The 144,179-nt window shown below is 46.0% G+C and overlaps 3 protein-coding genes, 1 long non-coding RNA gene and 1 pseudogene across 8 annotated transcripts in view; 1 reads left to right on the top strand and 4 right to left on the bottom strand.

Annotated features, from left to right (window-relative positions):
- Positions 1 to 10,460: 10,460 nt before the first annotated feature.
- On the bottom strand, positions 10,461 to 26,206 carry LOC149362780 (uncharacterized). The gene is made up of 4 exons (XM_089568380.1): positions 26,007 to 26,206; positions 22,290 to 22,379; positions 16,676 to 16,798; positions 10,461 to 10,615 (listed from the first exon to the last, which is right to left on the bottom strand). Exons 2-4 carry the CDS (start codon positions 22,342 to 22,344, stop codon positions 10,461 to 10,463), a joined length of 333 nt encoding a protein of 110 aa, XP_089424506.1. The 5' UTR covers positions 22,345 to 22,379; positions 26,007 to 26,206.
- Positions 26,207 to 35,123: 8,917 nt separating this feature from the next.
- LOC149362779 (carboxypeptidase Q-like) lies at positions 35,124 to 52,316 on the bottom strand (annotated as a pseudogene).
- A 22,710-nt stretch (positions 52,317 to 75,026) lies between these two features.
- Positions 75,027 to 117,767, bottom strand: LOC149362778 (uncharacterized). 3 transcript variants are annotated; one of them, XR_016289044.1, is made up of 6 exons: positions 117,605 to 117,767; positions 116,524 to 116,674; positions 107,130 to 107,219; positions 84,499 to 84,621; positions 78,252 to 78,424; positions 75,027 to 76,392 (listed from the first exon to the last, which is right to left on the bottom strand). It is a non-coding gene; the product is annotated as an uncharacterized LOC149362778 (long non-coding RNA). The 3 variants fall into 3 exon arrangements; XR_016289043.1 differs by lacking the exon at positions 75,027 to 76,392 and having other exon boundaries at positions 76,905 to 78,424; XR_016289045.1 differs by lacking the exons at positions 75,027 to 76,392; positions 116,524 to 116,674 and having other exon boundaries at positions 76,905 to 78,424.
- A 3,843-nt stretch (positions 117,768 to 121,610) lies between these two features.
- Positions 121,611 to 132,238, bottom strand: LOC149362777 (carboxypeptidase Q-like). Of its 3 annotated transcripts, none has more exons than XM_089573211.1 (7): positions 132,221 to 132,238; positions 130,651 to 130,769; positions 129,806 to 129,946; positions 125,814 to 126,207; positions 123,900 to 124,149; positions 123,292 to 123,395; positions 121,611 to 122,261 (listed from the first exon to the last, which is right to left on the bottom strand). In XM_089573211.1, the coding sequence occupies exons 3-7, from the start codon at positions 129,907 to 129,909 to the stop codon at positions 121,686 to 121,688; spliced, it is 1,428 nt and encodes a 475-aa protein (XP_089429337.1). In that variant the 5' UTR covers positions 129,910 to 129,946; positions 130,651 to 130,769; positions 132,221 to 132,238; the 3' UTR covers positions 121,611 to 121,685. The 3 variants fall into 3 exon arrangements, with proteins under 3 accessions (XP_089429337.1, XP_089429336.1, XP_089429335.1); XM_089573210.1 differs by lacking the exon at positions 132,221 to 132,238 and adding an exon at positions 131,674 to 132,210; XM_089573209.1 differs by lacking the exon at positions 132,221 to 132,238 and having other exon boundaries at positions 130,651 to 132,210.
- An 8,576-nt stretch (positions 132,239 to 140,814) lies between these two features.
- The window catches only part of LOC149362776 (uncharacterized), a 4,109-nt gene continuing 744 nt past the window's right edge, over positions 140,815 to 144,179 (top strand). The window contains exons 1-2 of the mRNA XM_089573207.1: positions 140,815 to 140,939; positions 142,216 to 144,179. The exon at positions 142,216 to 144,179 is cut by the window's right edge and continues 744 nt beyond it. Of these exons, the coding sequence (XP_089429333.1) occupies positions 140,874 to 140,939; positions 142,216 to 143,742 (1,593 nt within the window). The 5' untranslated portion in view covers positions 140,815 to 140,873 and the 3' untranslated portion in view covers positions 143,743 to 144,179. The remainder of the gene's footprint in view (positions 140,940 to 142,215) is intronic.

Below are 144,179 nucleotides of genomic sequence, written 5' to 3'. Positions count from 1 at the left end.
GCCTTCCTGAGCGACAGAACAGCGACCGTGGGACTAGGCGAGCTGAGAAGCGACGTCTTCACCACGCCTTGCAAAGGAACACCCCAAGGCTCCGTGATATCGCCCGTCCTGTTCAATATGGCGATGATCGGGCTAGCAAGACGACTCAAGGAAATCCCGGGCATCCAACACGCGATATATGCCGACGACATCACGGTGTGGGTCACCCAAGGATCGTTAGGGGAGAAGCAAGACAGACTACAAGAAGCTGCGACCTGCGTAGAGACGTACGTCTGGGAGAGAGGCCTCAGATGTTCGACGGAGAAGTCGGAAATCATCAGGATCGGAAGAAATCCTCCCAAAGCCTCGCTGGAAGTAGTTCTAGAGGGGCAACTGATCCAAGAACAGAACATGGTGCGAATCCTAGGCATGTGGCTGCAGAGCAGCCGAAAATGCAGCCATACCATCAGCCTGTTGAGAAGAGCCGCGGAGCAGGTTGGCAGAATGATCAGTAGAGTCTCTCAGAGAAGGTACGGGATGAAAGAAGAAGATACCCTCAAACTCGTCAACAGCCTAATCGTTAGCAGAGTTATGTACTCCTTGCCCTACCACGCAACAACAAAGGCGGAGCGAGCGCAAGTCGACTGTATTCTCAGGAAGGCATACAAGATTGCTCTACACCTGCCCAGAAACGCATCAAACGAGAAGCTACTCCAACTCGGAATCAGCAATACCTTCGATGAGCTTGCCGAGGCTCAATTGGGGCACAACTCATCAGACTCAGAGGCTCCTCTACGGGAAGGGCGCTCCTGAGAAGGTTGGGTCGGAACACGTGCGGACTCATAGACAGATACGCGGACGTACCGGACGACCTTAGAAAGACCTTTAATGTAGGACCCCTGCCTAAAAACATGGATCCTAACCTACGCGAGGACAGACGAAAAGCAAGGGCCGAGCAGATAGAAAGGAGGCTAGGCCGATCAGAGAACACAGTCTATACGGACGCCTCCATGTACGTACATGCAGGGAAGCGCTTAGCCGCTACGGTGGTAGTTAATAGCACAGGAGACATGGCCACATGCGCCTCAGTGGAGGTCGTGGGCATAACGGAGGCCGAGGAAATTGCCGTCGCGCTGGCGGTAGCAGAAGGCTATAGGAAAGGCCGATCCCTAAACATCTTAACAGACTCGAAAGACACGTGTAAAAACTATACGAAGGGCAGAATTAGCGGCATGGCCCTCAGGATAATCAGTGGGGCAGCAGCCTCTGCTGAGAAGACACCCATACAACACATAATCTGGGTCCCAGGCCACGCAGGCGTAGCGGGGAACGAAACAGCAGACAGCCTAGCTCGAGGGCTTACATACCGAGCAGGCATGTCAGATGTTCTGGAGCTTCAGCTACTAGCATGCGAGGGGGGATACACAGAGACATTACAACTATACAGAGGGACTAGATTCAAGTACCCACCACCACACAAAGCCCTCACGAGGGAGGAAGCAGTCGGCTGGCGTAGGCTACAAACAAACTCCTTCCCCAACTTGTACATCTATAACAAGATGTCACCAACACAATACAGAGCAAACTGCCCCTGGTGCGGCGACACACCCACACTATACCACATCACATGGGAGTGCGAACGAAATAAAGCATTCCACCAACACGAATTCCCGAGTGCGGAGCAATGGGAGAGCCGGCTCACCAGCAGCGAGCTCGCGGCCCAAAGGGCCTTAGTGCGGCACGCTACTGATGCAGCGCGACTCAGTTGAGCCCTGGACTAGGGGCCCAACCTTGCTGAAGAGAAGCCTCAAGTCGCCGGCGCCACGAAAGACGACGGAGGCTTCGAAACCGCGAATCTCTTAAAAGATCTAAATAAAAGTTTTCTACTACTACTACTACCAGAGCTCGGCCAACTTCCAACTCGGTTTTATTTATTTATCTGGTGTGACTAGAAAGGTTAATTAGTGTAATTGTTTAAGTAAGTCCCACTAACTTGAGCATCACTATACGATCCCTTTAATTGGTTGCATGGTTAGTAGCCAAAGTACAATTGGCCCCGTTTGAAATTCGCGCACTGTGACGTCACGACCGTTTCGACCAATTGAAAAGCGTGACATTTCTGTCGACAACTTCTGCTTACAACGATGAGGCATTAGGGGCTTCCGCCTTAAAATCCACCGATTTTATTGTTAATGACACTTCCATGCATTAACCTGCATCTATCAATGCAGAGATGTACTCCGGGATTCCAACTAACCGCCATCAAATTGTTTATGTCAATTCACTTCCAACCCCCAAGTTTTCTGTCCATTCTGATGTGCTTCAACTAGTCTTCTGGGTCTCATCGCTTCCCTAGCTATATTAATGACCTACGCGATATTGGTTCTCTCTAATTTGCCGCTTCACTGACGATTGCGCCACATAGTACCCAATAGCTAACTACTTAGATGCTTCTATCCTGCAAGGCGGAACTAACGGATTGGTCGCATGATCTCATAAGTGTCACGGTCCTTTATATATAAAATCTTTGTTACCATTTGGCTGCCTGCATAATTCAGGGCTTCCTATCGTCCTTGCTGACTAATGGCAATAATTGCATTTTCATATTTCTAATTATTTATCTTGGACACAACATGTTGCTCCCATCATTAATTCTCCTAAAAAATGTGGTATTTAGTAGTGTGTGTAGGCGAGGATAAAAGAAAAACATTGACGGCTAAGCGTTACAAAAAAAACAGGTAGGCTTATGTGATGATCCTGTTACCGGGTGGCAATGTATGATAAAACCTAAGTCGAAGACAGAATCTGGTTACATAATGGCAGGTGAGCGTGGGTAAACCAGTCTGGCGGACTTTAGCACTGCAATGATAATAAATACTGCTGGCCTACAAGGCCGTCATTGGCACTAAACCAGATAACTTATGTCCGATCTTTAAGCCTCACAGAGCTAAATCAACCCCCGCCCTCGAATTTATTCATGACCACGCCGATAGACTAATAGTGCATGATTATTCTCGGTATAACAGTATTAATGCACCAAAAGACAGATTGGTCTACCCACCCTCGCTCACGTCCCGTCATTACATATCCAGATTCTGTCTTTATTGTAGGTTTTATCATTCACTTCCGCCCGGTAACACGGTCATTACATAAGTCTACCGGATGTTTCGTAACTGTTAGCCATCAATGATTTTTTTTTATCTTCGTCAGCACGCACTACTAAATACCACATTGATTTTTTATCTGCACTGCCTAAACAGGAATAACGTGCCAGCATGCACTGCCACTTTAGGGTGCTCACCCCGCTTCAAATCTGCACCCGAAAGGGTCCAACATTCTTCTTCCTATCTAATAATCTTCTCAGTTATGTTTGTGTAGAGCCCAAAGATAACATAGGAGCCAGGGACCACTGAGCTCTCCTCAAAAGAACACAAGCAAACAAATGAATGGTCTATTGCCACCCTGTGAAAACGAACTATTGTTATCAACGTTGATTTGACGTCATTATGGAGTCATTTCTTCTAAGGTATACAATCTCCATGAGGAAATCTCTTGAACAGCTAAGGAGTGAAAGGAATTGTTGTTATAAACGTTGAGTACAAGGAAAAACCGCCATGACCTGTGCTAATTCGAAACGAATTCCGGCTTCGTCTTTCTTTTGTTCCTTGATGAGCTTCACCAACAGGGGTAATGAGAGTACGCACATTTCTATTGAAGGCTTCCTGGGCGTCGCCACATAGGTCGCTGGACTTCTGCGTGCACCCCGGTCTAGAGTAGTGGAAGCAGCAGCGGAAACGGTTTGAAACAGCTCAGGGAGGGGGCGCGTCGACATCCTCCTCGCCCGATGTAAAGACCACTAGGAAACGGCCTTTGCGGTTATGCCTGCGGCGACCTTAAAGTTCGAAGGTAAAATTTTTATGCCTACCTGTTTTTCGAGGTGTGCTAGCAGAAAAGCAGCCGTGAGACTCAGCCGCATGAAGAAAAGACTAAAAATACATCACACGAATGTGATGACAGGCCAGCTCTGCAACGTAGTCTTTCTCAAAAGTAACCAGGCTGCATGGTTTGCTTCTAGCTCGTATAGTGGAGCCCTTAGAGCTTCCCTGAAGCTGAAATGGTCGTTAAAGGTAAGGACTGGGGGTCTTCTTACCTTGCAATACCTTTCTATCTCTAGAAAAGCCACAAGGGCTCCACTACACAAGCTAGAAGTAAACCATGCAGCTTGATTAATTTTGACAAAGCCTGTACATGATACCCGAACATCTTAAACGTGATCATACTATTAAATTGACTCATGGCGCAACTTTTGATTATTTCGAAGAATTAGTTCTGTCTGCTACTGCCGTGCAACAGCAAAGCAGAAAAGCGGTTATTTCACAGTTTGCTCGCACTTTAATAAACAGGGCAGGACAATACGCGTTGTGCTACACTCGATCGATGAGTGGGGTTTGATATAAAGAGCGATTGGCCCCACATGCCAACGCACGTGGTCTGCAACCCATAAAAATGTATCTTCCGAGCTATTCGCTTGGTGGCATAGGAGCAAGGGCTGCATTCATGAAAATGTTAAGAAATGATTCGAGTACTTCAAAGATGGCGGGGACGTTTTGTAAGAAAAACTTGCCTCCTTGTATAGCCATTTCCTCATGATATTTATCTTATAGCAGTTCCCCAGAACGCGACTAATAGCCTAGTTGACAGGAAAGGAGATTTCGCAGCTTCGAAAAATCAGAGACGGATCTGCGCATTGTCGTTTGCTTCCAAATTTTTTCTAGTACTCACAGTGTGGCGCAGGATACGACCGTCGATGTAGTAGAGAAGGCTGTCGAGTCTGTTTTCAGGCAGGCACCTCAGAAAACATCGGCTATTAATTAATGCTGGCCGTCGGCGGCAGTGAGAGATTTTCCCTCATATGGTCTTAAGCCGAACTTCATGTAATTGTCTCCTTCTTAAAACGTTTATTGCTCTACACGTCCGCAGCACGTAGTGAGCACATACCTCTGCACCCGGTGTATACTGTTCTCGACAAATACAAGCATTTATTGCTTCGTTTTTGGCGTGATCATGGAGATGACGCTGAGTTTTTTTTTGTGACAGCGGTGCAAGTGGAGGTTGTTGGGCCGTCTTCTTTCTCTCTTATTGTTTTTCTTTCTACATGTCTCCGCGTTAGCCGGTTCACGTTTTGGTGCTCGCCATTCTGCTCTTCTTTCAGTCTCTTCTCACTCTTTCCCTCACTGTGCGGGTGAGATGTCCACTGAAAAGTGAGACAGTCACACCGCCAAACAGCAGACAGCTACTGCAGTCATTGCTTTGCTGAAAAATAAGAAGCATAAAGCCGAGAAATTGTGCAGAAAGTAATTATGTAAACAAAAATTGCCTCTCCTCTACAGTAGCACTGCAAATTTGGCTACAAGTTTAAAAGAGTTCAAAGATAAGTGCTGAATTCAGCGTCGTTAACTGTTCAAGACGCAGTGTTCATTGAGTTGTACGAGTATATACGTGTATTATGTGAACAGCTTCCGTTCAGAGCGCAAGCGGATTTCAGCGCAAAATTTCTTTCTTTCTTATGGGTTTTTACGATAACTTTCCCGGATTCTGGCAATGCCTGCAAATTGGAATGCACAGAATTGCAGGATCGTATATGAAGAACTGTTTTTTTTTCATGTTTTTTGAATTCCAAGCCGCTCTTAAGGCATACAAACAAGGCTTGCAGAAGTAGGAGACTGACTGAACTTTTCTTGAGTTTATGAATGTACGCTATGCGTCATTACAGTCACATTTTTCAGCAAAACAAATTTTGGTCGTCATTTTATGCAGTGTTGTTGCCGTTGACATGTGTAGAGTGCGAACATAGCATTCTTCCAAGAATTAGGAAGTCTTGAAGTAAAAATTGTTCTGGCATTTAAAGTTGCTCAAGAAGTCCAACCAAGGAAACGGGATCGAAATGGAGCAAACGGCAGCTCCACAATATGAACAACAACCGAAAAAAAGCAATTCAGAAAAAAGTCGTTCGCAGTTGAGTACCGCTTCTCCACTTTCATTACTAGTTAACTTATCCAGAGGGCACCATGCTTGAATCTCTTGTATCGTTTTGAATACTGCATTGGTAGTCCATGTAGCCTTTCTCCAAGGTCGCTTTTGATGAATCCTTTCTCTGCATGCCTTACGTTTCAACTCCTTCTAGTCAATTGATGCGCGGTCGCAACAGAGCCCAAAGAGCTCGACTGAGGTGCTACATCAGCCGCGCGGTTCGCAAAGTCGTTCAAGGCGCTTTTCGCAGAGATGCGACAAGCTGAGCCTAAATTTCTTGGACATGCGTCTATGGCACCTCCAGAATTATTTACTCGCAGCAGCCCGCAGAGAGCTCTTATTTTTCTCCGTCGTTGGTTGCTTTCGCTTACAACTAACGCAACAATGAACCATTTATTCTTTCTTCAAGAAGGAGAGTCAGTCACCAAAGCCTTAACTCTCACTGAAATCCGAACTCTGAACAAATAACGCGTGACGCGTAACCATACCTAGCCGAACGACGGAGCAAATCTCACGTCCACAGGTTTTGAGCAGTCTCTGCCGGTTGCTGTGAACCGCTGAGACCAATGCCGGCGTGGGCGCTCTCGTAGTGACATGTAGAAAGTTTTTTTGTTGTGTGCTTGCTTCTGTGCGTAAAACTGAGTGGACCCTTTCTTTTTTATGACGATGAAAAAAGCTTTCTGCGGAGAAAAAGATAGCGCCACTTATTGAGGTGCCCAAACCGTGCTGAAAAAAAAGCCTATTTTTTTAATCGTTACATGCACCACAACAGTTTGTAAAGCAATCTTTTTGCATTGCTTTCCACATTATTTCAAGATGATACTTCTCGACAGCACTGACACAGGGTCATGCGAATGAATAGTGGTTCTTTTAGAAGCAAAATTTTAGCATTCTTCAGAACTTCAAAATCGCTTTCCCCCACAACTACCAATGCCTCCTGAACTGAAACTGATAGCTCGTGATTACCCATTGTTAATGGACTAGCTCCAACATGATTGCAATGGATTTTGTTTTCGCTTCAACATGCTGCCATTTGAGTTTACAGAGAGAGAGAGAGAGAGAAGCCCTACCGCGCACTCGTCACTGACGTCTAATATGCGCCGTTACGGTCGGCCATCTCGCGAAAAACGGCAGAGCGCCTGCATTTGGCTTTGGGGGCAAGAGACCGCGCTTGCGTTTGGGAGGCTGCCGTTTATTGAAGCCTGGGATGAGCTAGACGGCCTCTGCTGTTGTTGGATTTATCCAACAACAGCAGAGGCCGTCTAGCGCCAGTGCGACCCCAGACACAAATTTGTGTCTTGTGTCACGCGTCCAGACGTTGCCTATGGGTATTAACGATGCCGGTGTGGATTGCCTAGCGTTTCTAGCGTCTGGGGCTACTAAAAATGTAATTTCACACCGTACACCGGCACATTCACATTTCGCCTCATCTGAAATGTGATCACGACTGGATCTCTCCGCAGTGCGCTCAGCAGCCATTGCAAGTGTCGTACCGTGGCTTGTGGCTGTTTTAGCGGATCGGTGGTGTTAGCGCAAAAGTAACGATAGCTCAATGAAGTCGCGGGCTCATATTGGTGGAATCTGTCGCAGCCTTCTCCTATACGAGCACCATTAGCCGCACTAATGCCTTCTTTACTGCCATCTGCGAGAGAAGTAGCGCTTACAATCTCAGGATTGCAAGGGGTAACTTGAATTCCCCTCGAACAACAGAACGCTTCTCGAATGACTTCTCTAATGGTGAGATACCACAGGGATTTCTTAATATGTGGGCATGTTGACTTCCAGTCATTAAATCGGCCTGATTGAGGCCCGCCGCAACACCGTCTGTTTTCGCCGTCAAAATGGTCTTCTTATTATCACTGAGACGTGCTTTTGCGCCGCAAACTACACGACGACGACATGTGCAAAAAATGTCACATAAAAGTGCGTTTTAGAGCGTCAGCTTTTAAGAGAGATTTAGCTGAAGATTTTTTCTGTCCGCTCAGATGAACCGCTTAGCGAGAGCTCAAGTGCTCAGGCGTGGTGCGCTGGGCAATCACTCGTTACGTAATCGACAGCTACTTTGCGCTCCCGCACCGCGCTAGCGGTGCACAATATGAGCGGGCATTTATGCCACTTATACAGGACACTTATGCCACGAGGGGACTGCGTATATTAGGCTGTGATTCGGTAGCATTTCTTCTGTTTTTTTTTGTTGTTCTCCACCCCAGAGTTCAATGGTAACCCACGCTGCAGTGTTAGCTTTCATTTATATACTTACAGAAATGAGCCGGAAGGCCCACATCAACACGTCCTTGTAGTTGTACATCTCTTCTTCTCTCTCGCTGCGTCTTGAGCTAGATGATCACAAGGACAAGGTGATATATGTTAGCGATTAGGAAGGTCAATAAAAACGTTTTAGGATGTCTGTAACAGCCTTTCTTTTAATTTTTTGTCAGAGACCAGAAAGAGTACGGACTGAAGAGGTTGAGCCTTGAACGCAATTTAGAAGGTGGAATATGAACGGCAGCGTTTAGGAAGCGGCGGCGAGGCTTTGCTAGTAGCGAGGTTTGTACACACGACAGAGGGCAGGTTTGTACTGCATAAAATATCGTGTGAATGAGCATAAAAATATTTATGAAAGGATGGTCGTAATGACAGACACAGTTAATAACGACGATCCCTTAAAAGCGATAAACAACTCATACTGCAACTAGTTCGGTAAAATAATGTAGTGGACAGATTAGTTTTTTCTGCGTCTTTTTTCTGCGTCTCTGCAATGCAGAGATTTGGTAATGGTCCTTCATTCGAAGCTCTAAAATTTTATAACTACTCTTCATTTCCCGAAAAGCTTACAGTTCTTGTGGATGGAATTTTGTAAATGACACACACACGGAACGCAGGGGTTGTTAAGCCGCAACAATGAGAACGCCCGACAAACATACCATGTGTAGTGAGGTGTTGCAGGTGCCTGCTGTGATTGTGCTCCGATGAGCACCCTGTGGCATATTGAGGGTTTTATCCCCTCGTTGTTACCTGCTCTTGAATATGACTTGCGTGACTCCAGGTGTCTTTATCTCCATAGGCTTTTTCTTTGTCTTTTTCGTTTTGGCAAGTTTTACGCTTTCGTCCTTTTGTACTTGATTGTCTTAAGCCTTTTCTCAACAATTTTTATAGTCAACTGCTGTCCAAGTGGACCGCACTTATTTCATAAGCCACCTTACAAAAATCGTCAATCTTTTTTGTACCAAAGACGTCAGAGACCATTGCGGCAACCGCATTGGAGCAATGCAAGGCACTGAGGCCTCCACGGCACTCGTCACCTCTACTTGCTCCCATTTGCCTCTATTTGCTCATATTTGCCTCTATTCACCTAAATTCTCAATTCATTCTCAATTTATTCGCACTTTTCTCTTAATTCGTCCTTGACTCACCTTAGTGCAACATTAATCACATTTTAATTGCACAAATCACATTTATTCACTATTATTTCGCAATTAATTCACTCTTAATTCACATATATTGAGAAGTAATCGACTTTAGTTCACCCTAAATTCACTCCAATGTGCCATTCATACACATTATAGACGCATTAATATACCTTAATTCATAATTAATTCACTAAAATTCATATATATTTCGCCTTAATTCACAATTAATTGATTGCGACATTTCAATAATCATTGAAGATGGATTGGATTTCGGTTAGCCCCACATTTGCACTCGTTTATTCTCAGTATTCATTCCGGGCATTCAAATTTGGCGCCGTGCTTTCGCTCCGCCCACACTTACGGTCACATGGTACTTCCCGTGGTGCTACACTTCCGGCGTTTCAAATTTGGCGCCATTTTTGCCCTCGCCACGCCCACTTTTTGCACATTTTTCGCTCTAATTAATTAAGCAATCATTCGATCGTCACCAAAGTTTTTGCGCCGCATCATCATCCTCTTTCGATTATATCCACTGTTTTGACGATATCTCTTATTGGTTCCCCACAATCGCTGCGGACATGTTTTGGTGACAGGTTGCCTGTCGACATAGCTTAGTAATGCTTTCGCATTAATATGCAGTATGCATTATATATTATAGACGATAGGCTGGTCATGATTTGTGCAATCAGTGTATTAACAACATCTCGACGACAGTTTAAGAGATATGGCATCGGCCGCGAATGATAGCGGGTAGCAAGGCGAGCTGCGACCGAATAAAAACGTTGCTTCTTCAATTTCTTGCCGTATTGCTTTTATTTCAAATCGCTGACGTGCCGAACACTTAGTCCAGTCCAGAAGACCCTATTTGAACAGTAAAAGGCGTGTTTTCTTTCCCGATTTTACCTAAGATATTACAACAAACTAGCTGAACGCTAATTTCTTGAGTTAGCCGCACCCAACATCCGAAATGATCACATCTTGTTGGCGTAGGAAGTCGAAAAAAAGGGAAATATGTATTTGCCTTAAAAAGCAATAGTGGTTTCACGAGCTTCTTTTGTCATTCGTTTCGTTCTTATGTTGCGCTGGTGCATCCCGCAATATACTGTCCTTTCCGCTTCTATCCACGATAACAATCGTGGGCTGCACTACGGCAGTTGGCACTTTGACGACGACAGGGGACGTTTCGACGATGACCACTGCAACAGAAAGGATGCTGAGAATCAGTAACAAAAGAACAAAATACGAAAGCAAAGGAATATTCTCGCAAAGACATAAACCAGTGATTGCTGTCACAAGTTAGGTCAAAATAGCTTTTGCTAATTCCAGTTGCGGGCCTTTTATCTGTCCTAAAATCCTTCGAAAGCACCACCGGTTACTGCTCTTTCTTTTCTACAGTTCGCACAATCGTTGCAACATCGGCCTTGTTCCTCCTTCATTCTGTTGAATATTTGTTTCTTGTTTATGTTTCTGAAAATGTAAACGTTACTGCATCATAACGCACGAAGTGTGTTTTTGTGAACTCCTATTTTTTGCTCGCGAACGTTCACCAATATTCTTATCGTATTTGGTATTGCCACTTACTTGTTTACTTATGCTCTTGCACACCTTAACGACGGGAAAATCAATAATCGCACTCAGTTAAATTGTGTTCAACGGATCATCAGATTGCTAGGCTTCTTAGTGCATTCATTTTCTGCACAGGGATTAGTGAAAAGAACAAAATTGCTCTTTTTTTTGCATCGTTGCTTTTCATCTTCGTTCAATTCCGTGCTCTAATAAAGGGGACTTCAATTTTAAAATTTAGAGTCACATTCTCGGGACATCTGCCGGAAAATAGACCATCATTTCACTTTGTATTTTCACTCATTCTCTGTGTCGAGACAAATTTTCATTCTAAGAGCACATTTGCCGGATCCCGAGCTCTGTATCCCTCCCTACACTAAAAATATTCTCTTAATGTTTGTTGGTAAACAGATCCTAATGTTTTCATAATATTCTGAAACCGCCGAGCTCTGTATCCCTCCCTACACTGAAAACATTCTCGTAATATTTCTTGGTAAACAGATCCTAACGTTTTCATAAAATTCTGAAACCTGAACCTTGGATTGGTACGTCCTGTGGTGCAGCTTTTAGATTACATGAAATATACTGAATAATGTATCTTAATACACGCATTGTTTCTATGAAACAAGGCGTTCGGATTCTTTCTTGAAGCGGCAGTCATTCAACAAGATATTTTTGTTCCGCTTCTTTAGCATATATTGAGCGCCAAAGCTCTTTCAAAATGTTACATCAATTTTCCTGTTATAAAATGCTACGACGGTGGCTCAACACAAACTGCGCAAGCCTCACAACGAAAAGTTGCAGATTATAGCATCATAGAGTGTACAACGGAGCCACTAATTGATATGGCCTAATTATGAAACATATACGTGTGTACTGTACATGACACACGAGAGAATACGAGACGAACGCAGACTAACACATGGTTTGGTGAAGCGACGCCACATTTCATCACCAACAACAAAGCACATGTACGCTAAGCACTCAATACCCAAGAAACGCACAATCATAGTCATTTTATCAAGCCAAGAAAGTTTAGTTCAATATTTTAGAAGCCAAACAAAGGCCCGCCCACAAACATGTCCGGGCCATATCTCAGCATTCGCAAGGCGACAGAAGTTTCATGCACATTTTAATGCGTTGGCATGTCTTGCGTCACTAGTGAGACAGCCGTTATCTTCTGGTGAAGCTCGGAGTAATCCGGCTAAGCTCCGAGGAGGGGTCGCGTTAACTGGAGCCTTTGGCTCGAAGCTTGGTTAGCATGGAGGGGCGTCGCGCCGGCTGTAGCCGAGTGCAGAGACAAAGTGAAGATGAAGTGCAAGAAATGTTGGTTTGGTTTGGTTTATGGGGTTTAACGTCCCAAAGCGAGGAAATGTGGTTGCGTGCATATGCAGGCGCTAGAAAGAAGAGGAGGAGGGTGAAGTCATGGGAGGAAACTGTAGTTCTGCAAACGGTAAATCATTGATGAAGCCGGTCATTCCACAGATTCGTACACTGAAAGACGTGCTCAGCCAGCTGAACAGCAACGCGAGAAGAAAAGAAGAGAGCGTCAACGTGCGTCAAACGATCTAGAGGATATAGCGAGGTGGAAAGGCAAAGCAGAGAGGTGAAGGCAGAGTGACTTTCCTAAACATGATGCCGACACATACGACGAGCGAGAAACGCGAAGACAGAAAACGGAGAAGGAAATGCTGAAGTCGCTGGAGGAACATGCAATAGAGAACCGAGGACAGGTGGCTTCAGAGACCACTCAACAGACAGAATGGCGGCTCGAATCACTGCGAGAATCTTAGGCGGCTTATTGAAAGAGGGAAGTTCAGGATACTGCAAGAGTAGTTGGACAGAACACGAATTTTCAAGCTTATGAGGCGATATACAAATATAAATAAGTAGGAGGGCGAGGCTGGTCAAAAGGTTCTCGATAATTACAAAGGGGACAAAGAAGGGGAAAACCTCAGGGTGCTTGCCAGTGTTTCGATAAGAGGACTTGCCTCCATCGAAGACAAGTTGTCTTCGTCGAAATGTTGATAGGCACCCTTAGGGTTTCGCTCCCTTGTTCACTTAAAGATAATTAAGCTAGACGAGGACAGTCGTGCATGACCACATAAGTCGCCTTTAGGTTAACGAGGAAAATCGGGAGAAATTTATTTGCCAAGAGACCACCGATAATTTTTCTCACACAATTTACAGGTTTTTGATGAATACTTCCCAAAATTCCCACCTAAACATTTGCTATACTTCCATAGACACTCGTTGATGCAGCATGCTTTTTTTCCTAAATAAACCGAACTGCAGCTGAGCAGCATCAGGTAAACCACTCCAGTTCTGCAGGCCACCTACTTGATTCTGCTGGTGAGGCCATATGCGTCAACAGGACAGCTTGAAAAGGCGCGGTAAAACACACGTCCACAGAAAATAGTTGCCCCACGCTTCTTAGACCATGCCAGATCTTAAGTAGATAGGTTGGAATTTCATCTTCCCGCCACTGGTGTTTGCGGATTCCGTGTGCAGTTATATGGGTACAAATGTCCTTCAACACAGACCCAGCAACAGCCAAAAAAAGAGCCAAGTTTATTAAACGCGATCCACATCAGCGGACAACTTATCGGCACCAGGTCAGAACAAGATTCAAGAACAGAGAACCTCATGCAGGAAGACGCAATTATCCTATTAACTAGCTTCGAGTGAAAAAAAAAATGGATCTAAAAAGAGACTTTCCCCTTGCCACGTACCTTGCCAGATATGCTCTCGTTCTTTAAAAACAATTTCGAAGGTGAAATTCAAAATAGTACAAGTTGACCTAAAGGGTGGTAAATTTTATTGGCAACCAACTCTGCTGCGAACTGCATTCTACTAATCAAACCTAAATGAATCAAATGTTCGGGGGTGGCGGCGTTCCAAAATGAACGCGGAATTTCTGCAGAAAGGTTTCAGGAACTGCACAAAATGTATCTGCCCTCAAACATTAGGAGCTTACAGGACTAATTCTTTGTGCAGTAACGAGGCATTATTATAGGTTCTAGTGTGGCCCCAATCCTCACTGGGATCTCTTTAGCTAAATATATTTTCTCGCTGTCATGGGTGCTCAGTGAAACCTATTGCCTTATAGTTTATAGCTAAACTGTCAATTTTGTCATTCTTTGAAGCGGTAATCATGAAAATAGCCTAGAAGTGGTTGGCAGTGAAGTTAGGCATCTTTTAATTCTGCTGCTACAAGTTTGTATTACACTGTATAACTCCCTAGAAATTCATGTTTGTTATTTATTGTAAGGCTTTCCTAGAGAAAGAGACCAACTGTATTAAGCGTACATGCCAAGGTCAGAAAAGGCTCTTTTTGTGCACTATTTTTGTGACTAGAGGCTCATTAAAAGGTAAATAGCGTCTTCCTTCCCTGAGTTCATCACTTGTTAAGCCCAGCTCAGGTCAGTTTTACCGCTGAGGTGGAGCGCCTTCGGCTTATGGCGTCTGGGGGTTTAACGTCCCAAAGCGACTCAGGCTATGAGAGACGCAGTAGTGAAGAGTTTCGGGAATTTAGACCACCTGGGGTTCTTTAGCATGCACTGATATCGCACAGTACACGGGCCTCTAGAATTTGTCCTCGATCGAAATTTGACCGCCATGGCAGGGATCAAACCCGCGTCTTTCGGGTCAGCTGCTGAGTATCATAACCCCTGAGCCACCGCGGCGGCTTGGATTGAGTTCGTTCTGCTGGGTTTCCCCATTTCTTATTCTGGCTGTTGCTGTCTCTCACGAAGACCCTTTGCACCAACAGAACTGCACGCGGATATGATAAACGCGTGTGACAGAAATCTCAATTTCTACCCTATGCTGAGACGATCGTGCATGGCCTGAAGAACGTGGGTGGACCGCAGCGGTTGGCTAGACGCACGAGCAGCCGCCTTGTATGGGGGAGAGGCGGGATGCGATCCGAGTGCCACCGGGTACCCATCGATCATACAAAGGTACAAGCTTTCCTTTGGCCTGGTGACCGGCTTCTTTTGATCGAAGTGGTTGGAAAATGGGTCCTTCGCCTTACTTTCAGTGGACTAACATACCTTGTACCATTGCGCTCATCGGCTTTGGGTGCCCTTAAATTCAAAATTATCATGAGGGTGGCAGGAAGCGTTTGTGTCAATGTATTCTTTACCGCGGCCGCCAAGCTGTCTCGTTGGTGCTTATTAACCAAGCAAGTTATACAAATAGAAGCAGGCTGTGGCATCATACACTGAAAATGTTCTGCGCACGACGTAAGTGGAATACAAGATCCCGCTCAGCTGCCGCTCGGTTACACAGGACAAAAGTAGAGCATTAGAACTCTTGAGGTTAGCTTATTGCGCAACATCTACTGAAACACGGTAATTATGTGATAGAGAAGCAAATGCACACCGAATTTCATGCATTCAAAAATAATAAGCGGTACTAAGGAAAAAAGGCGAGTGAAACTTCCAAAGCTTTGCGAATATGAGGGATGTCCTGGACAAATGCGTCAGTAAGGCTTTGGTTCGAGTGTAGAAGAAGATTTGGGAGTGGTTTAGCTCTGGTTAAACCTGGAGCATTGCGAAAGGAACGAGGAGAAAGAGAGGGGCGATGGAGAGCGCGCAGCAGCGGCGGTGGTCCTGGCACGCTACCTATGCGCCGCTACTGCGCATGCGTAACGGACGAGCGCGGAGGCGGCACCTCTGAGTCACCTCCGCAACAACGGCGGCGGCGTGCCAGCTGTGCGCCTTGTGACATTACTGCTTCTCGCGCATGCGCAGTATGGCCTTTCGTCAGCTCTGCAAAATAGCTCGGCGACTCGCGTAGCGTTGCTTTCGCAACAATAATATAATTTTTCAATCTGGTAAGGTGACCATAAGTTTGCGTATTAGGCGCTCATGCCTATTGTTCTTGAAGAAGAAAAGACACGTCCCTTCAATAAACCAACTGCGTGTCTGAGTTAGCCATCCCTTCCACTTCCCTCCTGTGTCATGCCCCTCGCGTAGTTTACTGCGCTATTCTTGTATGCCCATGGTCCTGACTTCACTTCTGTGAAATAAATATCGATTTGCTGTATGGTGGTTTAACGTTCCAAAGTGACTGAGGCTATGAGGAACGCCGTTTTGGTGATTGGATTCAAGAGCACTTTCCAAATTTCAGGGCCGCCGCGGTGGCTCAGTGGTTATGATGCTCGGCTGCTGACCCGAAAGACGTGGGTTCGATCGAGGCCGTGGCGGTTGAATTTCTATGGAGGAGAAATTCTAGAGGCCCGTGTACTGTGCGATGTCAGTGCACGTTAAAGAACCCCAGGTGGTTGAAATTTCCGGAGCCCTCCACTATGGCGCCTCTCATAGCCTGAGCCGCTATGGGTCGTTAAACCCCATAAACCAAACCAAACCAAATTTCAGGCAGTGATCTTACAGACTTGGAGCACGCTTATAAACAGCCTCCCTAGAATAATGTACAGCGCTTTAAAAAGGATAGCCGTCCGGCCTCAGCCGCTTAGGGCACCATATTAAAGGGCATATGGAAGAGAAAATTAATATAGTGGTGCGAAAGCACAGAATTTATCTTCGAATGCCCACTTCATGGACGTGTCGATATAGATAAACCCTTTATTATATTATAATGGTCACATAACGTAGACCTGCGGCATATGCAGGTAACAAGACTGAGCAGTAGCGTAGGTGCTCAAGCGAGAATGAGTCTTTTACTACCTGTGGGCGGTGGTTGCTTAATCACGATGGTAGCGGTCTGTACTGCCGGCAGTAGCACGTTTGAAGTTGATTCCGGTTGAAGCACAGCTAATGATGGACCGACTTCAACGAGCCTGTTCTCACCTATAACAGTAACAAGGCACTCATGTTTCGGGCGTCATCCAACATTTGCTCGAGAAACCAGAAATACTCAGTTTGAATGTGCAAACCTCTAAATATAATCTATACATCGTCCAATGGAGCGTAAGAATACTAAGCCCGGTTAAATTTTGCATGCAGATTCTATAATGGTCTCTTAATTCTATTAGTCGCATCCGCATTTAAACACTTAAATACAACCAAATTGGCATTTGAAGCATCTACGAAGTGTTCAGTGTCATAATGCGTTTCAATGAAATTCCGTTTCAGCAGTCTAGCAGAGGCTGTTACCGGAGGAAAAGAAGATTATACGGCAAGTTACAGAGCCATGTAAAGCTATTGTGTAGAGAAAAAGCAAGGACCGCGACCTGCCTCTGTTGCACACACTAGAACACGATCTAAAACACTTATTAAAAATATATGCATGAGTTCGCTGCTTCTCACTTATTTCGCGCTTAATGGTTCACGTGGAATAAAGCCTGTGAATGCAAGTAGCCGCAGTTAAGGAAAGGAAATAAACCGCATGAAACCTTGCAGGAAAGTTGACTAATAGCGATAGGAGTTGCAGCATCAGCTCATAATCGGAAATAGGAATGCAGTACAGGCAAAGCTGGAAATTAGACGACTTGGTTCATATTCATTGTGCGTGAACAATGTACAAAAGAAGGAACAGAACGGAGGCGCCGACATGCGCTATCCTCTCCATTCCTTCGAGTCTTTGATGCGCTGTTCAGGCACATTAGGTGCTGTACGAATTTGCACGGTAACCTGTTGAAGCTCGTATAATTTTGAAGGAACCTTTTTGTGCACAGTACATTACTAAAACTTCCGATGTAGACTGCGCTACGCCTAAGTTATCCATTTTTGAAACAGCGCAACCCAAGGGGAGATTGGGTATCTGGCGTCCCATGTGGCATGAGTTGACTATAGTGGCGATTAATCTTTCCTAACTGTCTATATATTTGTGTGTTTTTTTTCAATAAACCCAGTTGTTAGTCAGCACCTGTTTGTCTTTACCCCTCAGTTCCAAGTCCCGTCTTTGTTGCGCTGTTTCAAAAACGAATACGTACCAACTTGCCCAAATTTCTGCTTTATGCAATGCCTAAGTTATCCTCTGCAGGAATGTTTCTGCGCTGACCCATGTTTCGCTCCCGTACATGCTCTCGGGCATCTGACGTGCTTAAATACCTCGCCTCTAACTTTCGGAGGCGATCTTGCTAACGACAATCGCCAGCAGTATTTTCAGAACATTCCGTCGATGTCGACGGCATTGTGTAAGGTGATAGCAACACAGCTAGTGAAATTTTCAGATATATGCCAAAATTCTCGTTGCATCTGGAGTATAGGTTGGTGAGAATTTCGCGTCGGCATTGCGCACGCGCTTCTGGCCACGACCTCGAACACGTGTCACCGCCTTGCCTGTACAACGCGTCACACTGCGCCGTCACAGAGGTTCGTGATTGCACGGCGACGCACCGAATGCTGTCGTTACGGACACGCTAAGAACTGCTCCGGATTTCAGCAGACTATTCTATCAAGGTTCTTTTTTCTTATGCTGTAACTCCACGCGCAACGTCTGTATTAATGCGAATGCATTATATTGATTAAGGGGCGGAAACGTCGGCGTTCTGTTTGTCCACACCAAACGTTTTGGAAATCCGCGTGATTTCATCAGGAAAGAAAAATAATTTTTTTTAAATTTCTCTCAAGTAAGTTCCGAACCAAGACCGGAGCGAAAAGGACAGCTTTGTCGGCCGCTCCATGTGAGCGCTGCACAATCCCTGCGTCTTTTCAACACGGTGTTCATTAGAATGACGGAATGCTTTATGTACAGCCTTTGTCAAATGTTTAGAGCCCAGGGGGTTTGTTTCTAAGCGCTATTGTGGCGCTCCTGCAGCACTTGTGGAAGTGCTACGCATCGGAGGGAGCAGGACCAAAAATCTTCTTACCTTCAGGAGATTTGGGACGCTGAGGTCGCATTACGAGCAACGCAATGCAGCCCAGAAGCAAACCCCCTGGGCTCTAAACTTTTGACAAAGGCTGTACATACATGAGCTATGTAAACAGATTACGAAACCAGTAGCAAATCAACATCGCTAATCAACCAAGCACGAGAAAAAATTAATTACAGAGCACGTATGTAAGACATCATAATACAACACATCTAAGTTACAAAGAACTAGATAAAAAGGTAATGAAGAGCACAGCAGTAAGAGTGAATGTTAGTCCGGTTCTAACTCAGTCTGGGCATACGATTCTTTCCGCACATCACACCGCGCACTCAACAGCTAGTCTCTCGCCTTGGGTTTGGGTATCGTCGTTTGCATCAACTTCCATTCGGGTGGCGTGATCAGATTAGCATCGACATTAGAGGAGCCGAACACCTTACGTGCGTGCGTTCGCGTTCACAGCACGTAAGTATAGTCTTAAGTTCCCACCGGAATATTTTAGCTGACAATTTAGAACCCTTCTTTGTTGGAAGAGCTCAAACCAACGATATCCTCAAGTGGCACTTACAGAAAATAGGGAGCACAAATTATAAAACCTCGTTTAAGCAGCGCGTAGTGAAATTACGCAGCTACATGAGGGCAGCCTGGACAAACACAAGACAAACAAAAAAACGCGGCGAAGGTGAACCTAGCTTCAAGAGTACAATGTCAAAGCATTCGAGGTCTCTGCCGTGAAAGTATTCCTAGTCTCCTATATAATCATTTATCGCAGAAAATATCTACACCACTGGCGTGGTACTGCAGTGGTTAAGCGATACGCTATCGCCTCGGCAAATGGCAGTTTCAAACAAGCCACCGGTATGGCTACTCAGGCCTGGGCTTCTCTTACCTAGCTGCCCTAACGTTTATTTTTGCACACATAGTTATCCGGGAGGAGGCTGTCTATATCTCGATCAATGAGATGATGCGCAGTGCCCCGGTGTGCATGTGATAACTGCTTTATATTTATTGCAAATAACAGTTGTGGGCAACCTCCCATGGTGGGAGGTTGCCCACAACCCGATCCGTGGCGACTGCTTTCTCCTGTGGAAAGACGCTCTGACAGTGACATTTCTATTCTATTGCTGTCGGACTAAAATTTAAGGAGAAATAAAGGTGAAAATACAGCCGTTAAATGTAATCCCACCAGCATTAGCTTGACAGAGAGAGTTCGCGTGTGTCGCCTGTCTTTGTGTCTCCTCTCTGTGAATTGTTTTTGCCATAGTTACTCATCCCCAGATAGCCAGGCCCAATACCGTTGTCAAGTATTTTCGTACATTTTAAGAAATAGGCATGTAGTAATTTACGGTCAAAAACATTCAGTCACTGTCATCAGATCGTGGCCTGTTTAATGGCTTGACATGAACAGCTTTCTTGCAGAGCCAAATGCAATTTAAACTCGCAGCTTTAAATACTTCAGAGAAAATAGAAGTATATACTTGGTCTATCAACGAGATAGTTGAACGATGGAAAAGTGTTTATCAAATCATGTTGGCGTTTACCTTTGAATTACCAATGCAAGACAAATCTGGCTGTTGGGGATCGCGAAGAGGCTTTAATAATGCCGGCTCGCGCCGCATCTATAGCATTTGAGATGGCAGGAGACACGCACATAAGTATGACCTCAGGAAGGTGGGAAATAGAGATGTATTGCGGGCGTCCCTTCACGGTGGAGACGCTTCTTCCTGAGTATTAAAACAGTTATCCCTTTTTTTTAAGAACATTTAGGAACACCAAAAAGTGCTACTCAGTAGAAGCAGTTTTCCACTTGTGTTTTATGGCGTCTCATACGCCTGCTTCTTTGGTTTCTTAGACCATGGCCATTTTTTCTAATTCTTGATTCTTGCAAATCCTCCTTTTGGCGTATACAAACTGCGTATCCTATAGAAGTCTCAGCAGTAAAGAGTTGACGCTGGTATTGATTTGAGCCCGCGTCCAACGTCCAAGCATTCGCTGTGTCTTCGCGCTACGGTTCCCTTGCTGCTTACAGGAATCTCCCATCGCTGCTGCCGATGCCTTCTGCGGAGGCTACTTATTTCCTACAAGTGCCCTGTGCTTTCCCAATTCTTTGTAGAAAGGGGCCATCTCTCTGCTGTGTTGACTCCTCAGGGAGTTTCGCTATTTCATACCACGAACTGTTCTGCATGGTTCTGCAACAGTTGTTCAGGCGTTCTGCCACCACGCATTCCAGTCAGTTTCGCTGGACTCTTACGGGAATGCGAGAAGTCGTGTGACAAGTACTGTTTCACCGTTACCTTGGGCGCCACACAGATAAAATCGGGGGAGTTGCCAGACTAGCAGCTCTTGTGCGGCGCAACCACTTTCAGCCTTTAGACGCAGCCGACAGCTGCGACGACAGAGTACGTTGCTAGCTTAGCAGCTGTGCTGTGGGTGCGCCGCAAATGCTGCGTGGGCGATGGTTCGCGACTTTGGATGGAAGCTGGTAATAAAGATAACTGCCTTATAAAATAAACGTCCCGCGGGTTTTTTGTGGTAGTAGCGATACGTTACAGCAGTTTTATATCTCAACAACCAGAGTACCTTATGCCCATTTAGGAATACTGGTATTTCGTTCAGTCATGCCATGGAAACCATTATGGATAAGACAAAAGCGCATGCATTAAAGGACCACTGGAGGAGAGCTTTGAGATAGTACATGCCAAATAATTCTGAGATGAACACCTGCAAAGCAAATTTTTTCAACACCGATTTTTGCTGACTGTGGCCATGCCTCAGCACGTCATTTACAGTGATTGTGTTATGTAGATCGCACACCGGATTTAAAATCTTGTGATAGTAGAAAGCCTTCACATATGGACCGGAAGAATATCAGATAAGTCTAAAAAAACAGGCTCCACCAAGCTTCCCGTAGCGGGATTATCTACAGCCAGGAGCCGGTGTCTTCACTAATGGCTGGTGCGCATCGTGTTTATTATGCTCGCGCAGCTGCCCTGCGACAATTTCTAGTCTAGATATCGTTCTATTCTTCCAGGTTAGAACGTCTATATGTCTGCACAATATGTTTCTGTGCAACAAAAATTTTACTTACCTACACCTGCAAGAAAAGTAGTTTGTACTGACCTAAAAATTTTATTGTTGCTTGTGCAAAACCAAGGTGGTAGTTTTAATTTTCATTACGATCAGGAGCCAACGTCAAAGACGAGCATTCTCAACCTATTTTAGCCGAAACATGGTGCAGTTCACGTAAGGTCGGTCTTCGTAAAGGACATAAGGATGAGATACAGCACCAGAGGAACACAACACAGAACGCAGTGAGAGCAACGGATGAACTCGCGTCCATGTATTTCACTGCGTCGTATTTACCTGGCATTATTTGATCGCTATGTCGCATCCCCAGCCTCTGAACAAAAAGTGCGCAAATAAAGATTCGGAAGGAAGGGCAGAAATGTCATGTTGAAGGCTGTAGTTTCTAGCGAGAGAAACTATGATATTCGCGCGCATCCATGCCGAACTAGAAAGGGGCTCACCAAACACCACTCCGAGAGCAAAGGCGAGGACAAGTACCGAGGTGCATCGGCTCATCCCCTGACTTCCTCCCTCCACATGGCTCGCAGGATCTGAAACGTTTGCGAAGAAGTCAACAGGCTTGAATTCTTGAGATAAACTACTCAGCTCACCATTCTGAAGCGTGATACGCAAACTGCTCCGTATGACACACGTTCCTAGCTCAAAGCGCGCAGAAAGATATAGGAAAACCCCCAGATCGCCTGGGCATCGACACTTGTTCTCACAGCAAGCGCTCAGCTTGTGAGCCACTTCCGTATCGATTTTGAGTTATTCATCATGTTACACAAGATGAGGCCTCACAATATACCGTCAAGCACTGAAGAGGAGCTGCTTGAAAGAAAACGTAGACGTGCAGCTTACTCAGCGCCGCAGATGCAATGCGGAAAAGGTCGATGCGAACCATCGATGCTTACAGGAGGTGCCAGGAAGCGGCTGGCAATGGCGCGTGCGAAACCAACGAGGAACACGATGCGAGGCTTAAATAGATGCGTGCAGTTGTGTATCAAGTGAGAACTACCTTTTACTGCGGAGGCGGATACCCCTTTTACGAAATACTTGATTGATGACACGCTCACAGTGTAGCGAAGAATAGAGTGTGGTACACGTAGGACCTCACACGCGTAGGGTATATACACAACGAGGTACTATTATCGAGTCGTTGCGTTCAAATTGATTCAAGTGGTAAGTGTCTTGAAGAACGTTGGTACAATTTACAGACGACTAGAGTACTGTATCTGTGGAACATTTTTTTCACTTTGTTTTCCATTACCGTGACAAATCTTCATTCATGACAGCGCATTACGTTTTCTAAATCCATTACACTGGTCGTAGTGTAAAGAAGGGCGTCTTGCTTTACATCGTCACGCCATTTTGACGCGGTGTATGCAGTTTCGGCTTTGAAAACTTTTCGAGATAAAATGACTCCATAGCAACACGGTTAACACGGAGGCAATTTTTCGAATCTCTTCAATACTTGGTCTTTACTTCATATACTATGGACATCATCACAAGATGAGGATATACAGGTCTCAGGATGGCATGAAAAAGTTCTGAAATTAAATTCTTATGCGTAGGTTAGAAGTGTTAGTCGTGTTAAAAATGATGCCTTTTTTCTACCATGCCAAAACAATGTCAACCGATTTGCATACTTAAGCCAAATGCGAATATGTGTGCTAGCAGCATGTGCTTCGCCATTTTAACATCATTAAACATTTCTACGCTACAATCTTTGTCGTGGTGTGTCTGCTTTGTAAAAACTAAGCGATCGGCTTTGAAAAGCTGGCTGCTCACCTCCCCCCAATGTCATGTGACATTGTGGCGTCATCACAACCTCCCAGGTGTATAATGATGCACCTGGAGAGGTTGGCCACAGCATGGCCAGGTTGCCACCGGCCAGATGCTGGCTTAAGACAAAGGCACAACGGCTAAATGTGGGGGATGGCCAGTATAAGTTATAACACACAAACAATATTCTCAAGTTTCATGATTGTTCCTGAGGGCGGCGAAAGTTCTTTGATATCCGGGTGGGTGATATTACTAATACACGGGCAGATAAAACCAGCTTCTTTCTGATCAATTGTTGATCAGCTTTTCATTTTAAACATTTCGCTGCTGCGTCTTGTTTGATCTTTTGTGTGTTTTTGCACTTTCTATATGGAACTCCCAGTTTCGGAGGCTATAGATAGACGCCGGTATATTCACAGTGTAACACTGGTACTGCCTGGGTAGTAAAACCATTTCAGGAAGTAACGGGTGTTCTGCACAATAATAAAAAAGTAGGCCTTCAAAGTCTAGAGCGACAGGTCTTAAGCTCCCGTTCTAGGGTATCAGGTCGTACAAGTAGCAGTAGTAATATTCGTCGTACAAGACTAGCAGTCGGAAACATCCACTAAATTTCACTATACTATGTTAGGAGAAGGTAAGTGACGCCAACCAAGTAAAATACAGGAAAAACACGACGTTTCGGGACCGGCTCGGCCCCTTCTTCACGGTGTGACTACGGGCGAGCGCAGCTTGGCTTTTTAAGCCCCTGTGTGGAGGACCTGCGGGTCAATGGCCGCAGCCCATGGACGTAGGATGAGGGGAGAGTCCCCAGGGAACGATTAACATTCTCTCGTGTTTGCTGTATGTGCCACGACTCGAGTAGAAGCCTCCTGCGTGGGTTAGCTTCCGTTTCCAATACAATGGTGCTGTCGAAGTCAATTGGGTGGTCACACCCTTCACAGTGTTCGGCCACGGCGCTGCGTTGACGATTCATGTGACGGACGTCCGCTTTGTGTTGGTTCATCCTTTCCGCGAAGTTCTTCGTTTCCCCTATGTACGACGCCGGGCAGACGGAACACGGAATTTTGTACACGACGCCCTGGGCCTTTTCTCTGGGCTGCCGGTTTTTTGGGCGGGGGAGAAGGCGACCGATAGTGCTGGTCGGTTTGTGCGTTGTCAGCACCCCTTCTTTTCCGAGAATGCGACCGAGCGTCTCGCTCACGCCTCTCACGTAGGGGATGCAAACACGTTTCCGCTTCTGGCATGCGTCTGAGGAAATAATAGACCGGATTTTGTTTTGCCTTTCTTGTTTCCTGATAATGCGCCGGATGAATGAGCTTGGGTAGCCGTTCTTTTGGAGGTCAGAAATGACTCGGTTCTTCTCCTTCCTTTTATCTTCACTTGAGGAACATATGGAGTCGGCTCTCTTCAGTAATGACGTCACGACCATCCCATCCCGCACAAAGCATCTGTCGTGACGTCATTACTGAAGAGAGCCGACTCCATATGTTCCTCAAGTGAAGATAAAAGGAAGGAGAAGAACCGAGTCATTTCTGACCTCCAAAAGAACGGCTACCCAAGCTCATTCATCCGGCGCATTATCAGGAAACAAGAAAGGCAAAACAAAATCCGGTCTATTATTTCCTCAGACGCATGCCAGAAGCGGAAACGTGTTTGCATCCCCTACGTGAGAGGCGTGAGCGAGACGCTCGGTCGCATTCTCGGAAAAGAAGGGGTGCTGACAACGCACAAACCGACCAGCACTATCGGTCGCCTTCTCCCCCGCCCAAAAAACCGGCAGCCCAGAGAAAAGGCCCAGGGCGTCGTGTACAAAATTCCGTGTTCCGTCTGCCCGGCGTCGTACATAGGGGAAACGAAGAACTTCGCGGAAAGGATGAACCAACACAAAGCGGACGTCCGTCACATGAATCGTCAACGCAGCGCCGTGGCCGAACACTGTGAAGGGTGTGACCACCCAATTGACTTCGACAGCACCATTGTATTGGAAACGGAAGCTAACCCACGCAGGAGGCTTCTACTCGAGTCGTGGCACATACAGCAAACACGAGAGAATGTTAATCGTTCCCTGGGGACTCTCCCCTCATCCTACGTCCATGGGCTGCGGCCATTGACCCGCAGGTCCTCCACACAGGGGCTTAAAAAGCCAAGCTGCGCTCGCCCGTAGTCACACCGTGAAGAAGGGGCCGAGCCGGTCCCGAAACGTCGTGTTTTTCCTGTATTTTACTTGGTTGGCGCCACTTACCTTCTCCTAACATTAAATTTCCCAACCAGACAGACTTCTGTCGAATGTTTTCTTTTGAGTCTATTTTCACTATACTATTTTTCTTTCGTCTCATTGCAGTTATGTCAACTTTAGGCCAAGAGAAAGGAATTGAAAACCGCCACTAGCTTACCTTGTTTTTTAGGCAGAAAAGCTTCAAAAACACGTCCCTGAAATCAGCACGTAGCAACGACGTGGTATCAGCTCATGACCTCTGTTTTTTTTTTTGCAAACTCTTCTGCACTTTTCCAGTAAAAAGGCTGCCCGCTCGTAGGTACAGGACGGGGTTCCTAAAGACAAAAGAGCGAAGCAACTATTGAAATGCTAGAAAATACTTCGGCTATATACGCGTCAAGCTAGGCACCTGTGCAATACGACGCACAGTATGTACGGAGAAGTAGAGGTAATAAAACTGAACCTAGGCAAAGGTATACATGCCATCCGCCGCCACAGAAAACTCGTCTGTCACCGGCGAGTGCACATGTGGTACTCTATCACGGGCCGGAAACAGGAATGGAAAGGTATGGCGTCAGGAAAAACGCAGGCTCGATGCCGGGTGAGTGATACTCTGCTCGGGACACCGGAGAAGATAACTGGGGACCCCGCCATTCTCAGAATTATTTGGCATCTCATTGTACGCCGCCATATGGCATTTGGAGAAATATGAGAATAATCCTGAAACAGCTAACGGTTGACTTCCAGATTACAGTTCGAACGAGAAAACCATCCACCGCTCGCGCCTCTTCACCATGGTAAACTTTTCCGAGCATAATTTCTGCTCGCAGCTTTGTTAACCAGCAACTTCCTAATTCCTTCTTTCCTTTAAGTTTGTCGCCTCTTCTATTTACAACAGAAAATTCAAGAAAAATAGGTAAATTAGTTTTCATTCAACACCAGTGTACACATTATCCCAGATAACTTAAGACAGGGTTTAAAAATGCGACGAGGCGCTCCAAAACGGCGCGACCAAATACAATTGTTGTCTATTCTATTCAGGAGCCATAACCATTTTTAATCCTGTTAATTTCATAATTAGTAAAGATTAATTAACCCACTTCCAGTGCGACAAAGTTAGGTAAACAAAATTCTGAATAGATAGTTCAGCATTCCGCAGAACAATCGTTTAAAGAGTATCTTACTATCCAACTATAACGCTTTAGCTTTTTTCTGTTAACTACAAATGCCTGCGAAGTGCAAAAAAATACCATGTGACATGCAGTCCTGCACGCCGAGATTGCAGTGCTCTGAAACGTTTCTTCTACACAGCATTTAGTCGGGTGTGCTGCCGCTTTACAGACTACAGTACAGAGACGCAGGCAATGACTGCAATTTAAGCCAGCGAAATGTATTGCTCCAGGGATGCATGATAGCGACAAGGCGTGAATTGCATAGCCAAGGCCTGCGTCGCTGCCATGTCGTCATTTACCCAACAGCTCACCCAGTAAAAATAGTCTTCGTTTGGCAAGCAAAATAAGAGGTGCTAGAAGCGAAGAAACGAGGGCAGAGGAACAACCACTCCCATGATAGATCCAGCAGGAGAATGCGGGACCGGTCAGATTCCTTCCGCTAGCTACAAGCCGGACATCAACAGCAACGCAAGGAGCCAGCGCCAAAGGTGAGCTGGCCAGCTAAAGTTTCCCAGGACTCTGTGACAGTTAAAAAATGCAAAGATCTCATTAAGCAACAGGCGGAGCCGATTAATACACTACCTCAATATATTAAGAAGCAACAAGAGCGAATCAAAATGCTGGAATCGACCGCTAATAAACCCGAGGAAAACAAAAAGGAACAGGCACAGACAACAGCACGTATGGAGGTGGAGCACGATGAAGACGTAGAGATAATGAAGGTGGAAAAAAAAAACCACCAAAACAAGAGACGAACCGAGGAGTCGGAGGCGGAGGACAAATTGGAACAACTAAACGACAAAAAGGTGTGTGCATGAAACTACTGAACGAAACACTACGGCAATTCCAAAAGCAAGTCACAGGTACGATCAGAGTAGAATCAGAAAAGCGAGCCGCTGCTCTCAAGGCGGAATTTGAGAAAGGGGACCAACGGATATGGGCGGAATTCCAAGCAACCAAAAATGCCTTGGGCAAGCTGCAGTAATACTATATGGCAATGGAACAGTAGGGGATTTCAGCTCAAACGAGCTATTTTACAACCCTTCCTTGCTAACGGAGACGAACCCGAAATCATAGCCTTACAGGAGTGCAGTAAAACGCGAAGGTGCCCGCTGAAAAATCGTACCTGGGCCGTGGCGACAGTACGTAGGTTGCCACCATAACTAGGGACCTCCACCTAGTGCTTTTAACGATCGGTCCCTTACGGCCTGATACAAGCATACCTGCTGTCCCTTCATAATAAATGTTTCCACTACCACCACAACTCTCGTCAAACGGAACGTTACCGCACTGCAGCACGAGACGGGACACGGTCAATTAGATCACACTCTAATCGGAACGACTCGCGAGATCGGAAAGAGAAGTGCCTATACGCCTTAAAAGCACAGTGAGGAGAGCTCTATTGATATTTTTTTAAAGCAAAATCCGATAGTTTGGCATTTCATGGCGTTGTTGGCACTTGGTAAAAGTTGAAAAAGTTTTTCCCGCCGCTCTGGTTCAAACTTGGGACTCTCTTATGACGACCAGGACTAAGTGACGTGAAACATGATGTGCACATGACGTAACACAGACTCCGTGATTTCTGGCGGCCGGCAGTGCGGCCTAGCAGCAGCCGAAAAGAAAGCTACCGCCGGCCGCACGTTGAAGGCAGCTATCGGCTATTGCGGCCGTCGCTACCGCCGCTTCGTTTACGCTTGCACCGGCGTTTTGCCAGCGTTGCGATGGATCCCGTTCTCGAAGTCGTCAACGAAGTTCTCGCATATAGACACCTTTAACACACCATGTACCTTGTTAACCTTGTTAGCGTTAGCGGAATCCCGGGAGCCCACCTACCGCATGTGAGCAGGCGCTGATTGGTCCCGATGCTGCAGGCGCGCGCGTTGCTGCCGGGCACGTGGCGCCATCTGGTGACGTTAAGGAGATTTGCGTATGCATTGGCTGCGCCTCCGTGGTTCGCGCCTTCTCGTGTCCCAGCGTTACTAGAACTATTGGTTCTAGCAACACTGTTTTGTCCCTTGACGTCATCACGCTTGTACTTGCGAGTTTGGCCTGTGGCGGCGATACCTGTATTTTGGTTCTTGTTCTTTTCTACGTTACAAGAGCTTTGCTGTCAGTATGAGTGGAGTTTTTGTAATCAGGAGCTGTTATTCTGTCGATACAAGCCAACTTCAATTTCTCCTCAGTGTCCCTTCAAACGTATACAGCTCTCCGAAACAAAGAAAGGATTGCGGCTCCGACAGGCTATTCGCAAAAGCAAAACCGATCATGGGCAGAATTTCGATCGTCATTGTAGGCGACTTTAACGCTAATCACCCCGCACGGGGGTACAAATTTACGCCCACCAAGGACAGAGAACACATGGACAGCATTCTACAGAATGAGCTAATCTTAATTACTGAACCCATCAAACCAACAGACAGGGCAATAGCTTGAGTAGGGACACTACACCCGACTTAACACTAACCGGAGGCGAAATCACGGGCAGGTGGTGCAACACGGGGGAGGACCCAGGAAGCGACCACAAAATTATTGATATCATGGTAGAAGATGGACTGCCCGCGTCTAAACCCAAAAAAGGTCACCCCGGTAATTTGGATCTGTTGAGCAGGAACCCTCAATCCCAAGACGAAATGAAGGGCATTAAATGTTGCGGCACAGACATTCTCGCGGCTGTTACGCTACCGGAAGGGTGGAAGTAGACGAAAAACAGGTGCATGAAAGGCCTGTGTCGCAATAAAAGAGAACTAGAAGCAAACGTTGTCAAAACTAGGGGAAAAAAACATACACAAGCTACTAGCCAAACAGAACAGAGATATCAAGGCGTAATTCTGGGGAAATTCTGCGGCAAGATGGGCGGCAGAATGAGCAAAGTCAACATGTGGCAAATTCTCAGACACCTCTTAGACCCAGTGGAAACAAAGAACGAGGCCCGCTAACAACTACAGCAACTCGTATTCAAATACGAAGGCACAAGCGACCAACTAATCTCTGAAATGGGAGACAGGTACTTGCGAAGCATACTTCGCACACCCCTCCTCGACTCGAAGGGCGCAGGGAATCCCATTCTCGACGGGAGCATCACCATCGGAGAGGTAAGGGTGGAATTAAACATACTCAGAACGAAAACGGCGGCAGGTCCAGAAAGAACCATCAATCGCAAGCTAAGAAATTTAGATGATACATCAAAAAACACCTAAAAGCTTTCATGCAGGAATGTTTAGACAAGGGCCAAATTCAACTTGCGTAGAATGAGGCCAACCTAGTCGTTATTTCGAAACCAGGTAAGAAACTGAGTCTCAAAAACCTGAGACCCATTTCGCTTGCATCATGTGTACGTTAGCTAAAGGAGGATGTCACTCAAACGAGAACAAACACCTCCCTAGAAACACATGCCATGATCAAAGCTTTCTATAACATTGACCACGCAACCACACTAGAAAGCCTAGAAAATCTAAATGTGGCGAGAAAGCTATACAACAACGTTAAGGACTTTCTTTCCAACAGTACAATTACTATCATCCTGGGAGGGCAGGTGCAGAAAGGCGTAATGCTGGGCCCGAATGGTACTCCCGAAGGCTCGATCCTATCACCCACGCTCTTTAACATTGCAATGATGAGCCGACCGGAGAAACTGGCTGGTATAGAAGGAGTCAAACACACAATATAGGCGCACGACCTCATCCTCTGCCATGGCAGAGGCAGTGATGCGCACGTCTAAGGTACCCGCCAAAGAGCGATCGACAAAATTAAGTCTTACCTTAAACAAGTAGGACTCAAGTGCTCTGCCGAGAAATAGGAAGCACTCTTCCTCTCGTCACAAAAGCGACAAAGAACGCCTCATGAACATCGGATAACGCTATCGGCAAACGAGGACAAAATACCCTCGGTAGACATGATTACAGTTCTGGGTCTTAGGGTACAGTCAAACGGTAAAACATGGAAATGATACAAAAGCTGGAATCTACTGTAGGTCAGACGTGTAGGCTGCTCAAAAAATAGAAAACAAACACGCGGGAATGAAGGAGACGAACCTTTTGAGACTACTCCAATCATTCATAATCAGTAGAGTCACAAATGTGGCACCATACCTACGGGTAGCCACAACAGAAAAGAAAACATTGAAATCCAATCAAGAAAGGCACGAAAACAACCCTGGACCTCCCCCCGTACCGATCCACCCAGAACATTCTTAATATGAGGATTTCAAACACACTAGACGAGCTCATTGAGGCTACCAGAGTTGCGCAACAGCCACGACTCCTACGCAGCCTATCGGGCTAACGATAATAGAAAAGTTAAACTTTTAACCTCGAGTGTGGCTGAAACACAGAGAATATGCCAACAGACATAAGGAACAAAATCCAAACGCCACTAGAGATTCTGTAGAGCGAAAGCTCTACAGAAACTACAGAAAAACTAGCCAACAGACAGAATGCGGTTTACACGGACGCGGCGGAAAAAGAACGCAGAACAGGTTTCGTAGGCCTTAAAACCAGGAAGCGCGGGGACCGAGTCTCATGCTGCAGCATCCGACAGAGGAAGGCAACAGCGGCTAAGTAAATAGCCATTGCGCTCAACAGACTCTCAGAGTGATTACAACCGATTCCAAATCGGCTATCAGAAACTACAACGCAGGCAAAGTATCTTCCGAAGCAGTCAACATTCTGGCTGCCGGCCTGACACAGGCAGAGCTAGGTAGCCTAATCTGGACTCCGGCTCACGAGAACCTGCGAGGAAACGAGATAGCGCACCCATTGGCCTTAGGACTCACAGTCCGGGATCACAGTGCGGTCTCGTCGAACAGAAAGCCCCTTCAGATGGACGAGGAGCTGAACGCGTACGAAGATATTCTTAGCGTTTACATAGCAGGAGGACAGACACTACCTCGAGCACGCAAATGCCCGAACAGAAAAGGAGAGGTCACATGGAGAAATTTGCAGGCGGGAATTTTTCCCAACCCGCTACCACTAAGCAGATGGCATCAGGCGGACCGTCACCCAAGGTGTAACCACTGCAGCAAAATTGCAGACATATGGTGTTGACATGCTCTAGCTGCAATGAATCAAACAGGAATGCTGAGCGTTGGGAGGCTGTAATGGTCAGCCAGAAAGAAGACCAAAAGAAGGTCATCCATCTGGCCCCTGACTCCCGAGAAATTCCAGCCTGCTGAAAGGGGAGGAAGATGACAGTGGTCAAGACACAAGTCTTTATCGCCCACTGAATCATTCATGGGTGCAAATAGTTGTTTCATCATATACGTTTTGCGCGGAACGTTAGTGAGCACTGCAATCTGCGCGGAAGCAGGCTTGTCATGTGTTTTTTTTGTATTTCGAAAGCATGTGCAGTAAGCGGAAGAACGTAAGGCATAAAAGAAGGAATGTAAGACACTCTTCACATGGGTGATTTGCGGAATTTTCAACTTTCTGATAGAATTTTTGCCTAACTTTGTTGCCTGCGAATTCGGTAATTATTCTTGGCGAATTATGCCATTCAGCTGGGTACAAAATCAGAGTGACTTGCTGCACACAACAGGCAGCAACATGCATTTGGTCACGTTGTCATAAAGTGCATCGGTATATTTTTGCACCCTGCCGAAAGTTATCTGGGACGCCCTGTATACGCTGGAAAGGATGTGATAATTAAATAACTTTTGTTATGTGGCGATGAACATAAAAGTAAACGTAAGTTCCAGCGTTCATAAAGAACAATGCTGCTGTTCATGTTCACTCGCTGATTTTGAAGAGTTCGTGGCCCCATTCTATACGGTAATAGGTGCGGCTTCTTATCAGACACAATGAACACTAAAGACGTGCCGTATTGAGATTCGGTATCGAAGATATCTAGTTAATCCTGTGTTCATTAGTTCTGTGTATCGCTCGTTTCAAGACTGCGCTGAATTACCTAAACGGGCAAACCAAGAGGCCATTATTGCTGTCCTTATGGTGCTTCAAAATCTGAAAAAAATTTAACGCGCCTGGGGTCTGCGCAGCGTAGTATATTTGTAGAGACTGCATATAGAAATGCACTCGGCAATTTTCATCGCTCTTTATGTTCCGTAAGAGCTAAAAGCACCTCACTAGCAAAAACTAGTGGAATTTCGTTTTCAACGAAAAATGCGTAATGAAATCTATGTATGGACCACTTAAAGCTGGCGTCGGGCTCTTTAATGATATGTTTTAATTCTAAATCACACTACTGATCTCATGTACTTAGCAGCGTAATGATAAAGTGAGATGACTGAACTTGCAAGTACGATACAGAGGTGCAATTATGACAACAGGAGCGTCAGCTCTCAAAAATGGCCTATTCAAATTGATTTGTAGATCTGGTGCAACATTGTGAAACACTAACACCGCTGCACTCATTGCCGCGCTCTCTTGCAAAAACAGTCCTTGCGTGGTCCGGAATATCAGCTTCTCTCAAAGACGGCATGCATGGCCTTGTAGCGCGTGTGTGCTGTTAACGGCCAGCTGACCTTGTACTCATGTTTACCATCGTCGTTTAAGAAAAGCTTCCTCGCGAAATTTTTAAAACCTAGTAATGCGCTAACTGTTCGAACCCATACTGCTTTGGTCGCTGCGGAAAGAACGCAGCTAATGGTGTTTTTTTCTAGCCTGTGGTTCCTACCACTCCTGAAACGAAAATACCTCTAGTTTGGTAACCTGCAAGAACAGAAAAATGACCTAAGTTGTCATTTCGGTTCTGCAGATCTCGTATCTGGAAACCCAGAACACGATGTATACCGGGTGTTTCACCTAAGATTGTATACAATTTTTAAAAAGAGGCTTCTTAACTTAGAAGAGCGCTTTTTTTCGGCATGGCATTATAACCGGCATAATACATTTGAAAGCAGCTACGACGTGCTAATCAGACACCTGGTTAACTAATATTGTATTGTTAATTTTTTGACTATTACGGTTATGCTCCTTGGTTATTGAGAGGCGTGTAGCGCAATTGTAAGCAATAGTTATATGAGTTTAGAGAATTTCGAAAACGCGGTTGCCCTCGGCGCCGTACACCTGTATACATCCCTCATAGCCTGAGTCGCTTTGGGACGATAAACTCCAATAAACCTGTATACAGATTTTTTTTACACTAAAAGGCGGAGATTTCTAGACATGGCATCGCTTATATGGGTTTTTGCTTGATCTCTGCCCTTATGCGCTTGTGTATGACGGTGGAGAGCGTTGTTTTCGCAGAAAACCTCTAAGTTCTGTCCACTAGTTTTTTCCAGCAAATAGCAGCCCTATAAGAAATGCTCTTCGTACATAAGGGCTGCTGAACGCGTAAGGTATAAGTTCTAACGGCGGAAAAACCGGTGGCGTTAGGAAATAAAAAAATTAGTTTTTTTTTTCACCCACTACCTGCCAAGGTGCGCTCATGATATCAATAACAGTTCTGCAAAGTTAAATGAACACACTGGAAAGTTGATGGCCACAGAAATTTTGTATGAGCAGCCTTACAGAAACGACGGTAGAAAAACACTTTAATATTTGCTCTTTTATTGTGTCTTTTTTTCAGGTTGCTGCAAGAAAAAAAATTCAAAAATAGATGACTTATTTATCAGTTCCTTCTTTTTAAACTCGGCGTTTCTTTCGGCTTCAGTAGAATGGTTGGTTAACGCACCAACACTGCATCACATATTTACACGCAAGTGACAACACCAATACCTGTTAAATATTCATCCTGGCACACTAATTCTCCTTGCTTAAAGGCTACATATCCCTAATCATGGTGACACAGAGCGCAAAAGACGAGGAACCATCTTTACCAACTAGCCCAGTTGATCGTCTTGTTAATACATATGATTAATACTACGATCATGTCAGCACACGCTGGCTCCAAGTCTACTTGGAGTCCAGTGCAGACTAGGTGGAAGCCAGTGCTACTTGCTCAAAACATGGTAAAAATAACAGGCGGTTGTACGAAACAGTCAGCTGCACAACACAGCTCTCAGCTGTGCGCACTTGTTAGCAGTTAAGCAGAATGCTATGCACTACCATGAAGATTCTCCTCTGGAGCCTGTTTAGACTTCCTTTGTGCGCAGGCAATCCGGGGCTGCATACGACCGGGAAATATAAACTCTGTGAAGCCTCATTCTTGGTGGTCTTTTTATTACGCAAACACACAAGCGTCACCCTGAAAATGTTGAGGGACCTATTATGTTCGTGGTAGATTATCTTGCAAATCTGCTAAAACATATGCGACGCCAGCCCAGAGTGCAGTGCAGAGGTCAAGGTACTTGGGGTCTTCAACCGTCATCGTATCTCCATCTGTGTGCTGAAAGTAAAATTATCTCTCATTATGAGTGCTAAGCGAAGCAATGGGTACGCCTCTCTTTTTCCACTGGCTAAGGTCGGGCGCGTCATCTCCCAGCGTGAGTTCTGTGGCGTTAATATTGCCACGTATCATTGTAGTGTTTGATCGTTCACGCTCAAGGCTGCAGGAAAGGGTTGTTATCACTTTTGTTCGTGACGCGAGAAGCGACCAGACTAATCTCGATTGGTCGCAGTCATGAAAGGCTGCATCTAGGTTTTTCTAGATTACTGTAGATGATCTTGTCCTGTTATCTGGAAGTTTCCTTGCCGCCTTTAAATTGAGCGATTCCGCGAGCGGCGGAAATTCGTAGTTCGACGACCGACGAGCACGCTTGTTGCTTACGCCGCCGCCGAGTGATTCAGTTCCTTTGCGGGCGCAAGTCAGCCCAAATAAAGAACTGAATCACTCGGCGGCGGCGTAAGCAACAAGCGTGCTCGTCGGTCGTCGAACTACGAATGTCCGCCGCTCGCGGCATCGCTCAATTTAAAGGCGGCAAGGAAACTTCCAGATAACAGGACAAGATCATCTACAGTAATCTAGAAAAACCTAGATGCAGCCTTTCATGACTGCGACCAATCGAGATTAGTCTGGTCGCTTCTCGCGTCACGAACAAAAGTGATAACAACCCTTTCCTGCAGCCTTGAGCGTGAACGAGCAAACACTACAATGATACATGGCATTACCCCCCTTCCAGACTCCAAACGTCGTGAGAAAGGAGAGGTGCTGGGTAGCCTTCCATGTTCCGGACACCCCCTACAAGTCGTGACGCCAGCCCTCCGAGTCATTCTCCGGAGGACCTGACTCCAGTCTACCACGCAGCCTCTGGAGCCGCAGCAGTGCGCCGTCCTGCACCTCGACGACGGGACCCAAGCCCCTATCGCCCTCAGCCAGCAAATGCCACGTATCATAGTAGTGTTTGCTCGTTCACGCTCAAGGCTGCAGGAAAGGGTTGTTATCACTTTTGTTCGTGACGCGAGAAGCGACCACACTAATCTCGATTGGTCGCAGTCATGAAAGGCTGCATCTAGGTTTTTCTAGATTACTGTAGATGATCTTGTCCTGTTATCTGGAAGTTTCCTTGCCGCCTTTAAATTGAGCGATGCCGCGAGCGGCGGACATTCGTAGTTCGACGACCGACGAGCACGCTTGTTGCTGCCCGAGCTCGTCCAGAACCAGCGAAGATTTTCGGCGCTGGCTTGCTGAGAAGTTTTGACAAGTGCAGGCGGGCCTCGGATCCACTGCGACCCCGAGGATCCGCAACCAGCCTCCCAGCCCAGGCGCCGTGCCTTTGCCGGTGCTCGGGCAACTTCCTGGCCTTCAAGCAGCAGCCCAGTCGGCCGCCCGTGACGTCATGGGAGGCCCGGGACCTGCTGCCCCTCCGGTGTTCCGTGCGCCGCCCCCAAAGGCGCACTGTTTTTCGTTCACAGTTACATCCGACGCGACAGCTGACGACATCGTCGACGGCATCGAGTTGGTTGTCGGCCCGAAAGGGCTAGAGAGCCTCCAGCACCATGGAGGCATGAAGTTCTGCGTCGCCATGGCCTCGGCTGCGGCGGCGGAGAAGATGCTCGTGGAAGGCGCCTTCAACGTGAACGGCACTTCCGTCCCAGTAGCCTGCGTGGGTCCTGCCGTGGTCCACGTGACGGCTTTTCGTGTGCCGCTGTTCGTGGGAGACGCAGCGCTGGCAGCGGCACTGAGCTCTTTCGGCAAGGTGCTGGACATCACCCACCCCGTCCTCAAGGGCCGTCGTCACGTCGGCAACGGGACGCGCGTGGTCCGGATCGAGATGAAGCAGGCGGTGCCGAACTTCTTGACCGTCCAGGGCCACCGCGTCATGTTTGACTACCGAGGCGTCCGGAAGGTGTGTTCCCGCTGCGGGCAGGACGGCCACATCGGCGCGGCGTGTCGAACGCCGCGGTGCGCTCGCTGCGAGGTGTTCGGCCACGACACGGCCGGATGCGTAGCGGCTTGCAGGCGCTGCGGTGGAAGCCACGCCACAGCGGACTGCCTGCGGCCACGGTCCTATGCGGCGGCCGCCGCCTCGAGGAAGGAACCGAGTAAGGACAACGTGGCCGCAGAAACGCGGAGCCCACCAACCGTCCGGACGCCTGTTGCCGACGAGCACCCAATGACCAGCCGCCCGAGGGAGCCCGAACCCGCCCCCGCGACGGAGGTGCCCGTGAAGGAGCAGCTCGAGGGGACGCCTTCAAACGAGGTGGAGCCGTTCGGTGCTGTTTTCGCGGAACCCTTGCCGCCGCTACCCCACACAGCTTCCTTCAACACCGAGAGCAGCAGCGGCGATGAGTCGAGCGTGGCGTCGGGCGACCTGGTGGACGTACCGGACAAAGTCACGCCGCTTCGCCTGACAGGCGACTTGACGTGCGGCCAGGTGTCAGGAACGACGACTCCTGGAGGTGCGGACGACGCGCGCTTCCCGTCACCAGCCAGCCACACCCTCCCATCGGCGACACTGGCGTCGGCATCGGCTTCAGCTGCGAGCGTCGCCAAGACCACGCAGCAACCGGTGAGCGAGGCCACAAGCGCCGACGGCCCCGAAAACATGGACTTTTCCCGACCAGACTTCAAACGTGCCCACCCCCAATCATCGGAATCCGAAGGGACTGTTAACGAACGTTCTAGCAAAAAAGTGCCGCGCGCGCCAAGCGCCGCCCATGGCAGCGCTCTTTAGGTTGTATGCTATGCCGTCGGTGCTCTTGGCAGTCATGGCGGTTGTGCATCTCCTCTCCCTGAATGTTCGGGGATTTCAATCCGTAGACAGACAGAGAGAGGTGATGCACTTTGCCAGGGCTAGGGGCGTCTACATCCTGTTTTTACAGGAATGCAACTTCCGTACTTCACTTGATGTGCTGAATTTCACCACCCGGTTTTCTGTTTTTGCTTATTTTTCGTTGCCTGATTTTCATATGTGCGGTGTTGGTGTCGTTTTTGTAAACCCCTGCCTGCGCGCGGGTGCTCATTGCACTTTCGGGCTGGACGGCCGCACTCTTGCGGTCGACTTCACACTAAACCAGCGGCGGGTACGTGCGTTGGTTGTATATGCGCCAGCACGGCGGACTAATAGTTCTGATTTTTTTGAGCGCCTCGACTCATTCCTCCTTGATCCCTACCCCACTTTCATCGTCGGTGACTTCAATTGTGTACTTAACATCGACCGTGACGTCCGCGGACAGGGTCACGGTCGCCGTTATTGCGGTGCCCCCGCGCTCCGCGATCTCGTGACTCAGTTCCGCTTGTCTGATGCGTGGGTGCAGCTTCACGGGGATGCCTTTGGAGCGACGTTTGAGAGAGCACAGTAAGCGAGTCGGATAGACAAATTCTATTTTCCACCAGAGCTCGCTTCTTTTGTCGTTAGCTGCGAAGTTCTCGCGTTCCCTGCAGGCACGCCGGTGATTTCCGATCACCACCCCTTGTCAGTCAGGCTCGACTTTGGTGAGGACACCCCACGTACTGTTACGTGGCGCATGGACACGAGCCTACTGGCGGACCCGGAAAGCGTGGCGTCGCTGCGTACGGCGTTGGCAGCATCGTGCAGGAGCTTCGTTGCGACTGATTCATGGGACACACTCAAGGCTCGTTGGCAAGCAACCCTGGTGGCGGCCGGTCAAGACCGCAGACGCCGGGTAACTCATGCACTGAATGACACCCTCAAGCGCATCCATATAGTGCAAAGGGGAGCACCCTTAACCTTTGCCATGAGCGATTACCTGAGTCTACTTAAAGCACGTTACCACGTGTTGCTCTGCCAGTCATCACGGGCAGCTAGTCGTGCACACCAGCTCGGGCGGCCGATATCAGACCCGGCTGTGCTACGACACGTACGCGCAGGCACGGCAGAGGAATTCGCTCCCGCTACTGTGCCTTTCGTGACACTCCCAGACGGCACCCAAAGCAAAACCACGGCCGATATCTGCACGATCTTCGCAAGCCACTTTTCGAACCTGTTCTCTACGGACAGTTGGCTACATCTTCAAGATGGTTATGACGGGCTTCTACAAAGTTTTTTTGGAAACTTGCCACGAGTAGCTGAAGAGTTGCATGAAAACCTTTGCGCACCAGCCACAAGCCAAGAGCTGCACGCCATCCTGCAGAGTATGAATGCAGCCTCTGCCCCCGGTCCAGGCGGCATTCCAACAAGTTTTTATTCAAACTTTTTTTACGAGATCCAAGGAGCGCTCCTGAAGATGGTCAACGGCTTCCTCGCGGATGGGTTACGTCCAAACTCTTTCCGCGAATGTCGCATCATACTCATTCCGAAAGCGGGCGGTGACCCCTCCGACCCGCAAGCATGGCGGCCCATAAGCCTCTTAAACGCAGATTACAAAATAGTCACATCTTTACTGAACACAAGAATGCGGACGATCCTACCTCACCTAATCCACCGGGCTCAAACCAGCAGCGTGCCTGACCGCTCTGTGTTTGATGCATTGGCACTCACTAGAGACCTGTTCACATTTGCCAGCAGGACGGGCTTCAGCGGGTGCTTTGTTTCACTAGACCAGGCGAAAGCATTCGATCGGGTGGAACACTCGTATCTGTTCGGAGTCCTTGAAGCCTTCGGATTCCCTCCGCAAATTGTCAGCAGGCTGCGCTTACTTTACGCAGACCTGAATGCTCGTCTCTCCGTAAACGGCCACCAGAGCGCTCCCTTCTCAGTCACCAGGGGCATAAGGCAAGGATGCCCTCTCTCCCCAACATTCTTCGTGTTGTGCCTGGATCCACTCATCCGGCGCATTAACGACAGCCCATCCATACGCGGCTTCCCTCTGCCTGGCCAGGGCCAAATCAAGGTATCGGCCTACGACGATGACGTGCCGCTTTTCCTCAAGGACGAGGATAGCTACGCCGCTTTTTCGCGGCTGTTTCTCGAGTACAGCGAGATATCTGGGGCCCTATTGAACATGGGAAAAAGCAAGGCACTAAGGTTTGGCACCTTCACACCGAACCTTGCGGGCGAGGTGGAGTGGGTGCAGGGAGTGAAAGTCCTGGGAGTAGTATTCCTCGCCAGCGGAGAAGTAGCCCGCGAAACCTGGACTAACCTCCGCACGAACGCTGAGAAACGCCTCTCGGTGGCGTCAACTTTCCGCCTTTCAATGGCAGAGCGCTGCTATATAGTTAAGTCCACAATCCTAGCCGCATGTTTTTTTGTCACCCGCGTCGCAAACCCACCGCGCACGTTTGCGCGCAGGCTAACCTCGGCCTGTGGCTCTTTCGTTTGGGCGGGCAAAACCGAACTTGTGTCACGAATGTTCATGCGCCTTCCATCGTACATGGGTGGGTTTGGTATACCTTGTATCCGCACCATGTGCAATGTGCTCGCCTTGCGAGGAGTACGAGATCTTGTACGCAACCCAGACTATCCCGGGAGAACACTCCTCACATATTTTTTGGGTACAGCGCGTAACGTGTTTTTTTCACAACACGTGGTTGGCCCTACAGCCGAGCAGCCGCCGGCATTTTTCGTTAATGTGCGTCGCACACTGACGTCGTTGACTGCCAGCGTGCCCGATCTGGATGTTGATGAAACCCCACCCTCCAGAATGTGTGAAGCACTAACGGTCGCTGCGCTGACCCGCGAACAACTCCAGAAAACGAGACGGGCACGCTGGCGCCAACTGACCTCAGCTACGCTTCCTGCAGATGTCAGGGACTTCGGCTGGCTGCGAGGCTGGCGGGTCCTGCCCACAAGAGACCGCCTTGCGGCGTGGGGCGTGGCGCCCTCCGCCCGATGCCCGCAGTGCGGTCTGCTTGAAACTTTGCAGCACGCAATGTTTGAGTGTGTAGTTGCGCGCACTTTTTGGACATTAGTGTCACGCATGTTTTTAACCCGCCTGGAAGCGCGCACTAGTTCTCCCGAAGTGTTTCAAAATATGCTCTTGTGTGTCGGCATGTTCGTTTTGTGGCGGCAGCGTGGAGTGGCATCCTTAAATGGGCGTCCGCAAAGAACAATGTTCCCAATGTTGCAGCGCCTGCGCACGCGCCTCTTTGAACAAGCATGCATGGACGCTCTGTCAATGAGCGAGGCTGAGTTCTTGCGCAAATGGTCGACATACTTTATCGTCCTGCGCGGCGGTCGAGTATCGGCATTTTTACTGCATTACTGACATGCTCAGTGCTGCGCCACTGCGCATGTGCTTGAATGATCAGAGAATTAAGTTCATCTGTTTTGTTGTATTTTCTATGCTATGACAGATAAAATAAACTTCTCTTTCTACGCCGCCGCCGAGTGATTCAGTTCTTTTGCGGGCGCAAGTCAGCCCAAATAAAGAGCTTCGTTTCCAAGACTGGTTGGTGTCTTCCTGACCGCTGGACTGCCGTCACTGCAACGTGACATCTGGTGGAGGTGCTGGGTAGCCTTCCATGTTCCGGACACCCCCTACAAGTCGTGACGCCAGCCCTCCGAGTCGTTCTCCGGAGGACCTGACTCCAGTCTACCACGCAGCCTCTGGAGCCGCAGCAGTGCGGCGTCCTGCACCTCGACGACGGGACCCAAGCCCCTATCGCCATTAGCCAGCTGTGCTGGAGCGCTGCCCTCTCGTCCCAACTCGCCCGCCCTACGAGCATCGAACGCGGCCTTGGAAAAGCGACAAGGGGAGAACTCCCGACCAGCGCCACCCACAATGCTTCCACTGGGGAGAAGCCGGTCACATTCTCCGGTACTGCCCATACAGGAGAATGGGCATCCGAGGGTTCCCTTACGACTCTCCACGACCCCGACCCGGCCAGCGACCAGCCGAAATCGAGGAGTTTTTGCGTCCGGAAGGATACTCATCGCCGAGCCGCCTATCGCGTTCTCCGTCGCCATCGTCACCGCGCTAAGTATCTCCTAGCCGAGGATACGCAGTGCGTGGACACTTCCCCAGCCCCCGAAGGTTAAACTGAATAAAGAAGCCTCTGGAGGTGAGGTTGCTTCAGAACGCAAGAACTAAGATCCTCCATCGACGAAAACAGAAAACCATGCCCCCTACGACGACGACGAACCCTACGACAACGACGACCCTTACGACAACGACGACCCTTACGACAACGACGACCCTTACGACAACGACGACCCTTACGACAACGACGACCCTTACGACAACGACGACACCTACGACGACGACGACGACCCCTACGACAACGACGACCCCTACGACAACGACGACCCTTAGACAAAGACGACCCCTACGACGACGACGATCCCTACGACGACGACGATGCCTACGACGACGATCCCTACGACGACGATCCCTACGACGACGATAAATACGACGACAAAAACTACAACACCGACGACGACAACTACACGACCAGACTTGAAGCTTTTACCGCTGCCCTTACACCTTATTAGGAACGCTAAAGGACTCTAAGTTCTCGAAGCATTGGCCGTGTTTAATTTCATTTTAAAGCATCGAGACGATGCTTCTATGGAAGGGGGGTAATGCCACGTATCATTGTAGTGTTTGCTCGTTCACGCTCAAGGCTGCAGGAAAGGGTTGTTATCACTTTTGTTCGTGACGCGAGAAGCGACCAGACTAATCTCGATTGGTCGCAGTCATGAAAGGCTGCATCTAGGTTTTTCTAGATTACTGTAGATGATCTTGTCCTGTTATCTGGAAGTTTCCTTGCCGCCTTTAAATTGAGCGATGCCGCGAGCGGCGGACATTCGTAGTTCGACGACCGCCGAGCACGCCTGTTGCTGCCCGAGCTCGTCCAGACCCAGCGAAGGTTTTTTTCGGCGCTGGCTTCCTGAGAAGTTTCGTCGACAAGTGCAGGCGGGCCCCGGATCCACTGCGACCCGGAGGTTCCGCAACCAGCCTCCCCCGCCCAGGCGCCGTGCCTTTGCCGGTGCTCGGGCAAACTGCGTGAAGTTCGTGCAAGCAGCAGCCCAGCCGGCCACCCGTGACGTCATGGGAGGCCCGGGACCTGCTGCCCCTCCCGTGTTCCGTGCGCCGCCCCCAAAGGCGCACTGTTTTTCATTTATAGTTACTTCCGACGCGACAGCTGACGACATCGTCGACGGCATCGAGTTGGTTGTCGGACCGAAAGGGCTGGAGAGCCTCCAGCACCATGGAGGCATGAAGTTCTGCGTCGCCATGGCCTCGGCTGCGGCGGCGGAGAAGATGCTCGTGGAAGGCGCCTTCAACGTGAACGGCACTTCCGTCCCAGTAGCCTGCGTGGGTCCTGCCGTGGTCCACGTGACGGCTTTTCGTGTGCCGCTGTTCGTGGGAGACGCGGCGCTGGCAGCGGCACTGAGCTCCTACGGCAAGGTGCTTCACATCACCCATCCCGTCCTCAAGGGCCGTCGTCACGTCGGCAATGGGACGCGGGTGGTCCGGATCGAGATGAAGCAGGCGGTGCCGAACTTCTTGACCGTCCAGGGCCACCGCGTCATGTTTGACTACCGAGGCGTCCGGAAGGTGTGTTCCCGCTGCGGGCAGGACGGCCACATCGGCGCGGCGTGTCGAACGCCGCGGTGCGCTCGCTGCGAGGTGTTCGGCCACGACACGGCCGGATGCGGAGCGGCTTGCAGGCGCTGCGGTGGAAGCCACGCCTCAGCGGACTGCCTGCGGCCACGGTCCTATGCGGCGGCCGCCGCCTCGAGAAAGGAACCGAGCAAGGACAACGTGGTCGCAGAAACGCGGAGCACACCAACTGTCCGGACGCCTGTTGCCGACGCGGACCTTACGACCAGCAGCCCGAGGGAGCCCGAGCCCACCCCCGCGACGGAGGTGCCCGTGAAGGAGCAGCTCGAGGGGACGCCTTCAAACGAGGTGGAGCCGTTCGGTGCTGTTTTCGCGGAACCCTTGCCGCCGCTACCCCGCACAGCTTCCTTCAACACCGAGAGCAGCAGCGGCGATGAGTCGAGCGTGGCGTCGGGCGACCTGGTGGACGTACCGGACAAAGTCACGCCGCTTCGCCTGACAGGCGACTTGACGTGCTGCCAGGTGTCAGGAACGACGACTCCTGGAGGTGCGGACGACGCGCGCTTCCCGTCACCAGCCAGCCACACCCTCCCATCGGCGACCCTGGCGTCGGCATCGGCTTCAGCTGCGAGCGTCGCCAAGACCACGCAGCAACCGTTGAGCGAGGCCACAAGCGCCGACGGCCCCGAAAACATGGACTTTTCCCGACCAGACTTCAAACGTGCCCACCCCCAATCATCGGAATCCGAAGGGACTGTTAACGAACGTTCTAGCAAAAAAGTGCCGCGCGCGCCAAGCGCCGCCCATGGCAGCGCTCTTTAGGTTGTATGCTATGCCGTCGGTGCTCTTGGCAGTCATGGCGGTTGTGCATCTCCTCTCCCTGAATGTTCGGGGATTTCAATCCGTAGACAGACAGAGAGAGGTGATGCACTTTGCCAGGGCTAGGGGCGTCGACATCCTGTTTTTACAGGAATGCAACTTCCGTACTTCACTTGATGTGCTGAATTTCACCACCCGGTTTTCTGTTTTTGCTTATTTTTCGTTGACTGATTTTCATATGTGCGGTGTTGGTGTCGTTTTTGTAAACCCCTGCCTGCGCGCGGGTGCTCATTGCACTTTCGGGCTGGACGGCCGCACTCTTGCGGTCGACTTCACACTAAACCAGCGGCGGGTACGTGCGTTGGTTGTATATGCGCCAGCACGGCGGACTAGTAGTTCTGATTTTTTTGAGCGCCTCGACTCATTCCTCCTTGATCCCTACCCCACTTTCATCGTCGGTGACTTCAATTCTGTACTTAACATCGACCGTGACGTCCGCGGACAGGGTCACGGTCGCCATTATTGCGGTGCCCCCGCGCTCCGCGATCTCGTGACTCAGTTCCGCTTGTCTGACGCGTGGGTGCAGCTTCACCGGGATGCCTTTGGAGCGACGTTTGAGAGAGCACAGTCAGCGAGTCGGATAGACAAATTCTATTTTCCACCAGGGCTCGCTTCCTTTGTCGTAAGCTGCGAAGTTCTCGCGTTCCCTGCAGGCACGCCGGTGATTTCCGATCACCACCCCTTGTCAGTCAGGCTCGACTTTGGTGAGGACACCCCACGTACTGTTACGTGGCGCATGGACACGAGCCTACTGGCGGACCCGGAAAGCGTGGCGTCGCTGCGTACGGCGTTGGCAGCATCGTGCAAGAGCTTCGTTGCGACTGATTCATGGGACACACTCAAGGCTCGTTGGCAGGCAACTCTGGTGGCGGCCGGTCAAGACCGCAGACGCCGGGTAACTCATGCACTGAATGACACCCTCAAGCGCATCCGTATAGTGCAAAGGGGAGCACCCTTAACCTTAGCCATGAGCGATTACCTCAGTCTACTTAAAGCACGTTACCACGTGTTGCTCTGCCAGTCATCACGGGCAGCTAGTCGTGCACACCAGCTCGGGCGGCCGATATCAGACCCGGCTGTGCTACGACACGTACGCGCAGGCACGGCAGAGGAATTCGCTCCCGCTACTGTGCCTTTCGTGACACTCCCAGACGGCACCCAAAGCAAAACCACGGCCGATATCTGCACGATCTTCGCAAGCCACTTTTCGAACCTGTTCTCTACGGACAGTTGGCTACATCTTCAAGATGGTTATGACGGGCTTCTACAAAGTTTTTTTGGAAACTTGCCACAAGTAGCTGAAGAGTTGCATGAAAACCTTTGCGCACCAGCCACAAGCCAAGAGCTGCACGCCATCCTGCAGAGTATGAATGCAGCCTCTGCCCCCGGTCCAGACGGCATTCCAACAAGTTTTTATTCAAAATTTTTTTACGAGATCCAAGGAGCGCTCCTGAAGATGGTCAACGGCTTCCTCGCGGATGGGTTACGTCCAAACTCTTTCCGCGAATGTCGCATCATACTCATTCCGAAAGCGGGCGGTGACCCCTCCGACCCGCAAGCATGGCGGCCCATAAGCCTCTTAAACGCAGATTACAAAATAGTCACATCTTTACTGAACACAAGAATGCGGACGATCCTACCTCACCTAATCCACCGGGCTCAAACCAGCAGCGTCCCTGACCGCTCTGTGTTTGATGCATTGGCACTCACTAGAGACCTGTTCACATTTGCCAGCAGGACGGGCTTCAGCGGGTGCTTTGTTTCACTAGACCAGGCGAAAGCATTCGATCGGGTGGAACACTCGTATCTGTTCGGAGTCCTTGAAGCTTTCGGATTCCCTCCGCAAATTGTCAGCAGGCTGCGCTTACTTTACGCAGACCTGAACGCTCGTCTCTCCGTAAACGGCCACCAGAGCGCTCCCTTCTCAGTCACCAGGGGCATAAGGCAAGGATGCCCTCTCTCCCCAACATTCTTCGTGTTGTGCCTGGATCCACTCATCCGGCGCATTATCGACAGCCCATCCATACGCGGCTTCCCTCTGCCTGGCCAGGGCCAAATCAAGGTATCGGCCTACGCCGATGACGTGTCGCTTTTCCTCAAGGACGAGGCTCGAGTACAGCGAGATATCTGGGGCCCTATTGAACAGGGCAAAAAGCAAGGCACTAAGGTTTGGCACCTTCACACCGAACCTTGCGGGCGAGGTGGAGTGGGTGCAGGGAGTGAAAGTCCTGGGAGTAGTATTCCTCGCCAGCGGAGAAGTAGCCCGCGAAACCTGGACTAACCTCCGCACGAACGCTGAGAAACGCCTCTCGGTGGCGTCAACTTTCCGCCTTTCAATGGCAGAGCGCTGCTATATAGTTAAGTCCACAATCCTAGCCGCATGTTATTTTGTCGCCCGCGTCGCAAACCCACCGCGCACGTTTGCGCGCAGGCTAACCTCGGCCTGTGGCTCTTTCGTTTGGGCGGGCAAAACCGAACTTGTGTCACGAATGTTCATGCGCCTTCCATCGTACATGGGTGGCTTTGGTATACCTTGTATCCGCACCATGTGCAATGTGCTCGCCTTGCGAGGAGTACGAGATCTTGTACGCAACCCAGACTATCCCGGGAGAACACTCCTCACATACTTTCTGGGTACAGCGCGTAACGTGTTTTTTTCACAACACGTGGTTGGCCCTACAGCCGAGCAGCCGCCGGAATTTTTCGTTAATGTGCGTCGCACACTGACGTCGTTGACTGCCAGCGTGCCCGATCTGGATGTTGATGAAACCCCGCCCTCCAGAATGTGTGAAGCACTAACGGTCGCTGCGCTGACCCGCGAACAACTCCAGAAAACGAGACGGGCACGCTGGCGCCAACTGACATCAGCTACGCTTCCTGCAGATGTCAGGGACTTCGGCTGGCTGCGAGGCTGGCGGGTCCTGCCCACAAGAGACCGCCTTGCGGCGTGGGGCGTGGCGCCCTCCGCCCGATGCCCGCAGTGCGGTCTGCTTGAAACTTTGCAGCACGCAATGTTTGAGTGTGTAGTTGCGCGCACCTTTTGGACATTAGTGTCACGCATGTTTTTAACCCGCCTCGAAGCGCGCACTAGTTCACGCGAACTGTTCACAAATATGCTCTTGTGTGTCGGCATGTTCGTTTTGTGGCGGCAGCGTGGAGTGGCATCCTTAAATGGGCGTCCGCAAAGAACAATGTTCCCAATGTTGCAGCGCCTGCGCACGCGCCTCTTTGAACAAGCATGCATGGACGCTCTGTCAATGAGCGAGGCCGAGTTCTTGCGCAAATGGTCGACATACTTTATCGTCCTGCGCGGCGGTCGAGTATCGGCATTTTTACTGCATTACTGACGTGCTCAGTGCTGCGTCACTGCGCATGTGCTTGACTGATCAGAGAATTAAGTTCATCTGTTTTGTTTTGTATTTTCTATGTTAAAACAGAAAAAATAAACTTCTCTTTCTACGCCGCCGCCGAGTGATTCAGTTCTTTTGCGGGCGCAAGTCAGCCCAAATAAAGAGCTTCGTTTCCAAGACTGGTTGGTGTCTTCCTGACCGCTGGACTGCCGTCACTACAACGTGACAATATCACGGAACAAACTTAGTACTTCCGCGACGATACATTTTGCCTGCTCGCTGCGCCCGATGAAGTGGAGTCCTTTCGGTCTGAATGTCCCGAGTCAAATTCCATGGCAAAGTTTACGCGTTCCACCGTTTTCTTGCCATGCACTTCGAAGTAGCGTTTTCCACCGACAAAGTCCATTTCTTCGCCGGTAAGGAGCACGCAGCGGAGAAAACGACGTGGGCACAGTCCGAGATGACGAAGAACGCGGAGTGACCGCCAAGACACAAACGCGCCTCCACCGTCATCCATGGCACCCTGACCGACGTCCCAGGAGTCGATGTGGCCTCCAACAATGACGATCTGCATTCAGACGCCAGATTAGAACGCCGAAGATTAGTTCAAAGCACTCACACGCTCACCGACATCGACCAATAATCTTGCCACTTGCACTGTTCTCTTGCAATTTCCTAGCACCAGCGACGCCATTTTCGTTTAACAGTTAAAAAAAGCATAACACTCAGTTGGATGAAAATTTGACCCGGCCGCTCCCGAATTGACCGCGCCTAATACGATGGTGACCACCAAATTTCGCCCGGGTCACCCTCAAAATTTGGCCTACCCATCCTCAAAATTAGACCACCGCAGATTTGGACCGAAATCGATTTAGCCATCACTGACCGCGCCCAAGATGTTGGTGGCCTCCAATATGGCCCGGCCCACCCTGAAACTTGTACTAAGTAGATTTAGACCGAAACTGATGTTCAGGCATTCTTTGCCGCTTCCAGCATGATGGTGACCTAGACATTTGGCCAACTGCCGAAAATTGATTTCGGCCGATTTGGGCCAAGATCGATAGCCAAACATAATTGAGCGTGCCAGACACGATGGCGAATTTCAAATTTGGCCCTGGCTATTGCTAAAATTTGACCTTGAAGATTTGGAAATGCTATCACACCAATAGGTTTAACCAAGGTAAATCTTTGACAATTTTAAATACTAATCTACTGCCAGTGCCGACATTAACCATTGCACTACTTTTTGGTTTCATAACACCCAAGCAATCCTTAAGCGAAAAAAATTCTGAAGCCATACCTAGGCTGTGGAATCAATTACTACTGTGTCTTTATTCAGCGAAAATCCGCAATTAGGACCTTAATTGTGATAGTAAGCAGTGTTAGGAAGAAATCTGCAGTGTATCATAAACGGACAAAAACAATGAAAAGACTGAAGTGCGCAGGCTTTTAGGCGTCAAAAAACTCCTGATTGGCAGTGTTTGGCGCCACTCCTGATTGCCAGTGTTTGGTGACAATCTGCCCATTAAAAAAGCGCTTTCATGTGCTTTGTTTTGAATGCGACATTGAAAGCAAAATAAGCCGAATTTTTTCCCCCCCACTGATGGGCACACCTCGCTAGCGTTTGCGCTTCCTTCAATTTCGGCTATGATGTTCCGGGATAACCTTAAGGGCAGAAACTTCGCACCCATGACGAGTTTAACAACTGGCGCAATACCTGAAAAAGAAAAGGAAGGCATAACAAATTAATAGAATTGTCCACCTTTTTTTATAACTACGAATTTTAACTTTGTCTTTAATATTTTTGTGAGACAATTATTTTTGCATTGGACGTTATTTCTGCTCAATTTTTTCAGAGCATGAGAAACTTCCCCATATGTAAGCAGTGAGCTTTGCATAAAATGAGGCAAAAAGCACCCTCAATGCACTGGGTAGATGAGATATGGAAGCATGTTTCACTTTTACATACGTAGCTGCAATTTTGTCAGGTACACGGCCAACTGTAGAAAGGCCATTTTTAAATGTAATATTTCAGTTTTTCACGTGATGTTCACAAATGACCAACATTAGATTTCGGGCAGATATTCCTTCTGTTCGCGCCGTCTATCAAAGCACCTTGCTGCTTTATAAACTCTAGTAAGCAGCATTCGGAAATGGCATACATCCATGCTTCCTGCGAGTTCTCAGGATTGCACTGTTTACATCCAATGCCAGGTACCTCTTTTTTGAAGCCTTTTCAAAAGCTCGGCGTCTTCAACGGTGATGGCAGCCGCTGGTATTAAGTCGGAAGCCTTTAATGTCTCATCGCTGTAAGCAGCAGTTGTCGACAGAAAATGTCACGCTTTTCAATCGGTGGAAAAGGTCGTGACGTCACAGTGCGCGAATTTCAAACGGGGCCAATTGTACTTTTGGCTAGTATCGTATAGTACTGCTCCAAGTAAGTGGGACTGAGCTTAGTTAATTGCTTAATTACCCAATTAGCCTAATTAGCTTTACTAGTCAGGCCATATAAATAAATAAAACCGATTAACAAATTGGTCGAGGTCAGGAATCGAACCCCGGTCTTCGGCGTGAGAGACGAGCATGCTATCCACTCCGCCATGCCAGCTCGATGGTTTGGAATGAACAAAGGCGCGTCTAGTGAATACGGTGTCTTCACTCACTCTCATCCTCCTCCATTCCCTTCCGGCGAGGTTTAGGTGTCCACCGACAAATGAGAGAGATACATTTCCTTTCCTCAAAAACCAATTCACCGACGAGCGAGGCGTAGAACCGAATGGGCGATGGCGTTCTATGGACTCCTTGGCAGCGTTGCAAGACGCTGTCGCGTTCCACTCTTAGGGGCGAAGCTTAACATCTTAACCACGCATCAGTGACCACACTTTAGGTCAAAAAAGTGCCCCCCTGAATTTTGTGAGACAGTTACTGCGTAATTTCCTTTCCTCAAATACAATTTTCATTTTCTTCATTACGGCTCCTCTTTATCTATCTTCTTTCACTCCCACTTCCTCCCTTCCTCTACGGTGCGGTTCAGGTGTCCACCGAGATGAAGGAGAATTACTGCGCCATTTCCTTTCCTCAAAAAGCGCTGCGTTCGGCATCGCGCCGAACGGGTGGTGGCGTTCCGTGGACTCCCTGGCAGCGTTACAACGCGCTGTCGCGTTCCACTCCTAAAGGCGAAGCTTAAGCGTCATTAATTAGCAGTTAATCAGTATTCAGGCATTAATCAGTAATTAATCATTGATTAGTGATTTGTCATCACTTAGTAATTAGTACTCAATTATATGTGACGCCACCAGTGCCACAGAAACAGCGAAGGTGGTGCGGAAAACGCTTCCGCCTCTACCCACTTTAGACAGTCAAAGTGCCCCCTGAATTTTTCTACGCACTCCCTTTGCGTAGAGGGTATTCCCGCCGTGAGGAGATCCTATGGAGAGTGGCGTCACTGACCGCACTAGCGCTGCCACGGCACTTACCCTGGCTGCAGCGGGCGGGCCATGGATTCTGTACTTTGCTGTTTCGTAATACAATGTGTATTTCTGATTGAAGACGACGATCCTGCCTTTGCCCCGCCGCGGTGGCTCAGTGGTTACGGCGCTTGGGTGCTGGCCCGAAAGACGTGGGGTCAATCACGGCCGCGGTGGCTGAACTTCTATGGAGGCGAAATTCTAGAGTCCCGTGTAGTGTGCGATGTCAGTGCACGTTAAAGAACCCCAGGCGGTCGAAATTTCCGGAGCCCTTCAGTACGGCGTCCCTCATAGCCTGAGTTGCCTTGGGACGTTAAACGACAATAAACCAAACCAACCAAACCGACAATCTTGCCTTTAACCTGCGAAAACCGCGTGTTTTTCAGCAATCACATCGTCAGTTCTGAAACTGATCGTCGTTCAAAAATTCTTTTCCTCTCTATAAAACCAACAATCGTAGCGCGCACCGTTTAGTATTAGCGGTCGGGAGAAATCAAGAAGTCATCGTTATCTCCCGGAAGGTTATTTGACAGGCATAAAGGATCATTCAGTTTTTATCAGCGAAAAGAAGTGTCAGTTCTAATCATCATAAATATATTTTCATCATCTTCTTCGGAGTATGCAGTTGCCCAGCAAAGGCATATAAATGTTGTTTCTTCATCAGAATAAATCAGTTGCAAGTCCAGTGGTGCAAGTCCAGCAGGGACACCGTAGTGAAGGGCTCCGCCAATTTCGAACACCTGGGGTTCTTTAACGTCCACGGACATCGCTCAGTAGAGGGGCCTTTAGAGTATCGCCTCCATCGAAATTCGACCACTGCAGCCGGGAGTTCAGAATTTTTAATAAAGGAGGCCGCTTCACGGTCATACCTGCGCCATTATATGACCTTCTAGGTTTGTACGCGAGAAGTGAAGCTTTCGCTACAAATATACAAATCTTGGCCGATACAGTCATAGACACAAGATAACTACGTACCTTATATTTGTGTTTTTGAAGCTATGAAAACGAATCTACGACGAAGACTAGAGCAGTGACGCCTTTATGACCAGCACCTGCAGTTCCGCCAAGGCCCAAAATCGGTAATTTCTTCAGTCTTGGGCATGTCATCCAGGCCCCTTCTTTGCTTAATCGGTAATTTCTTCAGTCTTAGGCATGTCATCCAGGCCCCTTCTTTGCTTGTAATCCAATACGGTACTCGCACCAGCTCTCTGTACACCTTGTCAAAGTCCTGCTTTCGCAGGAGGTCTAGCAAGCAGGAGATGCTTCTTTCCAGGTTCCTGGTGCCTGTGAATCTTGAGCGCAATGTATCCACAAACACTGCCAGCTCTGGTACGTCCTGTTCTTCTCTGAGCCGTGAACGACGACGTTGATGATGCTCTCCAAAGCAGACGCGCAACTCCGAATATGCAAAACCAGGTTGCTCCGCATGATGCGATTGAACGTATTTCACTCATAAAGGCCTTAATAGAAGGTAACTTGCCTCAGCTAACACAAACAAACAGTGTATGGTAACTAAAATTTCCATTTATTGTATTAACTATAACTATCAGAAGTGGCAGTGGTAAAAAAATCTGCCTCTCCCGTAACCGAGAGTAGAGTAAGCATGAAATGTTTACCGGCCTAATATCATCTCGGTGGACACCCGCACCGTACAGGAAGGGAGGAACGCCGCCACCCGCTCAGCGCAATGCCTTGCCATTTGAACGCAAGGTTTTTTGAGGAAAGGAAATGGCGCAGTAATTCTCTGCCATCTCGGTGGACACCCGAACCGCACCGTCATGGAAGGGAGGAACGCCACCACCCGTTCGGCGCGATGCCTTGCCCTTTGAACGCAGCGCTTCTCACCCGGGCCCCTGTGCGCCTGCGCGGCTTTGCTGCGATGCGCGAAGCCCCTAAGAGATCACGTATGACAACGAAGTGTATCGTAACATTTATGTGCTTTTTGCACGCGTTATTAGAAATCGGAAATTATAATTCCGTGCATTATCAAACGCACAGCGACTGATATCTTGATAAACATTGAGAAGACACTGGCAGCAGTTATTTTTTGTGACTCCTTTGGAGACCAACCGGCGCTTGCATGCCGGTCGCGTAGGAGGGCTTAGAGAGAGTCGTTAAATCTCGTTAAGTCTCGTACGGTGCCCGGATGTTCTCGTTTGAGAGCCCGGATGACGGGTCTCGGTCTCGGCGTGACGTCACCACTGCCGACAACGGGGGCTAAAAGCATTTCATGCTTAAAATTGATTTATTTTGTTACAGGACTTCATGATGGCGCAGTCTCCCCAGTGCAGAACTCTGAAGGGTGATGCACTCCAGCGCGCACGCTTGATCAGTGATTGCTGGTCACTCGAATATCTCAAGGAATAACTTTTTTCTTGGCTGTTTACGTCTTAGCACATACTCTCGTCGAATTGCGCCATTTAGCATGCGGAGCTTTTTTAATCTTGCTTTCCACATACAGCAACTGATTAGAATCAGGTATCTCATGATAAATTTCAGGACCACCACTAGCAATGCTTGTTTCCAGTAAAGGTTAAAAATTACTGGGTATGTTGTGTTTTCTCAAATTCATTGTATTAGACCGCGCTGTACTGAACTTCTTAGACATCTTGATAAATAAAATCACTTCCGAAATAACAGCTGAGGACTGTGCTATATCCTGCAACGGGAAGTACTTGGCACGCACTGTAAATTGTTAACTGAACGGCTGCAAACCGATTATTAAGGCTAGCTTTTTTCCTATAATTTAATTGTATTGTGTTCTACATGTTACTATTGATCAGCCACGCAATGTTGAGACGAATGCTAATTGACCCGATATCGTCGCCGACCTAAGCTACCAAAAAGAGGAGCTTCTCAGCGTTTGTCGCTAGTGTTCCGGCTCTTGTTTATTAAATTACTGTGTAGGAGCACGACATTTCCTACTATCCTTTGTCAAGGACACATTTTGGGACTTTAAAATCTTTTTCTAGCCTGCTGAGTGCTATAATAAACCACAAAATTCAGGGGGCACTTTGACTGTCTAAAGTGCGTAGAGGCGAAAGCGTTTTCCGCACCACTCTGGCTGCTTCTGTGGCACTGGTGGCGTCACATATAATCGAGTACTAATTACTAAGTGATGACAAATCACTAATTAATGGTTAATTACTGATTAATGCCTGAATACTAATTAACTGCTAATTAAGCTTGAGCTTAAAGGGACACTGAGGAGAGCACTATTAATATTTTTTTTATAGTAAAATCCGATAGTTCGGCATGTCATGTCTTTGTTGCCACTTGGCCGGCAGCGAAAGATGCATTTATTTCTAAGAAATTTGGATTGGAAGTTGAAAAAGTTTTTCCCGCCGCTCTGATTCAAACTTGGGATTCGTCTATGACGACAGAGGACTAAGAGACGCGAAACATGACGTGCACATGACGTAACGCAGACTCCGTGATTTCTGGCTGCCAGCAGTGCGGCTACAGATGCTAGAAGGTTTTCCTCTGTAGTGCGGCCTAGCAGCAGCCGAAAAGAAAGCTACCGCCGGCCGCACGTTGAAGGCATCTATCGGCTATTGCGGCCGTCGCTACAGTCGCTTCGATTACGTTTGCACTGGCGTTTTGCCAGCGTTACGATGGATCTCGTTCTCGAAGTCGTCAACGAAGTTCTCGCAAATAGACACCTTTAGCATACCGTGTACCTTGTTACCGCTAGCGGAGCCCGCCTACCGCCGGAAAACAGGCGCTGATTTGTCCCGATGCTTCAGGAGCGCGCGTAGCAGCCGGGCACGTGGCGCCATCTGGCGACGTCAAGGAGATTTGCGCATGCATTGGCTGCGCCTCAGTGATGCATGGCTTCTCGGTTCCTGGTGTTGCTAGAACCATTCGTTCTAGCAACACTGTTTTGTTCTATGATCTCATCACGCTTGTACTTGCGAGTTTGGCCTGTGGCGGCGATACCTGTATTTTGGTTCTTGCTCTTTTCTACGTTACAAGAGCTTTGTTGTCAGTATGAGTGGTGTTTTTGTAATCAGGAGCTGGTATTCTGTCGATACAAGCCAACTTCAATTTCTCCTCAGTGTCCCTTTAAGCTTCGCCTTTAGGAGTGGAACGCGACAGCATGTTGTAGCGCTGCCAGGGAGTCCACGGAACGCCACCACCCGTTCGGCGCGATGCCTTGCCGTTTCAACGCAACGGTTTTTGAGGAAAGGAAATGGCGCAGTAAATCTCTGTCATCTCGGTGGACACCTGAACCGCACCGTAGAGGAACGGAGGAAGTGAGAGTGAAATAAGAAAGACGAAGATGGCCCGTAATGAAGAAAATGAAAATTGTATTTGAGGAAAGAAAATTACGCAGTAAGGGTCTCACATATCTCGGTGGACACCCGTCAAAATTCAGGGGGGGGGGGGTGCACTTTTTGACCTAAAGTGTGGTCACTGATCTGTGGTTAAGATGTTAAGCTTCGCCTCTAAGAGTGGAACGCGAGAGCGTCTTGCAACGCTGCCAGGGAGTCCATAGAACACCATCGCCCATTCGGTTCTACGCCTCGCTCGTCGGTAAATTGGTTTTCGAGGAAAGGAAATGTATTTCTCTCTCATATCTCGGTGGACACCTAAACCTCGCCGGAAGGGAAGGGAGGAGGATGGCAGTGGGCGAAGACACCGTATTCACTAGAGGTGCCTTTGTTCAATCCAAACCATCGAGCTGGCATGGCGGAGTGGATAGCATGCTCGTCTCGCACTCCGAAGACCGGGGTTCGATTCCCGAGCTCGACCAATTGCTTACTAGGTTTTATTTATTTACATGGCCTGACTAGAGAAGTTAATTAGGCTAATTGGGTAATTAAGCAATTAACTAAGCTCAGTCCCACTTACTTGGAGCATCACTATATGGTCCCTTCAATTGGTGGCATGGTTACTAGCCAAAGTACAATTGGCCCCGTTTGAAATTGGCGCACTTTGACGTCACGGCCGTTTCGACCAACTGAAAAGCGTGACATTCTCTGTCGACAACTGCTGCTTACAACGATGAGACATTAAAGGCTTTCGCCTTAATAAATTGGTGAAATTCTTTACAGCCTAATGTTTTGATGGAAGAAATTAGGACGTTCGTCTCAATCCCTTGGCAAATATGGAGCTTCAAATTTATTTATTTATTTATTTATTTATTTATTTATTTATTTATTTATTTATTTAACATTACTGTCAACCATCTTGCGAGGGTCCTTACAGCGAGGGTATAAAAATTTCATAAAAAAACAGCACTATTCACAAGCACTGAATACATCAGTATGAAACGGTACATCATTCAGTCAAGCATCAAATGGCACTTTCAAGCAGGTGGCGATCCAGGGATCGTTCGAATTCATGCACATCACTCTGTTCCACAACACTCATTGGCAAGTCATTCCACATTTCAACTGCATGGGGGAAGAAGGAATGTTTGAAAGCTTCACTACGGGCGTTGTACGGTTGAATTATCCGACTATGATTTGTTCTAGAACTCCGTTTGCCTGGTGCTTGTATATATGTTTCCTTCTGAATATTTATCCGTCCTTGCAGCATCTGGAATAATAGCTTCAGCCGATTTTTTTTGTCTTTGTGTTTCTAATAAATCCAGGTTAAAGGAATCGAGCATATCTGCATCTGAGCCTGTGCTTCGATATCGGCAGCAAATAAAGCGTATTGCGTACCTCTGAACTCTTTCTAATTGTTTCTTTAAATAATTCTGTTTATAACTCCCTACTACTGACGCATAATCAAGGACTGGCCTCACAAAAGCTTTATATGCAATTATTCTTACATCCCGTGTAGCATGCTCCAATTTGTTTCTAAAAAAATATAACCTCTGGTATGGTTTAGAACACACCTCTTCTATATGTGTGCCCCAATTAAAGTTTTGTGCTATTGCCATTTCTAGATACTTAAACTGAGTTACATTTACCAAACATTTGTCACCAATGACATATGGGAACAAAAGAACAGACTTCTTCGGGGGATATATGGGTTTGATTGACACACCCAAACTATGTGGCGTTGGCATTCACAACGTTGTGGCAGAAACGCAGCAGTGTAGCTACAGGCCGCGGTGGTGCTGATGGTAACAAAAATTTTAAAGAGACTATGCAGTAAATTATTTGCGATTACGTAAAGCCGACGAGAGATAGGCATTCCATCACTCGTCACCCCAGCGCAAGAATTTTTGGGCTAGCATCAATAGTAACGAAGTTATAGACAATCAAATATTACGCTCCTCCTCTCCACCCCCCTAAACTCGTACGCGCGGAGCACCAAGAAAAAATAAAGAAAACAGCTCTGGGACTGGGCCCCGCCCAAGAATACGTCAATCGCTGACATTCGGTTTGCGACTTCCGGTTGTTGTACCCAGCACCCCAGCAGCAGCGTCTCTCCGTTCTCTCTTCGCCTTCCCGGATCGCGGCGCACGTCGGATTTCTTTGCTTGTCACTGCGACTAAGGCACTGCGAGTGGTTCCCGAACTCCGGACAGAAAGAGGCGGCAGAGGTAAATTGAAAACATATGCATGAAGGCAATGCAGTGGCTCGGGACGCCGTAGTGGAGGACTCCGGATAGTTTCGACCACCAGGGGATCACTAATCTGAAATGACATCACAGAATACACGGACGTCAAGCGTTTTCGCTTTCGTCGAAATGTGACCGCCGTAGCCAGAATCGAGCCCGAGCCTTTCGGGTAAGCTGCCGAGCGCAATAGGTACTTAGTTTTACATTGGATAAGTAACAAAAGGGCTTCATGTGCGCTATAGCTGCGACAGTTCAAATTGAGTGCTCTTGTTTATCCATGTGAGCTCTAATGCTGAAGAATCACAAGCGCTGAACCCCAAAGAAATTTATTAGGCTGAACACTGTCCGCCTAACAAATTTGATGATGGCGATAAGGGTCCTCACATCAAGTGCTGTTCACAGAAAAAAATTTACTACATAAGAACCACGTATTTAAATGTATAATCTCATGATCCAGTTAGTCCAAGTAACGACTCCATTCTCCCATTCACTGCCATTCTGTCATCATCACTAGCTGCCATTCTGGTCCAAATACGCTTTGGGCCTGAGTGAGGTGTACATGAAGGAAAAAATCACAGGTGTATGGTGTGGTGTACGTCAGCAGAGTACATCTTAAGAAATAATCGTCGCAATGCTATTCTAAACTCCCATGCATCGCACAGACTTCGCATACTGCGTTAACACGTAATAAAACTAAAGATGTGTGTGCTCGAGGCACAATACTGAGGGATGGGCTAGAGATGAAAAGAATTTTTTTTCCCGCATCATCCTCTAAACGCTTTAAGCATAAAGCGCCGTTGTGAATTTGTCGCTCAGTACTGGTTGACTGCCTTATTAAATTCACACATATGGCGTGCAGTCTTGTATGGGCAAAGTTATCATCGCTAATGTTCTGCTCTTATAAGCTTTGCCAGAGGTCTATGCAGACACATGCGCCAACTGATTCATTGATACGGGCGTAAAAAAGTCGGGAACAGTACTGGAGGTTATTGATCCATTCAAACACTGTGTCATGTGAAGTCAAGAGTTGGACGAAATCTCGTCCAGTCAGGGAGGCTCATAATGAAAGTTAAAAAAGGACGCAAACCAAAGGAAGTTGATCGACTTGGGTAAGGCAAACGTGCTGGCAACTGAAAGGAATCTCTTCCGTTGCATTCCCCTAAAATGATTATTTATTCAAACAGCTAATCACACCCTAAGTCGCGATACTGGAGATCTCAGGCCTGTATTACCATGCTCCCTGATCCATTTTTCGAACGTATTTAATCCCGGTGCACTACCTAATTCATCTCATTATGAAAAAGGCTGCCATATGGAAGCCGAAACGTCGTTGTTAGCTTGTTGTCTTTCCCTTTGGTTGGCATCCTTTTTTCTTTTATTGCTGTGTCAAATTAGTCGAGGAATTTTTTGTGTGGCTTCTATGCACAAAGGAAATATTATGTTGGCTCTATTTACGACTTACCGAATCTTGAAGTGTCAGAGTGATGGCGTTTTTTCTTCACTCAGTGTCAAAGTGCAACCCATTGAGCTGAAAATTTTTCGGAGGCAAGTTCACATACATTGCGTGCGACTCATTCAGTGAGAGCTCCTGTTAAGAGTAGCTGAGTACCGCTTTTTCGGAAGGTGCCGGAAATGGTGGTGCCCCTTTAGCATGGCGAGTCAGCCGGACGAGGACTATCAACCTCGGGTAAACTGAAACCTGGAGCAGCATTCATCTTAGCATCCCCATAGCAGCATAAGAAACCTCGCCGTACATTGAGCCTCCGCGCGTGCACTCGACGTCCAACGGAGGGCTCGCGGACCACAGGTGATATGCATGCCTGGCGCATAAAGTCTCACCAGATTTTCAGAATGTGTCGATACACCTTCATTGTTTCCGAGCACTAAGACTGTAGCTTCCACTGCCATAACCCCTCTGAGCATACTTTTCGGTTTATTCGATGTATGGTTTCGATTTGTATTCTAACAAACCCTTCTTCCGTTCTCGACAAAAGATACAACATTCACTACGAGCGGGATGTAGCTGGGATGATGTTATTCTTTTCTATTGGACCATGATTTCATTAGTAATTACAGCAAAAATTTCATATCTGTGTGCCATCGCAGGTGCAAGGAATCTGAGTTTGAAGTTTCTTCTATCTTTCACCCTGCTTTTCTCTAGGCATGCAGTTAAAAAGATATTAGGAAGGGTCGATGAATGTTTTTATTCGATGATGTTCTCCATCTGAGGCTTTCATTCATCTCAGTAAAACAGGTGCCGTTGAAAATGGACGAATGACAGCAGATAGGTGAATACTAGCTTCGCAAAAATTCGTACTAACACTGTTAGCATACAGATTCCGCTAGGCGCGAATACCGGTATTTCTGCTGCACCAATGACAAAGTGATTATCATGAAAAGGCCTATTTGTTGGATATGATGGGAGGCGCCATATGCAATTAAGCCTCACACGAATTCTATGCTTAAAAACTTAGCTACATATCCCAAAAGAGGGCCTTACATCTGCTCGTACTAATGATGTGGAATCTGGAACTGAACACACAGAAAAATAATAATTATTTTTAGTTTATTCAAAAAAGCGCGCCATTCCCTGCGAAATGGGCATTCAGGTCACTTTTATGGTTCATTTTCGTCCACTCTTTGTAATGCTGTTGAAGTGAAAACATCTTTCGGCTGTAGAAATGACATACTTTAGGGGGCTTTGTACACAGTTGTGTACATTGGAAAGTCACACCTTTTTTAATTGTGCTGTTCCTTGTACTGCTTATATTGTTACATTGCATGGAAATCTGGAAAACTTTACAATGCCTTCGCAAAATTCTTCACCTCGTGTAGTGAACTCAAAACCACAAACTTAGCAGCAGAGGCTACAGAATCGCGCGAAGACTAATATGAGCAATTTGGTTGAGGTTTAACAAGTGCATATTCAGAAAATTGTATTTTATTCCAACACCCATCACTGCGCAATCTAAAAGCGCCTGTGATAAAGAGCCAGCAGCCAGCATTACTCAGTCGCTCACGCGTAAGGTGTTACACCGCCTTTGAGGCTCAATGGTAGCAGCTGTAGTTAGGTTGGATATTAGGGAATCCGAGGAAGCTTGTGCATGCTTAAGTTTAGAAAGACTTGGACAGCATCAGCACAGATATGCTCTCTCATTTCAACTGCGAAGAATCTATAAATTCTATTTGGAACTTCACCACTTTGTGACAGATGGGAAGCTGTAGCAGCATCATGGAGAGAAAAAAATGGAGGTCATACTTGTCCAGACAAATTGGATTTAGAAGATTATTCACTTGGAGCACCTCTTTAAACTACCAAACAAATATACTGGCTTTTTCTAACTGTTGACCGCGAAAGATTAATTTTGAAGTGATCGTGGGTTCGTATCATTGCATAAACCATTCAAAATAAGATATTGTTATCGCCAAAATCAAAAGTCCTACATTTCTCAAGACGTGTATGAGTATAAGAGCTCCAGAACTTTCACTTCACGAATTCATTGCGCTACAACTATACTAAAGAAGAAATCTTAATGTTTTATACCTTTTCTAAAATAAATTTCGAGGTAAAAGCATTTCTGGAATGTCTTTAGCGGAAGTAAACTCGTATTGTCTACGGTATGAAGCAGTCTGATAAAAACATTTTGTTGAATTCGTATGTGTACATGGGCGACGTCTGAAGTTCAGGAACTAGAGCATCAGAGATCAGGAAATGTGTTGCTCATAAATAGATCCCAACGGAAGAATGCTAGGAATTCGGAAATTCATCTTTAGGCTTTTTTTTCAAGAGGAAGTCGTAATGTGATTGAAGCAGCTGTTGTCATCCCCAGCTACCTAGTATCTAATGTCATTTCCATAAGCCAAGTTAACTGTGATGAGCTTTGTTCATTGACGTCACCACAGAACATAAAGGTTTGTCGCAATGACCTTCCAGTTATTCCTTTTCCCAGAAAGCTAGGGCGAAAATTTAAACCACGGCATTAATGAAGTATAAAAACGCAGCCATCAATACAAAAAAGTCCCAAGCAACCCAACTCTTTTCCGAATCCCGAGAAACTTTCGTTTCGGGTTGGAAAGTTTTCCCTTTTTTTTTTTCCTCGGTAAAATTGTACTCTGCGCACAGAACGGGGCTGGAGGATTTGCTGCAACGATCGCCATTCCATGTTCCGAGTCAAAGAAAAACCGAGAGAGCTGTTAGGATACCAATTAATAGTCACTGAGTTTTGTATGAAGCGGAGCTTGAATCGTGCCGTTTACGAAGCAAGGAGAAAAAAAAAAGACGCAAGGTAATTTTGTAACAACATTGTGACACAAACTTGTTCATGTTTTCAGACAAGCTGGACACCTAATCACTCTGAAACGCAAGCAGCTGTGTGCACAAAAACAGAGAAAGGGGCTTTCAATCCAAACCTCAATTTCAAGTCCGTGGAGAACAGATTCGTGTTATTCTAGAGGAGGCAGAAAGCTGGTCAGACCTCAGTTGTACACAAAAAAACACCAAATGCATGCGGGCTACGTGTACAAGGTTAGGTGGAACGCTTCCATAAATGAAACTGCGACTGTCGGATAGAAAAACGGGGCTACATGAAGGCTTGTAAATAAGAATAATACATCAGTCTATTCGTCACGCAATTAAAACACACTGGCCGAAATTCTTAACTTCCGCTGTAAGGGCATGGTGAGCGCAAGGCTTTCCCATATGAGCGCTTGTGCAAATCATTCGTCGTCTACGTTTTCGCGTGGAAAAAAAACACACCAAAAGCCAGCAAGCCAGCCTTTGTAAAAATGGTCTGTAGACTGCCTACAGACTTCTTATCGACTATGTTGCCTTCCTACAGATATTTTTGTGCATTCATAGTCTATAGACTTTATATACACAAAAGTCCACTAAAGGTATATGGCCATAAATCAATCGATTGTCTAAGCCTGTCTTTAGCATTTGTATTGCCTATAGACTGTTATCTAGAATTTGCTTGTAGAGAGTCTATTGACATTTTATGCAGAAGTCTGTGGACAATCTGTAGACTGTCTAAAACAACTTCTCTAAGGGAGCAGCCGCATTCTTTCATTCGGTCTCGACCAGATATTTAGAGAGACCTTCTGCTTTAAAAGCACGTTCGGTTGTCTTCTCGCGCATAGTGCTGCCTTTGCTGAGCAGTGAAGCTCTTAACTTATCGGCGTAAAAGTAACCTCGCTTCAAGATTCATAGGGCGATCGCTGATTCCTGAAGCAGCCAACGAATGCCACCAACCGTTTTAGGCGCAATTGTTACCAAGCGAAACAATGTCAAGCTGAGCTGACTTTTCTCTGCCCACCAGCTGCCGTCCCAGTAGGGCCCAGGAAGCACTGAATGTTGGTGCAGGTATTTTTAAATAAAGTCGCCTTCATGAGTGTGCTTTGTTGCGTATACGTTGCTTCACAAGAACAGCGTAGCCATTTGCTGCATATTCTTTGCTACCACACTGCAACTGCGCACTCGCTCGATTTATTCGCTTTTTATTGCCATTAATTATTCTTCTGCTCTTCTCGCCATGGATGCTGTGATAATTAAGTACAGACTCGGTACGTGCCCTTCGCGCAATAACCTCTGTAGGGCGCTTCGGTTTTGCGTTCAGAAGGCAGTCGAATATGCCTTAAAGCTACGAAGGACACGCACGTAACGGTGGAAGGAACATTACTTTCCGGTGTTTGACTGTGAATGCTGTCGAAGGAAGTCGTCCAGGTGATGTATGTCTGACTGGGCAGAGTCATATGCTGGAAGAAGAAAGTTCCCCTACAGATAATGTGCCCCATGACCAATGTTTAACGCAGCCTACGGGTCCCCTGATGTATGTGTTGTGTTACTTTTGCGTCGGTTGGTAGAGAACGACGTCGGGATACTATTCTTGCGGCAGCGACCCTACGCTAGGCGTGAGCGATTTCGCGGAACCCCGGAGAGCGTCAACAGGTCATGCGCGAGGAGCAAGTGACATCAGAGCAGTGCGGAGCCGCCGCCGACTCCTCCGCTGCATGGGTGGCACAGAGGAGCCGTCGCCGCTGTGCCAGCAGTGTATTCTCCAGGAGGAGTGACGTCACACAGCACAGAGCTGCGACGCTGGGGCTACCGCCGACTCCTTCGCTACGCAGGTGACACAGAGGTGCCACCGCCGCTGCGATTGCCGCGCAGTTGCTTCCGCAATTTTACTCGGGATGGCCATTGGTCATGCCGCAGCCAATTTTTTTCCATGCAATCGCGCCCCGTGATGGTCTTTTAGTGGGCGTGCATTGAGCTCGCCTGGCCTGCAAGGCATCGAGATTAGGCTGCGTTCTCTAACTATCGCCCTTGTGATCTTCATATTTACGGGTTGAATTTTCGCACTGACCGAAATATTCCCGATGAATTCGTGTTTTTGGACTACGAAAAGTGTTAGATAAAATCCCCTTATGTTATAGCTACTCTCACTTTCACGCCTTAACATTCATTCATCAATGCAGAAATGCACTCTGGGATTCCAGCTAACCGCAACCAAATTATTTATGTTAGTTGAGTTCCATCCCCGAAGTTTTCTGTCCTTTCTGGAGGGCTTACTAGCCTTCTGGGTCTCTTCTCTTTAATAGCTATATTAACGACCTACGCAATATTGGTGCTCTGCAATTCGCCGCTTCACTGATGATTACACCATATTGCAACAAACAGCTAATTAGTTAGATAATTCCACCCTGCAAGGCGAAACTAACGGATTACAAGCGTGATCTCCTACGTGTGACACGGTCCTTTATGTATGAAAAATTTGTTATTCTTTGGCGGCCTGCTCTATTTAGGGCTTTTTATCGCCCTTGGTGACTCCCGCCAATCTTTAGATTATCTTATTTGTTATTAATTATCTTGGACACATCCTGTTAACCCCATCATTCGTTGTCCTCAAAACTGCACTAGGGTTTCTGCGCCACAATTTTGCACTGAAACCACTTTTCTAAACATTGCTTGCCTGCAAGATCGTCATTGGCACTAAACCAGATAACTATAAAGTGCTATTTTGGGCCCTTAATACGCTAATTTAACCACGGCCCTCAAATGTATTCATGACAACGTCGATAGAGCAATCCTTTATGATTATTCTCGGTACAACAGTATTAGCGCATCAAAAGAGAGTTTGGTCTACCCGCGCTCACCTCACGTCCATATATGGCCAGACTCTGTCTTTCTCATAGGTTTTATCATTCATTGCCACCCGCTAACACGATCATCCCAATTATAGGGCAACCGCTTTCCTCGCAGCACTCAACCACCATTGATTGTTGTTTCAAACCTCGCGGGCAGGCAGTAATAAATGCCTCAATTACTTTTAATCTTAACTGCCGAGATAGGAATAACGTGCCAGCACGGACTGTCACCTAGGGCACTCACCTCGTTTCAAGTTTGCACTCGAAAGCGTCAATCATCCAAGTCTTCCAACCTGTAAACTTCCTAGCTATGTTGATTTGTAGAACTAAGGTAACGTATCGGCCATGGAGAGGGAGATGTCGTATTGGCCAGGAACCATTGAGCTATCGTAAAAAAAGAAAATCAGAAAACAAATAAATTGTCTATTGCCACATTGCTGGCCAAGAACTGTTAGTATAAACGTTGACACCATGTCAGTATGGAGTGATTTCGTGTCATGTACGCGACCTCTATACAGCAATCCTTGAACAGCTAACAAGTGAAAGGAATTGTTGCTTTCAACGTTGACTACAAGTGAAAATTGCTCACCTGTGCTACTTCGAAACATATTTTGGCTTCGTCTTGTTTTTAGTCGTAAATGAGCTTAGTCAACAGAGGTTTAGAATGTATGCAAATTTCCATTGAGGGTTCTCTGGTCGTCGCCACATCGCTGGCTACGCTGCTCTATGCACACCGCTCAAGCGCGGTGGAAGCGGCAGCGAAACCGGTTTGAAACTGCTCGGAATGAGGTGCTGCGCCTCGACATCCTCCTCGCCTAGGTCTCTGGGAACTGGTCTTTGCGGTTATGCCTGAGACTGCTCAAATCCAAACGGCAAATTTTTGAGCGTACCTGTTTTTTGAGATGTGCTAGCAGAAGGGCAGCAGTGAGAGTGGGCCGCATCAAGAAAAGGCGTTAAAAATAAATCACACGAATGCGACGAGAGGCAAGTTCCGCTAAATCCGAATTGCTTAAACGTCACCATAATGCTAGATTCCCTGAAGGCGCAAAGTTCCATTCTTTCGAAGAATTCAGTTCCGCTTGCTACTTCCGTGCAACGGCGAAGCAGAAAAGCGGTTACTCTCACAGTTTGCTCGTGCTGTCTGCAACAGGTCAGGGCCACACGCGATGTGCTCGACTCGTTCAGAGAGTGCCGTTTGGTGTAAACAGCGATTGTTCCAGCGCACGCGGTCTGGAACAAATGAAAAATGCAACCTCAGCGATATTCGCTTCCTGGCATAAGCGCTATGGCTGGCATTCATGAAAATGTTCAGAAATGATTCGATTACTTGAAGGACGGCGGAGATGTTTTGCAAGAAGAACTTGCCACCTTGTACAGGCATTTCATCACGATATCACACCAGTTCTGCACAAAGCTAATATTAGCCTTGTTGACAGGAAAGTAGATTTCGCGGCTTCGAAAAATCGCAGACAGATCTGCGTATTGTCTTTGCTTGGAAACTTTTTTCTCGCACTCACAGTGTGGCGCAGGTTACGACCATCCATGTAAGGTTGTCGAGACTGTTTGGAGGCAGGCACCTGAACAGATATTATCTCTTAATGTTGGCCATCGGCCGCAAGGAGAGGCATTCCTCCCATATTGTCTTAGGCCAAACTTCGTGTAATCGTCGTCTTCTTGAAGTGTTTGTTGCTGTACACGCCCCCAACACGTGGTCAACACCTACCTCTGCAGCCACCGAGCACTAATGTGGACAAATGCTAGGAGCTATTGTTTCGCGTCCGCATAATCATGAGAACACTGCTAAGTTTTTTTGTTTTTTTTTGTCACAGTGGTGCAAGTGGAGGTTGCTGCGCTTTCTCTACATCTTTATGTCTCTGTCTACATGTCGCCGAGTTAAGCGGTGCGCGTGTCGATGCTGGACATTCTCCCTCTCTTTCAGTTGCTTCTCATTCCTTCCTTCGCCTTGCTGACGAGATGTCCACCGACAAGTGAGACAATCACAGTGCCAGACAGCTGCTGCAGTCATCCCTTTTCTGAAAAATCATAAATATAAAACTCAGAAATTCCGCAGAAAGAAACGATGTAAACAGAGTGCACATCTCTTCTACTATAGCAGAAAAGATTTGGCTATGAGTTTAATAAGACTTCAAAGTAACGTGCAGAATTTAGCATCGTTAACTATTCAAGACCATTCAGTTGTACGAGTATATAGGTATATGAAGCTCACAGCTTGCATTCAGAGCGCATACGTATTTCATCTAAAATTGTTCTTTCTGATGGATTTTTACGATGACTTTGCTGGATGTCGGTAAGGCTTGCAAATTCCAATGAACAGAATGGCAGCATTGTAAATAAAGAACCGTTTTTTTTCCATGTTGCTTGAATTCTAAGCCTTCTCGAATGCACACAAAGGCTTGCCGCAATAGGAGACTTATTGAAAATTTCTTCGGTCTGCGAATGTACGCAATGTGTCATTAAAGACATTGTTTTCTCCTAAATAAACTTTTGGTCTTGATTTTGTGCGGTGTTGTTGCTGTAGACATGCGAAGAGTGCGAACAAAGCATTCTTACAAGAATTACGATGCTTTGAAAAAAAAATCGTCCTAGCTTTTAAAGTTCCTCAAGGAGTCCAACTAAGGAAACGGGATTGAAATAAAGCAAAACGGCCATGAAAAAGTCCGCTCTCCAATGTGAGCACCGACCGGAAAAAATGCAATTCAGAAAAAAGTCGTTCACAGTTGAGTACCACTTCTCCAGATTAATTTACTTCTTTACTTCTACACTTTATTTAACCAGGGCATCATGCTTGAAGGCCTTGGTAGGCCGTTTTGAATACAGCATCGATTGACCATGTAGCCTTTCTCAAGGGTCGCTTTTGATTAATCCTTTCTCTGCATGTCATGCACTTCAACTGCTTCTAGGAAGTTAATTCGAGGTCGCAACGGAGCCCAAAGAGCACGGCTGAGGCCTACATCAGCCGCGCGGTTTGCAAAGCCGATCAAGCCGCTTTTCGCACAGACGCTACAATCGGAGCCTAAAGTTCTCGGAAACGCGTCGGTGACGCCCTCCTGAGTTATCTCACTGGCAGCGGCCCGCAGAGAGCTCTTATTCTCTATCGCTGGCGGCTCTCGCTCACAACTACCGCAACAATGAACCAGTTATTATTTCTTTATGAAGGAGTGTCAGTCGCCAAATCATAACTGTCACCGAAATCCGAACCCGGAACAAATAACGCGTGACGAGCAACCGTACGTAGCTGAACGACAAAACAATTGTCACGTCTACTGATGTTCCACAAAATATGCCGGTTGCTCGGAGCAACCGCCAAGACCAGTTGCGGCGTTGGCAATAACGTAGTGAGACCTCAAAGCTTTTCTATCTTTGTGTGTGCTTACCTCTGTACGTCAAAATGAGAGGATGTTTTGGTTTTTATGATGAAGAAGCAAGCATTCTGCAGAAAAAAAGCGCCATTTGGTCAGGTGCACAAATCTGTTTTGAAAAAGCGCCTTTTTTTAATCAATATACACTGCAAACCGAAAAACTCCCAAAAAGGAGTAAATGGCTCATCGCGTAGCGCACTCCCGAAAAGGGGTTTTAGATACTCCTCAGAATAGGAGTATATCGTCTACTCCTCTGTTTGAAGGGGTACTTTCGAAGTGCTGGAAGGAGTAAAGTGTTACCGCTCTCTAGACGGGAGTTTATTTAGGAGTAAATTTGCGATCACAAAGGAGTTAGCATGGCAATTAACATAAGTATTATATACTCCTTGGCAGCTACTTTCATAGTACATTTCAGGAGTACGTGCCTGTTCCTTTTAAGTAGTTTTGACAGGAATTTTTTTTAGCAATTTCCCTTACTATAAGGTACCATTCATGATGCCCAGACGAGTTTACTATTTCACTTGATGAGGAAGCCCATTTGAAATGAAGTATTCCTATGGAAGGCTCATTTTAAACCTTCCCAGGATAAATGCGTCGATGAAATTGCAGTGATTTATTTCAAACAATATTTTATTGTGTACAAAACATTTGAACCAAGTGTTCGGCAGCTTGCTTTCGATGGTTACAGAGAACCAATGTCTTGGCCCCTGTAGAAAAGAAGAAGAGTGCCTTAACCCGCGCTGTCTTTGGGTACAGAGTTGAAATACCCCTAGGAATAAAAATAGAGATGCCACACTTGAAAGCAAGGAGGGAACCTTGAAATGCTTTGCTGTCAACATACGGGCATGTCATGCTATCGCTGGCTAAAAAGGCACGACGTCAAAGGAGGCTCCTTCTGAAAGAAAGATTAGAAAAAAAACTGCATCAGAGGAATTACACCTCTAAGCTTGAAGTATGATGTGCTTCAAGTGTAGAAGTCAGGTTCCCAAAGCAGTTCAGAGTGCACTTTTCAATAAAGTAGGTGTTGTTGAAGTTTAAACGTTTCTCGTGACAAAAGATTAGCTAGTAGAACATAGTAGGTAATCAACTAGCTAGAATACATATATGTACCCTGTCGCATGACAGCGGCTAAACGCGTTTTTCAGGGAATCAAAAATTCCAGAGAGCCGCTTTCGTAAACGTTAAGGCAATACGGCGAATGGGAAGCAGCGTCGATGGGGAACATTTTTCCCGTAACGAATAAAACTAAAAAAATAAAATGATCTTACTGAGGTACTTGCGCATTCGCGCTGCCTTTGTCTGCGTTCCGGCACTGCAAGAAGCATTGCGATATAATTTTCTTTTTCACTTGTCAGAAGGTTCCCCACACGTTCCAGGCACCATATCAGGACCAATTATTGAAATCAGAACATGCAAACAAAAGACTGTATGTGAGCTTCCACTGCGTGTATGCAAAGCGCTATTTCCTTGATGGGAGAACCCGCAGCCGTGCATTTTGAGGGCGTCGTCATTCTGTGTATAGGCACGGCCGCTTGATACAAAGTGCAAAGCGTGGTACAAGTCAAAGGCAAGGCAAGGGTGACTAACGTAGCAGGCACTGTTAGGAATAGAAAGCTACCACCAGACCTACCCTTCCGCCGCCACCTGTCTTCTGTTATGCTTTGCCCTCATATTCGTTGCCAGGATTCAAAAGAAAACATTCTACACAGGTCTATCTGGCTGGTGAAGGAATTTAAGTAGGAAAGAACGCCAACCAAAAAAAAAGCGAAAAAAAAACACGACGGAACCTTCTTGGTTCTTACCAGGTGTGACTGCGAGCGAGTCCCAACTTGCGTTTTTTAAGCCTTCGATCAGTCATCCGCCGGGTCACTGCTCGTAGACAGTTGATGCAAGAGGGGGGTAGGGTTTCTAGGGAGAGTACTATAACATTTCCTTGCGTCTGCTGAATGCGCCGTGACTCAAGTAAGAGCGTCCTGCGCGGGCGCGGCTCAGTGTCCAGCACAAGAGTTCCCTTGAAGTCAGTCTTGTCAACCCGCGCTTCGTTCCTTATTCATTTGTTTGACATCCGCTTTGTGCTGCTTCAATTTTTCGGGGAAGTGCTTGGTTTCGCCAATGTACTACGTCCAGCTCGAGCAGGGGTTCTTGTATTCTAGCGTATGCTTTATTTTTTTCTTTCGCTACCTTCCCGGGATCAGCAGTCGGAACCGGAACACTTGCCTCCACGAGTTTCACATAATGGAATGTGTTCGGAAACTGCACGCGAAGAGGAAACTTCTTTTCACATTTTTCAAATGCGAAGAGCTTACAAGATACCACATTTGGAACTAGACGCCTAACGATCCAGAAAGGCAACGCTCAGTATGGTTGCCACCTCATGTCCGCTGCCGACAATCGCTGCTACGGTAAGACGCCACCAACTCGGAAAATGTAACAGTTTAGGCAATCTGCTTGAGCGCTAAGGCTTCGTCAGGTCCTGTGCTATGACTGAAAAGAATAAAATCGCTTGCATTCTTTGCATAACAAGGCCCTCTTAAAACACAGGAAAGGAAGCAACACACTAGGGCAGGCAATGTTTTGTTCTCAGCACTGTTCGTAATAACGTGACAAAAATTTCCGGACCCCAAGGCTGTGCATTTTCACCTGCTCATTGCCTGTACAGCTTTTCCATATTCATGGGGCGTGAACGCATGGAGAAAATTTGGTCCCTACAAGAATTGACCCTACTTCCAGTCGTACATATTAACGTAAACAGCCACGACTGCAGTGCCACACTCTTTTTCAGCCGCATGCAACAACAAATTTCTAGATGCTTACTTAATGACCTCTGTGTGAGCTGGCTCCTCCGGACGACGATGAAGCCCTTCGTCTCCGTGCACCCGGGGTTCACAGCAAGCCTTCGCACACTGAAAAGGGAGCGGCGTTAAGTGCATGCGCGTCTGTGGCATCAAAGGAGAGTTTAATACTGCTTACCGCTATACAAGACGATGATAATCCGGTCTTTTGTATTCTGGCTGTAATACAGCGAAAGAACGAGGGGCCGTCGGTGTCGAGAAAACTGATGCGTCACACACACACCGCCATGTCGGCGCGGCGAAACGGCAGCAGCCAACACTTGTATGCTGCGTAGACAATGAACGACCAGCCGTTGCTTCTGCATATATTGCTGGCTTGAGTGAGACGTTCATTGCAGCATCTTGCTGCTAAGGTCGATGATGTCCAGTCTCTTATGTCCCGACAAGCGCGCGAAAAGGAGCGGGCGGCAAGCTGGCGGCTGCGGGCAGGTCGACGCGTCACACACCGCCATATTGGTTCGACTGAGCTAGGTTGGCTAAGCCTCTCGCGGACTGCCGTCGTAGGCGATGCAACACCAAGCGTTCTCCGAACACACTGGAGACTTCACAGGCACTGTCTGTGCAGAGCACACTGCTGCGCAAGGCTGCGACGATCCGGTGTCTTGTAACACGACAAACGGGCTTGAAGCAGCAAAAGCAGAAGCGAGAAGCGAGCAGGCAGCGACGAGCGAGCAGGCGTTGTCACCTGCAAGTGCAGCGAACCGGCAGCTGCCACTAGGCGGCGGGCAGACACTAAGGAGTGCATAAAGGGTCTGAAGGAGTATTGAAGCCGACATACTCCTGCTTGGAAAAGTAGTAAAATCATGTGAATACTTTATTTTACTCCTCTATTTCGCGACAGCGGTAAAAAAGGAGGATTTCCTCATTTTTACTACTTAAAGTCGATTGCGCAATTTTCAATAAGGAGTTTAAAAGCGGACACAAGCTATTTATACTCCTATTTGGGCTTATTTGAGTTTGCAGTGTATGTACCATAGCAGATGATAAACAATCTTTTTGCAGTGCTTCCCATTTGATTATAACACGAGACTTCCTGTTAGCACTGACACAGGGGTATTGCGAACGAATAGTTGTTCTTTTAGAAACCACCTTCTAGCGTTTTTCAGAGCATCGTAACGGCGTTTCCCATAACCATCAATGCTTCTGAACTGAAACTGATAGCACGTGATTACCTGGACTAGCACATACATCATTGCAACGGATTTCGTTTTCGCCTAAACATGCTGCCATGGGGGTGCACAGGTGCGCAGATGAATCTACTATTCATTCATTCATTCATTCATTCATTCATTCATTCATTCATTCATTCATTCATTCATTCATTCATTCATTCATTCATTCATTCATTCAATCACTTATTTTTGGCAGAAACTGGTACAGTGTGTATGCTTCTACATATTTAATTTTCCTGTCTGGATAGCCGAGGCAAAAGACGTATTCAAACGCCTGACGGGGCCTCGAAACCTTTATTGCAAACACGCCTCAGACAACGGCGCGACGATCAAACGTATCACTGCACAGATGGGGAGAAAAAGCAAGTACAAAAGTAAAGAAAAGCTAAAATATTGTGTAGCACTGATTAAGTACAATATTAAAAGGTGGACACGCACTAACAAAAGCAAAACGACCAAAATATAAGGATACACAAAAGTGGTCCGAACCATTACAATTACAATAACACTACATTAACACTATGAAAAACAACACTAATGCAATAACGCTATGAAGATGGGTAGCACGGGTAACATCATTTCAAACATGAATGCACAGCGTAGGTACGCACAACACACAGCTAGACAGATTCATTTCCTATGGATACTATACACTGAGAAGGAGGTGTTTCATCCGTTTCATAAACCCAGATGATGAATTTGACTCGGATAGGGCGTCGAGTAGCTGAGGGTATCTATTGAGCAGTTCGTGAATTTTACGGCCAACTAACTGTGTAGCATACGGTGGTCGAGCTCTGTTTTTGACATATTTGCCGTCACGTAAATTATAAGCATAGTTCTGGCGTCTATAGGATTCAAGAAATGTTAAACCAACAGATTTGACGCCGTGATACACCTGCATAATCATGCTGGACCGAAACATGTTGAAAACTGTCAATATCTTATATTTCTGAAAAATAGGTGCGGTGTGTTCATATCTTGGTTTATTTGCGATTATTCTGACAGCCTTCTTTTGTACAACGTGTAGTCTTTCAAGATTGTTTCTCGTTGTAGTACGCCATATTAATATACAATAGTATAGACGAGAGTAAATTAACGCGTAGTACAATTGGCGTTTAAACTAGGTAGGTATCATAAACTTCAGCTGATTCAACATGCCAGTGATTTTAGAAATATCTATACTTAACTGCATTACGTGTCGAGTCCAACTCAATAATTTATCAAAAAATACTCCGAGAAATTTGTGCACGCTCACTCGTTTCAGCGGTTTCTCTTGAAAAACAGGATGGATCGAGACATCATCAAACTTGTTTTTTTTTGCACGAAAAAGAATGTAGTTTGTTTTTACAATGTGCAAGTTCAACTGATTGCAACAGAGGCAGGTCGACAGGCCTTGCAGCCATGTATTTGCTCGGGTTATTAGGCTGGTTATGCTACTTCCTTTAAAGAAGACGTTCGTATCATTTTCGTATATTCCAGGTATATTCCAGGTATATTTACAATATCGTTGATATAGACAAATAATCGGATAGGCCCCAAGATAGAACCTTGTGGGACACCACAATTGATGATTTCCAAACTCGATTTATTGTTCTCGAGGTGTACAAATTGAAAGCGATTCTGCAGATAACTTTTCATCATGTCTAGTGCAAAACCCCGAATACCATATCGATCTAGCTTTGAGAAAAGAATATTATGTTTTAGAGAATCAAAAGCCTTCTTGAAATCTAAGAATATTCCAAGTGTGTAAATTCTGTTTTCTATGTTTGCAATTATTTTTTCCTTAGTACTGAGCAACGCAGACTCAACTGACTTGCCTTTCTGAAACCCGTATTGATGCTCTGGTATGATTTTTTATTAAGCAAAAAACAAAGAAACTTAGAGTTTATTACTTGCTCTGCCATTTTCGAAAATACGGGGAACACGGATATAGGTCTGTAATTTCCAGGAACTGTTCGATCACCACCTTTATTAACTGCGCAGACACGGGCGATTTTCATTTTGTCGGGAAACAACCCGGCTCTCAGAATAAGATTACATATGTGCGAAAGAGCAACACATAAAATTTCAGACACAGCTTTCACTGGGCGAACTGCGATGTCATCAAAACCACTTGCGCAGCCATCTTTCAACTTCATGATAAGAGCACCGATTACCGATTCCATGTGGCTTAGTTGGTTGCAGAAAGATGCTTTCTTCTACTCTGCCAGTCGAGAACTCAACGACGGGCTATTTGGTTTGGTTGGTTTGGTTTATGGGGTTTAACGTCCCAAAGCGACTGAGGCTATGAGAGACGCCGTAGTGAAGGGCTCCGGAAATTTCGACCACCTGGGGTTCTTTAACGTGCACTGACATCGCACAGTACACGGGCCTCTAGAATTTCTCCTCCAAAGAAATTCCAGCCGCCGCGGCCGGGATCGAACCCGCGTCTTTCGGGTCAGCAGCCGAGCACCATAACCGCTGACCCGAAAGACGCGGGTTCGATCCCGGCCGCGGCGGCTGGAATTTCTTTGGTGGAGAAATTTGCGCAGCTACTAACTGATATGCCAGAAGATAAAAAGTTAGCATTTAATCTGTCAGCCAGTTCAGACCCCGAGTAAGTGACATCATCAATGCTAAGCTCTTGCGGTATCGAGCTGCGGTTTTTAGAAAGTAATGATTTCATTAGCCTGCAAGTTTTCTGGGAGCAGTTGTAGTTGTCTCTAAATTTGTTGATGTAATACACCGTTCGCGCTTTCTTTAGGTCAGAGTTTAATTTATTTCGCTCTCTTTTAATATTTTGGTAGCTTGTCTCTGGTTGCAATAAACACCTGGAATATTGTGTCCCGTAGCTTCATCCTTTCTAAAAGTTTTATTGTGACCCATAGTTTTCTGGCTTCCCAATATTTTCTTACTTGCTTGATAGGGAAAGCTTTGTAATACACGTTAGTTGTTTTGTCAAAAAAGAAATATGCCTCAATGAAGTTTCAGAGCTTAGAATATTGTTCCATTCTGTACCTCTCAGCAGACTACGTAACTCAAGTATGCTATGATCATTGATTTTGCGTCTGGGAAAATCGGTGTCAGGAACTTTGCTTTTAATCGGAACAAAGCTGAAAACTGGCAAGTGATCACTAATTCCCGTCTTTAGAACTCCGGCTCGAGAGTCATGATGTGTACAGGTGGTAAAGCACAAATCCATTAGTGATTCGCTATTTGCTGTTATACGGGTAGGCACATTGATCACGTTACCCAGGCCAGCAGATTGCACCATCCGCACTAAGTTGCAAGAGAATCAATCATCTGAGAGCAGATTATTATTGAAGTCTCCTATTATGACAACTGGTGTCTTTAGACCATAAGGTTCTTGATTATATTCCTGCAAGCGCGCCTGTCACTTCTCACTGACGTCTAATGTGCGCCACTACGATTGGACATCTCGCAAAAAACAGCAGAGCGCCTGTATTTGGCATTGGACTCAAGAGGCCGCGCTGGCCCTCTGGAGGCTGCCGTTTATTCAAGGCCGGGATGAGCTAGACGACCTCTGTTGTTGGATTTGTGACCGGGGTCGCACATACAGACGCTGAGTATGTTTATTAACAACGCCGGAGTGAACTCCCTGGGGTTTATAGCGCCTCGGCCTATTAAATATGTAATTTGACACCATGAATGGGTACATTGAAATTTAGCATCGATTGAAATGTGATGGCGATTGGATCCCTCCACACTGCGCTCAGCAGCCATTGCAAGTGACGAAGCGTAGCTTGTGATGGTTGGAGCAGATCGAGGGCGCTGGATTAAAAATAACACTAGTTGAGTGAAGTGGCGGGCCCATAATGGCGGTATCCGTCACAGCCTTCTTCTATGTGACACCTTTAGCCACACTGATGCCTTCTTTATCTTCTTTATCTGCGAGAGAAGAAGCGCTGTCGATCCCAGGTTTGAAAGGGGTAATTAGGAGTCTCCGCCAACAACAAAACGCTTGTCGAATAAGTTTTCTATCGGTGATACCTCAGGGATTGTATATAACGCGTGCATGCTGACTCTCAGTCATTAAATCGTGTTGACTAAAGCCCGCCGCTACACTGGCCGGTTTAGCCGTCAAATCGGTCTTCTCATTATCACTTTCTTGTGAAAAAAAAAACAGCCGAAACGACACAAGGGACGTAGGAAAGAAGAACATACCGGACGACGGCAGGTCCTTATGTTTTTCCTGTATGTTCTTCTTCCCTACGTCTGTTGTGAAGTTTGCTCTGGCTTTTGCACAAGATGCAGTACCAACTCTTTAACACAGCGCAAACAGGAACACGGACAAGAGAGGAGACACCACAAAGTGCCGTTTGTGGTGCTTTGTGGTGCCTCCCCTCGTGTCCCTGCTCGTCTCTGCGCCCTGTGAAAGAAAGCATGAAATACACACTAGCTCAGCAATTCATTTTAAGAAAGCACCAACTCGCACGGCACCATGCGCTCCTAAACATCATTATCACTGAGACGAGCTTTTGCGCAGTAAAATACACGGCGAAGACAGGTGTAGAAAATTTTACATGATTTGGCGTTTTCGACCGTCAGCTTTTAGGAAAGATTTAGCTGATGAGTTTTCTCAGGCCGCTCAGATGAGCCCTTTAGCACGAGCTCAAGAGCGCATCAGGATAGTCAGGATTGTATAGACCGCGGAAGAGAGGTTTGTATTGCATGAAACATTGTGCCAATCAGCCTAAGAATAATTATGAGAGGATGGTTTTAATGACACACACAGCTAACAACGACGATCCCTTAAAAGCGAAAAAGAACTCACACTGCAAGTAGTTTGGTAAAAACAATATGCAGAGATCAGTTTTTTCTACGTCCTTTTGTTTAAGCTGTACGAAAACCATGGAATGCGATGCAGAGATTTGGTAATGGTCCTTCATTCGACGCTCTATATCTTTCTGAGCACTGTACATTTCCCAAAAACATGAGAGTTTTTGTCGAAGGAATTTTGTACACGATACATGCACGGAGCGCAGGAGTTGATAAGCCGGAACACTGAGAGCGCCTGGCAAACATGCCATGTCTAGTGAGGTGTTGCAGGGGCCTACTATGACTGTGCGCCTATTAGCACCCGGTGGCGTACAGAGGGTATTCTCTCCTCCCTGTTATCAGGTCATGAACGTGGCTTGCGAACCCTAGTTGCCTTTATTCCAAATGACTTATTCTTTACATTTTTCGCTGGGGCCAGTTTCGCGCTTTCGTTCTTTTGTACTTTATTTTCTTAAGCCTTTTCTCAACAATTCCGTCAGAAAACTGCTGTCCAAGTCGATCGCACTGATTTTATAAGCCATCTTCGAAAATCGGCAATCTCTTTTGTACCAATATGCGACGTGTATCAATCATTATGAACGATACGCTGGTCATAATCTCTGCATGAGTGAATTAACAACATATCGAGGACAGTTTAAAAGATATGACATCGGCCGCGAATGATAGCTGGAGGAAAGACGAGATGCGACCGGATTAAACGGTCGCTTCTTTAATTTCTCCAAGTGTGGTATTCATTTCTACCCCCCCCTTCCCCCCCCCCCCCCAAACGCATACGTGCCGAATACTTAGCCCAGGCGAGCAGGCCCTATCTTGACCAGTAAAAGGCGTGCCTTCTTTTCGGATTCTACCTAAATTATTGCAACAAACTGGCCACAACTTGGTGATTTCTTGAGTTAGCAGCACCCGATATGCGGAATGGTCATGCCCTACTGGCATAGCAAGGAGAGAAGTGGGAAATATCTATACGCCTTGAAAAGCATTAGTAGCTTCATGAGCTCCTTTTGTCCTTCATTTCGTTCGTCGTTTGCGCTGGTGCATTCCTGAATGTAGTGTCCTTTTCGCTTCTATCCATGATAAGTCGTGGGCTCCAGTCCCGCAGCTGGCAGTATGACGGTGACAGGAGGCGTTTGGACTAAGATCTCTGGAACAGAAAGCATGGAAAGAATCATCAACTAACGAACAATATACGAAAACAAAGATTTGCTCAAAGATGTATGTGTCAAAAGCAAAGCAGCAATTGCAGTCACAAGTTAAGTCGAAACAGCTTTCGCCAATTACTTTTGACGCCCTTTATCACTCCTTAAAGCCTTCCAAGCACCAGCGGTTGCTGCTCTTCTGGTTCTACAATTCACACAATCCTTGCCAGATCGGCCTTGTTGCATCCTTCATTCTGCCGCATATCTGTTTCTTATTCATGTTTCTTATGATGTGAACAGTAGTGCATCATAATGCACGCAGTGCATCTTTGTGTACTCTTAATTTTTGCCCGCGAACGTGCACAAATATTCTTATCACATCTGCTCTTGTCGCTTATTGTTTACTTACGCTCTTACGTACACTAACGACGAAAAAATAATCGACCTTGATGTTGCGGCCCCACCTTAGGAACTCTCGAAACAGACTGTACGGGATCGTGTTGAAAGGATCGTCAATTTGCTATTCTTCTTAGTGCATGCATTTTCTTCACAGAGATTAGCGAAAAGATAAAGTTGCTATCTTTTTTGCATCATTGCTTCCCATCTTCGCTCAATCCTGAGCTCTCAGAAAGCCGATTTTAATCTTAGTGCTTGGAGTATCATTCCGGGCACATCTTCCGGAAAATAGGGCGTAATTTATGTTTGTATTCCGGCTCATCTCGTGTATCTAGAGGAATTTTCCCTTTAAGAACTCATCTGCCGAATCCCAAACTCTCCACCCCTCCCTACACGGAGATATTGCTTGGTAATACTTCTCTACTCAACTCTGTTGTACTCTCTACTGTTTTGCTCTTTGCTACTGTACTACTGTTAATGTTTATTGGTAAACAGCTCCGCATATTTTGATAAAATTGTGATACCAGAGCCTTGGATTGGTACTTCATGCGCTGCAGCTTTTAGATGACATGAAATAAAAGAAATAATGGATCTTAGTGTACGAGTTTTTCACTGTTTCTATGGAAAAAGGCGTTCGCATTCCTTTCTTTACGCAGTAGTTATTTAACAAGATGTTTTTGTGTCGCTGCATTATCATATATGAGCGCCACACCACATTCAAGATGTTACACCAATTTTCATGTTATGAAATGGTATGACGGTGGTTCAATACAAACGGCGCGCGCCTTGCAAGGACAAGTTGCAGATTAGAACATCATGGTGTGTGCGATGGGGCGCTAATAGATATGATCTAGTTTTCAAACATACAAGTGCGTATGGGACTTGACACATTAGAGAAGACGGGACGAACGCAGATTAACACCTGGTTCATTGAAGCGATGCATCATTTCATCATCAACAAAGAGCAGGGAAGCCAAGCGCTCAATACCCATCAAACGCACAATCATAGCACTTCATCAAACTAAGAAGGTTTAGTTCGGCCTTTGCAAGTGAACCGAAGGCTTGCCTACGCACATGCCCCGGCCATGTCTCAGCATTCGCGAGGCTACAGAAGTTTCATGCACCTTTTAATGCGCTAGCATCTGTTCTGTGACCAGTGAGGGAGCCGTTATCTTCAGGTGAAGCTCGGAGTAATGCGGGTGAGCTCTGAGGAGCGCACGCTAGCTGGAGCCTTTGACACGAAGCTCGTTTAGCATGGAGGAGCGTCGCGCCCGGGCTATATATCTGTATTCGCAAGACTCCGGAAGTTTCTACGCGCTTTTCAATGCGCTAACATCAGTTGGGTCGCTAGCGAGAACGCCGCTATCTTCAGGAGAAGCTGGGAGTAACTAAGGTAAGCTGTAAGGAGTGCCGCGCTAGCTGGACCATCTGGGGCGAAGCTCGGTTAGCATGGAGGGGCGTCGCCCCTGCTGTAGCCGAGTGCAGAGAGAGAGTAAAGACCAAGAGCGAGAAAAGTGGTTGCGTGCACACGCGGACGCTAGAAAGAAGACGGGCAGGGTAAAGTCACCGGAGGAAATTGCATGTCTGCAAACGGTAAATCATTGATGAAACGGGCCATTCGGCAATTTCATAAGTTGAAAAACGTGCACGACCAGCTTAACAGCAATGCGAGAAGAAAAGAATTGAGCATGTCGAAAGACCCAGAGAATATAATACGGTAGAAAGCTAAACCAAAGCGGCGAAGGCAGCGTAACTTTACTAAACGTGATCCAGAAACATACGAAGAACCAGAAACGCGAAGAGCGAGAAGAGGCGAATGATGCAGTCGCCATAAGAACATGAAATAAAGAGGCAAGCACATGTGGCTTCAGAGAACGCTGAAGAGACATGACGGCTAGAATAGCAATGAGCAGCCTAGGCAGCTTTTCGCTAGAGGAAATTTCAAGATGAGTGCAAGAATATTTGGATAGCACTCGAATTTTCAAGCTATCAACCGGTAAAGAAATATAAATAAGCAGTAGACAGAAGCTGATCAGATGGTTCTCGACAATCACAAAGTCAACAAGCCAGGGAAAACCTAAGCGTGCTTGCCACCGTTCTGACCAGAGGGCTTGTCTTCATCAGGCGACAGATGAAAATAGCGTGCTTTCCAACGTTTCGACCAGAGGATTTCTCTTTATCTGGGCGCAGAAAACCCCAAGGGGGCTTGCAATCATTTCTACAAGAGGTCTTGTCTTCGAAGAAGAGAAGTTCTCTTGTCGAAACGTTGGCAAGCACCCTGAGGTTTTCCCCTTTTGTTTACTTAGAGACAATTAAGCTATACGAGGGCAAACGTGCATGCCCACATAAGTCTCCTTTAGGTTAACCAAGAAAATCGTCGAAAAAATTGTTTGCCCCGAGACCACTCATAATTTTTGTATGCTTGACGCACACTGTGGGATATTTTTTATCACACAATTTGCAGTGTTTTTACAAAAATTCTTCCAAAATGTGCACCTAAACAGTCGCTATGGTCCCATAGACGTTTGTTAAAGCAGCGTGCGTTTAATCCTAAATAAACCGAACTGCAGCTGAGCGGTATCAAGCATGCCACTTCAGTTCTGCAGGCCACCTACTTGATCTGCGGATGATGCCACATGCGTCTACACGACTACTTGTACACATCGTAAAATACACATTCACAGATAATAGTCGCCCCCTTATATTTAGGACATGCCAGATCGTAAGAAGAGAAGCTGGAACTTCAAGTTCCCGCCACTCATGTTTACAGATTCCATGTGCATTTATTTTGGTACAAATGTCCTTCAAAAGAGACTCAGCAAAAGCCAAAAGAGCCTAGCTTATTAATCCGATCTGCAACAGCGGCCAAACTTATCGGCACCAGGTGAAAACAGGATTCAAGGACTGACAACCTCCGGAAGGAACACCACCGTTGTGGCTGAGTGGTTACGGCACTCGGCTGCTTGCCCGAAAGACGCGGGTCGATCACGGCCGCGGTGGCTAAATTTCGATGGAGGCGGTATTCCAGAGGCCCGTGTACTGTGCGATGTCAGTGCACGTTACAGAACCCCAGGTGGCAGAAATTTCTGGAGCCCTTCTCTACGGCGTCTCTCATAGCCTGAGTCGCAGTGGTACGTTAATCTCCAGTAAACAATTAAGTCACACCTCAGGTAGGAAGTCGGAGTTATCCTATTAACGAGCTTCGAGTGAAAAAGTGGTCGAAAAAGAGACTTTCAGCTTCTCACGTACGCCAGCGATGCTCCCGTTCTTGAACAACAATTGCGCAGGTGAAATTGAGAATAGTGCCAGTATACTCAAAGAAAGGTAAAACTTTATTAGGAACCAACTCCACTGCAAACTGCCTCTTCTGCTTATGACACGTAAATGCATCGAATGTTCGGGGTAATGGCTTTCCGAATTGCACGCGGCATTTCGGCAGAAAAGTTTCTGGAACTGCTGAAAGCGTATCTCACCTCAAACACTGAGAGCTTTCAGGCCGAATTGTATGTGCGGTGATGGGGCATTTCTGTAGGTTATAGTGTGGTCCCAATCCTGACAGAGATCTTTTTAGCTAAACATATTTGTTCAGGGTTATGGGGGCTCACTGAAGAACTGTTGTCCTATGGCCTAGAAGTGGTAGGCAGATTAAGCTCCTGCGAGCTTGAATTGCAGTGCATAACTTCCTAAAATGCATACTTTCCGTTTACTCTAAGACATCTTTAAAGAAAGGGACCACCTGTATTAAGAGTGCAAGCCAAGGTCTAAAAAGGCTCTTTTTGTGCACTATTCCTGTTACTCGAGGCTCATTAAAAGGTAAACGGGTTCTTCCTTGCCACAGTTCTTCACTTGTTAAATCCAGCTCTCACATCTTGAGGGTCAGTTTTACCGCTTAAGTGGATCGCATTCGGCTAATGGTGTATAGAGGTTTAACGTCCTGAAGCCACCCAGCCCATGTGGGACGCCGCAGTGAAGGGCTCCAGAAATTTGGACTACCTTCGGTTCTTTAGCGCGCACTGATATTGCACAGTAAACGAGCCTCTAGTATTTCGTCTCCATCGAAATTTGGCCGCCGCGGCCGGGATCAAACCCGCGTCCTTCGGGTGAGCTGCTGTCACAACCCCTGAGCAGCCGCGGCGGTTTGGATCTCCTTCGTTCTGCTGGGTTTCCCCGTTTTATTTTTTCGGCTGTTGCTGTCTCTCACGAAGACACTTTGCACCAACAAAGCTGCACGCGTGTGACAGAAATTTGAAGTTCTACCCTATGTTAGACGATCAGGCATGAACTGAAGAAGATGTCTTTACCGCAGCGGTTTTCTAGACGAATGAGCGTCCGCCTCGTATGTGAGAGATGCGGGGTGCAGTCCGAGCGCCGCCGGGTACCCACCGGTCACACAAAGATACAAGCTTTCCTTTGGCCTGACGACCCGCAAATTTGACCGAAGTGCTTGGAAAATGGGTCTCTCACCCTACTTTCAGTACACAAACATACTTTCTGCCGTGTTTCTGATCGGCTCTGGGTGCCCTGAAGATCAAAATAATCATGAAGGTGACAAAAAAGGTTTTGCACCTATGTATTCTTTAGCGCGGTATCCAAGCTGTCCGGTTGGTGCTTATTAACCAAGCAAGTTACGCAAGTAAATGCAGGCTGTGGCATCACACACAAACTTTATATGTTCCTCTCAGAACGGAAGTGGAATACAAGATCTCTCTCAGCTGTGGCTCAGTTATGGAACACAAATGGGCGCTCCATTAATAAGTGTCTTCGAGTGAAGAACTCTTTAGGTTAACTTTTTGCGCAGCATATACTGAAGCACTGTTAATTATTTGATAGAAAAACAAATCCACACCGCATTTGCAGCATGCAAAGGTAATCGGCGACTATAAGGACAAAAAGGCGCGTGAAACTTCTGAAGCCTTGCGAATACAAAGACATGACCTTGATAAATGTGTTAGTGAGACTTTGGTTCAAGTATAGAAAAAAGAACCAAACTCTTTTAATTTTACAAGGTGAATGTAGTTGGCGTTTGTGCTGTCTTCAGCGTTAGGGACGCGTGGCCATTCTTAAGGAGAAAAGACGCGTTCCTTCCGAAAGCCAGCTGCAAGTCTCAGTTCATCGTCCCTTCTGCTTTTCTCCTGTGTCTTGCCTCCTGCGTAGTTTAATGCGCTATTGTCGTATGTCCATGGTATTGAGCTCACTTCTGTAAAATAAATATTGGTTTGGTTTATGGGGGTTTAACGTCCCAAAGCGACTTCAGCTATTAGGGATGCCATATTGGTGACTGGATCGAATTTTGGGCAGTAATCTTACAGACTTTGAACACGCTTACCATCAGCCTGTCTGGGATATAGTGTAGCGCTTGAAAAAGATAGTCCTCGAGGCGGAACCGCTATATATTGAAGAACGAATCTATATTGTGTCATTTTTTTGTGTAGTTTTGTACCCTTTGGCTGCAAAATTCAATTTTCAGTTACTTGTCTAATTGCGAGTCACAAGAGAACAGGAGAACGTGTGTCCTAACTATACGCGAAAGCACTAGATTTTTCTTCGAATACAATGTTCATGTACGCATCGATATGGGTAAACCGTTTAATATAATGGCCAGATAACGTACACTTGCGGAATATGCAGGTAACAAGAATGAGTAGTAGCGTAGTTGCTCAAGCGATAATGAATCCTTTACTACCTGTGGGTGGTAGTTGCTTAATCACTATGGTAGTGGCCTGTACTGCCGGCAGTAGCACGTTTGACGTTGATTCCCGTTGAAGCACAGCGAATGGTGGATCGACTTCAACGAGCTTGTTCTCACCTATAATAGTAACAATGCCCTCATGTTTCGGGTGTCAGACAGCAATTGCTGAGGAAACCGGAAAAACTCAGCTCAGATGCGCAAACCTCTAAATATATTCTTTATCACGATCAGTTGAGCGTATGAACACTAAGCCCGGTTAAATTCTGCATGCGGATTCTATAATCGTGGCTTAATTCCTTGGGTCCCATCTGCATTTGAACGCTTAAATACAACCAAATTGCCATTTTTAGCACCAACAATGCGTTCAATGTCATTCTGCGTTTCAACGAAAGGCAGTTTCAGCAGTCTAGCAGAGGCTGTTACAAGAGAAAAAACAATTATGCGGCTAGTCACAGGGTTAGGAAAAAGCTATCGTTAAGGGAAAGAGAAATTACCGCGACCTGCGCCTATTTGCGCACACAAGAACTTGATATAAAACAGTTATTAAAAATACAGACATGAGTTCGCCACTTCTCACTTATTTCGCGCTGAATAATCCACGTGGGATAACGAATATGAACGCACGTTGCCGCAGTTAAGCGCAGGAAAGAAATAAAATGCATAAAACCTTACAGGAAGGTTGACTAATAGCAATAGGAGTGGTAGCATGAGTTGATAATCGAAAATGGCAATGCAGTACGTGCAAAGCTGGAAATTTTCCGACTTGGTTCATATTCATTGTGCGTGAACAACGTACAGTACAAAAGAATGGACGGAACGGCGGCGCAGACATGCGCTACCCTCTCCATTCCTTCCAGTCTTTGATAGGGTGTTGAGGCACAATAAGTGCTGTACGAGTTTTCAGGAGAGCCTGTTGAAGCTCGTATAATTTTGAAGCATACTCTTTGCGCACAGCATATTACTAAAACTTGAGGTGTAGACTGGGCTACGCTTAAGTTACCTACTGCAGGAATGCTTCCGTGCTGACAAATGTTTCCGTCTCATAGGCGATCATGCTGACGGTCGTCTTACATGCTTAAATATCTCGCCTGTAGCTTACGAAGGCGACCTTGCTAAATGACAATCGCCAGCAGTATTTGCAGAAGGTTCCGTCGAGGTCGCCGGCATTGTGTAAGGTGATAGCAACACAGCCAGCGGAATTTTCAAAATCGCCTCACAATTCTCGTTGCACCTAAAGCGTAGGGTGGTGACATTTTTGCGCCGGCATCGCGCACGCGCTTCTGGCCCCGACATAGAACATGTGTGACCACCTCGCCTGCACAACGCGCCACCTAGCGCCTTCACAGAGATTCGTGTTTGGACGGCGGCTCACTGAGCGCCGTCGATACGCTCACGCTAGAAACTGCTCCGGATTGTCACTGCCTAGTCTGTCAAGGATCACCTTTGTTATGCTGTGAATATCTCCTCGCGCAACGCCGGGATTAATGCGAAAGCATTATTTTGCTTATGGGGCAGAAAATCCTGCATTTTCTTTGTCCACGCAGGAAGTTTTGAATATACGCGTGATCTCATTAGAAAAGAAGAATAAAATTTGTTTCAAAAATTTCTCCCTAGCGCGTTTCCCAGCAAGGCCGGCGTAAACGGCACAGCTTGGCCGGCTACTTCATTGCAGCAGTACGCAATCCCTGCTTCTTGTTTTCGACATGCTGTTTGTTAGAATGATGCGATGTTTTATGTACATACATGAGCTATGTAAAAACAGCAAGAAAACCATGGCAAATCAACACCGCTAAGCAACCATGCATGAGAAAACAATCAGTGCAGAGCACATAGATTATACATCTTAATACAACACATCTAAGCAACAAAGAAGTAAAATGGCAATGAAGAGCACAACAGTAAGATTGAGTGCCACTCCGGGTCGAACTCGGCCTGGGCAAATAACGGTTTCCACACCACATCACGCACTAAACAGACAGTCTCTCACACTGGATTTTGGTATCGTCATGTGCATAAGCTTCCATTCGGGTGGCGCGAACAGATTAGCATCTACATTAGAGGAGTACGTCATAGCCGCACCCTATTGAAAATACTGAACGTGGATTCTGCGTGCCTATCTTTGCGTGTTTATTGCCACGCACATTGTGACGATTGAGCGAGGTCGCAGAACGCGAGACATATTTCACACAATTTGCGCAAGCCGAGCAAGCTCGCAAATGCGACACATCTGTCACATAAAGTGCGCAAGCCGCGTAAGGCTCGTACAGCAGGAGACATCCTCGCGTGATATGCGCAAGCCGGGTGGGGCTTCCAGAATGTCCGAGAGCCAAGGGTGAGTCCCAGAATGTTCAAGAGCCTTGTCTGGCTCACAGAGCACTAGACAGTGTCAAATGGAGTTACCATCATGATACCGATAATACCTTGCATGGCTGCAAGGCTCCTACATCACTGCTCAACACGTTACGCCAATGCCCTACCTAAAGGCCTCCTCACCTGTCTGTCACTGCCTCATTCAGCATGCATGTTGTGAGATAACAAGCTTTGCAGCAATGGTGCTTCGTGGGATGACTCTCATGTGTGTAGCATGCTTGCAAAAGGACATAGATAAGGTCACCTTAACTGGCTTTATTAATGCCACATCCCTCATGACGGGTGCCACACAGTGGCTAAACAATTTCTTCAGCTTCTCCAAGTCCAGCAGGTTGGCGTCTTGATCCAGGTTCTCACTATGCAGCACCTGCAAAAAGGTAGCAGTATATGCAAAAAAATTCAGTTAATTTGTTTTCTCGAAATTCCAGAAAAGGGCACAAGTAGTTCTTCCATTAATGAACTAATGATGATTTCGAAAAGTATCAGGTTTGAAATACAGACATTGGAAAACCCGACTCAAGCACGCAGGCTGCTCAGCATCAAACCTGCACAAAATCTAATAACCATGTCACACAGGCATTTTGAAGGCTTTCAAATGGCCATCAACTCAGTGGCACTTGAATGCAGCTAAATGGGCATTTCCAATAGCCACAGAGTCCCTAGAACAGTGTGGACATCTATCAAGATTTTGAAGGCTTTTCAGTGGTAAAAATTTGCACTCAGACATGGAGCACTCGCAACTTACACTAAGGAATAAAATCAAAGCAATTTAATCGCTGAAAGAATACTCAACATGAAATGTACAACTTGTTTCACTGAAAAAAAAGAAGGCTGGCCACAAAACACTGCAGCAAGCGTATTATCACTGTTGCCAATAGCACAAAAACAATGAATACCACCTTTTCAAAACTGCGTGAGTGCTACAACAGCTTCCCAGCAAAATTATCAACTGTGACAGTGGCTCCACAGCAGTTTGGTGCGAGATGATGAAATATCTCTACGGCGATCAAGTATTCTGTGTAGCAGCGGCATAACTCCCGAGTTGAAGTGCAAATCTCAAAGCTCAATCTCCCACCTTAACTGTTATCTTTAAATACATATTTAAATTCATTGCAGCATGCTGCAGAAGTATGTGGTCAGATCATTCGAGAGGATACCTGCAAGCTATCTCAGGAGACGAAAGATCTGATGAAGAAACGCCAAAGCATCAGGACGTCTAACTTCAGAGATAGAATAGGACTAGGAGAGCTATCGAAGTTAATTATACGTGCAAGGTAGCCAACATAAGAAAGTTTAACATGGAGAAAACCTAGCATGCTCTAAAGCATGGAGGTAGCCTAAAATCAGTGAAGAGAAAACTAATCACTGGTAAAAACCAGATGTATGCGCTGAAAGACAAAGAGGGCAATGTCATAAGCAATATGGATAAGATAGTTAAAGTAGCCGAAGAGTTCTACACAAATCTCTACAGTAGTGAATTTAATCAGAAGGTTACAGAGAGAGGCAGTAGAGCACAGCAATGGGACACCAGCCAGTAACGAGGGAGGAAGTAAAGAAAGCCTCAGGAGCAATGCAAAGGGGTAAAGCAGCTGGTGAGGATCAGGTAACAGCAGATTTGTTGAAGGATGGAGGAGAGATTATGCTAGAGAAACTAGCCACCCTGCATACGCTTGCCTCGTGACCACGAGCGTATCAGGAGCTTGAAAGAATGCGAACATTATTTTAATTCATAAGAAAGAAGATGTCAAGGACTTGAAGATTTACAGACCGATCAGCTTACTATCCATTGTCTACAAGGTATTTACTAAGGTAATCACTAATAGACTCAGGACAACCTTCGAATTCAATCAATCAAATGATCAGGCAGGCTTTCATAAAGGATACTCAACAAGAGACCACATTCATGCAATCAATCAGGTGATAGAGAAATGGGCAGAATACAACCAACCCCAATATATAGCCTTCATTGACTACCAGACAGCAATTGACTCGGTGGAACCACAGCTGTCATGCAGGCATTGTGGAATCAGGGTGTAGAAGAGTGTTATGTGAAAATATTGGAAGATATTTATAACGACTGCACAGCTACCATAGTTCTCCATAAGGTCAGCAATAAAATTCCAATAAGGCAAGGTGTCAGGCAGGGAGACACGATTTCACCAATGCTATTCACTGCCTGTTTACAGGAGGTATTCCGGGGCCTGAAATGGGAACAGTTGGGGAGAAGAGTTACTGGAGAATACCTAAGTAATTTGAGATTCCCTGATGGCATTGCCTGGCTAAGCCACTCAGGATATGAACTGCAAAGCATGATGAATGAGTTAGACAGGCAGAGCAGAATTGTGGGGCTAGAAATGAACACGCAGAAAACCAAAGTAATGCTCAACAGCCTAGCAAGGGAACAGCAGTTCACAATTGGTAGCGAGGTGCTAGAAGTAGTAAGAGGATATGTATACTTAGTGCAGGTAGTGACCGCTGATCCGGATCATGAGAGGGAAATAACTAGAAGAATAAGAACGGGGTGGAGCGCATATGGCAGGTTCTCTCAGATCGTGAAAGCCAGTTGCCAATATCCCCCAAGAGAAAAGTCTAACACAGCTGTATCTTACTGGTACTCACCTATGGGGCAGAAATAAAGAGGCTAACAATGAGGGTTCAGCTTATTTCAAGGACAACGCAGCGAGCTATGGAAAGAAAAATGATAGGTGTAACGTTAAGAGATCGGAAGCGGGCGGAGTGGGTGAGGGAAAAAACGCGGGTTAATGAAATCCTATTTGAAATCAAAAGGAAGAAATGGGCTCGGGCAGGGAATGTAAGGCGAAGGCAAGACAACCGCTGGTCCTTGAGGGTAACAGAGTGGATTCCATGAGAAGGTAAATGTAGCAGGGGGCGGCAGAAAATTAGGTGGGCGGATGAGATTAAGAAGTTTGCGGGGATACGGTGGCCACAATTGGCAGAGGACAGGGTTAATTGGAGAGACATGGGAGAGGTTTTGCCCTGCAGTGCGTGTAGTCAGGCTGCTGCTGCTGCTGCTGATGATGATGATGACAGCCTGAGCACACCTACAAAGTAAAACTGTGAACTCGACCCAGCAGCACTTTACTGTGTTGAAAGAGAACAGGTACAATTGAATTACTGCATTACCTTGTTATCATTAAAAAGTACAGGGCTCTAAGGACTTCCTAATTTACATCGAAACGAATGGTTTAGTGAACTTTCACGGATTACACTAACAGGCACTGAAAATCCAACACAGCTGCCCAAGAGAATATTAGGCAGCCGCGCTAGCCTTCTTTTGCGCTATGCTACCTGATACCAGATTAAGATTCGAGAGCAATTTACTCATACTCTAGCACTGGGATACGTTATGCCCCAGACTGATGCAGCTGTCTTACTAAAGGCAGAGAAGCTTTCAGTGTGGGTCATGTGTGCTGTGGCGTGAACACATGCACAGGATCGCCTGCTACCATTCAAGTCCTCTGTGTACACAAATGCAGGTGCAATAGAAAACCCACATCACAAATTTGGCTAGTCTGGTCGGCCAAGCATGGGCCAGCTGATAGCACGAAGCAGCAGGTGCGACACATACCATCATCATCAGCCTGACTAGGCCCACTGCAGGGCAAAGGACTCACCCATGTCTCCACATTAACCCTGTCCTTTGCTAGGTGTGGCCACCATATCCCCGTACACTTCTTAACCTCATCCGCCCATCTAAGTTTCTGCCGCCCCCTGCTATGCTTGCATTCTTTTGGAATCCACTCCATTACCCTTAAGGACCAGCGGTTATGTTGTCTTCCCATTACAAGCCCCGCCCAGGCCCATTTCTTCCTCTTAATTTCAAGTAGCATGTCATTAACCCGCGTTTGTTCCCTCACCCACTCCGCCCCCTTTTGGTCTCGTAATGTTAGACTTATCATTTTTCTTTCCATAGCACACTTTGCTGTCCTTATTGTTTGGCACGTGTTTTTTTCTTTGTAATAAGGCATAAAGTATTATACATGAATTACCACATGGCATCCTCCTATGACCGCTAAATAATTTATAATCAAATTTCTTTCTCCTGCTGTATTTGTTTCGGTTTCGACAGCTGAATGATGGCTGTGACGTCAAAGCGAGGTTATTGGTCACGTGAGGCATGAAAAACTGCAATACAATTGGTACTTCTGGCTCTTAAGGAATGCTGGTGTCAGCGCTGTAGCGAATTAAAATGATGAAGCAGCGATTATAAGTGCAGTTTTACCACGCCTCACGTGACCTATAACCTCTCTTTGATGTCATAGCCATAGTCAAATTGTTCACCGAAACAGGATGGCAGAAAAAGTTGATTATAAATTATTCAGCGGTCTCACGCGAATACCAGATGGTGATTCATGCATAGTAGTGTCTTCCGCAGCATTATAGAGAAGAAAACATGCCACCAAGATTAGGTGTCTATACTCTTTTAAGCTGAACTCTTTTAATTAGCCTCCACATTTCTGTCCCAAAAGTGAGAAACATGCAGGCTAAAGAAAAGATTTCAGCTTAAGTACCAAAGTGGCTCTAATCACACGATGAAGCGGAAAAACTCTCGACACTTGAACAGAGAACAAATAGGAATACCAACAAAATTTTAGATTCTTGTAAGGCTATCAAGCATTTCTGAATATTGTAAACTGCACTTTCACACATACAGTACGCATGTATGCCAAGCTCACATTCAGTAGCCCTGTTTTCCGGCTGTAATTATCACGGTCTGAGCTCAGTTACAGATTTAAAACCAGCCAAAAGATGCAACACAGGAAAAGAGAAGAAAACAGGTTGGACTATCAATTGAATTTTTTGTGAAGGAAAAGAAGGCTCGCATGAAGATGCGCCACACATGACCCACACCAGCGAAAGGCAGGACAACAAATAACTGTCACTGATATACAAGCACGTCATCTAAAAGAGAAAATTCTTTCCGTTGAAGATTGACTAATGGCTTCGCTACTCATACAGCCATTGCCTTGGAGATATGCATCAAATACCTTACAGATTTGTTTACCACTTCTATACACCACTGAAGTGTCACAGAAATCAGGCGTACACACTGATGGGTCATCTTATGATTTACACTCACGACATTGGCACTGTAGTGCCAGATTAGAAGCTGCCTTCCCCCTAACGAGTTAGTGCTCACTCAGGAACACATTAAAGACACCTGCACATATCCCTGAAGTAGTTTCTTGCACAAGCTAGCGGAATGTGATAAACCACTTCCTGCAAGTCCTGAACCTAGTTTTATGGGATACCATACTGCTATCCCGGGTTTTAACAGCAGCGCAAAGGCCATCAACACAATGATTGGCGCAAAAATTACATTTAAAAATTTTCCCGACACTCGATTTGAACTCATGAAGTCTACACAAAGGACTCCATGATAACCGTTCTGAGGTGAATGGCAGTTCAGCCTAGCCTCTGGAATCTGTGCCAAAAAAACGGAGTCAGCGCATCGCAATTTATTTCCGATATCAGCCAGTGCTGATGACAATTGTATATTTTGCTTTCTCTGGCTTATAAAGCTCCACTTTCAGAAAAAGTGTCGTCTTTGTGGTTAGGATGCGGAACTTCAGCATCACAGGTCAACTTCAGCTTGCCATCAGTGTCCTTTTAATGCCTCAAAGTTGAACAATAGCTCCATTCATAGAGGAGGGCTGTGCATAAATTGCGACCACCAAAGATTCTTTAACATGCACTGACATTGCATAACACACGAGCAAATATGCATTTCGCCTTGTCGAAACGAAGCCACCACAATTCAATCCCGCGTCTTTGGGCTCAGTAGCCGAACACCAATGCAGTAGGCCACAGCAGCAGGTGAAAAACAAAAGAGAGCCCTTAATAGGCAACCTAACTTGCAAAAATCAACATAACGAGGGGTCACACAAGTAGCAGTGGACTAGGAAAATAAAAGCTACTTGTGTCGGAAGATGTCTTCAGTGCTTACCTCAAAAGCCTGCTTGCTTGCTGGGCATCCTAGCACCAAGTGAAAGGCTGGCACAGCTATACTGGAGAGCTTGGAAGAGGCATTGCTGGTAAAGCTATGTGGAGCTTGCTGCAAGGTAAAAAGACACATTTAACAGCAGCACAGTGCAAAAAATGGACTAGAATCAAGCATGTAAGGCAAAAAGCAAGGCACAAAAAGGAGCCGGTCGCAGAATGGAACACGACTGTTTAACCACATTTCGAAGTGGGCCAGGCAACAAGAAATTCATAACCATGGCAGTCATTCACAAGCTAGCCTCAGACGAGACATCACTTGCATATCGATATCCAGCATCGTTTCTACAATACATGCCACCATTCAAAAGAACAGACCACAGCAGAACGATATTTTCAGTAGAAGGCTGGTTTGCTTCAAATTCTGCATGCGTCCCTCAATTTGAAATCTGGCATGATTAGCACTGATTTCACATTCTCACAGGTATGATGAATTAATAGTGCCAATTGCAGAAAAACCACACTTTTTCCTTTAACATCAAATAAGGTATTGGAGAGGTACCTCAGCATATTTAAGTCAAAGTCAGATTTATTTGCGCCATTGGTTATAATCATGAAACAATTAAGTTTATTCTTCGTACATATTAAAGGCTCAATTACCCTTAAATTTCACTGCAACTTCGGGATTTAGGCCAAATGGAGCTAGGGCACCTGTGTGCATTTTGCAGTTGTTTGTACCATTTCAGCTCCGAGCCAAAGTATGAAAAAGCGAATGCCAAAATAGAGGCGAAAAACTTCAGAGCAATTTGTTTTTATCTCACCGTTCTGCTATTCAAGGCTCGACTACACTGGCTCGGCTATAAGTACGAACGCAGCTGGATCATACGGAGCTTCGTACCTTAAATACACAATTTATAAAAGTACAAGTGAAATACAAGTGAAAGAGGAGGAAGCTCAATCCTAAGGCATACAGCTGAATCGCAGTCTACGTAGTTATACTGCTCGAGCGCTGTTACTTCAATTACAGCGTAACATGCGGCGAGAATGCAAAGCCCGGGCCGAAGATCTATTGGTGGGCACATATTCCATTCTCGGCGAGAGATGAATGGCAGTACGGCGGCAGTACGGCGCCGATATCGTGCACCCCGCGATCGGATCAGCTGTGCATATTTGCATGGCATACTGACCATGACCGTGTGACCACTGACACTACACGCGCATTCATGCCCGTGTGCCGCCAGCAAACAACCTTTCAGCGCTGCGTGCTGCCGCGATAGGCACTGCGTCTTCGCGTCTCTGTACTAGCTGTGTTGACGTGGCCAGTTGTGCGCAAAGGCTTTGAAATAATGAACAGGTTCGAAGAAAATTAACTTACCCCCAAGATGCGAGATGTCACCCGGGTAGTGGTCTCCCACCAGCTGCTCCGCCATGGAGCAAATGAGCCCCGCCGTCAGCATAGCGTTTCCAGTGAAGGCGCGCAAAGGACGACGCGCTATCCGTCGAGCCCGCTGACGCACGCTATAAACACAGGTTTAGCGAATTTCACTGCTGTCGGCACATCACATATCGGAAGAGTGACAAATGCTCATTCCAGCGATGGTTCACGCCCTCGGCACTACAAAGGAGGACCACGACCGACCACGACAAACGTAGCAACGCTGTCCGCCATGCTGTCCCTTCCCAGACGCTGCGTTCGTTGGCTAGCGCTTCGGCCAGTTCCGGCTTCCTTCGGCCCGTTTAGAAAGGCATCGCCTCCAGGCATTCCTCCAGGTCGTCTCTTTCGGGCTCTATGCTTTTGGGCAGTGCGATAGCAAAGGATTAAAACCAAATGAAACTTTCGTTACAAAAATAATTAAGTTCTTGTGCACATATTAGCATTAAAAACTTGAGAAATTTGTGACGCGTGGACGCATGAATATGCGTGTCGGTACATGCGTGCGTGCGTGCGTGCGTGAGTGGGCATGGTCTAGCGCGTCAAATCCAAAGCCTATCCGACATGCTGCATGGTTTCTGAGATCACCGCCGTGAGCTTCGCTTGTTTTCTCGTGCTGCTGCTGGGCGGTCTTGTGCGCCGCTGTTACTGTGCTGGAATCGCAAAAGAAGAAGGATTACCGGTGTGTGCTGCCGGTGGGCGCGCTCTCATCCAAGAGTAGTAGCAGCTCCCAATTAAGCGATCCGTCGGGGCATATGTGTTATGGTTGTCTGGTCGACAACGATAATGAGGTCAGCAGTGCGGTGCCGTCGTTTGATGAGTCGAACCTTTCGGCCTATTGCTCTGCTAACTTCGTTGCAAAAATGCCTGGCTCATAAGCAGCGACAGTGGCCATTGTTTCTGTGGTGTGTTTCGATTACAAGACGGCGCCCTTCTACAGTGTGGCTTCCTTGGAAACTTAGTCGGCGGTGTGCCTGCAACGCCTGTCGCTGTCAGCTCAAACTGACCGCCTGCGAGCGCTGCCTTCTTTTGCGATGTGAACGGTGACGGGACACTTACTGCCTGTGGCCGGAGCTTATAGCAAAAGCGAAGAGTGTTTTCTGTGAAGGTTTGACGAAGTGCGTGTGTCAGTCTGGACCCTTAGCAAGTCATACGAGATGCGACATGCAAAAGTGGTCCACCAGTCGCTTCAGCAGAAAGGAGTGCGGATGTTTTTTACGTTACTTCAATCTAGAACTGCCCATGCAAATATTTCAACTCGTCTCTTGCCTAAACAGCATAGTAAAGAAGCTAAAGCAACAAAACTGCTGTTTCCATGCTGTATATTGATTCCGCACTCGTGCTAGAGGTGGGAAATATGTAGCAGTTATTGGCGGAGTTACAGCCTATGAAGCACGTGCAGCTTCATGTAACTGCAGGTTAGGATATGCGCCTTACTTGGTATTGACTTTGTGACCAGACATAGCCATTTGTCAACTAAAAGAAATTTTCTTGCTATAGGATTCTGCAGCATTATGTATGCTTCTGGACACTGAATACCGGGTGCGTCACCTCTCTTGAAAGCACTCAGATTTGTGTACTTATCAGTACGTTTGAGATGAGAAAATTTTATCAGCTTCTTTTCTTTATTTTATAGTTAGCTACACAGCATGTTGCAAAAAAAATGTTTTAAGGAAAAGTATTTCAGTTTAGAGTAGAACAGTTCAACAAAGTTGTTTTGGGCATTCTGGTAACTTCAAGATGGTATTTGATGGTTGCGTACAGACGCGCAAGTCAAACCTCAAAGGGCATCAAACTTAACAGTACCGCTGAGCTTATCCTTTCGTGCTTTTTATGTGTGTGTAGATCACGTGGGGAAGTTCAGTATTGGATGTTGGATTTCATAGTTCTGCTACAACTTTTATCTTCCTTTCTACACATGAAACATGACTGAACTTGATTACATTCCCCAAGCAAATACCTGACGCCTTACAAGCGTTCCTTACTGTGCACAGTTGTCCCAGTGCATTATATCCACTCATGTGCAGCACACTGTTGTGTTGCTCTTGGTCTCCAAATGTGACTCTCAGCAATATGATGGAATCATAGTCCATCCAGATGGTCTTTGTGGTAGTGCAAATTTCAAAACAGATTGAAGAAGAATGAAGAGTGTGATACTTCGTCATGCATCATGCAATGCTGGTGCTAATCAGGCAACATGTGTGGTATATATACTTCGCACATTTGAGATTCATTGGATTTGTTCTGGAGCCATACTGGGAATTAATTAATCGATCTGTGATTTGTCACTGAAATTCAGAGAGGGCACTAATTTCTGAACTTTTGACACCAACTGTGAATTCAAAACTGTCTTTTCATGTAGGCTTACATGGCTTTTTTACGTGTATGTAAATTTATGCTAATGACTTTGGAAATTGCTTTGGAAATGGTTTTAGAAATTGCCTCGTAACATTCCTGTTACAGCTCACAATTCGCTTTCTGCACGTCATGTTTGATTGAACCTGATTATATCCCCAAGCTTGTTTGTTGCACCTAACAGACACTGTTGCCCTTTCAGAGTTATTCCATTGATTGACTCCTTTCGAGTGCAAGCAACAAATGGTTGTGTTGCTTCTGATTTCGAAATATGGCTGTCTGCATGACGGGCGACAACATAAATGCTCTGGATGGCTTTCATCATGCATCTATAAGATATCTGTAACTTTCAGAATTGGTTAAAGGAAGAACTGAAGGATGCTGTAAGAGTCGTTAGAAGCTTGTTTTTTACATTATTTTATAATGAACTTGCAATGTTGACAAGTTCTTGCTCAGTGTGCATGTTGTCATGTACAGGTCCCTGCAGTTTCGAAGGGAACCATTTTGCACTAAAAGATAATTTTTTGGTTATTTGTTTGCTGAAGTTGAAAATGATTAATGGGTACTTACGCCAAGACGAAAATTATAAAACAGCAAAACGTGAGCTTATTGCTCATTATTGAGAAGTAATCATTAACTGAATGCTCGAACTTTGTTTGCTTTCACCCTAAATGGGCCTTTACAGTCTCGACAAGTTGCTACTAAGCAAGCAAACGCACACATGGCCACACGCAGCCTCACTGAGCTTGCTCAGTGTGCACATAAGCACGCACAGCTTCGGCAAGCCCCCTCTCAGCACGCAGATGTCCACGCACAGAGAGTTGTCCACGAGAGTCCACGATTTTTTACACACAAAGAGTGTGCGTGTACGTCTTTCAGCTCACAGTACGCGATCATGTACACACAGGACGCACAGAATGCGTACAGGTAACACACAATTTCTGCGCATTCGTGTGCAAAATGAACGTGATCGTACAAAAATCACTGTTCTCGTGCAAACTCACGCAGAGTTTTTTCAATAGGGCAGCCGAACACCCACGCGCATGCTTTGGCATTCACAGCATCTAAGCAGTCTTAAGGGCCCACCGTAATTTTTGTAGCTACAACTTCAAAACTCTGCATGGTTCGGCCACCTCAAATCGGCAATATCGTGGACTGACATTTATAGAAAACAGGCAAGGAGAGCTATAAAATCTGGCTTAAGCGGAGCCTAGTGCAATTATGCACGGCCATGACTACAGCCTGGACAGACACGGGTGAAACTAAAAACCTGACGACGTTTAACCTAGCCTGAGGAGCACAATGTGAAATCATTCGATATCTTTCCCGCGAAAGCACTCCTACACTTACATATTCATTGATCGTAGGCAGTCTCTATACCACTACTGGCCTTGTGCTGCAGCGGCCCCAGCAAACGGCAGTTTCAAGCAGATACCGTTACGGTCACTGAGGCCCGGGTTATTCGCCCGAGCTTCCCTAACCTTCATTTTAGCTCATATAGTTATCCGGGAGGAGGCTGTCTATATCTCGACCAATAAAGTGATGTGGTGTGCCCCCGTGGGCAGGTGATAGCAGCATATTATTTACTGCAAATGTTCGATTGCCGCCTGTCATGGTGCGAGGTTGCCCACAACCCGGTTCGTGGTGACTGCTTCCTCGAAGCAGACATGCACTGACACACAATTCTCATGAGCGGGAAATCTGATGCTATCGCACTAAAATTTATAGAGAAATGCGGGTGAAAATATAGCTGTTAATTTCAGTCCCGCATTAACACGACAGATAGAGCACGTGTGTCGCCTCTTTTTGTGTCCCCTATGTGTTCATTGTTTGAGTCAGTTACTTTTCCACCAGCTAGCCGAATTCAGGACTGTTATCAAGTATTCACCTACTTTAGAAGAACTAGGCATCAGATAATTTACGATCAAAAACTACCGAATAATGGCATTGGATTGTGTCGTGCTTGAAAATTGATTTATCGGGGTTTAACGTCCCAAAACAACGCAGGCTATGAGGGACGCTGTAGTGAAGGGCTCCGGAAATTTGAATCACCTGGGGCTCTTTAGCATGCACTGACATCGCACAATACATGCGCCTCTAGATTTTCGCCTTCATCGAAATTCAGCAGCCGCGGCCGGTATCGAACCCGCGTCTTTCGGGTCAGCAGCCGAGCGCCTAACCACTCAGCCACCGCGGTGGGTGGCGTGCTTGATGACTTGACGCGAACAGCCTTCTGGCAGAGCCAAAAGCTATCTAAACCCGCTGCTTAAAGGATTCAGAGAAAGAAGTATATACCTGATATATCAGCCAGTTCAACAGTGGAAAAGTGTTTTTCATAAGGTGTAGGCGTTTAGCTTTGCCTTACCAATGCAAGGCAACGCCGCTTGGTGGGGAAAGCCAAAGTGATTTCAATAATTCCGGCTCGCGCCACTTCTGGAGCTCTTGACATGGCATAAGTGTTACACAAGTATGATCTCAAGCTAGTGGCCAACAGATATGTCTTCAGCAAGCGTTTCTACATTTTATTTATTTATTTACTGATTTACAGATACTTTACAGGCCTCCATGGAGGCATTTCCCGATTATAGAAACAGTGACCCTTTATTTAAGAACATTTAGGAATCCTACCAGGGCTACTGAGTTGAAGCAGTTTTCCACTTCAGTGTTTTATAGTGCCTTACATGCCTGCCTCTTTGGCTTCTTTGACCGTAGCCCTTTTTTCCAATTTTTGATTCCTGTAAATCCTCCTTTTTACGCATAGAAACTACGTATTCTACGGAAGCCACAGCAGTGAAGAGATAGAAAGGAATTTTTTTTAATGAGGAAAAGGTGGAGAGGTCGGCCGCTTGCATTGATTTCAGCCCTAGTGCAACGTCCAAGCATTCTCTGCGTGTTCGCACTACGGTTCCGTTGTTGCTGACAGGGAGCTCTCATTGCTGCTGCCGCTGCCTTCTGCGGAAGCTCTTTCTTTCCTACAAGCGCCCAGTGCTCCGCCAATTCTCTGTGGCAAGGGGCCATCTCTCTGGTGTCTTGACACCTCGGAGAGTTTCGGTTCTGCATACCACGAACAGTTCTGCATATTTCTGCAACAGTTCTGCAGGCGTTCTTCTCCCGCGAATTTCATTCCATTGCGCTCGACTGTTATGGGGAAGCGTGACGTCGTGTGACAAGTGTTATTTCGCCGGCACCATGGGTCACACAGATAAAAGCTGGGGCAGCTGCCAAACTAGCCGTTGTTTTGCCTCGCAACCACTTTCAGCCTATACACGCAGCTGACAGCTGCGGCGACGGATTCCGTTGCTTTCATAGCAGCTGTTCTGTGGGTGCGCTGCACGTGCTGCATGGGTGGCGGTTCACGACTTCCAATGAGAGCTCGGAATAACGAAAACTTTTTTATAATATGGTCAGCACATGGCTTCTTTGTGGAAACAGTAATACGTATCAGTTGTTTTACCTCACAAAAACCAGAGTGCGACACGGCATTAAGGAACACTGGAGCCTTCGTCAGTCATGGCTTCCAAACTATTATAGATAGGACAACAAAAACAGGCTATTAAGAACCACTGCAGGAGAGTTTTAATACAGCATATTCTAAATAATTTCGAGATGAACACATGCAATAGACATTTTTTGAACATCGCTTTTTGGTGGCCTTGAGCATGCCTCTTCACGTCCTCTATAGTGACTGTGTTATGGAGATCGCGCTCCTTATTTAAAATCTTGTGGCAGTGAAAATCGCTCAGGTATGGGCCCTTAAAAATAACAGACAAGGTTAAACAGACATGCTCCATCTTCCCCCAAAGGGAATTACACTGAGCCAGGAGCGGTTACTTTCCCTATTGGCTGGCGCTCTTGTTGTTTATTATGCCCTCGTAGCTGCACTGCAGCATTTGCGAACTTTGATATCGTTTGATTATTACAGGTTAGCACGCCTATAAATGTGCACGAGGCATTTCTGAGGCAGACTAATCAATATTGTTTTTAATCTCACATGATCAAGGAAACTGTCTTGACTAAATAGAGCGACACTACAATAGTCCGGTCTTGCAATAATAATGCGCACTTGGTCTACAGAAGGCAGGCCATTCTGCGTTACTTATTGGAAACATTTCAATGTATCTGTTATCTTCCGCGAAGTGCAAGTTTGGGCTAGTTGGTGCTAGTTGGTGGTTTAAAGGTGGGCTCGGCGCGACAGAAACAAGGACATGGGAGGGACTTTAGTGCTCATCCTGTCTCCCTCTCATGTCCTCGTCTCTCTTGCAGAGCCCCTCCAAATGACACTTCGGCCACTTTGCGCTCTTCGGCCGTTTTTGCAGTGCAGAGTTCAGGTTGAAACTCAACCGTGGATTGAAATATTGCATATAAAGCCAGTAGATGTGTTCGATAAAGTCAGCGAAACAAACTAAAGTAGAAGTGCCACATTACATTCTTCTTCTTAATGAGTCCATCATTACAGTTGAAGCGCAATAACAAAAGGCTATTTGCTTGCTTCGCCATCTAAATATTATTGTGCTCTATTGCATTTTCCTTCTGCTTTCAGAGATGTAGTCAGCAGGGTGGGGAAATTTCAAATCAGTTTTTTATCTATTTAGTATTTATGCTTCTAATTGTGCGGGGCGCAGCTATATATTTTCTCTTACACCTCGAACTTTACGTCCGCTAGATAACAATCTACGTTTGCAAAGTGCATTCGGCGGAACCCTCGCGTTTTAATCGGATGCTTTCTCACGTGCCATCAAGTGTTGGGAATAGTCCTCCGGAGGAGGATGCTACCATACGTGACCCATTAATATTAAAAAAATGGGCCACCTTTATGCATCCATGATGTAGTATGTAATATCTGTTCGCTGTGCACAAGTTGAATTCATGCAATGCCGCTAGTTGTTTACTGTTTTTAGTGTGTCTGTATAATACGTTTTTCTTTAATGTACGCTTTAATGAATGCTTGTAGTCTAGTGTGTTGAATATTGTCTAGTTTTGTACTTTTCCACTTTGAACCATCTTTTGTCTGCCAAATATTGTAAGCTCTCACCACACACAATGTTCTAAGTGTGAAATCTGTGAGGTACTTTAATAAATAAATAAATAAATAAATGCAGTTTACTTGTGGGTATTGTCCCTGATTTGTCTGTTGTCATGCTCCTTTTCACAGTTTATTTCCTGGAAATTAAGCTCTTTGACGCCTTCAAAGGGTTATTAAAGGAAATCGTAAGCGCACACTCCGCATTGAAAATAAAACGTTATCTACTCGGTGTTATGAAAAAAATTAACACATTGTACGATTATATTAGCGAAAAATTAGAGGTTACAAGGGTTGAAGTGGACCTTCTGCACAAGTCATGCAGTGAAGTAATTGTGGGCCGCAGTGCTTATTTTCGAAAAGGCAACAAATATGGTGCAAATGTTAGTTGCAAATACTGCTAATTACTTTCACCGTTCAAAGCTGGAAACGCGTCGTTTTTTATAATACTTATATACCTGAATAAAAACATAAAAGCCGAAATGAGTGACCGAAATATCCCATAGTTTAAACTGACCCATCAATAGTAATTATTCGCCGATATTGGGGGGGGGGGGGGGGGGGGGCGGTAGGAGTAGCGTACGTGCAGTCCTAATCCTGACACATATCCAGGTGGTCAACTGCAATGGTATATCTATATCAATCAATATTTATGTTCTAGACAGAGATAGCCAAGAAGCAAAATACTGCCACCTAGTTGATCATCTTAGTGACTGCGCAAAGCAGGAAGTGTTCTGCTTTGGCAGGCCAGTAACTAAAAACTTACCGACAGACATGCCAGACGCGTTTTCAATGGAACCACTCCGGCTTCACTAAGGGGCATCAATACTACGTCATGCGGTACGGAATAATATAGATCCTTCAGGCGACTTAAAAATGCACTCAGTAGGTTGGCCTGACCGTTGATAATGAAATAAATTGCACCATGAGAGCTTTTTTGTTAACCTGAAAAAGGTCGTCTGCAGGAAGCGGAGTTTTTTTTTTTTCTCCAAGAACTGTTTTGAAGATCTTTGCGGAGCAACATTACAAGAGACAACACGGAAAGTAGCTGCATTTTTATGAGTATCGGTGGTACAAAACCATTGGCCAAGTGAGTTTTCTTAATTCTACCACCGAACAGGGCAGCTTATGTAACTTCTAGTCTTTTAAACAGCTTCTTAACTTAGCTCTTAGCTTTCGCAAGACGGGTGCTGCTGTACTTTTTGAAAACCGGATTATGTAAAATGAGTTCAGGATTTGTTGCAATGTCAGCCGTTGAGCCAGAACAGAAAAAGGGCACATGTACAGTGCTTAATTCGCTCCAGTTGTGAACTAATGCGTTCAGCAAATTATCATACAGCACTAAAATCACATCTACAAGAATCAACTGCAACAAATCTTATTTGTTCGCTGATGATTATCTCGTTTAACTGCCTGTAATGGTGAATTTTCAGTACAGAGGTAAAATCTTTCGGTGCCATTTTCTGTGCCGTCCAAGCAGCTCTGGAGTTCACCAACGAACAGCTTTTAAATGATAATATTACACTAACTGTCTTAAGTCCTATCTTTACACCCAGAGATCTGTTGATGTTTTTAGCATAGAGGTAATATGCCGTTATTAACTTACAGCTCATCGCATTAAAAATGAACCAAACTAAGAAATGTTCTTTGTTGTCTTCGACGTGCCCTCACGAAATCTTGTGTCCATAGACTGAGCGCAGTTTCTACTATCAGACCTGTAGGCTTGTTTCAGGGTACTCACCTCATGATCACTTCTGGCTGGCTGAGGAGCTGGTAAAAAATTTGAAAGCATCCCGTAGCCCTGCTTTCAGAAGAAATAGGCGAGTGTACTTTATACCGGACTTTATGTATTTTCACGTTATTTGAAAAAATTTGGCTGAAAGTCTATGTAGAAGTTGTGCTTCCCGCTCCTGAAAGTCTCAGTAGAAGTTGTGTTTCGGCTTCGGGCTTGTGTGTGTGTGTGAGAAACTCACAAAAGGTGCCTCCGAATCTTTAAGAATGCACTGGAAAAACTTCTAACGTGCAAAGACAGCCTGGTGTGTTCAACTACTCTGACTTGTTGGAACTTTATATTAGCAAAACTAGGCGTTGCTTAAACGACAGGCTGAGGGAACATTGCAGGAATGTTACTAATGCTGATTCCTAGACCCTAGGTATCAATTGTTGTGACTGCCCATGTCTCGCAGTGTTTTAAAAAAAATACATTACATAGTAAATAATAAATATCAACTCACAACGGTGATTATCGAAGGCTCAAAAATCGACACGCTGGCCGATTGCTCCACTTTAAAGGGATACTGAAGCAAAATCTTGAAATTGAACAAAAAAGCTGAAAATAGATTCTCGGAATGTGATTACACTGAAATATAGCCGTCACTGGGCATACGTTACAGCGTGTGGTTTCATTTTCGATGTTTTATGAGCGCGCGCCAAGCCCTCCGGCCGGCGCAAGGTAAAGAGCGTGACGTCATGACACCCTCGTCCGACAGGCAACCTGTCGCGAAACTCGAAGCGCGATGTCGCACTGCAGTTTGGGTAGACCAAGCGATAAAGGCGCGTTCACACTTGGACATTCGGGGGCGAGAGAGAGCGCAATCCGCCACGGCGGCAGAGATCCCGCCGTAATATTCAGCGGAAAGCCCGGTCGGTCATGGACTGATTTCTGCCACCGGAAAAAATTCTGCCGATTCCCATCGGCCGCGAGTACGAAGTTACATTCCCACGGCGACAAACACGGCGGCGCCCTTCGATGCGTGACGCCTCCCTTCGGACTGGATTCGTTGTTGTTACTGCCTGCTTGAGCGCGTTCAGTGGCCATAAATGGGCCACCGGTCTTTCGCTTCGTCTCCTGTCGCCCATAAAGAAACGTACGAGTAATAAATTTCATTTATTCTTTACTTAGAGTGACGATTCTCCCCCTTTAGGCTTACGAGGGGTGTCGGTTTGTTGACAAAAATGGCTCCCCTCCTAACCACCAGATGGCACCACTAGCCTAAACATCGTCACGCCTGTGTTTTAAAAGTGAGAGTGTTATAAATGGCGTAAATCCGCCAAAAATAGCTGCATTTAGTGTGCGTAAGCGTGCATACGGGTATGGTATGTAGACAGCATCAATTAATATCTCGCCATGTCTGCGTACGCCGTGACCAGACGACACACAGACGCAAAACTGGAAAACCCGAGAGTAGCGATGGCAGTCGTGCTCCTGCGGGAACAGTGGGCGCGCGGGTGTGATGTCGCCTAGTCACAGCTTCCACAGGCTGTCGCCAGGTGCAACTATACGGCAATAAATCGCAAAAAAGTGTTATCTGCCTTTTTTCGGTAAAATGCTTCTCGCATTTATCAATTTTAGCAGTAAAGCTCTTGTTTACTTGTGAAAGAGCTGCTCCAAAAGTTTGGTTCAGTATCCCTTTAAGTCCAATTTCTTTTTACCTCAGAAAAAGAACATCGGGTTTTGATTTTTTGATTTCTGATTATTAACTTTCTGCTTACTTGCACGCTTTTCAGTGCGTGTGGTCATTTGGGGGTCAGTTGTCATGCGCTTTTATTTTATTGTTTTTGGATTTTCTCAGGTGTATTTTAGGTTTTAGGTTTGAGGGGGTTCCTGTGCCAAACCGACTCATGCTATGAGGGACGCCGTAGTGAAGTGCTCTGGTTAACATCGACCACCTAGACTTCTTTAAAGTGCACTGACATCCCAGAGTACACAGACGTCTAGCATTTTGTCTGCATGCAAATGCAATCACTGAGGCCGGGATTGAACCCACTGTCTCGACACAGCAACAGAGCGCCATAGCCACTGAGCCACCTCGGAGGTGTCCGTATATACGTTTGGTGCACCAGTAAACAATAGTTGTTATCATGCGCTGCCTTGCATCCCTTCTTTCAACTTCTGTGCGTGTTCCGCTGCGTGCTAAGTCATGCATGACCATCTTACACAACAGTTCGCGCTGTCTAGCTGGACCTGAAATTTGCGGACACGCGATCGCATCGCAGTCTGGCGACATCTGCAATGGCTTCAGACCCGCTTGAAAGCCTTTTAACCAGCGAAATTCGGCTCCAGGACATCTCAAAATGAGAACCAAGAGGCAACGCAGATCCAGCTGGGAATAGTAAGTGACTCTCGTGCAGTAGTTGGTGTGTTCAAGAGGACAAAAGATGAAAGAAAATTTAATTTTGGTTACTGTGTTAAAAATCTTTTTTTTTTGTTCTCAAAAGAACCTTAGAATGCTGTCCTTTGCGAAACACACCGGCAGAGTTAAATTGCAAAAAGATTTCTTGCTGTTGATGGTTCGTTAAAAACTGCAACAGAAATTATCACCAAAGAGTGGGCTTGAGCATATATACGCGTCGAAAAGCACAATGCTGGTCCATTCCTCGATGGGAGGAACGTACAATGGGGATCAAAGTTTGCGGTACATGAGTGTGCGGAAAAAAAATTGATTTCTGCACAGCTACGTCGTTCACTTTCCTGAAATATGACGAGGTACGACGGCGCACAAATGCTCTATCAAGGCGTAACAATACCACGCCACGGGGTGCCAAGGCTATGCTACAATATACACGTTTTTTCCGAGAACACGCGGCCCGTAATATTTTGATAACGATAGTACGTGGTGGCTTTTCGTTTCGCTGTAACTCCTTCTGACTAATATTCTTTTAAACTGGAGCAAGCACGGAACAGAATATCGCGCAACGGCGAATGCGTGGAGCTAGGCTGTTGTAGGCTGGGACCAAGCAGCTTTTTCACCTGAAGAAAATGGGCTACCTTCTATTCCTGTCAGCAGTCTAGTGACACAACATAGGTGTAGGCGATAACTGCGCAGTAATGTCTCATTACTGAGCCTATTTTTAATCGCTGTTAATAATTTAACGCTTAAAAATAAGCTTCTTTTCCGAGTGCTTTAACAATATTGTTTTTATAAGCGGGTCCGGGGTAATACGCATTCCATTGCTCTAAATTCTAGCCTCATTATCAGTACGTATGTCGTACGATTGCTATTACGCCAGGCAATATTGAGACTGAAACAAATTTTTTTGTTCCCTGTACCTGCAAGAAAAATAGTGTTGTAGTGAAATAGAAATTGTATTGTTGCTCATGTAAAACCAAGGTGGCAGATTTAACTTACATTACAGTCAGGAGCCAATGCTAAAGTCGAGTGTTCTCAGCACATTATAGCCGGATCATTATGCAGTTCGCGTAAGGCTGGCCCTCGTCAAGGGCATAGCGATGAGGTACAGGACCAGAGAAACAAAACGCAGTGAGAGCCACGGGTGAGCTCCGGTCCATGTCTCTCATTGCGTCGTTTTTCCCTCGCTTAATTTCATCCCTATGTCACACCCCCATCCTTTGACAAGAAGCCCGCATATAAGGGGTCGGAAACAATGGTGAGGGCCGAAATATCGGGCTAAATACTCTGAAATTTCTAGCGGGCAAAACTAGGCTACTATTTGCGCGCATCGATGTCAAAGTAGTAAGGGTCTCACCAGACGCCACTCCGAGAGTAATGGCGAGGGCAAGTAATGAGGTGCAGCCGCTCATCCTCTGATTTCCTCCCTCCACATGGCTCTCACGATCTGAAACATTTGAGCAGAAGTCAATAGGCTTGAATTCTTTAGGAGTATTGAGCTTACCATACAGAATCGTGGCACATAAACTGATCTCTATGACACCACCTGCTGGTTCAAAGCGCGCAGAAAGAGATAGTAAACCCACAGCGAGGGCTTCTGCGCGTTCTTCGATTAGGAAATTTTATTCAATTACAATTTCTTTTCAATTTCACGAAGAAATATACAAACTTCAACAGGAATTCCGTAAATGCCGGGTTTTTCAGCGAAAACTTTCAAAAATTTTCATAGATAGGCTTTTTGTGGTAAAAACATGGCTTTTGCGGCACAATAATACCAGTGTTTGCGAACTCCAAAAAACTGGTGATGCGGCTTAGTAGTAGCTGGTTATCCAATTTTATTAACAATAAACTTCTTAACTAGCTGACTGAAGCTCCTGGTTGCAATTAGAAATTTATCGCCGGTATTTATTAATAGCCATATCAGTTTTTGTAAATCAGAAAATGCGATTAGCGTTGGCGTTGTGGCTCGACAAAATTTGGCTTGTTCGACTAGATACGTGCACTGGAGGGGTTGTTTTGCCTACATGGTTTCGAAAGCTCATGTATTTTCGCACGATACAGCCAGATTTTGTCGAGCCACAGCAGCGAAGGTACCCGTGTTCTCGAAGTTCTAAAAACTGATATGACTATTACTAACAACCAGCTACAAATCTGTAATTTCAACTAGGCGCCTAACTCTACTAGTTAAAAAGAGAATTATTAAAAATTGGTTTACCAGACCACTACTTAAGCCAATACACCACTTTTCTGGTGTCCGCCAGCAATGGTAACACTGTGCCGCAAAAAAAACATATTTTTAGCCCAAAAAGCCAGCACAATAAAATTTTTTAAAACATTTTTGGAACACCGGGTACATTATATGCATAGAAAGATAAATGTGGCATGAGGCATCACGGGTCGTCTGAGACCATCAGTAAGCGCTACATGTTTTGTTGTACGCAAGCAATCATTATTCGCTTAGTATTAGCGCTTCATTTTTTATTGCAATTAAAAGCTATCTGTTCTGCATTAGGGACATCTTTTTTTGCATTACTTTATTATTGCAAAGTACATTCATCAAGTATTTAAGGCCTTTACGAAGCTTCAAATTCGCAAGATTTTTTTTGCCCTTGGCTTGTAATTCATAAATGGAAAGTTAATTTTTGATAAGAGTTCACAATAAAATTATGCATACGAAATTAAAAAATACCAGGATTATTACCACTGTGCAACGCTCTTAAAGTATTTATATTTTACGATGCGCTTTAGTTGGCTTAAGCCTGTTTCACATGCCAGCGAAAATGCTAGCGAATCCTGTCGCCGCGGCGGAAAAACCTGTTTTGAGGCGTCGCTGCGACGAGCGGCGAGGTTTCAACAAGTTGGAAATTTTCGCTGCGACACGCCGCTCAATCGCTCAGTCGCTTGCATGTGAACCCGCCTTTAGGGGTCCAGCATAGCGAAATGGACTCAGGCTAAAGGTTCACGGTATTATATGGAGCCCTCCACTACCGCGTCCCTAATAGCCAAATTTACTCAAACTATGAACGACGCGGTAGTAGAGGGCTGAAGATAATTTTTCTCATATTTTTTTTTTCCCACGTCAGATTTTTCTCCATCCGACAGAAAAATCGTTTCACGGACCTACTCTTCTTTGGGTAGCCTCCGTGATCTCGGCCTCTCTATAAAAATATAAGGACACTGTTCTTCCTCCTCATGTAAGCACAAAAACTACTACATCGAATAGAATTCTGCACGTGTGTAAGCAGCTTGTTAATAGTGCGAGCTCGTCTCCTTTTGCATAGCCGTTCATATATAGCAGCAACGAGCGACAAGTGTAGCACCCGTGCAACACCATTGCTTGCACGTCGAGCGTAATGAGGTTGTAAGTTCTGATTTGTTTTACTGCGCACGAAAGTTGCCTTTCTAATAAATAAAGCGTTGTACATAGTAACTGCTAACATAGTAACTCCACACTCGAGAACACAACCCGCCAGCCACCACCCGACCTCACTTTCTATTGTCGCCACCCACTTACCGCCCTTAAGCCACCTCCGCTCCCACCCACCCTCTCGCTCAACCACCAAAGGCGCCATCCGCCACAGATCTGCTAAACTGTAGAATCTAGAAGCGCCACCTACCGCCAGCCCACTGACCACCACCCTAAAAATAGCCTTCACTAAGTAGAAGCTCACGCATCAGTGGAATGAAAGAGATGAAAAATTCGAAATAAAACAGGAAGATGCATTGCCCTCCAGATGCACCTATCACCAGTTACCTCCCCATCGCACCAGAATAGCTAGGGCGCTGGATACCCAACCACCTGAAACATTAATCCAATTCCCCGCTCCGTCAACAGCCTCTAGGAGCGCCCCCATCTCCTCCCAGGCATCCATTATAACAAAAGAATTAGCGTGATTACCGACGTCAATACAAGCGCTTTCGAAAAATTGTTCTACCAGATGTCTGCCTGCCCTGCGAAGACGTTTTAAACGATATGAAGCGATAAATGGCTGGCGGTGCCGAATTGAATGCGACCATTGTGATGAAATGGAGCGGATGATGCCACTGCAACATTCATTGCATAGCCTTCGGCAGTCATCAGTGGGAACACGTCAGAAAGTTTTCCACCTTCACGCTTAGTTTCGAAGCAAATTAAAACAAATGTTCTTGGAACTTTTCATGCATCCCGTAGAGGTTTTGATGTCCTTTTAGTGCCCACCATCTCTTTCTGACTAGATGTATTTCTGGCAAGGTGTTCAAAGAGCCAGCCTCCGGCAGGAGTATAAATCCATGGACAAGGAAATAAATTATTTTAAAATTAAGTGGACGTTATTGACTGCATAATAATTAGTGATACCGACACGCAAAAGAAGATGACTGCCACATATTGTTCCTGAGGAATGAGGAAAACAGTTCTTCAGTGTATTCTTTCTTTGACAGCGGCTTCAGAAAAGCAGCATACATTGGAACTTAGGCACATTGAAGTTGTAATGCAAAGCATCCTTTAGCTACTTCACCCTGACTTCGCGATGCACGTGTCCATCTCGCCTTGAAACGGCGCTCGATCGCTGAGTGCGAGGCCAGTTGATGTGAACCATCGACACTTACAACCCATGCGAGAAAGCGCCGGACAATGGCGCATGCGCAACCGACTATGGACACGAGGCAAGGCTTTTATAGATGCGCGTAGTTTAACTTGATCGAGTGCGAACTACCTCTTAGTGCGGAGACGGATGCTTCCTTTGCGAAGAACTTCACTGATGACGAGCTCACACTGTAAAGAAGAGCAGAATGTGTCTCACGTACGACCTCCCTCGCGTAAGGGATACACATCACGAGATAGTGTTATCCCGTCGGTGCTTTCAAATTGATTCAAGTGGTCAGTGTCATGAAGAACGTTCAAGCACTTCCCAGACGACCAGTGTAGTGCGCTCGTGCAAAAGTTTTTTCACTTTCTTTTTGATTATCATGAAAAGTTTTCATTCATCGCAGCGCATAACGTTTTCTAAATCCACGACGCTAGTCACAGTGTACTGAAGGATGCCCTGCTCTATATAGTCACAACATTTTGTCACTTTTTATAACCTTTCTGCTTTAGGAACTTCTATTTGCGATCCAAATAATCCTTGCTCATAGATCGAGATAAATCGACATCACAGTAATACCGATATTAGAGAGAATGCTTCAATTATCTTGAATACTTGGTCTTTACGTCGTATACTATGTTTGAAAATCATTACTGAATGAGAATATACAATTCTAAGCATAGCATAAAAGGCTCGGAATTGAAATTCCTATAGGTAGAACAAAAGAGTTAGCTTTGTTAAAAATCATGCATCTTTTCTAGTATACTTTATTTTACAAACCCCTCCGGAATGCAAAAAAAAGCGGCAGCCGATTTTTGTTTCTTTGTTTGGTCATTTCATTTTGACGGAACTGGGTACAATAGAAGACCGGATATCACACACGGGTAAAAAGTACTTCCAAGGTCAACGGAGCAAAAGGCGTTTGAAGCACGCCTGACGAGGCGTCGTCTCCAGAGAATTGCATCTGGACAGACAAGTGGCCGGTCGCGCCAAGAACAAGAAACAATAAAGAGGCAGCAAAACTGTACAGTTGCAAAATGATTTGAAATATGCGGTACAAGACACCATTATTACAAACATCTATCACTGAGCAGGTAGATACAATGCAAAGGCACAACTTAGGATACAATACAAAACCACATAAAAAACAAATAAAAACAAATCAAAACAGCATACATCAAACCACGGTTGCTTTGTTTTATCTAGTAAAAACGTTTTAACCGGCCTTTTAAAACTATTTACTGAGTCGGAGTTACAGACTATTCGAAGAATTTCCTGAAACGTGTTTAAAAGTGCAGCGATTTGAAAGTTAACCGACTGCATCCCATGAGATGTTCTGATCAGGTTTGAATTAAACATTACTTTTCTCAACTCGCAGCCATAGTCAGCGCGTTCATATGTTGCGAAAAAGCCTAGTTGGTCACGTTTGATTTCGTTGTATATTCTGAGTGCTAGTTCTTGGCGAAACATGTTAGTAAATATAAGAATTTTGTTTTCATAGAAATAATCTTGAGTATGTTTATGTGCTGCTAAGTTTTCAATAAATAGAATCGCTTTCTTCTGCATGATATGAAGCCGTTCAAGATTGCCCTTTGAAGTCATGCCCCATACCTATACGCAGAAGTGTAGTCGTCAGTAGATCATTGTATAGTACAACTGTCGCTTGAACCACGTGGGCAATACGTACCTAAATTTTTAAGGATACCTAAGGTTTTCGATATATTGGGGCAGATGCTATCGATATGTGGTGCCCAGTTAAGGTTTTCGTGAATGATCACGCCTAGAAATTTCCGTTTGCTTACTTGCGTTATCACTTTTTCTGAAATTCCAGCTTTAGATAACAATCTGCTGCCTTATTTTTGGGTCGAAATATCATGTAGTTACTTTTTTCTGTGTTGAGGACTAGCTGATTATGATATAACCAGATAGACAATTGTTCAAGCCATGTATTTGCTCCTGTTAATATGCTGGTTAAGTCGGTTCATGGAAAAAAGATATTTTCGTCCTCAGCGTATAAGATAAGATCAGGAGTTCGAGGAATGCATACAATATCATTAATCTAGAGAATAAATAAAAGGGGACCTAAGGTAGATCCCAGCAGGACACCATACTGTATCAGTTTAGACGTTGATGTGAGGCTATTGATGTTTACAAACTGGTAACGGTTATGTAAATAACTTTTAATTAAGTCAAGCGGGATTCCACGAATGCCATAGTTATACAGATTATTATATAATATATCATGTTTAATCGAGTCAAAAGCTTTCCTAAAATCTAAGAATGTGCCCACGGTGTACATCATATTCTCAATATTAGTTATTATTTTTTATTTTGATGTTCAGCAAGGCAGATTGAACTGTTTTTCCTTTCTGAAAACCATACTGTTGTTTTGCTATTATGTCCTTCTTTGATAAGAATCTGTAAAGTCTATTATTTATAACATACTCAGGTATCTTTGAAAAAAGGTAATGCAGATATAGGTCTGTAGTTCGCGAGAGCGTTGTTAGGTCCACCCTTATGTATTGCGCAGACGCAGGCAATTTTCATGCTATCTGGGAACATACCATGCCGCATTATGTTGTTTCAAATATGGGAAAGGGGCACGCTAAGAATGTTAGATACTGCTTTCCCTGGTCGGACAGCAATGTCATCATAACCACAAGCAGAAGAATCTTTCTTATTTTTATCGCTCCTTCACTCTCATCTGGTGTGATTGGCGTCAAAAAAATTGAATCTATTTCAGTATTACTTAGATTTAGATATGAACAGACCGAGCTGCTGCGAGATGCACCAGCCGTAAGAAAATGATTGTTAAATAGGTTTGCTAGTGATTCACTGGCGTGACTTGTGCCATCTACGACTAACTCATGGGGTAAAATGTCACTTTTCTGAGAAAGAATTGAGTTGAACAAGGTCCATGCCTTTTGAGGGCAGTTGAACACTGCCGTAAACTTATTCATGTAATACGCTGTGCGAGCTTTCTTTAGTTCACGACTTATTTCGCAGTTTTTTTTATATTCTAACAGTTATTTATATCTCTAGTCTTAATAAACGTGTTGAACAAGTCATTTCGGGTATTTATCTTATTTAATAAATCGTTAGTAATGCAAGGCTTTCTTGCATGTTTAGGTTTTTCCAGAATTCTTGCACGAAGAGCATCATAATATTGCTGAGTTACCGCAGTTAGAAAGCAGTTGTATGCACCGTTAGGATGTGCAAAATTTAAAACATATTCCCATGTTAAAATACTCAAAATATCACGAAAACTTGCTATTCCAGCTGCACTGAAATGCCTACGAGGCGGAGTTTCCTGGTGCGACTTAGGTTTTGATGTTACCGGCAGGAAGCAAAATATTGGCATGTGGTCCCTGATGCCTGTTGTCAGAACTCCAGAGCGCACGCCATTGTCATGACAACTTGTCAAACACAAGTCAATTAATGTCTGGATATCTGCACTTAGAAGAGTAGGTATGCTAATAACATTTATTAGACCGGTCGAGTGTATTAAATCCTCAAACTTACGGGAACACAAATCAGAGGAAAGCAAATTAATATTAAAGCCTCCCAAAATGACTACTGGGGACTTACAAGATAACAAATGCTCACAAAGATCTTAGAAAAAATTGCAGACAAGGATCCTGAAGGTGGCCGGTATGCATCCGTTACAGCAAACGCTTGACACTTGACTGCAAGGGATTCATAGTTGTCCGTTATAGCAGAGTACTCTTGGATGATACTGTATATAGGGTTTCTACTGATGTAGAGCGCCGCGCCAGCACCGCGCCGGTTACATCGAACAAGTGATTCATAATTATAGTTATCAAGCTTCACTGCGTGCTGTTGATCACTGAACCAAGTTTCCGAAAATGCAAGTACCGTAAATTCTTGATTTAACGTTGCCAGGTACGCACAAACGTCAGGATACTTGTTTCGCAAGCTTCTCGCGTTAAGATGAAAAAACAATGCTGTTTTTTTCAGCGCTTGTGCTTCCTTGACGATGCTGGCAAAAGTGATAGCGCTATGATAACCGCAGTTTGGGTGTAAGCAGCCGTGAAAAAATAACACAGAATCAGAGCGCACGTGATCTGCTACATCATTTTCGCTACGTCATCTTCAGTTCTGATCTGGATAGCGTTGTTGCTTTCTTTTGTTGCGCACAAGCAATCTGCCATTCTTTTGCCAGACAAGCTTATAGGAACACTCCAGTGCCTTCGATTTTGTCACCCAAAGCAATTTCTTGTTCAGAGGAGTTTGGTTGCCAAGAAAACGAACGCCGGGAACCTCAGTTACCAGATGTGTCTTTTGCTCGGTCCACTGCTCCTTGGTTGTACGCGAAGAAAAGCGTATCATAATTTCGGGAGTGTTTTCCTTCCTTGCAGGCAGCCTATGTACAGCTTCTACATCTTTCATGGTTAGTTTTGGTTTTTATGGGGTTTAACGTCCCAAAGCGACTAAGGCTATGAGAGACGCCGTAGTGGAGGGCTCCGGAAATTCCGACCACCTGGGGTTCTTTAACGTGCACTGACATCGCACAGTACACGGGCCTCGAATTTCTCCTCCAAAGAAATTCAACCGCCGCGGTCGGGATCGAACCCGCGTCTTTCGGGACAGCAGCCGAGCACCATAGCCACTGAGCCACCGCGGCGGCCGTCATGGTTAGCTCTGGGATGTTGAGCTTGCGTGCGACGTTATTTAGTTTCACGAGCAAGTTTTCGCCCTCACTTTTTTCTTTTTTTTTCAATACCGTGAACCTCCAAGTTTTGTCGGCGGCTTTATTGGTCAAGGTCATTAAGTTCCTTCCTCTGTTTCTTAACTTCTCCGATCGATGTTTCCGTTTCTACTTTCTGCATTCTACCTTTTAACTCGGATATTTCCTGTCCCCGGGTAGTCACGATTGTAAGTAGGGTATTATACTTACAGAACAAAAACTCTACTGTTTTTAATGTTTTTCACAGTTTCCTTCATAGACAACCGGTCCTCTATTTTGTCAAGAAGTGGTAGGAGCAATGCAATCCGATTGTTCATAATAGTCAGCTTAGCTCCCACATCAGCACCTTGCTCAGGGTTCGTTTTCCCGGAGCTCTAACTCCCACGGAGTTTAGAGGATTTACAAGGAGGACACAACCATGTTTTGTCAATGTCTGGTTAGGATTTTACCGCTGCATCTCGCACTCCCGAGCAATTACCAGCATGATAGGAGAATCCACACTCGGAACAAGTCAGGACCAGGGAGTCTTCCGTGATTGCTTCCTGGCATGCTAAGCAAATATCTTTCTCCATTTAAATAGCAAGGCAAAAGCCCGAGCAGCAGCAGCGCTGCTGCTCTCAAGCCAAATGCGAATATGTGTGCTTACGCCATTAAACATTCCTAAGCAGCGGTGTTTGTTGCGGTGAGTCTGCTCTTTAAAAAGTAAGCCGTCGGCTTTATAAAACATGCGGTTCACCTACCACCACGATCATGTGACATTGTTGCGTCATCACTACCTCCCAGGTGAATATGTGATGCACCTGAAGAGGTTGGCCACAACCCGGTACCCAGGTTGCCACCTGCCAGAAGCTGGCTTAAGACAAACACACAATGGCTAAATGTGGGGAATGGCCACTGTAAGTTCTAGCACACTGAAAATATTCTCCGAGTTTCACAATCATTCTTGAGGGCGGCGCAAAAATTATTTTTTATCCGGGTGGGTGATATTAACAATACACGGGCAAATAAAATCAGTTTCGTTTTGTTCAGTTGCTGATCAGTTTGGACAGTAAAAATTTTATTTTGCGTCTTTTTGTTCGTTTCGTTTACTTGTCTGCTTGGGCAGTTTTTGATGCAATTCCCGTTATTAAGATTAACCTGCAATTGAGGCTTCAGTATCGGAGGCAACTTACAGACGCCAGTATATTCACAGTGTGACACTGGTACTGCTTAGGTAGAAAAACCATTTGAGGAAGTAAGGGGGATGATTCTACACGTAAAAAAAATCACTACGCCTTCAAATGTTTCCAGCGACAGTGGCTAAGCTCCGGTTCTTGGATTTCGCGTCGTACAAGTAGCAGTAGTAGTAGCATTTGTCGCACTGGATTTATTAGTCGGCAACTACGACTAAATTTTACAAAACTATTTGTCTTTCGCCTGACTGCACTTTTCTCAACTCCAGGCAAAGAGAAATAAATTGAAAACCACCACTAGCTTACCTGTTTTTTAGGCAGAAAAGCTTCCAAAAACACCTCCCTGAAGACAGCAGGTAATAACGACGTCATATAAGATCATGACCTCAGTTTTTTACAAATTTTGTGGAATTCTCCGGCGAAAACGATGCCCGCTCGCAGGTACACAAGTGGGTTGCTAAAGACAAAAGAGAAAAGCAACTGCTGAAATTCTAGCGAGTGTGTCGGCTATTTACGTTTCAAGCTACGCACCTGTGCAAAACGACGCACAGTACGTACGGACAAGTACTGGTTGTAAAACTACAGCGAGGCAAAGGTACACCTGCCATCCACGCGTACAGAAAACTCGTCTGTCACTGGCGACTGCACATGCGGTACTCTATCACGGGACGGCAAAAGGAATGGAAAGGTATGACATCAGGAAAAACGTAGGATCGATGCCGGCGGAGTGAGTTTGTACTGGGGACACTGGATGAGGAAACTAGAAAACTCGGTACTAGGCATTTTTCAGAATTATTGAAAATCTTAATGTACGCCCCAGTTTTCTCTTTGGAAATATATGGGCGCAATCCCGAAAGAGCTAACGGATCACTTCCCGATTACAGCCCGGACTCGAAATCCATCTGTCGTTCTTTGCAGAGAAAACTTTTCCGAACGTAATCTTGGCTCAAGGCTTCTTTAAATAGCAACTTACCAATCATTTATTTGCTGCAAGTTTAGAGCTTATTCCATTTACAGCGGCAAATGCAAGAATAATAGGTTAAGTATTTTTCTTTAAACACCAGTGTGCATTGTGTTCCAAATAGCTTCAGGTAGGGTTTAGGGATGGGAAAAGGTGCGGCTTCTTATCAGACACAATGAACACTGTGGGGTTTAAAAAAATTGGGAGATAAAGGCGTTCTCCCCGTTTAAGCGCGGCTGACACAGTTAAAAACCGCGCGGTCCCCACCCCATGGTCGCGTACGCTACCGAGCGCTCGCCGGCCACGGCGGGCCTTGCTCTGCGGGAACAAAGGATCGACACACTGGCTGACACAAACAAGGCATTTATTGCTATAACAACAATAACGCCAGATAGCAAAAAAATACACTGAGGATATCCGACTCACCAGCACGGTCACGAGCGAATGTTCGCCCACGCTAGGGCAGGGGAAAAGCTCCGAGGCCGGACGCGATGGGGTGGCGGGAGCGTGCTCCGACCACGACGCGCCCGAGGCGAAGAGCGGAGTCTTGCCTCGTGAACGTCCACGCGCTTTCCCGATGCCGAGCAAAAAAGAACTCCCCCACCCCCGCCCGCGCGCAGCAAAACGCCATCTGTGGCGCTGGTGTCGCTGCGACACGAGCGCCCTCCCTTGTTAGTTAAAGTAACCCAACTGAGAAGAGTGCGTTGCGGGGCAGCTAACCACGGTTGAGGTGCATTGAGGGAAAGCGAACCACGGAGGTGGCGAGTGCATCCCCGCCACACTAAAGACGTTCCGTGATGGGATTGCGTATTGATGATATATATATTTCATCCTGTATTCGTTAGATTTGTGTCTCGCTCGTTTCTAGACTGGACTAAAATATTTAAACAGGCAAGCCAAGACGCCAATATGGCTATCCCTATTGGTGCTCCAAAACCTGCAAAAAATTTAACGCTCCTAGGGGCTGCGCAGCGTACCATATTTGTACAGACTGCGTATAGAAATGCACTCAGCGGTTCTCATCAATCTATGTTCCGTAAGAGATAAAGGCACGCCATTAGCAAAAGTAAGTTGAATTTTGTCCCCAACGGACACTGCGTAGTGAAATCTGCGTTTGAGCCACTTAAAACTCGCGCCCGGCTCTTTAATGACATGTCTTAAATACAAAGAACACTACAAACCTCGAGTACTTAGCAGCGTAATGATGAAGTGAGATGACGAACTTGAAAGTACGAAACAGAGGTGAAATTTTAACAACAGGAGTGTAAGATATCAAAAATGGCCTATTAAGCTTGATTTGTAGTTGGAGTGCAGTATTGTGAAAAACAAACACTGCTGCACTCGCTGCCACGCTCTCTTCAAAAAAAGTCCTTGCGTGGTTCAGATTATCAGCTGCTCTCAAAGACCCCTCTTGAAAAAAGTTGTATGACTGAATAAACTTAACAGTTCGTCATACAAATATCATAGACTTATCATGGAAATCATAGAAAATTGTCATACAAATGTGATGGATTTCTGTAAAATCATGCAGTCATCATAGACATGTCATAGAATATCATACAAATTGTATGATATCCTGTGATGAAGCCTCTATGAGGTTATTGCATCATAGAACTTTTTTTCAAGAGGGACGTCACGCATGGCCTTGAACACGCGTGTGCTGTTACTCGCCAGCTTACATTGCACCAGCTTTACTATCGTCGTTTAAAAAAAGCTTCCTTGCGAAATTTTTGAAATCTAGTAATGGAACGGAAGGAACGCAGCTTATGTGCTATATTTAGCCTGTGGTTCCTACCACCCTTGAAAGGAAAATGCCTCTGGTTTCGTAACATACAAGAACAGACAAATGGCGCAAGATTTAGTTTCGGTTCTGTGGATCTCGTATCTGGAAACCCAGAACACGATGTATACCGCGGGTTTCACCTAAGATTTTACGCAATTTTTAAAAATAGGCTTTTTAAATTAGAAGAGTGCTTCTCTCGACATAGCCTTATAAGCGGCATAATACATTAGAATACAGATAAGACGTGCTAATTATAAACCTGGTGAGCAAATATTGAACCCTATTCCTGTCAGACTCCTTGATTCTTGAGAGGCGCGTAGCGCAATCGTAAATAATATGTATATGAGCTTTAGAATTTCGAAAACATGGTTGCCCTTAGAGCCATGTCTAAAAAATTTCTGGTTGCATCGCGCCGAAGCTCATCAACTTTCAAGAAGCCTGCAGGCAAATCAACTGTCCAGTTCACGCAACTCGTCAAAATATCCAAAATTTGTGAGTCTACAGTGCCGAGGGCAAGCGCGTTTACGAAACTCTAAAGACTGATCTGGATAGTACTTACGGTGGACTACACGACTCTCAATAATTATGGAGCCTAACAGTAATAGTTAAAAAGTTCGCTATTTAATATTGCCACGGACCTGGCTCGAGTTACCTGCGTGCTAAGCAGTGACGAGGACGAAGTGGTCGCGTTCGCGTGAGGCGCGCTCGAGCTGATCAAGCCAGTCTTGGGAGTCCTCCGAGTATCCGCCGTGAAAGGGCTTCGGGATCCGGGGATTTTGCAGGCTCACAAAAGAAGCAGGTATGAACGGGGCGCTGTCTGACCTTGCTGCCGTGGTGGTAGCCATGGGTGCGCTCTCTTGAGGCTGGAGTCCGAATTCTGGAGACAAGCCGCGGAGCCTGCGGCTAACACGATGGACGGGGGTTCGCACAAGAGGCACCGGGCTTGTGCTTCGGCTCTCCGAGGAAGGATGGAGCATCAGCCGAGAATACCCAGCACCTCCACCAGATGTCACAGGCCAGACGGAGAACAGTCGTAGACGTAGAGGGGGACCGCAGAACGGCAGAGGTTTTTAATCGCCCAGAACAGAGCCAGCTCGAGCGCGCCTCACGCGAACGCGACCACTTCGTCCTCGTCACGGCTTAGCGCGCAGGTAGCTCGAGCCAGGTCCGTGGCAATATTAGTTAACCAGCATCCCGGTTAGCGATTCTTATCTGCAGTCTGAGGAACTACGCCACTGGCAAAGCTATGCCCGGAAAAAACGATCTTCTAAGCCAAAACGCCTATTTTTAAAAACTGTAGAAAATCTTAGATGAGACAACCTCTACATAGACTTCTTTTCAACTAAAAGGCTGAGATTTCTCGACATGACATCGTTTATTCAGGTTTTTCGTTGACCTCTGCCCTTATGCGCATGCGTACGAAGGGGGAGAGCTTTGGTTTTGCCGAAAATCTATGAGTTCTGTTCACATGTTTTTCCAGCGAAGAGCAGCCGTATAAGGAATGCTCTTCGCTACATAAGGGCTGCTGAACGCGTCAGCTATAAATTCTAAAGCCGGGAAAACCAGCGACGCTAGGAAATAAAAGATTCGGTGTTTTTATTCTGCCCACTACCTCCTACGGTACCCCAATGATATTAGCAACATGTCTGCAAAGTTAAAAAAGCACATCGGAAACTTGATGGCCATACAAATTATGTATGAGCAGCCCAACAGAAACGACAGTAGAAAAACTCTTTAATGTATGCTATCTTATTGTGCCGCTTTTTTCACGTTGCCTGAAGAAAGAAATAACAGATAGGTGATGGAATTTACTGCTTTGTCATTTTAATCTTGCCCTCCTGGACTCGACGCTTCTTTGGGCTTCTTACAATGGTTGGTTAACGCACAAACACCGCAGCACATATTTACAGGCTAGTGGCAACACCAATACCGGTTAAATATTTGTTCTGGTTCACTAATTCTTATTCTGTAAAGGCTGCATATCACTAGTACTGTGGTCATGTCGACACCCGCTGACTTCTTCTAATGCCGACAACTCGATACTAGCGCCGACGAAATATCGGAATGGTCTTTTTCCTCAGGTTACAAATCAGACAAACAAGAAATGCACGAGCATGATCTCAGCACCGATATTTCTATCAGCAAGCAAAATGGGATCAATCTGGGCTTGAACGGAGGTCGAAATACGAGACCTGGAGAGCCAGCTGGGAGGCGGCAGCACTATGCGCAGATGTAACAATGCTTCAAAAATTCCAATATTACCCAAGCAGGATGCGCAAACTTTTAAAAGAATTTAAACCTAAAAATAAACAGTGCTATACAGCAGCTTTTATGCCCACTGGGGAGCAAAATGACCAGTGTACGCGATTATGCAAAATGCAAATAATGATGTGAAAAGTTGCAGCGGCTATGAGCAGCGATGGTCTTTTCTAAAATAACGATCTTTCTTGAGGAAGCCAGTGCTACTTGCTCAACACATGGTAAATATAACAGGCAGTTCTACGAAACAGTCAGCAACAGAATGCCTCTCTCAGCTGAGCGCACTTGTTAGCAGTCAAGCGTAATGCTATGTTCTTCTCAGGAGCCTGTTTAGACTTCATTTGTGTGCAGGTAATCCGGTGACTGCATAAGACCTGAAAATATAAACTGTTTGAAGCCCCATTCTTGGTGGTCTTTTTATTACGCAAAAATAGGAGAATCAAGCTGAAAATGTTGACGAAACTGCTATGTTCGAGGTAGGCTATGTTGTAGATCGGCTAAAACATATGCGACGCCAGCCCACAGTGCAGTGCAGAGGTCCAGGTTCTTTGGGTCTAGAACCGTCATCGTATCTCCATCTGTGTGGTGAAAGTAAAAGTATCTCTCATTATGAGTACTAAGCGAAGCAATGGGTACGCCTCTCTTTTTCCACAAGCTAAGGTCGGGTGCGTCGGCTCCTAGCGTGAGTTCTGTGGCGTTAATATCGCGGAACAAACTTAGTATTTCCGCGACGATACATTTTGCCTGCTCGCTGCGCCCGATGAAGTGGAGTCCTTTCGGTCTAAATGTTCCCGAGTCAGACTCCATAGCAATGTTTACGCGTTCCACCGTTTCCATGCCATGCACTTCGAAGTAGCGTTTTCCACCGACAAAGTCCATTTCTTCGCCGGTAAAGAGCACACAGCGGAGAGTACGACGGGGGCAGAGTCCGAGATGACGAAGAACGCGGAGCGACCGCCAGGACACAAACGCGCCTCCACCGTCATCCATGGCACCCTGACCGACGTCCCAGGAGTCGATGTGGCCTCCAACAATGACGATCTGCGTTCAAAGACGCCAGATTAGAACGCCGAAGATTAGTTCAAAGCACTCATACGCACATCGACACCGACGAATAATCTTGCCGCTTGCACTGCTTTCTTGCAATTACCTAGCACCAGCAACGCCATGTTAATTTAACAGTTAAGAAATTATAACACATAGTTAGCTGAAAATTTCACCCGGCTGCCGGCGAATTAACCACGCCTAAAATGATGGTGACCTCCAAAATTCGCCTATATGAGCCCCAAAATTTGGCCTACCCACCCCACAAATTAGACCTCGGTGGATTTGGACCGGAATTGACCTTTAGCCATAATTGACCGCGCCAAAGACGTTGGTGGCCTCCAATTTGGCCCGGGCCATTCTGAAATTTGAACAAGGCCGATTTAGACCGAAATCAGTGTTCAGGCATAATTTACCGCGCCCAACGTGAAGGTGAGCTCCATATTTGACCCATTCCCAAAATTTGATCTTGGACCATTTGGGTCAAGATCGATGGCCAACCAAATTGAGCGTGCCAGACACGATGGCTAATTCCAAATTTGGCCCAGGTTAATGCTAAAATTTGGCCATGGCGATTTCGGAATGCTATCGCGCCGTAATAGGTTTACCCAAGTTAAATCTCTAACAATTTTAAAAATTAATCTATTACCAGTGGCGGCATTAAACGTTGCGCTACTTTTTCGTTTCATAACACCCAACTAATTCTTAAGGTAAATAAATTGTGACGCCATACCTAGGCTGTGGAATCAATTACTAGCGCGATTTTCATCCAGCGAAAAACTGTATTTATGGCCTTGATTGCGACTGTGAGCAACTTTAGGAAGGAATCGGCAGTGTATCATAAACGGAGAAAAAAAAAATGAAAAGACAGAAGTGCACAGGATTTTAGGTGTTAAACAACTCCCGATTGGCAGTTTTCGGTGTTAATCTGACCACTAAAAAACAAGCTTTTTTAAGTGCGTTATCTATCTCGAATGCAACATTGAAACAAAATAAGCGGATTTTTTTCCCCCACAAATGGGCACACCTCGCTAGCGTTGACGCTGCCTTCAATTTCGGCTACGATGTTCCGAGATAATCTTGATGGCAGAAACTTCGCACCCATGACAAGTTTAACAACTGGCGTAGTACCTGAAAAAGAAAACGAAGGCATATCAAATTCATATGATTGCCCACTATTTTTTAGAAATATGAATTTTATCTTTCTGTTTAATTGTTTTTATTGGACAAATGTTTTTACATAGGACGTCATTTCTGCTAGATTTGTGCAGAGCATTAGAAACTTCCCCTAATGTAAGCAGTGAGATTTGCGTACAATGAGGCAAAAAGCGTCATCAATGAACTTGGCAGATGAGATAAGGAAGCATCTTTCACTTTTACATACGTGGCTGCAATTTTTTCACGGACAAGGCCGTCTGTAGAAGGGCTATTTCTAAAAATAATATTGCAGTTTTTCGTGGGATGTTCAAAAATGTCCAGAATTTGATTTCAGGCCGATATACGTTCTGTTCACGCTATTGATCAAAACACCTTGCTGCTTTATAAACTCCAGTACACAGCATTCCGAAATGGTATATTTCCATTTGCTTCCTGCACGTTCTCAAGAATGCACAGTTTACATCCAATGCCAGGTACCTCTTTCTTGAAGTCTTTTCAAAAGCTCGGCGTCTTCAACGGTGATGGCAGCCGCTGGTATTCTACGCACTTCCTTTGCGTAGAGGGTATTCCCGCCGTGAGGAGATCCTATGGAGAGTGGTGTCACTGACCGCACTAGCGCTGCCACGGCGCCTACTCTGGCTGCCGCGGACGGGCCATGGATTCTGTACTTGACTGTGTCGTCATACAATGTGTACTTCTGATTGAAGACGACAATCTTGCCTTTAACCTGCGAATACAGTGTGTTTTTCAGGAATCACATCGCCAGTTTGGAAGCTCATCTTCGCTCAGTAAATCTTTTGCTCTCTATAAAACAATCCGAGCGTGCACAGTCCATCAATCTTATCGCTACAGCTGCGCACTGAATTTCAGTTTGACTGTCGTTTGAGAGTGATCAGCGCCAATAAACCCCAGAAACACCTCTCGTAATGGTGCGAAATGTAAACAGGTGTTTATCTGATGCCCTTGATCCTTCAGACATAAGTAGGTTTGGTTCGGTTTGGTTTATGGGGCTTAACGTCCCAAAGCGACCCAGGCGACGGTGTAGTGAAGGGCTTCGGAAATTTCGACCACCTGGGGTTTGATAACGTGCACTGAGATAAATAAATTATAGAATAATAAGCGCAATGAGGCCATAAAAGATTTTGTTTGCCTGAGGGAACACTTAAGCTCCGCCTAAAGTCTATGAACGCGATAACGTTAATGGGATAGTTCCAATATATGCCGAAATGCAAACTCTTGACTTATTATTCATAGATCACTGGAAGACGTACCCATCCTACTCTCTGGCGCAGTGGTGCAGCGGTTAAGAGATACGCCACTGCCCTGTGATGTCATATGCTGCAACCGTTGGTGCTTGTGCGACCCATCATGCTCTTCCCGAGCAATCATTAGTTTAACTGCCATCTGCCACAGTGCACAGTTTGCTCGCAACTCGGTGGTCAGTTGCGATTACGCCCAAGGTTACGCGGCCGAGGGGTCCAACTGCCCCCTTGGTTGCCTCTCTGGAGAATTTTTGTGTATTTTTCTTCCGCGGTGAATGGCGCTGTTTGGTGCTTTCTGCTCCCAGTAAACTTTCCGGTTTATGCGCTCGAATGTCTGGTGGCTAACTGGAAACTGTCGCTTGCAGAACCGGCCACTGGACGCTGTTTACTACGTTTGCAGTCGATGTGGTCTATTCCATCCCATTGTCCTGCGGCAAAATGTGTATTGGCCAAACTGGGGGGGGGGGGGCGAAATGATTGTATGAGGCAGAACCGATCATCTTTAGGCTGGGCAGAACCGATCATCTTTAGGCTCGGGCACCGGAACCAACTTAGCCTCATATATCAAGGTCTGCCGCCAATGTTCCGCTCGGTGTTTCCGCGCTAGTATTAACAGTCGGGAGAAATGAAGTGAGCGTTAGCTGCGGGAAGGGTATCTGGTCAGAAAAAAATTAGCAACATGCATGTATAAGGGATCATTCAGTTTTATCAGCGAAAAGAAGTGTGAGTTTTAATCATCATAAATATATTTTCATCACCTTGTTCGGAGTTTGCGGTTGCCAAGGAAAAGCATATAAATGTTGTTTATTAATCGGAATATATAAGTTGCAAGTCCAGCGATGCAAGTCCAGCAGGGACACCGTAGTGAAGGGGTCCGGAAAATCCGACCACCTAGGGTTCTTTAACGTACTCTGACATCGCACAGTGCAAGAACCTCTAGAATATCGCCGCCATCGAAATTTGACCGCCGCAGACGGGAGTTCGGATTTTTCTTTAATAAAAAAGGCCGCTTCAAGGTCATATCTGCGACGTTATATGACCTTCTTGGTTTGAACGCGAAATGTGGAGTTTTCGCTCCAGAAATACTAATTGTGGACGGTACAGTCATAGACGAAGGAAAACAACATACCTTATGTTTGTGTTTTTGAAGCTCTGAAAACGAATCTACGACGAAGACTGGAGCAGTGACGCCTTTATGACCAGCGCCTGCACTTCCGCCAAGGCCCAAAATCGGTAACTTCTTCAATCTTGGGTATGTCATCCAGGCCCCTTCTTTGCCTCGAATCCAACGCGGTACTCGCACCGGCTCTGTGTGCACCTTGTCAAAGTCCTGCTTGCGCAGGAGGTTTACCATGTAGTCGATACTTTTTTCCAGGTTCCTGGTGCCTGTGAATCTTGAGCCAAATGTATCCACAAACACAGCCAGCTCTTCGTATGTCCTGTTCTTCTCTGAGCCGTGAACGACGACGTTGATGATGCTCTCCACAGCAGACGCGTAACTCCGAATCTGCTGGATCAGGTGCCTGCTCCACATGATACAATTGCACATATTTGAGTCATAATATCCTTAACAAAGGTAACTTGCCTCAGCTAACACAAATAAACAGTGCAATATAACTAAAATTTCTATTTATTATATTAACTATAACTATCAGAGGTCGCGGTGGTAAAAACATTTATTTAGTTTGTTATAGCCTTTCATGATGGCGGAGTCCTAAGTACAGAACTCTGAAGGATGACGCACTCCGGCGTGCCCGCTTTCTCAGCGATTGCTGGTCACTCGAATGTCTTAAGGAATAATCTTTTCTCATCTCTTTACGTCTTGGCGCATACTCTCGTCAGATTACGCCATTAATCATGCGGAACTTTTTTAAGCTTGCTTTCCGCAAACAGCAGCTGATTCGAATCACGTGACCAATAATAAATTTCGGGACCGCCACTGGCAATGTTTGTTTTCTGTAAAGGCTAAAAATTATCTGGTATATTTTACGTCCAAACTGTTAAAGTTGAGTTTATCTCAATTGCAGTGGTGTTCCCTGATTTCATTATTATGTTGTGTTTTCTCATAGTCATTGTTTGGACCGCGCTATATTCAACTGCGTAGTTATCTTAAAAAATAAAATCACTTATAAAATAACAGGTGAGGACTTTGGTACATCCTGCAACTGGGCATACTTGGCACGCACTCTAAATAGTTAGTTGAACGATTGCAAAACGTATGTTAAGGCTCACTTTTTTGCCCTATAATTTATTTGTATTGTGTTCTGCATGTTGCCAGGAGCGCCAGCTCGTTGCTGTTGAGCAGCCATGCAAAGTGGTGACGAAGGTTACTTGGCACGATATCGTCGCCTACCAATGCCACCAAAAAGAGGAGTTTCTCATTACTTGTCACTTTTGTTCTGCCTCTTGTTTATTAAATTGCTGTGTAGGAGCACAACGTTTCCTACTATCCTTTGTCAAGGGCACATTCTAAGGCTATAAATCTTTGTCTAGCCTGCTGAGTGCTATAAAAACCACAATAAATTGGTGAAATTCTTTACAACCTACAGTTTTGATGAAACAAACTTGGACGTACGCCTCGACACCTGGCAAATATGCAGCTTCAAATTGGCGCAAGAAAAGCAAACGAAGTTGAACGGTAACGGCTCCCTAGATAACAACGTTGAATTCGGCGTATGAAGAACATACTTGCCAATTTTTTTTCGTACTCCTCTACATTTGCAACATGCAGAGCTACGGCGATCTGTTGAATGTTGCACCGCAAGAAAGACACATACGAAGTGACGAATTGGAGCGGAAACAGCATAAATTAGCACCTCCTAGTGTTTAGGCAATAAAGTAAACTCTCAGTCTTGGCCACATCGTTCCCTCCGTCAGTGTCTTATCGAGCTGTAGCATTCAACCGAATATTGCACCAAATGGCGACAATTAACGCTGTAAAAACTGATCGATCGCGAAGCGAACAATTCTTTAACAAAGCTTGTGTAAAGGCTAGCTTCTAGCGCGTACCACCGCCAGCCAACCTGACACGAATTTTCAATCACGTGGCTTGGTCTGGCGCTCCCGCAATGAATCGTGGGTGGCTGGGTAAAAGAACATTCTGTACTGATGTCCTTTCGCCCATAAAGTCTTACTATTGCATTCACGGAAAGCTGCTGGCAATGTCTGCGCAAGTTCCATAAAAACCACTTAATCCTCAGCAGTAACAGTGGAAGACGAGTTTTTGTATTCGGCTTGGCTACTGCTGGCCGGAAACGTACATTTGGTCCGGAATCAGCTGCTAGCCGCGATGCTGTTCTCAAAAGCTGATGAGATAATCTTGCAGGTGTGGTTTTCACTTCAATAAATTTAAGAGTAGTGTTTCACTGGTATGAAACCCTGCACAGCACTTCGAGGCTTACCGCGAGAACAGTCGTATTCTAATGGCTCAATCTACGTTTCATTTACAATAATATAGAATCCAAACACGAAACCTCATTTTCCTAGAATGCCGCCGGCTCTTCATGGTGGATTATGTCCAGTGCCGCTTCGTTTCCATCTAAGTAATCTTGAAACATTTCATTTTTTTTTGCAGGTGCTGACTGTAGTGAGTTCCCCTATTGTGATGACTGCACATTCGTCAGTTGATGTTTGGTGTCGGAAATTCGCAGTTGTAACGAGATTGCTCATGAAGAACTCTATTTTGGGCTAGTTGGTCCATGATTCAGAAAGAAAACGGCGCAAAAAACATGCACAAAAGAGAGACAAAGACGACAGGACCAGCGCACGCCTCGTAAGGAGATTGTTTCGCCCCATTTTGGCCAGAGCTGGAGGCACCACGGACGAGGCTATACGTTTCAAGTTTTTCGATCATTGCTGCCCGAATGACTTAGGTTCTACACCTCAGGCAGGCTTCAATTTTAGTGACACGTTGTTATTACGAGCGCGCATTCTTCGTTCGCCTCGAACGACCTTTGACGAAAGAGCAATCAAAACAAAAAGAGACCCACTAATGTCTACCGCAGCAAACTCAACAGGCCACATGCTTCCGGACCAAGCCGCCGAAGCACCGCACGGCTAGCTTCCGCCCAGGCCACACGGCCGAGCATTCGTACTGTTTCCGGGCAGTGATGCATGCAAGTGAAAACTAAAATAACTAAACAATCATGAACTAACATGAAAAAAGCACTCCAGGTTGTCGGTTTCACTACTACTAGATCTCAGGCAGCGAGCAAGGAGACAATGGCAATGCCGCTAACAAAATATTGAAAAACAATGAAAATAAGTGGCAAAGTTAACCCAGTCAGACAACTGCACAATTTGAACATGTAATAAGGCAGCCGCTACAAGCACAATTCAGGCCTCCACATAGCAATTTTTAATCTCTGTAGCCTTTGTTATTTATCGTGCCACCTTGCACTCGGATGGTGCAAGTTATCTGCTTGCCTTCTATTCTGCGAGCACAACTGCCGAAGGGCCTCGAAAATTCTGCCTGCAGTGTGTCTATTTCCAGATGCTGTATCATATTTTCTTTTCTGTTTCTTCTGCTCAGCCTGGGAAGTCTCGACGTGCTCTTCACTCGCAAGCCTAAGCCAAATAACAAATAAATCCGCTGCTAGTGGCGCCGTAGTAGCGGTTCAACAACTTCCTCTGTGTACTTCTCGCTCATTATCTTGTAATCTCCTTATCTTTTTACCTCCTTACCAGTTGTTTCCATCTCACACCAACCGCATATCTGCGCCGATTTTGCAAAAAAGGAGGCAGCAGCAAAAATCCATGTATCTAACTCGTTTGGATAAAATAATCAGTCATGTGTGTCAGTCTACCTGCAATGAAAGCTCGTAAGAAATAACGTCCTTGTAATACTTATCTTCGCTGTCTACTTAGGGCTGAAAACTATCACTGGCGGCGTCACGTAAGTGCTCCAAGTCAAACGGTCTCCTAAATTGCGCAGTTTAAACAGTAATTAAGCTATGGTGCACAAAATTTAACAAATTAATTCAAGAAGAAATGTCTTAAAGTTTGCGATTACATGCCTGGAAGCAAATCGTTTCATGTTTTTATTCATTTGCACGTCTAATGTTTGTTTGAGGATGTGATTATAATTTTCCAATAAAATTTCAACAGTTCGCTGCACTGTACCTGGACAAGATCTTGTGAGCTTCGCAGGACGCTTGTATGCCTCTGCAGGAAACGACTTTAGCGCCGCTAGTGAGCAAGGCGAGCGCTGTCAGTAGCCACCACATGCCTGGTAGGGATAGTGACGTCAGTTGGCAAAAGCACCTAAGATAGAACGAAAGGCCATGTTTTGTTATTTTGCACAAACAACTATGTCTTGTTACAAAATAGTTTTTAAAAGAATCGACGACTCATAACCTGCATATCAAGCGCGCTTACCATAGTGGCTGCTATGGGTGGTGCATAATACAAACACCCATCAGTTTAGATGTGTTAAATTTGCCGGTTAATTACCTGCAGGCGTTCTTATCAGCTCTTGGTGCTAAACGTGTTATTAAACTCAGTAGTTAACTCTGCTTGGGCCACGAACAAAAAGTAACGACTCATGTTGTTATTTGTGCGTAGAGATGGCACAATCCCCCCCCCCCTCACATTTATACAGAGAAATGCTGGGCAAGCATATTTTTTAAAGGAAAATAGTTTTTGAGCCCAATTGTTTTGCATATCGTAACATTGCACGATAATAGTACATATCTGCATGTCCCCCTTGGGGCGCTAACAGATTTCTGCAATTCCTCTCCAAAAACGCACTCGATTTGTTCTCTACGGCAGTCTTAGCGACCCGGTGCGAGCACAGGACAAATATTAAAAGCAGGGTTTTGTTACGCACCCAAATGCATATCATTCCCATCAATATGCTTAAAACAGTACCTTACACTAATCCACAATTCGCTCACAATTAAAAGTGATGTCTAAGAAAGCTGATCTAACATACAACATTGACGGGTTTGCATGCTTCTTAAACATACTTGCCCGTGCCACCAAAAGCAGGACTGCACTTGGCTTCCTAGGCAGTGTTAGCCCCCGCACTGGCTGCTCTAATGGGGCTGTTGTATTTCATTGTGTAATCCAGCTGGGAAATCAATGTCTGCAAAAAATGCAACATATTAGCGCAGTTAGTAGCAAAGATGCCGACATCACATTTATGCCTTTTAGAAGAGAATAAGAGAGCAGGGTCCAGGGAACGTAGGTTATTCAAAGAGGGATTCAATTGTCAAACGTGCACACTGGAAAAGGAACAGCAGACATGAAAAAGAAAACGAAAGACACGGGTTAGGTAAAAGAGAAAGTCACTCAGGTGAAATCTGGTGAGATATGTCAGGTGAGATATGTCAGACCAACTCGCCCACTAGTTCATGTTGTAAAACTCAGGTGATGTCTGTAGGTTGTGTCATTCTATAGCATAAGAACGGGTCTTTCAAAAGGTGTAGCACTGCTTTCCATGCTTTTAGGGCTGTCTGTTGCTGTTGTCACTGTCTGAGAATTTTACTCTCCGTAAGCAGGCGAGGATCAAGGCTTTCTACACAAATGCCTATCGACTGTCTGTTTTCACATAGAGTGCCGAAAGAGTGCACGTACTCTAGTTCCATCACCACCACCGGGGGTGCAAACTGTACGGCTGACCGCAAAATAAATAAATGCCTGTACTTGTGAAGGCTACGCCAAGCCACAAATGAGGATAGAAACCAGTCTCAAGTTTGTCTAGGCAAGGCGAGGTACAAGGCTGTAGGTTAGGGAAATGCAACCTAACATATTCCAGTACATTGAATTTTGGGTTATTGACCTCACGTCACCTTGACGAAAAACATTTCCACCTGCAGTTCAAAATGGAAAATGTGTTGTACTGGAAGACTATGGTCAATGCCTGTCAGTGTTGGGAATATAGAGGCTGGTGGCTACAAGCAACGCATACCTGTCAACAAGCGTTTCGTACTACGTTAAAGATCGAGCCTCTAGGTCCACTCTGAAAGCTCTGATTGAAGGCTGCTCACATTTCCAAGTAGTTTTTGGTGGTCTTGCAGCAGGTTACATCCTTCTAAAAAACTAGCACTTCTCAGGTATCGCTGTTACTTGCATTCCTGTAAAATACTCGAGAAAACATAGACCGCGAATTCTGACATTATTTCTATTAACCATTCAAACCTATGCTATATTAAAAGCCCTGTGTCTCCTTCGTTTGTACACTGATGGACGTACGAGAATCAATTAGAGTGTTGAGCACTTTCTTGTAAATAATATATAGCAAAGTTGTTATATTCCGATTTGAATGGGGGAGTTTCTACGAACTAGTGATCGCAGTCATAGATAATAAAACTAACGCAGAAATTACGCAGCAGTTTACAGGGATTAAGTACAAAGTAAACCGGTCACGCTATCCAATCGATGATCTGTTATCGTTGTAACACTGAGTATTTGACCTTTCTTTAATCTTAAGCAAGCAATTCCCGCAACGGATATAGAAATTAGCGGGATCATCTCAAGGTCGTTTTTCTGGGCATTCGTTAATGAGAGTCAGTCGGGTGAAGAAATATACCGTACCTGATAAACATGGTGAACAGGTTTGTGCCTTTTGGCACCGTCGCATTTCGCCATAATCGCTGTCTAGCCAGTGGCTCGTACAGCACTGAAGCTGGCGGTTTCCATTCCTATGGGTAGGTTGCTGCGGAAAAATGCGATCTGCGCGAGCAGCTTTATTCGCTCGTACATAACAGACGCTCTTTCCACCACCGTGTGACGTATGGTTCTCCAACAGCCTAATTATTTTTACTAGTTACTTCACGAATAAAAAAAGAATAGCAATCTAAAGTCGTATTCGTAGGCAACTGCCAGTAAAGGATCGGCTCGCCACCGTTCGGAACTACATTCAAATATAAGCGGTTCGAAGGCAGGCTCAAGGCCTTCTTTTCACACAATCTGTCCCTTGTCGCATTTCAGTCTCATTATTCATGCACATTTCCTATCTCAAGAACCCGTACGAACCGCAGTGAAGCCTTCATTAAAACGCGCCTCTGAGCGACCGCGTCAATACCTGCGGCGCACACTGTGACCTAAAAGGCGGAATAACGAGCGAGGCCGTATGATGTGGGTAAAAGCTTTTCTCCCAGCTGTGTGCTATTTTCTCGCCTCCCGCCATTTCGCTTCGCGGCGTCTGTCGAACAGATCAATCGTATTGGAAATTGTATGGCCTCTCCATGGGAAGGCACAAAGCACTGAAGCAGCTGAAGCCACAGCTGTAGTTTTGAGCAATTCTTTTCTTCTGGTGCCTTTTCTTTGGTCCCTGAGTCGTACGTCACTAGTGAATAAAGTGATCTGCATGTTATTAACAAAACTTTCAGCTAAGCTTGCAGTTAACGGAGAAAATTTTTGCCTAAAGTATCAGGTTTTAAAAAAATATGTTTTTGACGAAACTTAATTTTGAAATTTTTGTATAACACAAATGGCTTTCATTCTTGAACTTGATGGTAAAGTTATGTTTGTCACTAACGCGGTTATAAAGATAAAGTTATAGCTGCAGCCCCGTGCGTATCTCGCGAAACGGAAACAGTTTTTCAGCCAAGTTCAGCGAAGCAAAAGCCACATTTTTGCATTATAAATTACGTTTCCTTGTTTCATTTCGCAGTCTAGGGTTACATTGTCCATATCTTTGTATATATGTCTAATTTCTTTGTATAAAAACTCATAAATACGACGCAAGACTTCAAAACACACCCGATGTTGATGTCATGATAGCAGCTATAAAGATCGGCTGGTATGACAATATGGGTCTTTTCAACAATATAACATCTTCCTTTCCGTGTACTCGGGCCGTATTCTGTAATCTACCCGTTTGAAAATGGTCATTTCGCGTCCATCTGGGCCTTACTTTTTGGTGACTTATATATGGCCGTGGATATCAGGTGTCTGTGGAAAGCGAACCGGCCATTGGGTGGCGGGAGACCGGGCCTCACTATTGGCAATAGCACTGACTGCAATATGCACCAACTGGTGAGCTGCATCGCAGCGCTTGGTCGACAGCAGGCGACCTGACCTGCTTGGCTGCCATTCGCTGCGATATGCAGCCAACGGTGAGGTCTGGTCGCCTTATACCAAATGGCCGGGTCACTTTCCACACACGCCTTAAAGCCGCTGGTATATCTCAGTGACGAATTACAGTGCAACAGAGGAACGCGAAATGGGCATTTTAAAATGGGCTGCTTATAAAATATGGGCGCTGGCGCCGGAAAATTAACAATACCAAAGAAGATGCTAGAGCAGCAGAACCAAAACAACAAGACTATGTAGGAGGAGAAGCTACAAACATGGTTGACTCAAGATTGGTTGAAATCATCGCCTTCCAGGGAGCAGGATCCGCAGGCCATGATCTCGCCCGACGAGTGAGACACACTCACGGTCAGCATAAGAAATGTCGGCTTATTCTGGACAAAATAAATGGTTCCAAATGGCCGAATCATAGAACATAGCTGCGGAGCATGGTATGGGGTTGATGCTCTAGACAGCGCAATGGTAAGGCTACAAGAGAATGGGCGGTAACACGTGAGTGCGGCAAATCAAAACTACACAAAAACGGTAATGGGGCGAAGGGTCATTCATAAGCGCTTGAAGCAGTACATGAAACCTATTAGCTTCCGTAGAAGTCACTCACGCCGAAGAGCTTTCCATCTTTGCAGGTGCCGCTTAATTCTGCAGTCTTCAACATGGTAGGGTGCCGCCCCGCCGTCCGTGTACATTCCGATGGTTAGTCCTGGGCGCTGAACACGTGACCACGACTCAGCAGCGCTCCCGCCGCAATTCCCCGGCACGCTGCTTTTACTGCCCTTATGGTGTCATCACAACAGCGATCAAATGCCGCATCTAGCGAGTAGTAGTTCGGTCATGCGCAGTGCGCTGCATCAGCATGCACCTAGACAACTTAAAGAGAGGGCGCCCAGTTTCAATGCCTGAAAAGGTGCAACAGACCCGCACATATTGAAGGCGTTAATTCTTTATTTATTTAACAGTACCATAGGGGCTAGGAGCGTAGCCAGGAGAAGGGAAGGGGGGAGATGATTTCGATGTAAGAGCACCCTTCCAAATTTTGTAAGCGCAGCATCTCGCTCCCTCATACCCCCCCCACTCCTTTCAGCCTGTTTCACCCATGCTATTACACACACCATCGATATAATAAACGTAAAAGCGAAAAGAAGACTGTTGGTTTCTTGACAGCAATGATTCCTGTTCTAAAAACCAGATGTCGCCACTAAGTTGATTGATGTCAGACGTATTAGCCTCTCCGTAGACGTATTAACCGAGATGTACAGTCGGGGACAGAAGTCTCCGGATCACGTGTTCCTGAAACGAAGCTTATAGCTCTACCATCAGACAGCAGCTCGAGACCGCTATTGTGAAGATGAAAGAACAAAACTTTAAATTTTACCTCCACAAGTGTGGCCTCCAGCCGCCGAATAATAGCAGAGCTATCGACTTCGTTAGAGGAACACGCGGTCCGGAGACTTTAGTCCCCGACTGTACACTGGTTGACCAAACGATTACAGCGCACGCGCAGTGACGTGGGAGGTGCCTGCTGCGGCCGCTGCACGCGTGCAGCCGGCGTCCGGTAAACCGGCATACGTCTCCGCTAGTAGGCCACTAGTAGGCTAAAAACGTCTATTGTTGCGTCTCTATTGACATGTTGTGTACTAAAAGTGCGGATCTAACAGCGTGAATTCCCACAAAAACGCTTGTATTTATAGCACGTAAGCGTTGGGGCGTACACAGCTAGCAACAGCCCCACGGGTCAGCACCTAAGCTATATTAAACCGATATTATCCATTCACTCAGCATTGAAATCTCGATAAGACTCACAGTCGCCTAGCCAAAAACTTCACTCAGTTGATTTTGCTTTCTACAGTTCCGTTTCAATGCAACTTTTAATTAAATTTGTCTCGGGCTCAGCGTGTGTGTTTGTGTGGACCCTTACCTTGGCTCTGTAGAATTGAATTTATAGAAACGACCCAATTAGACACTGCACAATTTCTTCAAGCAAAAGTTCATTCGACACCCACTACAACTGCTGCACCGGTGACCCCAAAGGAGGTGGCACAAGGTTCTCCAACAAGACTAGCGGAACCTTGATATCAGGCATTCTTGTCTACTTGTTTGTTCGAAAGCAATGTTTCTGGCAATGATATCGGACTATAATTAGCCGTGATTTTTCGTGTGAGAGTTTTTCTGTGAGAAAATAAATGTTCTTTACGATTGAAGTCCTCGTAGTTCTGTGTGCACTGGCATTTTTATATAGATATTACAGTGGATGAAACAACTAACCCTCCGGCATTATTAAGGCAGAAAAATGTCAAAGACATTCTTTGGACGCAGGGTTTCATTTATTTTTTTTTACCGGGTGCATATAACACCCCATGGAAATATTTTTGTATACGTCACAGCTAAGGGCCTAGCAGAGCACTGCGTGGAGGGGGGGTGGGGGGGTGAAGGCGGACTGAAGAAAAAGCAGGATCATGGGCAACAAAGCAGGACAAAGGTGAACATCATTTTTTGCGGCAAAGAAAATAGTAAATGATTGTGTACATCTGAACCAGGGAAAAGTTTTAAAACATTACGTAGACAACATGACAAAAAGATATTAGAGTGGACACTGAGCAACTACACAGAAAAAAAAACACTATAGAAACAGAAATATTAACAAATGTCATGCCTGCAAAGAAAAGTTGTAGTGCAGGCTGAAAACGCGGCAAGTTTCTCAATGGCATGGTGCTGGATGGCAAAGAATGGCAGAAAGAGAGGTGAGTTTCGTTGTTTTTTTTGTGCGCGCAAGCGTGTGCAACCTTTATGAGCATGACTAAGGCAGGATGAAACATTGGAGCCGCTCTGAGGTTGAGTTGAGAAAATGGAAGGTTACTATGATACATGGTACGAAAAAAATAATAATCGCGCATGCTTTTTGCGCTTGGCTAGTGTAGAAGGTGTAGAGAGGGTCTAGAAAAATGCAGTGTTTTTCGCTAATTTTTCAGGTACTGATGAAATGCGAAGTAAACCCAGCTTGCGTGATATTGCCGCAGAAAATACTCTTCAAAATCCATCGATGAAAAGCGTGCCAGGCTCCTAAACCTTGGTTGACTTATTGTGAGACAGCCTGCGCGTGCGTCTCTGCTTCTGTGTAAACATTAAATCTTGAAATGTGTGCATTCGTTTCTCAATATCTATTTAGTGTCATAACAATCTCCGGGCGAAAGCGCGAACTATTGCAATCTACTGGATTACCTTACAATGCAGAGCAGGCGCAGGAGCGCCGCTTTCGGTGAGGCGACCAAGTTTGTGACGAATTCAATCTGCTTACATACAAGAGGCGGCGCTAGTAGACAAGCTGAAAGGCGAATTGCGTTGCGACTGCTCCGCAGTGACATGCGTCACCTGCTCGAGAGCAGATGTTTGTTTGTTCCCTACAGATACAGGCTCTGTTCTTTCTACGCTTTTCTCTATCCTCTCAAAGGCTCTGAAGGGAGCTGACAATATTTTTAAAGGCTGATAAATTTGAACGAAACTTTTACAACTGTTGTATCTGCCTGCACATTTCAATGCCGAGTTCCTAACCCCTTGGCGTTTTAATTGTTTCGCCGTGAATGAATTATTTAGACTCAGGCTTGCAACTCTCAAAGGGGGTGATTTTAGCTAGCAGCAATGCGTTTGTGGAGCCCTGAACATTACTCGTCATTGCATCGTCACTTCTAGTTTGCGTCTTAAACAACAAAGTAATCCTGAAGTCTGTTTGTCCCAGACAGCGCAACACATCGAAGGAGCGCAGTACTTACTCCCTTTCATAAAGCTTACTTCTGATTTGTGCACTTCCTATAATCTTCATATTTATATTAAGGTCACTGTCAGCGCCTGTTTCACGCTTTAGCTCGAACGCAACAGCAGGAGGTATGGTCGTACTGAAGGAAATAAAAAAAGCATTATGCGCAAAATTATTTTTTACTGATGTAATTTTTTTTTAGAAACCGCGTACGTGGATAACATAGCCCCTAAGCAGTAATTGAGGGCTGGCTCTGAACTTTCTCTGCTTAGCAGTCGCTAAAATTGTACAATAAGAGTGCAGATAGGTGCATTTTGTTATATTCTTGGTTTTTGTAGTGGCATTTGTTTATTTCTTCTGCTTCTATGATATCATAGTAAAAGTGGTTGCTCTTTATTTTGCATTATTTCTACACACTTGCGTGTGCTTTTATGTTGAGTTGTGCGCGGTATTTCAGGCATATTTTCCCCTGTCCAGGCTGAAGGGAAGGCGATGAAAATAGTGTTCTTTGCTTAATAATCTCCGCCATAGTCGCATGCTCAGTGACATCCCCATTACTAACGGTAGAAGTAGTTGGCAATCATCCGCCATATGGTGCGGAGGAGGAGGAGGAGGAGGAGGAAGAAAACTTTTATCCCTATTTACAGTGAGAGGTCGATGGGGCGAGCCGGAAGGGCCCGCCCCTTACAAACACTAGGAGGGATCCCTAGTCCGGGATCCCTGTAGCTTCCGCAGCGGCCCGGGCTCTAGCTACCAATGCCTGTTGGGCATGGAGTTCGGAGCAGCCGCGCAGGGCAGCTTCCCAGTCCTCTCGAGTGGGGTGGAGGTGGGGTGGGTAGGCAGGATTAGAAGGGCATGCCCACACCATGTGGTAGGTGTCCGAAAACTCCTCCTCACAGTGTGGGCACGCGCCCGAGAAAGAAGAATTGAAGTGCTTAAGTACTGCTGGGCACAGTACAGTATTGGTATAGAGGCGGAGAAGCCAGCGCTCCACCACCCTGGTGAGGCCTTTACAGGGAGGGGGATAGAGACCATGAAAATTTTGATAAAGAGAGGTGATCTCTTTATAGGTGATGGCCGGATTGAAATTGAATTCCGGATCAGGCTGCGGATGAGGCGACGCCCGGTGAGTAAGCCCGCGGGCGGCAGCGTCGGCTGCCTCGTTCCCCTCAAGACCCGCATGAGCCGGAGCCTACACGATGGTACGATGGGTCGGAAACCCTGTGTATTCGCATGCGTGGAGAATTTTGAAAGCACGGTCTGGAATATACCCTTGCTCAATATTGCGGCAGGCGCCCCTGGAGTCCATAATAATGACTCGGGACTCTGGATCTGCGGCGGCCAGTGCAATGGCGATCTCTTCCGCAAATGTAATGTTTGGGGCACGGAAAGTAAGGCCCTGAACTGTAGTGTTTTGGTGGATGACGGCCGCCGTGTACCAACCCCCATGGTGTGGGCCGGCCGCATCCACATAGAAGACACCTGGCTTATGGCCATATTGTTGAGAAATAGCCTCCGCCCGCGCGAGACGGCGACCATCATGGGTGTCTGCAGTCATGTTCTTCGGAAGGGGTCGCACCTGGAGTGCAAGGCGCCAGACTTCAGGGATGCGGACCCGTTCTTCTGTATGTGTTGCGTAGGATATGTGTAAGCGGGTCAGAAGGCGGCTCCCCGCAGGTGTTTTGCTTAGGCGCAAGTATTGATTGTTAAGATGAGCTTCTCGTAACTCCCCAAAGGTGTTGGTCATCCCCAGACCGAGGAGACGCTTGTTGGACGTCGTTATGGGGAGGTCGAGCGCTCTTTTATAAATCTTGCGGAGAATTACTTCTAAGGCATTCTCATCGCATTTGCGTAGGTGGAGGTAGGGAGCCGAATATAAAATCCGGCTGGTCACGAATGCATTGGCCAGCTGCAGGGCATCTTTGCATCGTAGTCCCCCCCTTTTATTGGACACCCGGCGGAGCATCCGACCCACCTGGTCCCCCACCTTACGTAGCTTGTTTAGGGTAGTGTCTATCTTGCGCCTATGATGAATGAAAAGCCCCAGTACACGGATCTCCTCCTGTTCAGGTATCGGTCCGCTAAGTAGGGAAAGGGCAATTTTGGTTGTGCGCTTTGAGTTGGGGCGTATGTGCACAAATTCAGATTTGCTCGGGGAGCATTCAAGACCACAGCGACGAGCGTATTCGTCCACAATAGCTGCCGCTTGTTGCAGGTTGGTCTTGATGTCTCCAACCGATTGTTGTGTTGCCCAGAGGGTGATGTCGTCCGCATACAGAGCGTGCTGCACACCCGCGACCTCTGCCAGCTGGGTAGGGAGCTTCATCATGGCCAGATTAAATAGTAATGGCGAGAGGACAGCTCCCTGTGGGGTCCCTCGTGTGCCAAGTTGATATGGGCCATATTCTGCGTCTTGCAGCAGGATATAGGATTGCCGATCTGTAAGGAATTGTTTGATATAATTGAAAGTATTGCGCCCACAGTCTGTTTGCGACAAGTGGGATAGGATGATCTCGTGGGTCACATTGTCGAAAGCCCCCCGCAGGTCAAGTGCGACGACTACTTTATCATTGCTGGGGTGCTCGACGGGGTCGAGAATCTCCTTGTGAAGTTGCAACAGGACATCTTGTGCGGACCGGTGTGGGCGGAAACCGTACATGGTGTCTGCGAAAATGTTTTGCTGTTCCAGGAAAGCCGACAATCTGTCGCGGACCATAGTCTCCATCAGCTTCCCCACACACGAAGTGATGGAGATGGGCCGGAGGTTGTCGGTATTAATGGCTTTACCTGGCTTGGGAATGAAAGTTGCTAGTGCCGTTTTCCAATCTATGGCGAGTGGTGTGCCTCCATTCCAGATAGTGTTGAAGTAATCGAGGAGAGTTTCGTAGGCGGGATCTGGGAGGTCGACAATAAGCTTTACCGTCACCTTGTCCCGGCCTGGTGCTGTACCTCGCTTCATTTTAGCCAGGGCCGCTTTTAGGTCATGGAGCTGGAACGGTTGATCCAAATCCGCGTTCTCGGAACCTGCATACGAGTACGCCTGACCACGGGGATCCTGGTGTATACTCAAATATTTGTCGCGGAGCGCATCGGCCAGTTTGGCCGTGTCTCCAGTGAAGTTATGTATAGCCCTTTGAAGCTGTTTTTGTGTCTCAGTACGGGTTTGTGCCGAATCAATAAGGGCGCGGAAGAGGCGCCACGTACTTCGACTCGACATTTGGCGAGCTGCAGTGTTGCATCGGTGCACCCAATAGACGATATGCGAAATGCACAGCGCCATCTCTTGCGCGCCTGAGAACTACGTCCGCCATGATTGCTCGGTAAAGGGAAGCGAAAACACAGCCCGATACACTGGGCAAACACGAGCGTGTACGGGCGTCCTCACTTCATCCGAATAGTGAAATGCCTATGCACTGTTGTGTTCCTCTGTGCACGCAACGAGGATACCTCGATGCTCATGGCAACAAGGTATGTATCACATTTAAGTCGTTTTTTGTGTATATTACTGCGAGCACTCACGGAAGTGTTGCGGGGTATCGTCATATGAGCGGAGCGTAGCAACCCCCTTTCTAGCTTTTCTTTTCTGCCCTCAGTTTTCACTTCGCCAGTGATTCCTTTTCAAATTAGGCTGCAGAATTAAAGCTTTGCTGTATGTGCAGAAGGAGCCGTAATTGTTTTTAAGTTTAAATTGTAGCCGTGCGCACAACGCTTCAGCTTCGCTCGAGCTTTGGTGTGTCCTCGAACCGTGGTGTGCGCGCTAGTGAATTGCTTTTTATTATCAATTTATTTTGTTGCAAACCATATTGCTTTAGTATTTTTAGAAGAAGTTCGCTAAGTGCCGCGATAGCACAATCGTTACCATGCGCACATGATTGCATCCGCAGCGCTGCGAAGTGCATTGCATGGCTTTCGGCTGCTGGGCTCAAGTACGCGGGGCGCGGTATCTCGGCCTCAGCGCAGCATTTCCACGGCGCAAAAAAAAGACCGCGGGCTATGCGTGTTGAAGAATCTCATGTCGTAAACTAAATCAGAACGCTCGGCTTCTCAGCTAATTCATAGAGCTTCGTCGCGCTTACTTGGGTTCCCGGGAAAAACTGTAATGAGGGTCATTCGATCGTGATCAGTCGTGACCAAAAAGAATAAACAAAAACTGAAAAATGATGAAGGGTATAATGGAAATTAAACAAAACTTTGGGAGCTCCGTGTGCAATTAATGTTCTGCATGCATGCATGATCCCACGTACATGAAATATTGCACTGCAGTTAGAAATCAGTGCTACAGTTTTTTTTTTTTTCACAGCCATTCCTGGCCAATATGAGTTATTGGTGGTGTCCCCACTAAGCGCCTTGGCAGTGTAAATTGAGAAAAAGGGCAGTCACTATAAGATATTTGCACTTTCACACTGCTGTTTGCTTATGTGTGCACTCAAAATTCACGAATAGAAAATTTGTTGGGTGCAGTCAAGATTTCGTTCCCATACTCCATAAGCAATAAGTAATGTGCATGGATCGCATTTAGCTCATTTTCACCTTGTCCACTGTCTGGATAGCGAGTTTCCATACTAATAAGGCCTAAACGCATTGAAAAGGTTTTGGCCCATAGAAAAGTTGTCCACGATTCGAGTTGTCCATTGCTGCAGCAGATGACATGAAGAAAGCTGATTTATTTAACTTTTCATTGATTAACACAATTTGTAGTAGAATTCGCGCAAAAAAAATATTGCCTTTTTGTCATCTTTTTCAGATTTCTTACCATAAATTCCCACGGGATACAACTGTGTTCAAGAAGTGGATAATAGCCATTAAGCGTGATGAAGGACCATACTTCAAAGTTACGAAGCACACAGCAGTGTGCTCAAAGCACTTCAAGCCATCCGACTTTATTCCTGCTGTAGCAAGTGGCCTCAACTTGCTCAGAGATGAAGCTGTGCCCTCTTTGTTCGACTTTGGAAGACGACAAAAGTTTCGGAAGCCACCAAAGCAGCGGGCTACGCATCTGCACGCAAGGCCTGAGCAGCCTCAAGCCTGCACAGCAGCTGCTGTAGGGTTTTCTTCAGAAACTGAAAGCGAAGAGCAAGATATGTCACAACATGCATCTGAAACAACCTCTTCAGACGATACACCTGTTCAACAGGATTCCTTCCTAAAGGCAGAACTAGAACGCCTTAAATGTTTAGTTGACCAGCAATGTGCTCAGTTAGCTACTCTCACCTGCACATGTGACACTCTCAAGAAAGAGCTCTACAGATTGCAAAAGAATAATGACTGCATCACTGCTCTTCTAGAAGAGGAAAAAGAAAAGACTGCAAGATTCTGCATAGAGCGTTTCAAGCACAATGATGAAAGCTTTCTAGCATATACAGGACTTCCAAATTATGAACATTTCACAGCATTGATGGAGTTTTTGGACCCTGGTGAGGATGGTTGTAATGTGTTGCGGGCTGAGGGTATAGGTAGTGAAAAAGCAACTTTTGGTCGAAAGAGAAAGCTATCAACAGAAAATGAGCTGTTTTTGGTGCTTGTAAGGCTTCGTCTTGGCCTTTTTGAGCATGATCTAGCCCACAGGTTCTCCATTGCACAGTGTACAGTGTCCCGAATATGCACATCATGGCTCAACTTCATGTACACTAAACTGTCTACATTGCCACTGTGGGCCCCGAGAGATGTTGTAGATTCAACCATGCCTCAAGCATTTCTTGAACAGTACAAAACAACTAGGGTAATTCTGGATGCCACTGAAATCAGGTGTGAAGTTCCATCTTCACTTGCTCTCCAGTCAAGTTCGTATTCAGTCTACAAATCTTCAAACACATTTAAGGGCCTCATAGGAATTTCACCGAATGGCTTGGTTAGCTTTGTTTCAGAGCTCTTCACAGGCTCAATTTCAGATAGAGAGGCTGTCATTCGAAGTGGTTTCATTGACCTTAGCTTTGATTCAAATGATACGGTCATGGCAGACAAAGGGTTCTTGATTGAAGACCTCCTTAAGAACATAAATGTGCAGCTGAACAGCCCGCCATTTCTTTGCAAGAATAAGCTTTCAGAAAAAGCAGTGACAGAAACAAAGGAGATTGACTCTTTGAGGATACATGTGGAACGAAGAATAAGGAGAATCAAGTCATTTCACATTTTCGATCGGCCCATTCCACTCACACTGGCTCCCGTAATTAATCAGATTTGGACTGTATGTACAATCCTAACGAATTTTCAGAGTCCTCTAAGGAGTGCTGCAGCCAGTGACAGCACAGTCATCAATAATGATAGCGACTGAAAACCGCATTTATTCACATCATGGATGCGGTCGCATAGGAACATATCATTTTTTTGGCTGTCAAAAAAAATCACAGATTCTTTCCCCTCGCATAATTCTTCTGATGCCCTGTCTGCTGGTTATAGTGAATCCTAGCTAGTGCCTTTTTTTTTAATGCCAAAACAAGTACACAAATGCATGGTGTGCCTTCTGCTCAATGTAAAGACTACTATATCTCTTCCAGCAGCCAAAAAGAATGTTATTGCGAAGGATGCAACAAGCAGAAGAAACCACGTCAGGCCAGCTGTTCGGTCTGTCATATTAAGGATGTAGGAACTTGTTGGGGTTCGGCCTCATGCTGAGTGCTTAGAATATTGTTAAAATGAAGTCTAGTTCTCTCACACAGCATCATGAGTCACTCCATGAGTTATATATGCAGGCTTAAGAAAAAGTTGACT

This window comes from Amblyomma mixtum, chromosome 2 (assembly GCF_055824585.1).
Source record: "Amblyomma mixtum isolate Tamu chromosome 2, ASM5582458v1, whole genome shotgun sequence".
Classification (NCBI taxonomy): domain Eukaryota; kingdom Metazoa; phylum Arthropoda; class Arachnida; order Ixodida; family Ixodidae; genus Amblyomma; species Amblyomma mixtum.
Note: the sequence above shows the minus strand (reverse complement) of the source record. Positions and strands in the feature narration are given on the sequence as shown.

Bases quoted from the DNA above. Each gene is read 5' to 3' on its own strand.
- LOC149362780 (XM_089568380.1), bottom strand. From the start codon at position 22,344: ATGAGCCGATGCACCTCGGTACTTGTCCTCGCCTTTGCTCTCGGAGTG. The intron at 16,799-22,289 runs GTGAGCCCCTTT...TTACTGTTATAG, and splicing joins TGCTCTCGGAGTGGTGTTTG to GTGAGAACAGGCTCGTTGAA. The intron at 10,616-16,675 runs GTAGTAAAAGAC...TTTCTGTTGCAG, and splicing joins TAAGCAACCACCGCCCACAG to TGGTCATCGTCGAAACGTCC.
- LOC149362777 (XM_089573211.1), bottom strand. From the start codon at position 129,909: ATGTGGTGGCTACTGACAGCGCTCGCCTTGCTCACTAGCGGCGCTAAA. The intron at 126,208-129,805 runs GTACAGTGCAGC...CATGTGGAGCAG, and splicing joins GCTCACAAGATCTTGTCCAG to GCACCTGATCCAGCAGATTC. The intron at 122,262-123,291 runs GTGTGCCCATTT...CTTTGAACGCAG, and splicing joins GCAGCGTCAACGCTAGCGAG to ATCGTCATTGTTGGAGGCCA.